Genomic DNA, 133,363 nt, shown 5'->3' with positions numbered 1-133,363 from the left:
GTGTGTGAATGAAAACAGCAAGTCTTTCTCCCTGAAGAGGGAGGGTAAAAAACAGCAGGTCGGGGGGGTGGGGGGGGGTTGAAAGTGGCGTAGATCCCCGCGCTGCTCCTGCCTCTTGCTGGAAGTGGCTGCCCTGCACGTGGGGACGGGCAAACCAGATGTGCCTACCTTTAAGCTGCAATACAGGCACAGTACAGTATTTGCTTTTGTCTCACGCTGGTGTTCGTATCTTTGAGGTTCTTCTGTACTACAAACAAGCAAACATTGTCTATCTTGATATAAGTGTGTGCCCCACATCTGATAAAAATTAAGTGGCCTTGGTTGACAAAATATATTATGGATGTTGCACATTTGCAAGGAAATACTTTTGATAGTGAAATGATAGCAACATAAATTCACTAGACACCGGTTTCTTTGTAAGCTGACACGCTTACAGCTGATGAGATTAATAATATTGCTACCTCATTCTTACTTCTCACAATTTTTTGTCCATTAGAGACTTACTGGAAACAGGCTGTTTATTGTTTAGACACTCAATTATGTGACCTAAATTGCTGTTTTCAGAATATGTTAGCACTATTCCCTCAGGCATCAATGGGAAGAAAATTAAGTAGCTAGCAGAAACATCAACAACTAGCTGTTGAATATATTTGAGGCAAGAAAAATCTTAGCACTGTGAGCTATTTTAATATGCTTGTATTTTATCAGTTATGGAAGTCTGCAGTTACATGTGCATTGCATAGAACTTCTAAACTTTGGTTGCTTCTATCACCAAAGAGGTTCCTTCCTGACATAGATAGCAAATTTCATTTATACTTTATTTATACATTTCATTTAGACATTTATACTATATTTATACTTGGCTGATGACCAAAAATGTACCCAGAGCCATCCCTTAGGTATGGCAAATTGGGATGACTGCTCCAGGTCCCATGCTTTGGGGGTCCCTGTGCTTCAGTGTGCATGTAAGGAGCTAGGCCAGCCCAGGGCAGGTGGGAGGTGCCTGGGGAGGCTAACAAGGGGCTTGGTACTGGGAAGCATGCGCTGTATTTCTTTTTTGCCTGCCACCGCACCAGCCGCCAGCATCATAGAATATCAGGGTTGGAAGGGACCTCAGGAGGTCATCTAGTCCAACCCCCTGCTCAAAACAGGACCAATCCCCAAACAGATTTTTGCCCTAGATCCCTAAATGGCCCCTTAAGGATTGAACTCACAACCCTGGGTTTAGTAGGCCAATGCTCAAACCACTGAGCTATCCCTCTCCCTCCTGGCATATGCCAGTGCCAGGCTAACCCCATCCATTGCCCTTCCACCCCGGAACCCTCCCTTTTCTGGAACCCCCCCAGCACAGGAAGCCTCCTTGCCTCTAGCACAGGTGCCACTGTGTGACTCTCCATCATCCCTCGCCCCCCCAGCACTGGTGTCCCCTCCTCACACCAGATTTCACCTCTATAAAAAATGTTAAGAAGGGCCCGTATAGGCTGATTTGTCCCAGGCCCTGTACCCTCCCTAGGGACGGTCCTGAATGTACCCCTTCCTGATTATTTTCACTGCATGACACAAGGCTGAGCAAGGGTCGTGAGGTTCCCAAAAGTACAGTACTAGGTGACCATAGTGCATTTGTAGAAAGAGATGGTGGCCTACAACATATTTATAGATATTGCAGTGTTTGTATGGTAAAGATGAAAGACTTCCATAAAGGGAATGAAATATGAGCAATGGCACCTTATCTCTTTTACAGACTAGTTATCTCTTTATTTTTTGTTTTTTAGATACAATTTCACATTCTGTAGCTGCCACTACTTGAATGATGCTTTGTTTGTCTTTTGGCACAATATACCTAATGAATGAACTTTCTACAAGTTACAATGAGTAACTAAAGGTGTTCTTCGTATCTGCACTTGCTCTGGACACCTGAGACATTCATAGGTTGATTTAATACACACCAGCAGTACGTTCTGTACACAAAACATTTTTGACTCAGATACATGGTGAGTGGTGGTCATACTGAAATGGCAGTGCTGTGGGCATATGATTTCTTTGCACACTTGGAATGTCTACACCAGATTGATGTGAACATCAGTAGTAATAAGACATGGTTGGTTTAGGGATGGATAAAACTTGAACAGGAAATGCTTATGTGGAGGTAGAAAGTCATGCAAAGCCCACTGTAATGAAAGGGAGTCTTTCCATTGATTTCAATGGGATTTATGTCAGTCGCGTAATCCATACACATATTTAGCAAGACTGGAAGAGCTGCTTTTCAAATATGGAATTAGTTGGCACATTGTAGACCTGAACCACTGTATAGATATCCTGAAAAAATGTGCCCTCTTGGCATGTGGCTCCTTATAATATGTACAACATACATATAGTCAGGGAGGAAGTGCTACAGATACTTACTCCTGAGCAGTACACATCTATTTGTGCCTCAGATGCAAGGTCTTTCAGTAGTCTGGAGAAATAGCTATGTCTTAGGGCTTGTCTACACTTACTGGGGGATTGACGAGCAGTGATCGATGCATTGGTGGTCAATTTAGCTGGTCTAGTGAAGATCCGCTAAATCGACTGCAGATCACTCTCCCATCAACTCCTGTACTCCACTGGATCTAGATGAGTAGGGGGAGTTGACAGGAGAGCATCTCCCATTGACATCACATAGTGTGGATCCCACGGTAAGTAGATCTAAACTACCGGTATGTCGATTTAAGTTACACTATTCACGTAACTCAAATTGCATAGTTTAGACTGAATTTCCCTGGTTGTGTAGACAAGGCCTTAATCTGTGTCACAATCATACTTGTACTTGGGTTGTAGAATTACTCAAAGGTTTTTCCAAAATGGGGTTTGGGAAGTAGATTTTTCTCTTTTTCCCAATGTTCCTCTGAATCAATGTCAAAATAATACTTGTAGGGGAATTGTGAAGGAAAGAACACAAGGGGAAATGCTGAGCTATATCTTCCAAGAGGTTGAACAATAAATGTGGTTCAGCTGCAAGTCACTAATAGTTGTGATAATGCGACTTCTGCACCCTTATAAATGCCATTTGCATGCATGATTGTCACAGGTGACTGACGCAATGTTCTACAACCCTACATGATTTTGAAGTATTTAGTTACAGCAAGCAAAGAAGCTTGGAAGATACAATTAGCAGAGACTGTAGCTATATCAATAATGGCTTTGGCTGAAAAGCTAGAGGGTGTTCAGAGCCAAAGTATCCATTAGGAAAAGCAGACTATGAGTAATGTGGAGATAAGAGAGCTTGGTGGTTATTCAGTCTATTTTTACTTATAATGACTGAGCAATGTTAACTTGCTCCGCACAGGTTGGAGGTCATGACTGTTGGAAATGTTCCATTTTGTTTGAGTACATCCTACAGTTTTGAAAAGACTCAGTGATCAGTGAAGAATGGTCAGCCAAGCAAGCACACATGATTTGTAGCTATTTCAGTGGCTACGTATTTACACAGCTTTCAAATAGTAAATTTTATATTTGCTGTATTATGTGATTTCACTAGTAGTCAAACGCAGTATCTGTGCCCACATTCTTACTGTGGATTTCCACCCACATATTCAACTGATCTATCCTACTGCACATATATGTGTCAGAGAAAGTAAAAGTTGCACAGTTCTTTCATTGTTAGCCCTGTTAAAAATACATATTGGTAATTACAGCACAGGCACATTTTGTCAGCTTCTTTTTTGACTAATGTTCAATGAGCTAGTAGTTAAGCATTCTAAGCTGTTTTTTAAACACAAAGTACAACTATGTTACTTTTTATTAGGAAAGGTATCTACCAGCAGCCAGCACTGTTAATGGGGTGGAGGAGGGAGGGGGATGTACAGCAGCATTACCTTGTGATTGTTTTCCGACATTCATTTTATAATGCAAGCACTTCAGCTTTCAAGTGTTCATGAATATTTTGCAGCAGCATGTGGTACTCAGCAATACTATGCCCCACTATGGGAGACCATTTAATGGTTGAACTCCTTGATGTGCATAGAGGGGCTGTGAAGCTATTTCTGTTGGTATGTGTGACCTTATCCTTAATAGTAGGTTTTCTACATAACTCACCATGTTTTATCTTAAGGGTGGTAAGTGAAGATATATACCTAAAATTGTTTGAAACCCATCTAGACTGCTCTACAACTCTATCAAGAATCCAGTTCAGTTCTACCTGCATTCTAATATACCATTTTTCTCAACAATGCATGACTAAACATAGTTTTTGAGACATTTTCAAGCCTCACAATAGCATAACCAGGCTGGTGGGCTTAGGGTGCATCCAAACACTGAGAATGACCTGAGCAGCAAAACCATTCAAGTCACTTGTGCTCAAAAGGACAGCCAGATATAAAAGTATTAAAGGCCAACTCATAGAGATTAGTCCTCTTATTTCCCTAGGCACTTTATCTTTCTCTCTTGGGCTCCAGGGGGTTATGAGTGAACTTCATGGTTGCAGAAAAGGCGATGTTTGGCTCTCAGGTCTTTGGACACTGGACTCCAACTGGTTGCATGTGGGAAAAGAGAGAGTATATCTTCGGTGTCGCTCTGGTGAGGGTAGATACATAAAAGCCTGCCAATGCTAGCCTGAAATATTCTACCATGTTAGCGGGCAATGATCCTGCAGGGAAAGGGATTGCTGGTTCACTGAGACACTTCATAACACCTCACATATCTAAGGGAGTCAGGAGCTGGTCTCCAAGAAGAGAGGAGGATCTACAGTTTGTGTGGAGTAGTACTGAGGTTGGACCTCTAGGAGCAGCCGAGTCTAGAGACGGTTTGAACTGAATGCTGTTATCTAAGGTTGAAATTTTTAAAGAAGGCTAAGGGAGTTGGGCACATAATTCCCTTAAGATCTTTTGAAAATCCCAGCCTAATTGTTTACTTCTTTGTTAATGAAGCCAACCCCCTGGAAGGAGGTGGCTTTTTACTCTACGCAGTGTGTGAATTTTGTTTTAGAGCAGGTTGGAAAAGGCATCTCCCCACAGACTCTTCAGTGTAAATAGTATTATGTCTTTTAACAGATTGGGAAACTGAGGCAAAGAGATATTGAAGTAGTGTGATCAAGATCACATGGCAAAGGAGATGCAGAGCCTAGTTCAAAACCCAGATACTCCAAAGGAATGTCTTAATAATTCTATGCTTTCAGATACCAAGCTGGTACCTACCAGATGGTGGTGTTGTACATGCTTATGGTCTGAGTACATTTAGGGGATTGACCAGAGCTCATAAATAATGAAGTGGCAATCTCAGAATCAGAAACATACATACAGAGAATATGACTGTTGAACACTCAGTCTGCTTAGCTTGGCCTTTACCTACAGTTACTCTTTCTGTGGAACTCAGTTTCAGTCATACTATTTTCTCTGGGTGTTCTTGAGCAGATGACAATCATTTCAACCAACAATATATCTGGTTGTGTTTCCGTATGGGTTTTGCTGTGTCCACATAATCAAATACTTGCACCTCAAAGCCCCAAATGCGATCAAGATCCCACAGTGCTAGGCACTGTGCAAACCTATAGCCAGAGTCAGTCTCTTAGCTTAGTCAGTCCCAGACCCTAAACTGGCAAAACAGACAAAGGGTAGAAGGAGCAATAGAGGCAGAGAAAAGTGAAGTGTCCCCAGTCACACAGCAACTCAATGGCAGAGCTGGGAACAGCTCACTGGTCTCCTTGAATCTTAGTCCATTGCCCAATCCTCTGGAGCACAAAGGGATCTACCTTCATATTACTGTCTGGTAGCCTTGCATTTCGTTATTTTAAATTTATGTAAAGGGTACAGAGAGCCTGGAGCCTGGAGTAGAGCCTGGAGCCTTTTGGGTAGAGCCTGGAGCCTTTTGTGCCTTTGTATAAGTCTAAAGAAATACAATATGGATAAGCTCTCTGAGCTCATACTTCTAAAAAATCTTCTAAAAATAACTCATATTTCATTATTCTGACACATGATTTTTCAGTCTTCAGAAAAACCTGATATTTCCTGATTATTGTAAAAAAGAAAAGTTAGTACATAACACACTTACATTTAAGGAAGAACCATACAGCTACCAACTAATTAACCTGATGTCTCTTCTGGGCAATGTATTTGAGCATAGTAAAGGAGTAAAGCACATGAGTATAATGTATATGAACATTTGGAACAGACCTTAGGTCTCATAACCAGCTAATGTAGATTTATTTGGTCATGCCAAGTAAATCTAATAACGTTCTTCGGCATAGTCACTGAAGTCTGGACTCTGCAACCTTTATTCACATTGAGTCGTGCTAAATAATGGAAGTAGCCTCATTGAAGTCAATGGGATTAGTCACATGATTCAGTACTGGTCTTACAGAATCTGGCCTTGAGTTACTAGGGACAAAGAAGGCAGTATGTTTGATTTCAGAAAGTTGTCTAATGCTTCATAATTTTTAATGTATAATCAAATCAGACTGTGATATGTAATTGTTCTTCACCTTACAAGAAATAGGGCTCAGGTAGTTAATTAGCACTAATTGCTTTTGATTTATCACTTGACACAGAGAACAAGGATGGTGGTTCATGCATTAAGATGCACAGTCAGCCCCATCTTCTGCAGGCCTGATCTAATTCCCACTGAAGTCAATGGAAGTTTTTTCCATTGACTTCAGTGAGGGGCTGGATCAGGCTCCATGTGCAGAAGGCTGCTGTGGAATGTTGGAGGGCTGAATAGGAGGGGGTAATGAAAAGACAAATCCACTTAAAGTTTCTTTACATGTCATTTGAATCTCTCTCTCTCTGGATCTCAGACTCTATTGCAATGTTGTGATGCCTGAAATGCGGAAGATGCAGGAGAATGTTTAAACCCAAAACAAAACAAAAAAAAAGGATTTATAATATTTTACCCCAAAATGACCTAAATTTGGGGTCTAAATAAACCTGTAGGCACTTAAAAATTATTTATATATGTGTCTATAGTCTTAGAGAGGAGTATCTTTAAAAATAATTTTAAAAGTTAAATATAATTCTCTTCATTCCATGAATTCATCTCTGAAAATATAGTTAGTTGTCCAAGAATTTTTAATGTAGTTGATATGTCAGTTTCCCCTATAGAGCAAGTTAGAAATTAAGGGCCCAGGAATGCTTCTCTTGTAATCAATGGCAAAACTCCCACTGACTTCAAGGGGAGCAGGCAGGGCTGCCCAGAGGAGGGGGCAAGTGGGGCAATTTGCCCCAGGCCCCGCAGGGGCCCTGTGAGCCCTGGCCCGGCGGCAGTCTGGGTCTTCGGCTGGCATTTTGGCAGTGGGGTCCCTTCAGTGCTGCCGAAGACGCAGAGCGACTGAAGGCCCCCCTGCTGCCGAAATGCCGCCGAAGACCTGGACTGCCGCCGGGTGAGTACAAGTGCTGCAGCTCCCCCGCTTTGCCCCAGACCCCCTGAATCCTCTGTGTGGCCCTGGGAGAAAGATCTGCTCCTAAATGCAAATATCACCCAGTTATCCCTGCATTGAGTCCAATAACTTGTGTTTGACTAACCTACATCTTCCAGAAAGGCATCTGGGTCATGATTTGAAGACTTTAAGAGATACAGAATCTACCACTTCTCTTAGGAGTTTGCTCCAATGTTTAATCATGCTCATTGTTAAACGTTAGTGCTTTATCTCTAATTTGAATTTGTCTGGCTTCAGCTTTTAGCCATTGGATCTTGTTATGCCTTTCTCTGCAAGACTACAGAGTGTTTTAGTACCCCATATTTTCTACCTATGAAAGTGTTTAAACACCTCTCAATCTTCTTTGTGATAAGCTAAATAGATTGAGTTCTTTAAGTCTCTCATGGTAAGTCTCCAGCCCTTAAAACATTCTTGTGGCTCTTTTCTGAACCCTCTCCAGTTTTTCAACATCCTTTTTAAAACATGGGGACCAGAACTGTACGCAATATACCAGTATCAGCCTCACCAATACCATATCTTGGGGTAAAATCACCTCTCTACTCCTTCTCACTATTCCCCTGTTTATACATCCAATAATCATATTTAGCCCCTTTTTGCCACACATCACACTAGGAACTCATGTTGAGCTGCTTGTCCACTATGACCCCTAGATCCATTTTCAGTCTCACTGCTTTCCAGGATACAGTCCCCCATTCTGTAGATATGGCCTACATTTGTTATTCCTAGATAACTTTGCATTTGGTCATATTAAAATGCAGTTTGTTTGAATGGACCCAGCTTATCCTACAATCCAAATTGCTCTATATGACTGCCCTGTCCTTATCATTATCTATTTTTCTACCAATCCTTTTTATCAGCAGTGATTTTATATTTCCTTCTAGATCATTGATGAAAATGCTGAATAGTGTCAGGCCTAGTACTGATCCCTGCAGAACTTCACTAGAAACCCCCATTCAATGATGATTCCCAACTGAAAACAACCTTCTGAGATCTATCAGTTAGACAGTTCTTAATTCATTTAATGGGTGCTTTACTGATATTGTACAGTATTATTTTTTAATCAGAATGTTGCATGATACTAAGTCAAAAATCTAAGTATATTACATCTATGCTGCTACCTTTACCAGCAGTAACCTCATCAAGACATGTTGACTGGCATTAATTATATTCCTAACTTTTAATTATTTTTTAGATGAATCCCATATAAGATTTTCCATTATTTTTCCTGGGACTGATGTTTGGCTAACTAGCCTACTGTTCCTCAGGTCACCCCATTTGCCCATTTTGAATATTGGCATGCTTCCAGTCTTCTGTAATTTCCCTGGTATTCCAAGATTTATTAAAAATTAACATTAGTGGACCACAGATCTCCTGATCCAGCTCTTTTGGGACTTTTGGTTCTAATTATTTATGTCTGCTGATTTTAAAATGTTTATCACTAGTAGATGTTGTTCAACATACTTGTTGGTTACTAATGGACTGGAAAGTACTTCATCATCCTCAAATGATATGAGTACATCATCCTGCTTCTTTCCAAATACAAAACAGAAATATTTATTTAATATTTCTGCCTTTTCTATAGCATTATTAAAATTTTTACCATCTCCATCTAGTAACAGACCTATACTGATGGTAGGATTTCTTTCATTTAAAAAAAAAATTATTTTCCTTAGTCCTGCCAGTCATGGATTTTTCCATGATGGCTTTAGCTTCCCTCATCAATTTTCTACACTTCATAACTTCCAATGTATATCAATAGCTATCTATTTCCCATTTTTGCTATTTGTGATATATATATATATTATTCTAATTGCTTCCTCCTGTTCACCACTGAATTAGGCTGAGCTTTTATATAAAAAGTTGTCCTCTTTCTTGATTGTGGAATCACGACTTTTTGGCCATCTAACAAACTCTTCTTAAAGAACTCCCAATTTTTATTTACATTTTTTCTGTCTAAATTTTTCCTCACAATCAATTTTGGGAAATTAAATCTTTTGAATCACTAAGTATGTATATTACCAATTGGGGCTGTCCTTTCGTTGCCAACACTGAATGTAAACAGGTCACAATCACTGGTCCTTAGGCAACCAGCAAGTTCCAGTTCAGTAACTAATTCATTTCTATCCATCATAATTCAGGTACAAAGTAATTACCCCATGTTGTGTGCAATAGCTTTTTGTGTTGCAAAATTCTCTCTATATTTCTAGAATGTCTGATAATGTTTTGCTACTGACTGCATGAGTTCTCCAGCATATATCTCCTAAACTGAAGTCCCCCAGAATAACAGAAGTTTTCTTTCCATACATTACAGACACATGCTTAAGGAGTGACTCATCCTATTCTCTAATTTAATTCAATGGCCTGTAATGGACACCCATTTTATTAGTTAGCACATTGAACCATATCCATTTTAAATGCTGTGGTTCCGAGTTATCAGTAACTCTAAAACAGGAAACAGCATTAAAGTAGGCTGCCACCATTCCACCTCTTAACCCATTCTATCCTTACAATGGTTGCAACGCTGCCTTGGGGCCGGGCCCACGCTCAGTAGGGGCTCCACCCCCACTTGGCCTCTTCCCCCTGAGATCCTGCCCGCCACTTACTCCTCTCTGCCCCCTCCATCCCACTGATCGCTCCTCTCGGTCCCTCCAACCCGCCCATCACTCGCTCTTCTCTTCCCCCTCCCCTCTACCTGCTGCTTACTCCTCTCTGTCCCTTCCCCCCGCCTGCATGCCAGCCACTGGCTCCTTTCTCCCCCTCTGCTACTCCCCCCCGAGCAGTTGGAGGAGCCTCAAGGGGAGAGGCTGAGCAGGGGTGGGGCTTCAGGCAGAGCATGGGCGGGGCCTTGGGGCAGAGCAGGGGCAGGGCCTCGGGGCATAACATGGGCAAAGTGGGGCCTCGGTCCAGGTGCCGGGGCCCCCAAAAGTCAATCTGGCCTTGTCTATCCTTCCTAAACAGGTGATAACCAGTGATTTTAACACTGCTGATGGGCTATAGAACTTTTTGTCTATAGTTAGAATCTAGTCCAGTTCATTAAGGGCTGAAAGTTTTTCCATCTGTGACATTATCTGATTAAACTATGACCTTGTAGATCATTGTTGCTACCACTGTTATATAATTGCAACAAATCTTGTCTATGTGGCATGTAAGATGTCTATGGAAAGGTTATGATTCGCTGAATATAATTATGCTATTTGTATGCATGTAACTCTCACCTTTCTTTCTTTCTTTGTATAAATAAACCTTTAGATTTTAGATACTAAAGGATTGGCAACAGCATGATTATTGGGTAAGATCTGAGTTATATATTGACCTGGGTGTGTGGCTGGTCCTTTGGGATCAGAAGAACCTTTTGTTTGATGAAATTGGTTTTAAATAACCACTCATCATTGAGTTCACTGTTTTTGGTGGTGATACAAGGACTGGAATGCCTAAGGAAACTGCTGTTCTGATTTCTTGTTAACCAGTGTGGTGAAACAGAAGTTGACTTTTGTTGCTTGTTTGGTATATGTTATGAGAGAATAACCACCAGTTTTTGAGTGTGTCCGCCCTATTTCTCAGCAGTTTGTCCTGAATTTGGTATTCCCAGTTGTGACCCACCGAGGCACAGTTACACCATCTAATGGATGTTTGGTGCCCGCCATGTGAGAGGTGATTCGTGGATCTCAATTCCAGCTCTGACATCACAAAATCACCACTGCACTTTGCATGGACTGTCAGACTGAGCAGTGAGACTTAAAAATTGCACTGTCATGAATTACTCCTATTACCCCTGAAGGAAGTTCCTCATCAGAGGAAGTTTCCCATCAGATCAGGACTGTGTCCCATTGGCATGGCAGGGAGTATGGGAAGCATGCCTTTCACAAGCACTAAATCATGCTTTTTTCCCCCCTAAACTGAAGTTCATAGTTATTTGTAAATAGGCACACTCTCTCATTAAACGTTTATAAATGTCACACATGGAGTTGCACAAAACTTGGCAGCTATGTGAAGTTCTCAATCTGTCTTTAACATATGCTTCTCCAAACACTCTCTTCAACTACTTAGAGAAGCCTCCTTAAATATATCGACATTAGGAAAAAAATCTCCAGAGGAATTCCTGTAATCTCTGCAAATTCATGCCTCTTTCTGAATTGTTGTTGATTTTATATTGATGAGGAAGTGAAACGGGGGAAGGAAGGAGAGTGATTTCCTACTTTATTCTACTTTTTGTTTGTTTGTTGTCATGCACAAACAGTGGCTGATACTATGGCTTGGTAATTATGGAAATTTAGATGTATATACAAAGTTGCTGCTGTTAGGCACTTGGTTTCAGTATTTTCTTTAACCAGTGATTTCCTGGTTATTAAACCATACACTTTCAGAGAGAGGAAATCATGCTTTGCATCAGTTGTTGCAGGAAACAACTGTAGCACCCAAAAGTATGCTAGGTTCTTCACAGAACAAAGAAAAAAGACACAGGGCCTTATTCTTTGCAGACTTTTATAACGCACCTTACCCAGTGTGGTTCTTTATTCCTCAGTAGTTTGTGAGGTTCAGGAGTCTGCTACTGGATCTTGATTCCTAGTTAAGGGCCCTTGTCCTTTAGTGTAAACCATGTGGATTCAAGTGTTTAGCTTCAGTGGACTTGGGTTCGGTCCCTGCAGGTGACTCCACCAAGGGTATTGACATCCTTACATCTTATTTAGCCATTTACACTTATGGGTAAGAAACTATACAATCAGAATTAAAGCACTTTGTATTTGCCTGCACAGGTGTAAATGAGAGTATAAGGCAATGGAGACTCTGGCACACTGTTCCTGCCATAAAGACCATGCAGTCTAATTTTAGACATGGACTACTGTGCAGTTAACAAAGAATTGGGAAAAGAGAATGAGGGCTATAGCAATATAGTAACATGATTTATCAGTCATGGAATGTGCTCACTTTGGAGGCAATGTCTTCTGCATGAATGTCACAGACCAGAAGCTGCTTTCACTTGTTTTTTAAACAAAATAATTAGCTTACGGTAAATGGCACTTGTTTACATTTTGGCATGTTCAATTAGATTCAGTCCATGGGAAAAATATTGCACAATGTCAAAAGTACACACATTTTGTAACTAAAAATAAGGATTTCATACATGGACATTGCAAGATTCCTCACTATGGTTGCTAGCTACAAATCTACCTTGAAGCAGAACTAAACTGGCTCACCCTCCTTACCCCTACCCCTAACACATACACTATCCAAGAAATCTGCTCTAAACCTAATCAAACTACTAGACTTAGACCATCAAGTAAATGTTTGACCAAGGAGTAAATAAACTCTTCCATTAACTATGTACTGAAAAATCTGTCTTGAAACTGAATTGCAAAGGGCCAGAATGAGTAAGGTCTCTGGGACAAAGGATTTTGGCTACCCTTTAGACACAGTAGAGTACACAGCCCTTTAATAATGCACAGCTTAAGGATCCTCCAATCCTGTTGAATTTTGGGAATCCAGACACATTTTCACTCTACTCTGCTCCTAAGCCTCCCCCTTCTTCCTGGTAGAATAGCTCAATCAAGGGCTGTGCTGTCATTCCCTCCATACTGCAGCCCAGCCCTCCCAGGGTGTCTTCACGCTATTCTCTTCTCTGAGGATTCTAGAAACTACAGAGGGGAGTTAATGCTGCAAGAAACATCAATAACTCCCACGTGGATTTCAACTGGGAAGTCTGCCAGGTTGCTAGGGGAGCATGCTGCACAAAGCATCTGCTCCCTGACTCCATCCCCCTCTGCCCTAGTAAATTCACTTACATCCCATGGAAGTCCAAATGCAGTTTGCCATGGGAGAGTATGTGAACAAGTTTTGCTACCCCCCTGCCTTAATTAACTTTGGGCCCCTTGTGTTTATTTTCTTGTTCTTTTGCTTATTCAGCACAGTAGAGAGAAGCATCTGATCCAAGAAAACTACTGTAAATGCAAAAACCTACAGTATGTTTCTGCAACACTAAAGGTGCACATTTAAATGCACATAGGTCAGACTATGAAAAGATTAAGCTTTGCATAATAAAATTAACTTACATTGACATTGTTATATTACATTTTTATTAGGTTGACTATTATTTACTTTAATATGTAGTTGGCTAAATTCTGCCCTCAGATATGCAGCTGCAACTTTTATTAATTTTTAATAAGATATGCAAGTACAATTTACATTAATTTTGATGGGAGTTGTATGAACATATAGAATGTGTCACTATATGCTATTACTGTCACACTCCTCTGCTCTATTACATGAGGAAATACACAGATACACAAAGGTACAGCGAAAACAACCAGATTGTTAACATTTTATATAAGATACGTAAAATAGTCTTATACTTAGGTTTAAAATAATTAACAATTGCTTTAAAATTAAGTGCTTTTATTATATTATTTATTATAACAAGGTAGACTTCTTTGACTTTGTGAACAAATTCAGATTATTAGGTCCTGTAGGTGTAGATACCTTTTTAACTGGATTAACTGTTTATGTCCATTTGGGTAGGAGATTTATGAGTACAGATTGGATGATGTCTCTTTGTAGATTCATTTCTTGTTCCAGTTTGTGGTATGTAGTTTAAATTTCCAAGTACATTTTTCAGAGGTAACAGTACTACTGTATCCATTGCAGAGTACCATCGGTATAGACTGCCTAAACGCTTCTCTTCCTGCTGGTTGGTACTGACTGTTTCCTTGACAGTTGGAATCACTGGAATTACTTCTAAAAATTCTGAGGTACCTGATTCTTCTCTCACACTAGTGTAAATTATGAGTGAGTCCTTTGAAATAAATGGAATTATGTCAGCATAAATCAAGAGTGAATGAAAATCAGACCCTGAAAGTCCACTAGAAGGGAGTTGATCACTTGGATGGAGAGTCTCCACAGATTTATGTTTCCTGTCATATAGCCCTTATGCCCTTGTACATAAAGTTAAGCTACTTCCATAGTGCTTGACATCAGCTGGGTCAGATATTTCATTGCCATTACACTGATTTATACCGATTGAGGATTTTGTCTGGTATCTTAATCTCATCCTGGTCACCAGAAATAAATCTTACTATGTACGGTTGAAAAGCCCCCTTAAACCACAAAACTAAGCCACCCATTCATTAAACTTGAGCTACAATAATGTCTTCTCAAATCCCTTCACCAATATCTTCTGAAGATTTTTATGTGGTGATATTGATAAGCTATCATTTCCAAGGTCTAATTACTTCCATTATTCAATGTTATAAATATAAGTAAGATCAATGCCCAGTGTTGCATCCTCAGTGGGGTGTGTGCAGATACTGCTGACACAGAACCTTAAAATGACCATCAAGGTGTTGTGGTCAGTAACTAAGGTACATTTTCAGCTATATAGTTGTGGAATTTTCATACACCAAAAATTATGGATGGAGACTCTTTTTCTTTGTACATGATTCTTCTACTTCTAGAGTCAAAGCCAATCAGTCTCTCCTTATCGTCCTCATAAGCGATACCACAGTGCCTTCTCCATATGCATTGCAAGCTAAATTAAGACTGTGTGCCTTAATGCACAAATACATTTCTACTGAATAGCTGCTATCTTCTCTTATTAAAAGAAGTACCATTTGATCATCCCCCAAATTTGTCACTCCTTAGCAAATCATGTAAAGGTGAAACTAATTGATTTTAAATGTATGCTTTCCCCATGCCAATATTTTTTACTTGTCCTTTTTTCTTCCTTCTATTTTACGTGGGATCACTGTAGGAATATTTTATACATTAGGGTTTTTGCAAAAACATTTGGTTTTGCTGTGTCATACATTTGCCCTATTTGTTGGCCATATCTACTGCTTAATCATATTTCAAAAGTGAACTGGAAAGTAAAATCTTTAGTCCTAAGCTCACAATTTGCAAATCATTACTTTAAAGACTGAATACAGTCAGAAACTTTTTCTCCTAGTTTCAACAGGGAAATAAGTAAGTACTAACAATTTAAGCTAAGCTGTTTATTAATGCCTGGTTGAGTTCCTATGTAACTTGTTTCATTATGTGGTGCTCCTAAATGTAAGTAACCCAAAACCTTAGTTCCTGTTGCTCATAGGCACATACTTGTTTTTATTCAGCCACATCACTAACAATCACACAGTGCCCTAGCACCACCAGGTAGAAATCAGCAAGTCTCTGTTTGCTCTGTCATGGGGTTGAGGGTGCATTCCAGACCAGTAAGAACTTGTCACCTACTCTGTAACCCTGAGTAGTTCACACTGCAGAGCGCTACAGTAGCAAAGCATTGTGAGGCACCCAGGTTTCCTACTGTAGCTCTCTGCCTGGGTTGCTTACAGTCCTCACCAAACATGCAGGTCACACTCTGAGTCTGTGTGCTATGCAGTCAGCCTTGGTTCAGCAACTCTGATTCCAGCAACCTGTCCCTTGATGGATGCCAAAGACAGCTTCTGTCTTTGCTTATATCTTCTAAAGTTCAATGACTTTGTTCCAAGAGGCAAGATGACCTTATGCTTTTTTCCTCTTCCTTTGGGTTTCCCATCCCCCCTGTATGTAAATAGGGCTTCCGTTGTTTTGATTCCACCATACTTAATTTACCTTGGAGACAGGTAAATAGCTGCCTTCTCTCCCGTCTGAAAGGAAACTTGTTTCTCCCTGTTTGGTGACAGACCTGAAAACACATCACTAAGTATCCATATTTCCTTACATAATATTAATACATAAATTTCACGATATTAATCACCAGTGTGACATTAGCTTTCAGAAAAGACCTCATTCTTCAGCACCCCTGTCTTTATAGATCAGTAAACCTTTGAAATGTAGTCTTTGAAAAGTAAAATCCAGATCAAGCTTCTCTCTTCTGCTGGGTGTAGATGCCAGGCTGTCTCATCCCCTACTTGTTAGCTTTGCTTACCTAATATGTAAAAATGGACCTTGATAGTCTTTGCCTGATGAGCTGGTCAGAGAAGCAAACACATTCCTTTGTCTAGGGCAGACCTGTTCACTAACTTCCTGACATGCCTGGTTTAAATATACTTTAATAATTTTTCAGCATATATTCATAACTCTTAATACACACCATGTACATATATCCCACAAGAATATTCATGAACAGTGAATTATTAGTTTTCAAATGATACCTCACAATGAATATTGTGTACAGATTATTAAAACAGTGTGCAGAGTGTGAATATGAGGTGCTCAGGGTCACATCCACATCATTGCCAACTTTTGGATCACATTGTACAATCAGAATTTTGGGCTTGGGGTGGAGCCTGGTTCAGAGACCCGGTGAGGGAGGGGTCTCCAAGTACACACTCCCTCTGGAATGTTTACCCTGCTATTTTTAGCCACATAGTGTGAACCTGAGTCAACTGACACAGGCTTTGAAACAGGCTCTGTGGGGTTGTTTTTTCTTCTTTTTTGCTGGGTAGACGTACCCCCAGTTTTTGCTAACTATTCTGGGTAGTCTGCATGTATTTCCTGTATTAAGTAGTACTACAAGACTTACCACTAGAGGGACATTCAAATATGTAGTACATAACACAAAGAAAAGGTGGAGAAAAAACATTGCAACACCTGCTGTGTCACTGAGTTGTGCAATTGTGTTTTTTTTCTCCACTGAGAAATTCTTTAAAGGACTCTACTTATTTGTATTGCAGTAGAAGTATCTAGGAGCACGCAATAGACAGGTCCCCACTATTCTAGCCACTTTACAAACCCATCAAAGCTTGCTTCTGCAGTAAAGCACTTAAAATCTAAATATAAAACAAAACAGCAGGTGGATATGGCAGGTGGAAGGAGCACTAAGAAACAGTTAGATAATATGGGTCAGCACAATAGGCAGTGGTTTCAGCATATCAGCTGCTTATCTGTTGTCAAGATTGTTCTAGGTATGACAGTAAAGAAGTTTTAAGGGGGAATTTGAAGGAAGAAAACAAGATGTCTTTGTAGATGTTTAAAAGATGTTCCATGCATGAGGAAACTCAGAATTTGTGTTTTCCAGAAAATCAGCTCATAACAATATTATTTTAGTGTAGTTAAAGCGCTACTTCTTGGCTATAACCTACCCATATTACTGTTAAATCCTAAGGTTGGCAACTTTCTGTATCCAGTGGCATACTGAAGCATTATTATTATTATTGTGTTCCATTCTATGCATCCGAAGAAGAGAGCTGCAGCTCACGAAAGCTCATGCTAAAATAAATTTGTTAGTCTTTAAAGTGCCACAAATACTCCTGTTCTTTTATTATTTCTATTGTATCTGCAACTGACAGACAACAAGCTTTAACAGTTAAAAGATGTGGCTCAGGTAGAAAGAAAATTAACAGAAATATATCATTACATAAAAATATCATGGAGGAGTAAGACACCAGGATAAGGGTCAGCAATTATGAAGGTCACCACAGTATGAGCTGATTTTTCTAGTAAGTTTTTATTGCAATATTCTGTCAAAAACAGTTCCTGAGTCAGTGGATATGTAGCCATCAAGATTCTGCATTAATCTTTTCCAAATCAATTTCTGCTTTTGTGCTATTCTAAAAGATTTAGGCATTATTTTGCAACACTTTAAATTTATATTTGCCTGCAATTTATTTCACTGAACATCTTGCCATCTGGCTGGTATTTTAAGAGCTCACTTTTCATTTGGAAACAGAAAAGAACACAAGATTGGTAATTAAATAAATTTTCCTTATTGTTCAGTGGACATATTGTTCTTGCAAAAATTGAACCCCTAGCCTAGGTGCTGGAACTAGGGGGCTGGCTTGAAGTGGTTTCCATCATATACAGGGTTTACAGTTTGGCTCACTGGCTCTCAGCACCCCCACTATACAAATTGTTCCAGCACCCCAAATGCTAGATGGGTGAAGCAACTGAAAGTGATGGTCTCAGAAGTGATGTGGTTCCTTAGCCCGGCCCCTTCCTCTGCTGTGGCGGAGAGATGGGTGACAGGGCAGGTGTTACAGTGAGAAAGACCCATCCCCAGGGGCGGGCATGGCTCATGTCCCTCTGCCAGATCAGGCAGGGGCGTTGCGGGCGCTGATCCAGGTCACACAGGCGCGCGGCCAAGGGGCACTTCGCTCATGACCAGCCTCCCGGGCGAGGGCTGTTACTGCCCCGCAGGTTTCCTCCACCCTCCCCGCGCCGCTGCAGTCAGGCCCGGCCGGAGAAAGCTGGGCCGCCGCCGCCCCCCTTCGCCGCTGTTACAGGAGGGGGGCAGGGGGCCCCGCTACAACCGCCCCCCCCCCCGCAGGAACTCGCTCATCCTCCTCCAGCAGCCGGGCCCGCGGGGAGCGGCATCACCTCGGCCCGGCGCTGCGGGTACGGGCGCGAGGCGGCCCCGCTCCCCTGCCGGGCCCAACCCCCAGACCGCGCGGCGACCGTTACCCCGCCGGCCTGAACCAGGGCAGCCCGCCCAGCTCGCTGCCGCGCAGCGGGACGGCTCCGTGAGGCGGGCGCTAAGCTCGCGCACGCAAGCGCGGCTGGGCGGGTTCCCGAGAAAACGGCTCCTTCTTCTGGCGCCCGCTTCGGGATGACGTCACCGCCTCGCGGCCGCGCGAGCCTTGCAGTCACCGCGGCGCGCGAGCGCCACCGCCCCCCCCAGGCTTGCACAGCGCGGCCCGCGAGGGAGGGGGGACCCGCCCGCGAGAATGTGCAAGTCCCCCGGCCCCCACTCGGCAGGCGCGCCCTGCCCGCACCGCGCATGCACGTACCCCGGCGCGTGCGCGCACTGGATGCTCGTGCAGGAGGCGGCGGCGACGGCCAGAGAGACGCGCGCAGACCCCCCCCCCAAAAAAAAGCCCCCGTCCCACCAGCAGCAGCGTCCCCGCGAACTGCGGCACTGAGCGCGGCGGCGGCGGCGGCGGCAGCAGGTAAGCGCGGCTCCCCCGCAGACACACGGCGGGGCCGCTGCGCGCGCTCTCGCCGCTGAGGCTGCTGCCCGTCAGCCTGGCCGGCTCGCGCCGGGGACATGGAGGCGCCACAGACGCGCCCGCCGCCGCCAGCCGCAGCAGCCGCCGCCGCGCGCCGCTGCCTCCCCCCCTCCGTCCTTCCAGCCGCGCGCCAGGAAACGCCGCCGCCGCCGCGCGCCAGCCCCGAGGCCCCCCCCCCCCCCGCGCAACAAAGGGGAGCGGGGCCGCCGCCCGCGCGCCCCGGCCCGGCCCCGCGGGGCAGCCGCCGCTCTGCGGGCGGGAGGGGGCGGGCGCTGCGCGGGCACCGCGCGGGGGATCCCGCCTCCGCCTGTCCCCGGCGCAGCCCCGAGAGGCGGCGCGGACGGGCCCGGGCTGGCGCTGCGAGGCTCGCGCTGGAGAAGGAGCCGGGCTCCGGATCCCCTGACAGCCCGCAGCGAGGAGCAGAGCCCGCCTGGCGCCGCGCACCGCCATGGCCCGCGCACTTGGCCTGTGCCGCGGCCCCGGGGACGCTCGCGCGGCCGGCTCCGGGCGCACGCGCTGGGCCAGGGACACCCAGGCCCGTGGGCGCCCGCCTGGCTCGGCCCCTCACTCGCGTGTTCGCCGCAGTTCGGTGCGCGCCGCTGCCTGAACCCGGGTGACTTTGGTGAGCGAGAAACACCACGTGGCTTCATGCAGCTTTGTTGTTGTTTGACGTTAGGCCCAGTGACCGGGACGCCTTAGCGCTGGGTGCTGTGTGTACACCACAGAACACAAACACACCCCTGCCTCTCTGGGGCGGGGTCGGGGCAGCTGTTTAACAATGGGGAAAACAAAACATTATTTTACTTGCCTGTTTTAAAAAAAAAGTGACCCTTATTTAAGTGGAATTTTACACAGTTGCCTCATACTGCGCACCAGCTCCATAGTAGGCACCACAGTGCATGCTGTAAGATCACAAGCATTGAAAGAAGCTAGCAAATTTTCTATTTTCAGTGTGTATACACCTGTGAATTCATATAGATTAATAGTTTCCAAGGCCAAAAGGGACCATTGTCATCATCTAGTTGGATCTCCGGTATAACACAGGCTAGAGAACTTCCCCAAAAATAATTCTTAGAGCATATATTTTAAAAAAAATCCAATCTTGATTTGAAAATTGCTGGTGATGCGTCCCTCATGACCATCATTGTTGAAAATATATGCCATATTTCCTGTCTGAATTTCTCTAGCTTCAACTTCCAGCCACTGGCTCAGGTTATACCTTTCTTTGCTAGATTGAAGAGCCCCCTCAATATTTTTTCCCTAGGTAAGTACTTAGAGATTTGACAATGTGTTATGTATACACTATTTCAGTTTTCCCATAACAATCTGTTAGGTTGAAAAGATGCTTATCAATGGGACAACAGAAAAACTCATAAATTTTAAATCAGTGTTTTGTTTATACAAAAAAAATGACAAGACATGCTATTGACCATTAACAGGAACTCTTTACTATTTGTAAAAAAAGTTAGTTCCTAGTCCCATAGTTTTTAAAGTTGTTCTTGTTTACTTTTATACATTGAAATTGTTCTGTACGCCTCTCATACCTGATTATTTTAGAATGTAGTTACTTGGGAGGAGGGGAATCCTGATCTATAAAAGGACTTAGGCTCCTAAGGCCAACATTGAGGTGCCACTGAGAGCCTCAGAAATGCCACTCAGCTGCCATGTAACTCTCCGTAGGTGCCCAAACTCCCAAGGCATCTAAATTTCTATTGTTAAAGTCCCCTAGGTGCCTAAGTTTCTGCCAGTGAGCATGCCTCAGTCTAGGCCAGAGGTGGGCAAACTATGGGCTGTGGGCCACATACAGCCCGCGGAACCCTCCTGCCCGGCCCCTGAGCACCTGGCACAGGAGGCTAGCCCCTGTCCCCTCCCCTGCTGTTCCCCTTCCCCCACAGCCTCAGCTCACTGCGCCACCGGCGCAATGCTCTGTGCGGCTGGGCAGCACAGAGGGCGGAGAACAGGGGACAGTCAGGAAGGAGGGGGGGTTGGATGAGGCGGTGGGGGGCAGTCGGGGGACAGGGAGCAGGGGGGTGAATGGGGTAGGGGTCCCGGTGGGGGGCCCTCAGGGAATGGGGGGGTTGGATGGGGCAGAAGTTCCAGGCGTCCTGTCAGGATGAGAAGCGAGGGGGTCGGAGACCGGGCCACGCCTGGCTGTTTAGGGAGGCACAGCGTCCCCTAACCAGCCCTCCCTACAATTTTGGAAACCTGATGTGGCCCTCAGGCCAAAAAGTTTGCCTGCCCCGGTCTAGGCGCTCAGGAAACCATCTCATACCTAAGCCCCAGCAGGATGGGATAGCCTAATTTTGGCAATTAATTTGGGAACTGATCTTTGATTATCAGCAGGTAAGTATGCCCAGTGGTCTGTGATGGGATGTTAGATGGGGTGGGATCTGAGTTACTACAGAGAATTCTTTCCTGGGTGCTGGCTGGTGAGTCTTGCCCATATGCTCAGGGTTTAACTGATCGCCATATTTGGGGTTGGGAAGGAATTCTCCTCCAGGGCAGATTGACAGAGGCCCTGAAGGTTTTTTGCTTTCCTCTGCAGCATGGGGCACGGGTCACTTGCTGGAGGATTCTCTGTAGCTTGAGGTCTTCAAACCACAATTTGAGGACTTCAGTAACTCAGACATAGGTTAGGGGTTTGTTACAGGAGTGGGTGGGTGAGATTCTGTGGCCTGCATTGTGCAGGAGGTCAGACTAGATGATCATAATGGTCCCTTCTGACCTTAAAGTCTATGAGTCTACGATCCTCAAACTAGGTGTTCCCTTGCTTATATTGCCTGCAGTTCCCAATCCAGTAGGAGTAGATGTTGTCAGAGCATGCCTAACCCCCCACAAAACAGCTAGAGGAGGTGGAGGTGGTGACACTGTCCCCATTATAATTTTAGTCCAGAGGTTTGGCACCTAACTCTTCCAATGAATCCTCAGGCAAACAGTATTTTTTTTAAAAAATATGGTTAAATGTAAATGTGTACATTTAGAAACAAAGAATGTAGGTCATACTTTCAGGATGGGGGACTTTATCCTGGGAAACAGTGACTCTGAAAAAGATTTGGGGATCAAGGTGGATAATGAGATGAACATGAGCTCCCAGTTTGATGCTGTGGCCAAAAGGAGGCTATTGCAATCCTTGGCTTCCCAAGTAGGAATAGATAGGTTATTTTACCTCTGTATTTGACACTGGTGCAACTGCTGCTGGTGTCTACAATTCAAGAAGGATGTTGATAAATTGGAAAGGGTTCAGAGAAGAGCCATGAGAATTATTAAAGGATTAGAAAACATGCTTTCTAGTGATAGGAGCTTAATCTATTAAATTTAACAAAGAGAAGGTTAAGGGATAACTTGATTACAGTCTGTAAGCAGGGGTGCTGGAACCAGAGATGCTGGGATGTGTGTGCCAGCAGTCCCTGGCTTGAAGTGGTTTCCATCATATACAGGGTTTAAAGTTTTGTTCAGTGGCTTTCAGCACCTCCACTATAAAAATTGTTCCAATGCTACTGTATGTAAGAACCTACATTGGGGACAACTACCGTATTTTTCCGTGTATAAGACTATACTTTTTCCTAAAATCCTTAGACTAAAAATTGAGGGTAGTCTTATACACGGAAGTAAGCCCCCTGTTCCCTGCCCTCTGACCCCCCCAACCCCTATCCACCTCCCCACCCCTGAACTCCCCTGCCCTCTCTCCAACACCCCCTCCCTGCCCCCTTACCGCGCTGCCTGCACGTGGCTGGCGGCGCTAAAGTCCAGCCGCGGCTGAAGCTGGGAGCGCGGGGCAGGGGCAGGGGTCGCGCGGCCGGAGCCACGGGGCCAGGCAGTGTCCGGAGTCGGGCATGCGGGTAGGTGGGGTCGCGGCCGCTTCAGTGCCCGGACCGCACTACCGGAGCCGGGCGGCCGGGGACGCGGGGCCAGGGCAGGAGCCGCGCGGCCGGGGAGGGATGCGGCAGGAGCCGGGCAGGGCCGCCGCCGGAGACCAGCCGGGGCGCATGGCCCTCCTCGGCCCCTCTACCCCTACCTCGGCGTTCTCTTCCTGTGCCTGAGCGGCAAAGTCGGGGGGGACAGCTGAAGCGCGGCTGGAGCGGCAAAGAAAACAAAACAAAACAAAAAACCTGAATTTGGGGTTAGAAAAGTTGGGGGCGTCTTATACATGGGGGCGTCTTATGCACGGAAAAATACGGTATATAATAAATTTACTCAATCTAGCAGAAAAAGGTACAACACAATCCAATGGCTGGAAGTTGAAGCTAGACAAATTAAGACTGGAAATAAGTTGTAATTTTTTGACAGTGAGGACAATTAACCATAAGAACAATGTACCAAGGGTTGTGGTGGATTCTCCATCACTGGTAATTTTTAAATCCTAAAAGATACACTCTAGGAATTATTTTGGGGACATTATATGGCCTGTGTTATACTTGAGGGCAGACTAGATGATCACAATGATTCCTTCTGGCTTTGGAATCTATTAATTGTATGGGGAGCCTAGGCCCCTAACTTGGGGCTGTGGATTCCATTGTGCCATTAGCGGACAATTCTGCAGCTGTGGTGTATTTTTATAGCTATTTCCTAATCACCTATACAATTCATAGCTCAAATACTATTAGCTATAAAATTAGTCAAAACTTAATTTCATTTAAATTTTACTTTAACAGAACAAGTTGTATAGTTTTTAACTGCTTGAAAATGTGAGACTAGACTCTTAATTTCCTGAATAACTTAATATTGCTGAAAATGTTAATTATGTTATTTAATTTAAGAAACAGATTAAGATAGTGTATAATTCTCTGTTCTTACCTTCTCCAATGTTCTTTGTTTCAGGTTCAGGGTGCCCATAATAAGGATTAGTCTTCTGTCAAAAGTTTAGTGATCGATTATTAAGAAAATTTCCTGCATTGTTCATGGTACGGCTTAACCATTTATATTTTATATTTAGTTTGGGTTACAATGGTAAATGGTTATTTTGTGTACGTTTCTAGAGCTTATATGTTTTAAATGTGTAAATACTTATTGACATTTCTTTTTGTTATAAGAAATATTCAAATTTAAATATGCCAGTTAGAATTACAAAAGCAGATTTAATGTAAATATGTGAGTAAATTTATATTTCCTTACAAATAAAATTGGTCATTGAAAAAAAATAGCATTTTTTTTCTTCAAAGTATATACATGGTACTAGGTGAAAAACCTTTGCATATGTAATAATTTTAAATGAGACTTAACATTAATCTTTTTTACAGTCTGGAGGACGTGTTCTGATCAAATTAAGCTAATGTTTTCATTTGATAATTCTTATTTTTGATTTTGTAGATGACCTTTAGAATCATATCTTATGAGTTAGTGTTTTAGTAAAAAGTCAAGACTTTTTTCCTCTCTCTTTCTCTACAGGAGTTTTTCATCAGTATGTCTGAAAGCATTAAATATAATGATGATGATCACAAAACTGTGTTTCTGAAAACATTAAATGAACAACGTCTGGAAGGAGAATTTTGTGACATAGCTATTGTGGTAGAAGATGTGAAATTCAGAGCGCACCGGTGTGTGCTTGCTGCATGCAGTACCTACTTCAAAAAGCTTTTCAAGAAACTGGAGGTTGATAGCTCATCAGTAATAGAGATAGATTTCCTTCGTTCTGATATATTTGAAGAGGTTCTAAATTATATGTATACTGCAAAGATTTCAGTTAAGAAGGAAGATGTAAATTTGATGATGTCATCAGGTCAGATTCTTGGTATTAGGTTTTTGGATAAACTTTGTTCTCAGAAACGTGATGTATCTAGTCCCGAAGAAAACGCCCAATCCAAGAGTAAGTATTGTCTGAAAATAAATCGTTCTATTGGAGAATCTAATGATAACCAAGATGATGAGGTTGAGGAAATTGGAGATCATGATGATAGCCCATCAGATGTAACAGTAGAAGGAACTCCTCCAAGTCAGGAAGATGGGAAATCCCCTACTAATACACTAAGAGTTCAAGAAGCAATTCTAAAAGAGTTGGGGAGTGAAGAGGTTCGAAAAGTAAACTGCTATGGTCAAGAAGTGGAGCCCATGGAAACAACTGAATCAAAAGACTTAGGATCTCAAACCCCTCAAGCTCTAACATTCAATGATGGCATAAGTGAAGTGAAAGATGAACAGACGCCAGGATGGACAACAGCAGCTGCTGACATGAAGTTTGAGTATTTGCTTTATGGTCACAGGGAACAAATTGCATGCCAAGCATGTGGTAAGACATTTACTGATGAAGCACGATTGAGAAAACATGAAAAGCTCCATACTGCTGATAGACCATTTGTTTGTGAAATGTGCACTAAAGGGTTTACCACACAGGCTCACTTGAAAGAGCACCTGAAAATCCATACAGGTTACAAGCCTTACAGCTGTGAGGTGTGCGGAAAGTCTTTTATTCGAGCTCCAGATCTGAAAAAGCATGAAAGAGTCCATAGTAATGAAAGGCCATTTGCATGCCATATGTGTGATAAAGCTTTCAAGCACAAGTCCCATCTAAAAGATCATGAAAGAAGACACCGAGGGGAAAAACCTTTTGTCTGCAGCTCTTGCACTAAAGCATTTGCTAAAGCATCTGATCTAAAAAGGCATGAGAACAATATGCACAGTGAAAGGAAACAAATTACTACAGCCAACGCCATCCAGAGTGAAACAGAACAGTTACAGGCGGCAGCCATGGCAGCTGAAGCAGAGCAGCAACTTGAAACTATAGCTTGTAGTTAAAGACAAAAGCAGAAAACTTTATCCAAGAAGTAACTTAAGAAATTAAATTGAACAAAAATTTAAATGTTGAAACATGTTTAGACTGATCATTATCTTTTCAGGATAAAATATTTTTAGAGGGATTGAACACTGCATAGGAGCATATAGCAGTGCTTGGCTAGGTATTTTAAAATACTTCAAAGATATGTATTCTTAAAATATAAAAATAATTTTGTTATTAGCACTAACGTTTTAATTTCAGGAAATGACTGAATCCTTTATAAACAAAATGAGGAAATCGCTATTTGATGTTTTAGTACAACTTCTGCATACTTGTCCTTTGTACACATTAGTAAAACCAATGAGATAAATTATGTCTAACAGAATTGAAATTTGTAGAAAAAGTTATAAGTATGGGAACAAAATATTAATTATTTAAAAAGATTTTTGGGTGTAGTTATGCAAGAAGCATATAGTACACCTAGAACCCATAAAAATTCACCTGTTGGAATCCTGACATTTTTATTTCCTTTTTCCTCATTCACTGTACTTATTAGCTATTAGTGCAGCTAATTTTGGGTAGTTGGTCAAGCGGAGTTATCCTGCTTCTTTGTCCATCCCCTTAAATTCCTCTCTTTAATCTAGCTAGTGAGCTGGTGCATACAATACTTGCTTTTCTAAAGGTTAGACTTTCCACATTCATAATAGCCTAGATGTGTCCCCTGGATCAACAAATGGAGAGGACACAGCACTCATCTACCCTTTCTGTGTAGAAAAGAGTAGGGCTCAGTTGCTTCCATGTACTCTTCAGAGGCCTTTTCATGCAGTATACGGGAGATGGACTGGAGGTGGGAGGGAGGGCAGGTGGGCAGAATGTGTAGAGAGATATATTGTTCTAAATCTGGCCCCATGAAAACTAATCAAAGATAATGCAATCTGAGGCTGTATTGTCTTTGTCATGTAGCTTCCCCCTCACTCTCCCTAGGACAGCCAAGGCAAAGGGATGCACAGGCACAGACTCCATGGGTGCTCCAGGGCTGGAGTACCCTCAGGAAAAAAATGGTGGGTGCTGAGCACCCACCGGCAGCCCCCTATCAGCCCCCCCGACTCTCCCCAGCATCTCCTACCTGCCGACAGGCCCCACCAATCAGCACCTCCCCCTCCCTCCCAACGTCTGCTGTGGATCAGCTGTTTTGCAGCATCAGGAGGTGCTGGGGGTGAGCGGGGAGGAGTGAGGGCGCAGCGCTTTCGGGGGAGAGGGCAGAACTGGACGGGGAAGAGGCAGGTTGGGAAGAAGCAAGGTGGGGGTGAGGCATTGGGGGAAGGGGTGGAGTGGGGGCAGGGCCTGGCCAGAGCCGGGGTCGAGCACTCCCCAGCAGATTAGAAACTTGGCGCCTCTATGAAGGGATGTCTGTAGAAATACACCTCAGTGGAACTAGCTGTGCTGTTGAGGGGAGGGATTTGGTACCAGGCGCCCTGCAGATCACTGCCTGCAACTTTAAGGGTAGGTTCCATGGCCTTTTAGGGGGGCACCTCCCAATAGGATTGTGTGTAGAAGGATCTCTATAGGGGAATCTGTGTGAGAATGTTTACCCTCTGAGAAATCTCCCACAGGAAGAGATGATCTTGGCCAGCGTTTCCAACTATCATTGCCTCAGAATCTGTTAAATCTATTTTTGAAATCATTCAGGCAAGGTTTTGTTTTGTTTTGGGAGTTTTTTTGGGAGGAGTGGGGGGGCAGGAAGGGGTTGTTAATTGTTCCTTAACTTACCACAGTCTCAGCAAAACTTTTAAAATACTACAGACTGAGTTGTCTCTTGGACATGGAAATAGGGAGTCACAACTTCATAATATTAATTGTTAAAATGATCCTAAGGAACATGAACATTCTTTATTTTAAGTGTAAATAATATAATTATTATCATCAATGTTATATTTCAACTATAAATGGGCAAAATGCACTCTTTTGCACATCAGGTTGGAATAAATTGGTCACTTAAGAGACCCATGACATATAAAAGTTGTCAGACAAGTATTTATAAATTATTGTGTGGTAAATCACCTCTTGCATTTCTAAATAGAAATTGAAAATAACATTTTTGTAACTGATCATTTTTGTTACAACTTCATTGTGTATCTTTCATGTAATCAACAGTTTTAGCAATTATATTAAAATACCAACAATAGTTTGAAAATTGTTCTGTAAATAAAACATGAATTGAATATTTTAGAATATGTAAATTTTGGACTTTGTCCTATATATTTTTTTAAATGTTTCTTCATTTTACATTTAGTGGTTTTAGTTTGTAAACCAACTATCCATTTTATATTTGTGCAATGTAAAATAGTAAGTACTCATTTAATTTGATAGCTTCCCACAAAGGAAGACACTAAATTAATAGTGTAAAAGTATTTTACGGTTTGTTATATGTAAGCATAGATAAAGATGGTAGATTCAGAATTTGAGCTGCACCTTTCTTCCCTGGTGCTTGCAAAGTTTTAATTTTGTTTGTTTTTTAAAACACAGTTCACCACTTGTAAAACACCATAAATAATTAACTAATGCATACACCATTAAGGAATGAGGACAGATTTGTTTCAGGTTTTCAAGAATTTAATAGCTATAGTGAGATAAAAATGTTTTAAACTTTATTTTCAGTCTTTTTTAAAAATAGCTGCAATATTTTCCCCCATATATTCTTTGTTTTGGTATAATTTCAAAATATGATCAGGCATCGCAGTTGAAAAAACAAACAGTATACATACTGTAATAATTACAATTTACATGGGACAAAACCTTTTTGTTCCCAATGATTTGTACAGTTGCATAAATACATAATTTGGGACTCAATCCTGCAGTCCCTCAGTCACAGCGGTACATCCATTGAAAGCAATGGGACTACTGCTAGGACTGCAAAATTGGGTCATAGGCTTTCTGCTAAATTTTAGTTACCTACATTCCACAATTTCTAGAATCACTATATATTCCAGAGAATAGTAGGGATGAGGTTCTTCAAGAACATGCGATTACAAAAATTAATCGTGATTAATCATATGATTAAGTGCACTGTTAAACATAGAATACCATTTATTTAAATATTTTGGATGTTTTCTACATTTTCAAATATATTGATTACCATTACAACACAGAATACAAAATGTACAGTGCTACTTAATATTTATTTTTTATTACAAATATTTCCCCTGTAAAAAACAAAAGAAATTGTATTGTTTAATTCCTCCATCATAAGTACTATAGTGAAAGTTGAAGTTACAAATGTAGAATTATGTACAAAAAAATCTGCATTCAAAAATAAAAGAATGTAAAACTTTAGAGCCTGCAAGTCCACTCAGTCCGACTTCTCATTCAGCCAATCACGCAGACAAACAAGTTTGTTTACCTTTGCAGGAGATAATGCTGCCCGCTTCTTGTTTACAGTGTCACCTGAAAGTGAGAACAGGCATTCGCATGGCACTGTCGTAGCCGGCGTTGCAAGATATTTACATGCCAGATGCACTGGAGATTCATATGTTCCTTCATGCTTCAACCACCATTCCAGAAGACTTGTGTCCATAGTGCTCAATAATGATTCAAAAAGTGCGGACTAACACATGTTCATTTTCATCATCTGAGTCATATGCCACCAGCAAAAAAATGATTTTCTTTTTTGGTGGTTAGGGTTCTGTAGTTTCCGCATTAGAGTGTTGCTCTTTTAAGACATCTGAAAGCATGCTCCACACCTCGTCCCTCTCAGATTTTGGAAGGCACTTCAGATTCTTAAACCTTGGCTCAAGTGCTGTATCTATCCTTAGAAATCTCACATTGATACCTTCTTTGTGTTTTGTCAAATCTTCAGTGAAACTGTTCTTAAAATGAACGACGTGTGCTGGGTCATCAGAGACTGCTATAACATGTAATTTATGGCAGAATGCGGGTAAAACAGAGCAGAAGACATACAATTCTCCCCCAAGGAGTTCATTCAGAAATTTAATAAATGCTTTTTTTTTTTTTTTTTAAACAAGCGTCATCAGCATGCAATTGTCCTCTGGAATGGTGGCCAAAGCATCAAGGAGGAAACGAATGTTTAGCATGTCTGGTACGTAAATACCTTGCAGTGCCAGATACAAAAGTGCCATGCGAACGGCTGTTCTCACTTTCAATTGACATTGTAAATAAGAAGTGTGCAGCATTATTTCCCTTAAATGTAAACAAACTTGTTTGTCTTAGCAGTTGGCTGAACAAGAAGTAGGACTGAGTGGACTTGTAGCCTCTGAAGTTTTACACTGTTTTGAGTGAAGTTATATAACAAAAAAATCTACATTTGTAAGTTGCACTTTCAGGATAAAGAGAGTGCTCTACAGTATTTGAGGTGAATTGAAAAATACTATTAATCATTTTTACAGTGCAAATATTTGTAATAAAAATAATATAAAGTGAGCACTGTACACTTTGTATTCCGTGGTGTAATTGAAGTCAATATATTTGAAAATGTAGAAAAAACATCCAAAAATATTTAATACATTTTAATTGGGATTCTACTGCTTGACAGTGCGATTGAAATTGTGATTAACATTTTTAATCGCGATTAATTTTTTTGAGTTAATTGCATGAGTTAACTGTGATTAATCAACAGCCCTAATAAAAATATCTGAAATAACAAAGTGATACTGTAGATACAAGAATATTGTGCATGATACAGAAAAACAACTTGTTTAACTAAAATATTTATTTCCTTGGTACCAGAATACAAAAAAAAAAAATAGTCTCACTAAAGGGATCTGATCCTGTAAACAGTTACACTTCTTTGAGTGCTGTCCCTGTGGGTGCTCCACTTTAGATGTTCGTTCACCCCTGCGCTTGTACTCAGAGACTTTTGGTAGCAGTGCCTGGTTGGGTTGCACATGTGTGGGCCTGTGCTGCTTCAGGCAGTTAACTGATGCTGTGCGACCAACCCCCACTCAGTACTTTCTCTACTGCTCTTGGCTATGAGTTGGAGCAATCAGCAGCACCTCACTACTTAGTAGTTAATCAGAAAACAGTTATTTAGTTTCATCGTTAGCACCTGGTTAAATTGTTCCCTTTTTCTTTTATCCCTGTCACCTAGTTAAAAAAAAAAACTTTTTACTTTTACTTTCCTTTTGAACTACTGTCTGAGGAGAAGTTTCAGTTGAACCTCTGCATACACAGCCGCTTTGAGGGTGAAAGCCGCCCCTGACAGGAATGCCCGGTTTCCTAGGTTTTAAATGCTATCTCAACTGCAAGCTTGCTATACCTGTCTCAGACGGACACAATCAGTGTGTTTGCTGCCTTGGCGATACACACATAGCTCAGAAGTGCCAGCACTGCCTCAAGCTCACTGCCAGGACAAGAAGGGCTAGAGATTTGCAGCTAAAGCTCCTTATGGAGAAGTCTCCGACCACTCCTGGTCAAACTTTGCCAACCACAGCTTCTGATAGGGGTCCCTCCTCAACCCATCCATCTGAGCAACCTGCCAAAAAACTGTCAAACAGGCAGGCACCTCTGTCCCCAACACAGGAATCGGCCAAGAAGTGCCATTCCACGAGTGGACAATCAGCACCAGCACCGACTGCATTGTCAGCACTGGTAGCCCACACAGTGGGACCATCCAGCACTGCCAGTACCTCAAGAGCCAGGGACTCTAAAAGAGCCGGATCTGACAGAGGCACTAAGGGGAAATCTAAATCTCATGTCTCCGCACCGCCAATACCAAAGCCGTGATCCGCACACAGCAGCACAGCACTGGGACAGATGACGACTCCTTCAAAGGCACACTCAGTGCACTCAGTTTATATAAAGCAGCTCCTGGCACCGAAAATGATATAGCCTCGGGTTCCAATCAAACAGGCAACACAGCAGTTTCTAAGACAAAAGGATCTCTTAGTCAGCTCTGCCCCGACTCCCCTATCATCAGCACGGATGCAAACATCTCATGCTCGGCACCGAGTCTCCTTTCCTCTCATATACAATCCGCTCCTCCCTATTCGAGTGAGGAGGATGAGAGCGAGGAAGGACAAGGAGATCTCCCTCCACAATCGCCTCTCTACCATGAGCTGACTAACTCAGGATCCCCTCAGGATACATATTACACTGATCCCAAGTATTTCCAGTGGTATGACAGCCCTGGGCGCCCTCCATACCTCTCTCTCTCACCAATGGGCATACTGGAGCCTGTGGGTGACATACCCCACACAACAGGGACTGACCACCACAGCCAGATCCAGAACACAGTCACCTGCAGCTTCGGTGCCTGGACCTTTGATGGCAGCGGGGGAAGCGGGAGAAGAGGAGGAAGAACCCCCGATCCTGGAATAGGGCACCATCTACCTACTTGTCACCACTATCCACAGATGACACTGTCACACCTCCTCCCCTAATATAGGGGATGTTTTCAGACTATTCCAGGATCTATTTAAAAGGGTAGCTAGCTCTCTGGACATCTTCCTTGAGGAGGTCCAAATGACACAACATAAACTAGTGGACATTTTGCTTCGTCCAGAATCACTCTGCCCATGAACAATGCGCTGATGGACCCTGTCAAAACCATTTGGCAGACCCCTGCAACTGCTCCTCCAACCTGCAAGAGGTCTGACAAAAAATATTATGTACCAGCCAAGGACACAGAGTTCCTCTTTTCACATCCAGCACCCAATTCCCTAGTGGTGGACACAGTCCAGGAACATGGTAGGCAACAACAGCCCAAAACACACCTCACAACAAAGAGTGGAAAAGACTTGATCTGTTCGGCCGCAAGGCTTATTCTTTGGCTACACTACACCTCCCCATAGCCAACTACGAGGCATTACTGGCGAAATATGACTATATTAACTACACAAAAATGTCTGATTTGATTGATTTTGATTTCTGAGGACAAGAGAGAACAATTCACAACACTTGTATCAGAGGGATAACTCATATCCAAAACAGCCCTGCAAGCCACACTTGATTCTGCGGACACATCTGCAAGATCAGTGGCGATGGCTGTCATGATGAGAAGGGCCTAATGGCGCCATCTCTCTGGCTTCCCTAAAGAGGTGCAATCCACAGTTGAGGATTGCCATTCGAGGATCCCGAACTCTTCACTGAGAAGACAGATGACTCTCTCCATTCACTCAAGGATTCACGAATGACACTCTGATCCTTGGGAATCTATATACCCAAACCCAAGAAAAAACAGAGGAATTATTATGTAACCCAATGCTACCGCCAGACCATGTATTCGCAACAACGCACCATGGGACCTCAACCTGGTCCTTCAGGCCCTCACCCGTTCCCCATTTGAACCCAGGGCAACGTGCTCATTACTACACCTTTCCAAGAAAGTGGCATTCCTTATGGCAATTACATCTGCCAGATGTGTAGGAGAACTGGGGGCACTCATGGCAGATCCCCCATACACGGCCTTCTTTAAAGATAAAGTATCCCTGAGACCACGCCCCCAAGTTTTTACCAGAAGTTGTTTCAGTTTTCCACCTTAACCAACCCATTTACCTACTGACATTCTATCCCAAACCCCACACAGATGGAACGCATAGTCCACACTTCACACTCTTGATGTACAAAGGGCATTGGCTTTTTACATAGAACAAGGCCATTTCATAAATCACCCAGACTGTTCGTATCCATCATTAGAGCAACAGTCAACATCTGATACTTCGTTCATCATCTGTCACGACTTCAACTCTGAAGCGCCTTCCTTCCACTGGAAGTCATCTAAAGTGGAGCACCCACAGGAACAGCACTCGAAGAAGAAGATAAAGTAACTGACCCTGTGCAGTAACATAGGTTCTTAGAGATGTGTCCCTTTGGGTGCTCCACTATCCTCCCTCCACCCCTCTACTTCAGAGTTTCTTACTCAGTCTGCAGTAGAGAAGGAACAGAGTGGGGGTTGGTCGCACAGAATCAGTTAACTGCCTGAAGCACATGAGACAGGGACCACATATGTGCGACCCAACCGGCCACTGCTACCAAAAGTCTCTGAGTACAAGTGCAGGGGTGCACGAACACCTAAAGTGGAGCACCCACAGGGGGATACATCTCAAAGAACCTACGTTACTGCACAAGGTGAATAACTTTCTCACATTTAGTCCTATGTGTAAAATTACTCCACCACATAAGTGTTTTGGGGATCAAAGCCTGTCTGTTATATATGCAGGATAGCTAAAACTGAAAGCTTTTGGCCTATATCCTGAAAACGCATGGGAGTAGGTCTGTGGTTTTATTGCAACTACCCACATGTGTAAGGTTGAACATCTGCATGAATATTTGAAGGATCAAGGCTTTTATACATAATGAGCCAGATCCTCAGCTCCTGTAAAATGATTACATTTTCAAAGTTGCTTCAATGGAACTATGCTGATTTACATTAGCTGAGGGTCTAGCCTAAAGGCTTCTTGATAAAAGAATAGAGAATCAGAGAAATGTAAGGCTGGAAGTTCAGATGTCATCTAGTCCTCTTAAGGAAAAACAGCTATTAAAAGATTTGGTTATTTTTAAACAATTTAGATTGAAGAGGCTAGAATGAAAAAAAAATTGAATATTAGAGCCTTACTTGTTCAGTATTCTAAACTATTAACTACTTCTGCTATTAGAAAGTACATTATATATTCTACATTGGAAAAACAAAAGACCAAACTATAAATTCTGGATTGAACTTCGGAATCTGCTCTGTCTCTGATCCAAGTTATGTTAAGAGATGTTAGCCTGATGATGATTTAACAGGATTAATGTAATTCATTTTCAAGTTAAATCATTCTACTCCTCCTAAGGGCATTTAAGAATATTTGCCTTATTTTCTGGTGTTCAGAATTTTGTACCTGTTTCTTTGAAAATAAATCACATATAGACAAGGAACAAAGGGATTCTCACAATCACACAAAAAGTCCACATATTGTAAACAATCTTTTGAAAATATTGAGTCATTCCATGTTCAGTCAGATATTTTTGGGTGAGTATTGTATTTTTTTCAGTTTTAAATGTTAACTTTGTTAAAGATTTGAGATATAGAGACAGTGGGCCAAATTCAGGAGTGATTTGTAACGTGTAAAGAGGAGCACCTTGTACTGACATCAAATGCCAGGTTTTCAAAAGAACAGCTCCCAATTGCACATGGGAGATACTGGGTGCTGAGCACAGGTGAAAATCTGGCTACTTTTTAGGTGCCCAAATTGGAGCTGTTTTGAAAATGTGCCCTGTGTTTTTTACATTCAGTCTCTGTTAGACCTACTTCTGTTTAGTCTAGCAGTGGATAAGGGACTTTAAATTGATATACATGGGTAGGATCTGAAGGAAGTGTAAATGAAAGTAAACCTGCCTGTATCTTAGTTTACCCCTTAAGGGGTGGAGGGCAACTGGTGTAAATTGTCCTACCTCCATTAACTTCAATGAAGCTAGGACAGGGGTAGACAAACTACGGCCCATGGGCTGGATCTGGCCCACAGGACTGCCACCCCCATGGCGCCACGGATCCCGCGCCACTCCCAGAAATGGCTGGCACCACATCCCTGTGGCCCCTAGGGGTGGGAGGGCAGAGGGCTCTGTGCACTGCCCTTGCCTGTGCGCACCACCCCCCACAGCTCCCATTGGCCAGGAACGGGGAACCGCGGCCAATGGGAGCTTCGGGGGAGGTACCCACAGGCGAGGGCAGTGCATGGAGCCCTCTGCTCCCCATCCCCCAGGGGCCGCAGGGCCAGGATGCCGGCCGCTTCCGGCAGCAGCATGGGGCTAGGGCAGGCATGGAGCCTGCCCTGGCCCTGGTGTGTGCTGCTGCCACCCCAGAGCCACTCCAGGTAAGCGGTGCCGGGCCGCTCCTGCACCCCAACTTCCTGCCCTGAGCCCCCTGCTGCACCCTGTCTGCACCCCAACCCCCGCTGCACCCCACACCCCTCCTGCACCCCAACCCCCTGTCCTGAGCCACCTGCTGCACCTCGCACCCCTCCTGCACCCCAACCCCCTGCCCCAAGCCCCCTCCTGCACCCCAACCCCCTTCCCTGAGCCCTCTTGTACACTTCACACCCCTCCTCTGCCCCAACCCCTTGCCCTGAGCCCCTTCCTGCACACTGCACCACACCCCACACTCCCTCCCGCACTCCAACTCCCTGCCCCAGCCCTACATTCATGGCCCTACATACAATTGAACACAGACTGCTGCTTCTTGCATGTGTGGACAGTGCCTAGCACATGGTGAGCTCTATAAGAATAGAAATGGTGCTTATTTTCAAATGCTTAAAGAAGGGCATCTACATTCATATTTAGGCATCAAAATAAGTCTGATTTTTGGAGGTCCTGGCCTTCCAAAACCTCATATTGATTTCAGTCAGGGAGATTTTTAACCTCTGAAAATTAGGCCACCTTGCTTAGGTGCCTATATATGTATTTGGGTATCTAATTTTATGCACCGATGTTTGAAAAAAATAGAGCATAAGAAATAACTATGTGGACCAAATTCTGGTGGTGTGCTATGCATGTTCCTGAAAAGGTACAGCTAAGATTAGCACCACAATGCAATTGTTACACCCTGTCCTGCCTTCCCTTCAAAAACATGGAGTTGATGCTGTATGGCCTCTATGGATAGAACCTCAAAGAGAATTCCAGAGTGATGCTCACAGGTCAATAGTAGAGGTAGTCAGAAAACATAATTTGCATTCCATAGGAAACTTTAACAGTTCAAAACTTGTTTTTGTTCCAAATCAGAACCAAAAGTCAAACTTTCTTGTGGAAATTTTTATTCAGAAACATTTTGTTTTGATAATGCAAAACATTTCATTTTGGTAAGGTAAAAACATTTTGTTGCATGTCAAAACTATATAAAATATATTAAATATAATAAATATTTTAATGTAAAACTAAATTATATTAATTGAAAAAATAAAGTTGACATGAAACATTTTTACTTTGACAAAATGAAAGATTAAATTATTCATTTAGTCTTTTTCCCACTGAAAAAAAGTAACCACCTCTAGTCAGTAGAACAGGCTACATATTATATCGCCAACCTTCCAATTTGATTACTACTAAGGAGCCTTCCTCCTTGGCTCATTCATAAGTTTAATGTGCATAGGTTGAAAGCAGCTGGTTGAAATACAAGGTCAACATTTATAGCATTTATTTGTATTCTCAGAATCAGTGGGATTATTCTTTTGAGAAACATTTACTCACATGAACAACAATTTGTATAATTGGGGCCTTAAAACAGAGGTTAACAAGGGATGGTAAATGCAAAGGAAGAAGCATTATGAGAAGCACAATGGCCTTCATTCTCCACTGTCAGAGCAAGTAGAGTGGAGCGGGCATAGGGAGCCAGTTGCAGCTCCTTCTTTTAAGACCTCCTTGCCCTAAGACAAGTTAGGGCTTCATAGGGACAGCCCTGACTTATACCACTGCTGTAAGGTCCCTCAGGGACCTTATTCCTCCTAGAGATCTGGTTATAGCTGAGCTCTACTCCAACATGCCAGCTCCCCAATCTGCTCTCCTTTTCTCTATGCCCCAAGTGGATGGGGAAGCTGGCACAGGCACGGTGGAGCACCTGCATTAACTTTCCTCTGGCAGAAAGTTCCTGGCACTGGGGAAATTCTCCACTGGCTATTTCCTGTTGATTTAAGGCTATGGAGCACTGCTTACATAGTATAAGTTTGCTTTGAAGACTCGAAAATCCAGCCCATTATGCTATTGTTCATATGTACCTTGTTTGGTTCATTTTGTATAATAACAAATCATGTTTGTTATTTATTATATTTAAGGTCAAGGGAGCAAAGTCAGGCAGGAGTGATGGAGTGGATATGAGACTTGAAAGGCTACTTAAAATAGTGTGAGGGCACATCTAGACTACGAAAAATGGTTGTGTTTTAAAACACATTAGCTACTCATTTTAACTGACACAACTTTGTACCTCTAGACAGGACAAGTTGTATTGAAAAACAGATTAGCTGGTTGTGGGCAACCTTAGGGGATGCTTAATGCTGAGGACCTATGGTTTACCACAATCAATTGACATGTTTTTACTACCTGTAAACCAGTGGTTTTCAAACTGTGGGTCGAGACCCTGTACTGGGTCGTGGAATGGAAGGCACTGGGTCACAGCAGCTCTGATCAGCACCACCGAATGGGCTGTTAAAAGTCCCATTGGCAGTGATGCTCAGCTAAGGCAGGTTAGTTCCTACCTGTTCTGAGACCATGCTGCACCCTGGAAGCAGGTCTGGCTCCTAGGCCGGGGGGGCCCCTAGGGCCCACACGCTGCCCCTGCCCCAAGCACTGGCTCCGCACTCCCATTGGCCGGTTCCCCACCAATGGGAGCTGGGGGCTGGTGCCCGCAGGCGAGTGCTTCAAGAAGCCGCTTGTGCACCTCCACCTAGGAGTCAGACCTGCTGCTGGCTGCTTCCGGGGCACAGCGTGGTCTGCAGTGCTAGGACAGGCAGGAAGCCTACCTTAGCACCCCTGCTGTGCCACTGACTGGGAGCTGCCTGAGGTAAGCCTGTGCCCCAATCCCCTGCGCCAGCCCTGAGCCCCCCAAACCTGGAGCCCCTTCCTGCACCCCAAACCCCTCATCCTTGGCCCACACCAGAGCCTACCCCCCACCCCAGAGCTCTGACCCCCTCCTGCACTCCAACCCTCTGCCCCAGCCCAGAGCCCCCTTCCACACCCTGAACCCCTCATTCCCAGCCCTCACCTCTGCACCCCAACCCTCTGCCCCAGCCCTGAGACCCTCCCAAACCCCTCATCCCCAGCTCCTTTGGGTCATGGGCATCAACAATTTTCATCTGGGTCACCAGAAAAAAAGTTTGAAGACCACTGCAGTAAACTATATCCTAAATCTAAATGCTAAATTTAATCTAATCTGTATCTTAAATCTACATCCAGTCTATATTCATATATTTCAACTGCATCATAGAAATATATGACAGTTTCCCATTAACAACTTCTGTTCTGGGCAGTACAGGACCTATGGGTCCCAAAACATGTTCCTTATGATTCTCCCATTTCCCAGTTTCTCTTATGAAACAGCTAATCTTTGGCCCTGAGACCCAGAGGAATATTCTACTCGTGCTCCAGGGAGCCAGAGGCTGGGGAAACTGGAACCAATTAATAGGTGCAAATATAAGGCAGCAAAGAGGGTGTGTGGCTGCTGCTGTAGCGCTTAAAGTGCGCCAGGTGGAAATGGATTACGGACCTGGGAAATAAAATTTCTAAGCAGTGAGCTGGGTCACTGAGGGGTCCACAACTTTAGTATCATATAGGGGAGACCTTCTCTAATTGGCTGCTTTCCCCACTTGCCTACCTCCTGGGGAAGACAGGTCGATCAGGGTTTCTGCGGAGCTCTCCCCTCACCCTCCCTTCTTACAGGAGGGAGTGGGGAGGAAGAAGATAAATAGCCCAATGCTCAGTATGACTCCACTCCTTCCCTGTCTCATTGCAACACCCAGCCTGAGAAGGGGGAGAGGAGACTCTGCTGCAGCCCCCAGGCCTAGGAGAGAGGTTTGAAGTACCCCAGGAGGAGCAGAGATGAGGGTAGGGAGAAGGGCAGAACTGACAAGGGGGAAGAATTGATCTGGGGGTTGTGGAGCATAATTAATTGCTGGGCAGGAGGAAGGACAGATGTGGGAGTGATGATAGACATCTGCTCTCGCACACACACTCTTTTCAGACCACTTTGAGCACTGGAAACAATTCTTCACTCCCTGACTAGTGGGTCTGAAAATGTAGGTATTCTGTTTCATTTGTTTTCTGTTGTGAACCTTGTCTTTTGGGTAAGCAGCCTAAAAGGACTGAGGACACCCGTGAAGAGAGTTTTCCAGGAGCTCTCTCTCTCTTACAAATTCTATTTTGCTCCTTTCCCATCTGTCATGGAATAGTATTGTCCACTGTGTTGCATTTCTTCTTTTAAATGGCCTGGATTCTGTAGTCTTTCAAGGGGAATCCAGTTGAAGCCAAAGGAGTGTTTTGTTTACTGTTTTTATAGCCATAAAGAAAAGTTATAATTCAATATGTGTTTAGATGGGTGCAAATAGCTATCATTGGCAGGCTATGGGTCTTGGATCCAAAGACAATCAACAGACCTCATTAATACCAATGAATATGTCAAGTGCTCCTTTATAGGCTCAACAGAAGGATCAATCAAGACCCTTTAAGTAGTAAAAATAACTACAGACACATGTGGCTCATTGCCAGGGCAGAGCTAAATCAGAAGAGGTTCCTCTGTTTGCAAACCAGGGGCTAAGATATTGGTTACAGGTTGTGTGTTGGAAGGAGCAAGCAAGAGAGAGTTGTGAGTGTGACCCTGAAAGGAAGCAAAGAGACACAACTTAGACACACACAACTCGCAGCAGTGACACATTTGGGGATTTCTGAGCAAGGAAACTGTCTGTTGTTATTCGTTTTCCATGGTGTTCATGGAAACAGGACTTTGTGTACTTTTTTTGCAAATAAACAAGATTACATCAAGAATGTACCTGAGTCATTGTGGATAGTTCTCTGAAAACAGCTGCTCAAGGTGCAGTAGCAGTCAAAAAAGCTAACAGTGTTAGGAACTATACAGTCAGGAATAGATAAGAAGACAGAATATAAAACCATGCTGCACCACACCTTGAATACTGCATGCAGTTCTGGTCTCCCCATCTCAAAAAACATAGACTAGAGTTGGAAAAAGTACAGAGAAGGGCAACAAAAATGGTTGGAGGTATGGAACATATGAGGAGAGATTAAAAAGACTGGGACTGTTCAGCTTAGAAAAGAGACAGCTAAAGAGGGATAAGATAGAGATCTATAAAATCATGAATGGTGTGGAGACAATGATTAAGAAGGTATTATTTACCCTCTCACATAACACAAAGAACTAGGGATCACCCAATGAAATTAATAGGCAGTAAGTTTAAAACAAATATAAGGAAGTATTTCTTCCCACAATGCTCAGTCAACCTGTGAAACTGGTTGCCTGGGAATGTTGTGAAGGCAAAAAGTAAAACTGGGTTTAAAAAAGAATTAAGTTAAAAAAGATAAGTTCATGGAAAATAGGTCAATCAAAGGTTCTTAGCCAAGATGGTCAGGGACACAACCCTATACTCTGGGTAATCCTAAAATTCTGACTGCTAGAAGTTGAGCCTGATGACAGGATCTGCCCTGCTCTATTCAGTCCTGCTGAAGCATCTGATACCAGCCACTCTTGGAAGATAGAATACTAGACTAGATGGACTATTGGTCTCACCAGTATGGCCATTCTTCTATTATTTTCTTTTAAAGTTGTTTCTGGATTTCATTTTCTTCTTTGTTCTTTTTCTCCACCTCTGTATCTTTCATTGCTTATTGTTAATTACTGAGGCATTAATCTAGGCCAGTACTAAAATGACTACTTATACCATTAATGTAAATCACTTTATTAACAAGTTGTTAATTGATCTGATCTTTCAAACCTACACTGAGTTCCAATGACATCTTCACAAAGGCCTCCTTTTAGTTTTGCATGCTATGAACTATGCGTTGATTGGTTAGGGCTTTCATTCTGACAGCCATTCACTAAATTCCAAAAAGAGATTAAAGTTTATAACAATAATACCCAACACTATAAAGTATCTAAAATAGTTAAGCCAATTTACTGATTAGATTAGCAATCTGATTATGCTTTGGGTTTTTGGTGGGTTGGGGTAAAAAGAGGCATTCGCTTACACAAGACAATGTCTACCAGTCTGCTTCATTCTCAGTGTTGGGATGGAAGCTTTTTTAAAATAATGTAAAATATCTGGTCTACCTTTCTGATATCATAAAATGTTTGTTTTCATTTGCTGTCTGATTCCATCAACCTCTTACATATGGTTTGCTGTGCTTGGTATCACACAAGCAACTCAGGAGGACACTTAATACAGAAGGAGAAAGGAATGGAAACTCTCTTAAAAAAGCAAAAACATGTTTGAACATCTTTGCTAGATCATGCTAACTGGAATTTAGAGCTAATAGCAATTCAGGTGCAAGCATTCCAGAGTTTCTGGAGAGACTGATAGGAAAGAGTTTCATCCTTCCCAAAAGCTGGGAATCAAAATTCCAATTGGAAAAAATAGCATTTAAAGAGCTATCATACATAACTTAAATTATCTTGAGTTTCTTAGTCTAAAATGGTTTTCTAGAGCAAAAATGTATTAATAATAAACTTGTGCCTATTTGTGCTGGGGGGGATCAGATTTTTATTGTTAAGCTTATGAATTTGTATGACCAAATAATGGCATTTTTCAGGGTTAAAATGAAGGGATTAGAAGTAAATCCACAGTGTTACAATGGACAGACAAGAAGCTTAAATAACAGGAGATCTAATAAAATATTTATGTGATTTAACAGGACACTATCAACTTGATTTTTTTTAATTTTTTTTTTACTGACTTGTTTTACAAAAATACAGTTCCTCTATAAGGTGCCACAGGATTCTTTGCAACTTTTTAAAACAATCCTTTAAAATATTTGATAAGGGATTTTCAGCTCTCTTATTGATGTTTATAAGAGTCTCTTCAGCCAGGGAGAACCTGACTGATATACAAGGGAAACAAAACTGACTAAACAAAAAATCACTGATTTATGAGTCAGTTTTAGTAATCTTAGGTGTTGCAACAGTAGCAGGTACAAAACTTTCACACAGATATATGGTTCCCCCCAACCCCTTGATAGTACCCTTTAAATGAGCAAGTACAAATATCTTGCTACATAACAATATATCTGGCATAATATATGGCCCTAAAATGTTAAGGACCTTTTTCAGTAACCTGACCATACATGGTATTTTTTTTTTCACTGACTTGCAGTTGAATCAACCATTATTACAGCATTTTCTCTGGATGAGAGTGTACTATATTAATTATAATTCTTGCCTACTGTGTCTATCGGCAGCTGAAAAGCTGCCTATGTGGAAGGAAAATCTTCTCTCCATTAATACTTCAGTTCTTGAATATAACCATTCAGTACAGAACTATGCCCTTTGCAATTATTTCAGTAAGTACTTATTGATTCCACTTCTATGATGATGTGTCCTGAATTGTATTACATCTCATTTTTTTCATTTTTTTTAATATTCAAGGCTGTGACACAATCTTGTATTTTAAAAATTTTCCATTAGATAGGAAAAAACCCATAAGATGCCTTTTATATTTATTGTAGTCTAGAAAGCATTGATTTGTGTTGGCATTAAACATGAGCCAGAAATGCTAAGATTCTGAAATAAAATGTCCACTGTGCCTTACTCATTGGATAATTTGAGGTTAAATATAGAATTCCAATAATCAAATAAATGATTAAACAACTTCATATACAATGGATAGCAATCACCTGCCCTTCAACAACAAAAATAACACTTCAGTTTCTCAATAAATCCAACACATCTACCCAGAGTTACAATGGGGAACTATGGAAGTTCATGTCACAAGATAACACACAATTTTTTGAAATCTTTTTTTGGAAACAGGCTTCATTAAACAAGAGATATTTGTCTTCCCTCCCTTGCCATCACTCCCAACCACTTCTTGCTCTCCTCCCAGGAACCCATTATCTTATGACAAATCAGTAACCCCATCAATAGTCTAGTTAATAGCAATGGAAATTAATAGATTTTATTTTAGAATAAGCAGATTTTGAATTCATTTCTTCCTGCTGAGGTCAAATCTCCACTAAATACTTGAAACTCGAAGAAAGAGTCCACATAAGTGTACATCATAAACTAAAGCAGCTTTGCAAATTTTCCTATGCTGTCCTAAAACTGTGTCCCAGTCTTGACCTAGACCACTGAACTTCTCAGAAATGATAGCATGCCTACTCAATCCCTGATCTTCCTGCTGAGACTATCAATACAGGTGCTAATTTGCGCTAATATCATGCTTTCTATGTACGACATAGCCACTTTAGGCCCAGATCCATAAAGAAATTTAGGCATTATGACACTGAGCATCTAGCTTCCCCTGGTTAATGGGTTGCTTTGGGGCTTAGCCAGACATAGGTGTCCAGACACCTAGAGTGAGGCAGCAGTGCACATGCCCAGAGGAGCCTATGTTTCTGCCTACAGAACTTCTACTGCTGAGTACTTAGGTGCTGAGTGAGTTTAAGTACCTATATGGTTAGGCACCAGCCAAGTGGGAGTTTTGTGCATCAGAGTGCCTAAACCTGACACTGAGGCACTGAAGTATCTTTGTGGATCCAGACCCTATCTACTAGAAATTGGACTACTCACTTCCATAACAGTTTTCAGAACTGAGGTGAATTTGAACCGATGGAAGGTTGGTTATGCTGAAGGTGAAGAGGTTGTGGTCAAAGAGAGAGAGCTCAGCTATGGAGAGATCAAATGGGACAGGGTTTAGAGAAGACTATGTCAAGTGAAAGCAGCAAAGAGTCTTGTGGCACCTTATAGACTAACAGACGTTTTGGAGCATGAGCTTTCGTGGGTGAATACCCACTTCGTCGGATGCATGTAGTGGAAATTTCCAGGGGCAGGTATATATAAGCAAGCAAGAAGCAGGCTAGAGATAACGAGGTTAGTTCAATCAGGGAGGATGAGGCCCTCTTCTAGCAGCTGAGGTGTGAAAACCAAGAGAGGAGAAACTGGTTTTGTAGTTAGCAAGCCATTCACAGTCTTTGTTTAATCCTGAGCTGATGGTGTCAAATTTGCAGATGAACTGAAACTCAGCAGTTTCTCTCTGAAGTCTGGTCCTGAAGTTTTTTTGCTGCAGGATGGCCACCTTAAGATCTGCTATTGTGTGGCCAGGGAGGCTGAAGTGTTCTCCTACAGGTTTTTGTATATTGCCATTCCTAATGGACTCTGTTTCTGCCCTGCCACCCCCACTAACATGATACAGTTCTGCGGCAATATGGAAGCCTACTTTCGCCGTCTCCAACTCAAAGAACACTTTCAGGATAACACTGAACAGCCCACTGATACACAGTTACCCTCCCACCAACAGCACAAGAAGAAGAATTCCACATGGACTCCTCCTGAGGGTCGAAATGACAGTCTGGACCTATACATAGAATGCTTCCGCCGATGTGCACAGGCAGAAATTGTGGAAAAACAACATCGCTTGCCTCATAACCTACGTCGTGCAGAACGCAATGCCATCCACAGCCTCAGAAACCACCCTGACATTATAATCAAAGAGGCTGATAAAAGAGGTGCTGTTGTCATCATGAACAGGTCTGACTACCAAAAGGAGGCCGCCAGACAACTCTCCAATACCAAATTCTACAGGCCACTTCCCTCAGATCCCACTGAGGAATACACTAAGAAACTGCACCATCTACTCAAGACACTCCCTACACTAACACCGGAACAAATCAACATACCCTTAGAGCCCTGACCAGGGTTATTCTATCTACTACCCAAGATCCACAAACCCGGAAATCCTGGACGCCCCATCATCTCAGGCATTGGCACTCTCACTGAAGGACTGTCTGGATATGTGGACTCTCTACTCAGACCCTATGCCACCAGCACTCCCAGCTATCTCCGTGACACCACTGATTTCCTGAGGAAACTACAATGCATTGGTGACCTTCCAGAAAACACCATCCTAGCCACCATGGATGTAGAGGCTCTCTACACAAACATCCCACACACTGATGGAATACAAACTGTCAGGAACAGTATCCCTGATGATGCCACAGCACAACTGGTTGCTGAGCTCTGTGCCTTTATCCTCACACACAACTATTTCAAATTTGATGACAATATATATCTCCAGATCAGTGGTACCGCTATGGACACCCGCATGGCCCCACAATATGCCAAAATTTTTATGGCTGACCTGGAACAATGCTTCCTCAGCGCTCGTCCACTCATGCCCCTTCTCTACCTACGCTACATTGATGACATCTTCATCATCCGGACCCATGGGAAGGAGACTCTGGAAAAATTCCACCACGATTTCAACAGCTTCCACCCCACCATCAGCCTCAGCCTGGACCAATCTACACGGCAGGTCCACTTCCTAGACACCACGGTGCAAATAAGTGATGGTCACATTAACACCACCCTATACCAAAAACCTACCGACCGCTATGCCTACCTTCATGCCTCCAGCTTCCATCCCGGGCACACCACACGATCCATTGTCTACAGCCAAGCACTGAGGTACAACCTTATCTGCTCTAACCCCTCAGACAGAGACCAACACCTACAAAATCTCCATCAAGCATTCTCAAAACTACAATACCCACACGAGGAAATAAGGAAACAGATCAACAGAGCCAGACGTGTACCCAGAAGCCTCCTACTGCAAGACAAACCCAAGAAAAAAACCAACAGGACTCCACTGGCCATCACATACAATCCCCAGCTAAAACCCCTCCAACGCATCATCAGGGATCTACAACCCATCCTGGACAATGATCTCATACTTTCACAGACCTTGGGTGGCAGGCCAGTCCTCGCCCACAGACAACCTGCCATCCTGAAGCATATTCTCACCAGTAACTGCACACTGCACCATAGTAGCTCAGGAACCAATCCATGCAACAAACCTCAATGCCAACTCTGCCAACATATCTACACCAGCGACACCATCACAGGACCTAACCAGATCAGCCACACCATCACCGGTTCATTCACCTGCACGTCCATCAATGTAATATACGCCATCGTATGCCAGCAATGCCCCTCTGCTATGTACATTGGCCAAACTGGACAGTCTCTAAGGAAAAGGATAAATGGACACAAATCAGATATTAGGAATGGCAATATACAAAAACCTGTAGGAGAACACTTCAACCTCCCTGGCCACACAATAGCAGATCTTAAGGTGGCCATCCTGCAGCAAAAAAACTTCAGGACCAGACTTCAAAGAGAAACTGCTGAGCTTCATTTCATCTGCAAATTTGACACCATCAGCTCAGGATTAAACAAAGACTGTGAATGGCTTGCTAACTACAAAACCAGTTTCTCCTCTCTTGGTTTTTCACACCTCAGCTGCTAGAAGAGGGCCTCATCCTCCCTGATTGAACTAACCTCGTTATCTCTAGCCTGCTTCTTGCTTGCTTATATATACCTGCCCCTGGAAATTTCCACTACATGCATCCGATGAAGTGGGTATTCACTCACGAAAGCTCATGTTGCAAAACGTCTGTTAGTCTATAAGGTGCCACAAGACTCTTTGCTGCTTTTACAGATCCAGACTAACACAGCTACCCTTCTGATACTATGTCAAGTGAGTGGCTCTTTGGAAGAGGTAATCCAGAGTTGAAGTGCAGGCAAATATGTAAAATCAAGGAGGCAGATGGCTAATGGGATGAACAGGATGGTCATAGGAAAATTGAAGTTGCTGAGGATGAGGGCAGCCAGGAGGCAAAATCTGAGACGATTGTGGATGAAAAGGAGCCTGGAGGGCAGTAAGGATAGCTCTATAACCAGGGGGAAATGTAGTTTCCTGAAAAAGAGCAGTAAGAAGTAGTGGGAGTTATCACTAAAAGAGTAGTATCTTGAGTTTGATGATGCCACATTTGAGTTAATTTACTGTTAGGTGTGAATGACTTCTTTAAAAAAATGTTAAGAACTATAAGTTTATTTGATTTCCATAACTCACACACAGAGTTCTGAATTTCACCATATTTATTCTTTTGGGGGAAGGAGAGGAGCGGGTTAGGGAGAAAGATGGTTGAGTAGAAAAGGAGCAAGTTGAAGGTGGGGGTGTGAATTATGAAGACTGAGTGCAAAACTGTATTGTGCCCTGCAGAAATGCATGTTTGCCACCTGCTTTCTACTTTGCTTAATTTGTATTGCTTGAACAGCCTGTACGGGAACATGGCACGCAGGGCTAGAGGTCAGTCTACAAGGAGCTCCCCTACATTTGTGTTCAATCTCTGTCTGACCAGGGATTGTTCTAAATTCCAGGGTGGCGGGGAAGAAATTGCTTTGTGAGACATGTGGCTGCTAAATTTTATCCCTCAAAACAACCACAGAGATTAGGAGGGTCCAAAAGTTAGTGAATTGTTTTCTCCTCCACCCCTGTGCCTCCGTCTACCCTTCATTTGCTCTTTGGGGCATCAGCAACCTCTTCTTTATTTCTCCCAGCCTCGTTCACATTTCTTCTCGCCTTACTCGCGTGGCCTAAACGCCTCAGCACCTAGGTAGACGGCGGCCAGCCCAGGAGATCAACTTGTGAAGTCTCTCAAATCTTAACCCTAGGGAACTAAACCCAGCCTCACGGAGTCCCACGAAGCCTGAGCCCATTAGCCAAGGTTGCAGACGGTTGAAAGGCAAACCCCTAAATGTCAGGCAGCTTCCAGTGGGGCCGCTGACAGGAGTTAATTAAGAGCAATTAGCTTGTCCCCGCTGGGAAGCGCTGCTATTCCCTCTCCCGCCTTCCCCTTCCTCCCGCTGCTGCGCCAGGCTAAGGGGAGGCTTGTGCTGGCTCCTTGCGCAGGACTGGCGTGTGCAGCAGGCAAAGGACCGAGGAATGCGCCGAGTCCCGGTCCCCCTCCTCCCCTTGCCGCTGGAGCGGTGCATTGTGGAGGGAGCCCGCGTCCCGCCGCCGCTGAGGAAGCCTCCTGCCCTCGGGAAGCGCCTCGCCTGGGAGCTGTCCAAGGTGCCGGGGCCCCTGCGACACCCCCGCCCGCTCCTGCGCCCCGGCCCTCCCGCCTCCTCCCGCCCTGTCCGCGGCGCCCGGCCGGAGACGAGCATGGTGTTTGCTCCAGGTAACGCGCTCCCCTCTCCCGCGCCCATTGGCCGGGGTGCAGGCGGGCCGGGCCCTGCTCTCCTGGGCTGGGGAGGGGGCTGAGCATCCCCTGGCTACTCACCTGGGAGCGCCGCGCCCGGCCCCTGCAGACGCGCCTGGCTTCGCGGAGGCTGCGGTCCCCTTGGGCAAGCGCCGGGCGGAGCCCCAGACCCTCCGCCCCCCGGAGCCGCTCTCGGGGCCACCTGGCAGGGCTAAGTTTGGCGGGGATATGGGGGGCTCTGCTGGCGCTGGGGCTCAGGCTCTGCTGCCGAGTGCGCCTGGCTACAGCTGCTTGTGGGACAGCGAGGCAGCTCAGCCTCCAGCCCGAGGGCTGAGGGAGGGAGGCTGGAAAGGCTCTTTTTTGGGGGGAGGGGGGAGAGGGAAAGAGAAGGAAAACGCACAGTCTTGCTAGCTGGGTTGGTGGACTCCAGGCGGAAGAGGAGGAGGGGAGGCTGCCTAGGGCTAAACTTGGGTAAGTTCGAAACAAAAGGTCACCTAGGTGGCTGCTGTCAAGAGAAAGATCCTTGGGGGCAGGCAAGAGAGCAGCTGTACCAGAGAGCGGGGAGAGGGCACAGCATGGTGCCCCAGTGAGGGGGGGAGCCTGCCTCTCCTTTTCAAAAGGGTTCCAGAGGCTTTCCCTCAGGGATAGGCTTCTAAGTCACCCAGGTCCTTTTGAAAATGTTACTTGCCGATTGAGGAGATCTAGAGCAGTGCTTCTCAAACTGGTGGTCCACGGACCGGTGCCGGTCCGCAAGCCATCGGCTGCCGGTCCGCAGCGAGTTTCCGCATAAGAGCGTCAAATAAGATAATAATATGGCACTGGTCCCTGGCACATTGGGGAAAAAAATTGCTGGTCCCCCACATCAGATAGCTTGAGAAGCACTGATCTAGAGTATCTGAATGGGAGAGTTCACTCAGGCCCCTCCTGCAATCCTTACTCAAACTCCACTGAGTGCCTTGTAGTATCTGACCCAAAAGGCTTAAGATGCACAATCATTGCTGAAAAGATCATCACCGGAGTTGCACTGGACTCAATGTAGTTTGGTGGAATGGGGAGAAACTGAAGAAAATCAGGCTGGTGTGTGTAAACATAACTTGTGTAAAATGGCATTTGTAAAGGGGAGCTCACTTCTTCCCCAAAACTTAGGGTACTAGTATAACTGGTCCTGACCAGTGTAGCAGAAGAGAGATAAGAGAGACTTGAGCGGGTTTAATTTTTAAAGTTTTCATTTTCCTAATCTCAAATTTCTTTTGCTTTGAGAGTGTATCCTGTCAGTTAAAGAGATAGGAGTCTGAAATGCTGGAAGGATATAATAGCCTCAGAAAGCCTGTTTGGATTGAATTGGTCAGCCTGACAACTGAAAAACACAGCATTTTGAAAAGTTATCTGTTTTCAACAATCAAAATATTAGGCCTGTATTTCAAGTTGCCCAGTTGCTTGCTAATTAGATACATCCCTCCCCCCCCCCCCCCCCGACTGTTTTGGATTGGAAAGAAAACCAAGGAAACAAGCTGTTTGTCTTAACTGAACCAGATTCTGTTTATTGTAGCATCCCTTCATACACCTTTTATCTGACAGTCCAGATGTCTCTCACCATTAAGCATAGCATTGTAAAAAGGCACCATGGGACTGGAGTACTGCAGCAAGAGATAAAATAATGAAAACAATTCCACCACCACCCCCCAAGAATGGCAATAAACTGACAACAAATCTTCCATTGATAACTTGTGCTACACAGAACTTTCTTTTCACATGCCTAATCCATAAATAGGAAATTGTTTTATGCAACGATTCTGTTTCAGTCAATAAGAAAAATCAGCAATTCTTTTGCTCATGTTCCCTTATAACAATTGGTGCCATATCATAGATAAGGTAATGAATAGGGATATCTAGGAGGTTAGAAATCAATCATGGGAGTTTGACATTATCCTAAAATGAGAGGAAAAAGCTTGAGTGGATTGCATTTTTAATCAGTTTTCTTATTACAAATCAGTCTGGGTATTAGTTCTATTTTACATACAAGAAGTTTCCAATTATATAAGAAGTTTGGGGAAATAGTTTGTAAACCTTTATCTTTCTTATAGTAGCTGTGCTACAAAACAATTTCCATGTTTGCTTTGGAATAGGAGTTTCATTCTGTCTTAAATTTTCTGCTCTTATCTTATGATGTATGAGCTGGTACTCTGTTTCATTTATGTGCCTTTCACAGCACATAAAGATTGTTTGTATAACTGGAAATGGTTATACAGTGATTTCCTTAAGCTTAATGTCTACAATGATAAACATCCAGTAGCCTTTGGTTCCAGAAAATAAATAGGATTTAGGATAATGCATCTTATTTAGCTGTAGGCAGCTATAGCTTCATTTTGTTCATATTCAAAAATCTATCAACTTCTGAAATAATAATGAATAAGTTACTCCACAGCACTAATTTATACTAGATTATAAATTGTGAAATAGAAGTAAATCTTCTGACTTAAATAGAACTTTTAAAAGGCTAACCCAACTGACTCTTGACAAAATTGATATTTTCCTTTAAATTCCTGCTACCTATACCTATTTCCTTAAATTCTCGCACCCATTGCTACCAATATACAGGTACCTATAAATCATTGGACCCGATGGACCAAAGCCAGTAAATGAGGGGCATCTTTCAGTGTTCAGAAGAAAATGGGCCTAATCCTTCACTGATTTCCACAATGTGTCTTGTTTACACCTGTGCAAAATGGGCATAAGATGCTACCGCTTTGATGTGATAGTGTTTTACACCCACATTTAATTCACTGAAGATAGGTGCCAAGGAATGGAGAAGCTAATCCAAAGAGAAGAGATTTTTTTTTTGTTTAATTATGGTTCACTGCATTGGTTGACTTGCTAATCACTTAGACGCTATGGGTCAGGCTCTTTGCGAATGTACAGGGACTGTAAAGCCATTTCAGACAGGTACCTGGAGGTCCTACATTGTAGAGGACATCCTTTGGTAATGTAGCTCCTCACAGTGGAAGGTGTATGCTCCATGAGAAGGTGGCATGGACAAAGTTCCCTTGTGTTCTGGCTAACCCCAGTGGTGACTGCTTTAACACATGCCAATGAGTGAATTGGCCTTTTGTTGGCCCAAATTAGAAGGCTGTAAAAGAGATGTGAAATCCTTTTTGCACCATCTTCCCCACCCGAAGTCATAGTTGCAGTACAGTTCAGTTCAGCCAGAACCAAACCTTGGGGTCTATGCCTTGAGGTTTTGTCTGCTTGCTGAATTCAGCAACAGTATTTCAGGCAGCCTACAGAGTGGACTAGTTTCCGTCTTTCCCCCCCGCCCCCAAACACACACACACTTCTTTGTGTCATTGGGTGGATGGGAGACTGCAATAGACCAGGGTCAGATCACAAGAAAATGAACTCTGCACTGCCCAAACTGCAGTCTGTCTTACAATGAATTCCAGATATTAAAAAAAAAAGCTTGCAAAACTATATGCCATATAAAGCCAATTATTATAAATAATTCCACTACCTACCACTTTGTTTTCATAGTGTAATGAATACCAAATTATTAAAGCATTCAGTAGTTGGCACAAACTAGGAAAAGATGATTCTATAAAGTAGGGTGACCAGACAGCAAATGTGAAAAATCGGGACAGGAGATGTGGGGTAATAGGAGCCTATATAAGAAAAAGACCCAAAAATTGGGACTGTCCCTATAAAATCGGGACATCTGGGCACCCTACTATAAAGTGACAATACAGTGTTGTTATCTAGCTGTTACAAACTAATTCGTCTTGTCCATTCATTAAACCTAAGATGTTCATCTATAAACATTAATTTTATATAGGCATATTTCAAAATAAAGGTAACATTTAATTATGTCTCTTACAAATTATAAAGTACATTATAGCACCACTAAGAATTACTTTCCAATATCGTATTTTTAGTAACTTATCAAAATGTATCTTTCAAGTTGTAGCCATATATGCTTATTCTCAACCCAAATGTGATTCTCTCTCCCCGCCTCCAATGCAGAAATATTGAATCAAAACCAGTAATTTTGATTTGTCTGGGCATGAGCAAAAAGAATGTGTCTTTAAGGCAATTTTCTGACATTATTTTGCACTCAGATCCATTTTGTTTTAAACCTTCAAACTATGTATGTGTATATTCCTGCATAAGGAATGCTTTTGTTTTCAGAAGTGAGTCTGAAAATGTTAAACATATAAAAATGTATTTATTTTGCTAAAGATCTAATGTTGGGATAATATAAGCTTGCATAAATTTTATTCCATCTTTATTAGCTGCCAAGAATGGTAGTTTCCTAAAGTTTTTAAAGCAAGAAGAGACCATTAGATCATCTAGTCTAACCTCCTGTAATCCCAGGTCATTAAATTTCACCCAGTTACCCTTGTATTGAGCTCAATAATTTATCTGAGTAAACCAGAAATTGTGTTTGGCTAAAGCATATATTCCAGAAAGGCATCCAATCTTGATCTGAAGACCTCAAGAGAGAGAGAATCTACCACTCCCCTGTTACACCTTTCTCTTCTAGATTATAGCCCTTTAATACCTAGTATTTTCTACCTGTAAAGGTGCTTACAGTCATGAAAGAGGGAAGAAAAGGTAGGAGTTAGTTAAACCTGGCAGTATTTATATATGAGGATAATTGAGCAAGCATATTTCTATAACTTCTAACTAGCTTGGACTTTTACTTCAGGGTATTCACTGCTCAGCACCATTTTCCTGCAACAATAACTCTGTCACTGACACAGCTGTACATAAAATGTTTAAAGCTAATAGTATTGCCAACTGGCACAATGACACTGCAGATTGTGAGTGCATCCTGTACCAAAGGAATTTTAGAAGTCACATTAAAATGCAATTGAAGAGATAGCAGCTGCATACTTAAACAGATGTTTTTACTGGTCTGAGTAGTAAAATAGTCATAATCCTGTCTAATTTAAAAGCTGCAGAGGTTGGGGTCTGGTATTTAGTCTGATGTGACCACATGATACTACATCGTGTTTTTTGCTTGTTACTTGATTGCAGGGGCTGCTCTCAATCCTAAACTCTGTCTCCAATGCACCACCAAAGCCCTTAGGGGAGTAAGAAACAAAGAGAGAATTATATACCTGTAACTTTGCTTCTCTGAAGATACCCTATAGTAAGATCCTGAGAGTTCTTTAGCATGAACTGCCTTACCTCCAAAGGAAGTTTGACCCTTGAAAATAGCAGTAGCTGGGTAGAGCATGGACTAGGTGCCTACTGGTTATCATGCAATATCCCTTATGGCTGTAAATGTTGCCCTCCAGTATTCTAGTCTGTTCTTACAAAAGTAGAAAGAGAAGCCAATTCATAAAGATCAATGTAAGATTTAAAAGCATGCACAGTGTAAGATTACTGCTCCTTAGCTCGGGACTGACAGAACTCATTATATAGCAAAATTTCTACTGGTCATAAGATAGGGTTTGCAAACCCTACAAGCTTGGCACAGTATGATATAAAGGTTGAATTGCAATGAGTTTGGTGTGGCTGAGTGGTTAAGTTATGCATGAATTATGCAAGTACTTGAAACATACAATGAAATAAAAAAGATTAAGGTGTGGTCAGAATTAGCGCTAGTATTAATTTAAGATCTGAATCTAATTTGCCAAAAAAAACTTAAATGTGTTAATATAGTGAGAGTTGAAATACAATTTATTTTCTTAAATTATCCTGATCATATGTTAAGTCAAATTCAGATAAAGAGTTGAAGGCACATTTCATTTTCAGGTCAATGGGTTGAATCCAAAGTAGATCATTAGTGATCACCAGAAATAATGGAAATTAGGTTTCTGTGCAGTAGTCATGTTAAATGAGATGGTCTTAGTGTTGGTTTTGGTGGGGTTTTTTGTTCCAGACATATCAACTACTGGCCTTGGGAATAATCTGCATCTACTAAGCAGATAAATAAAGCCGTGAATGGGGAAAAAAAGAATGAGTTACTCTTACCTCTACAGTTTGTCCCTCCAGGTCAGGAATGAGAATATGTTCTTCTAGAGAAAATTGCTCGCTAATGTCTGCTGTACTTGCTCTATGGATAAATCATAGAATCATGGAATCATAGAACTTAAGATCAGAAGGGACCATTATGATCATCTAGTCTGACCTCCCGCAAGATGCAGGCCACAAAAGCTGACCCACCCACTCCTGAAATAATTCTCTCCCTTGACTCTGCTGTTGAAGTCCCCAAATCCTGATTTAAAGACTTCAAGTAGCAGATAATCTTCCAGCAAGCGACCCCTGCCCCATGCTGCGGAGGAAGGCGAAAAACCTCCAGGGCCACTGCCAATCTACCCTGGAGGAAAATTCCTTCCCGACCCCAAATATGGCGATCAGCTGAACCCTGAGCATGCGGGCAAGACTCTCCAGCCAGACACTCAGGAAAAAGACTTTCAATATCCCAACATTGACCCTCGGTACTAATTACCAGTGGTGGCACATTATTGACCTATTGACTAAATCATGTTATCCTATCAAACCATTCCCTCCATAAACTTATCAAGCTTAATCTTAAAGCCAGAGAGGTCCTTCGCCCCCACTGTTTCCCTCGGTAGGCTGTTCCAGAATTTCACTCCCCTGATGGTTAGAAACCTTCGTCTAATTTCAAGCCTAAACTTCCCGACTGCCAATTTATATCCATTTGTTCTCGTGTCCACATTACTACTGAGCTGAAATAATTCCTCTCCCTCCCTGGTATTTATCCCTCTGATATATTTAATGATAACTTGTTTTCCAGTGGTTTCAGTCTAGCAACATTAATGGGAAATAAATTCACCTAAATGAATTATCAACTATAGTGAAAGCTGGATTTATTCATATACTCTTGTTGACCTGATCTCCCTTGTATAAAGGTACAAATAAGAAGTTTAATTTTTAGTTTGAAAAGAACTTTTATTTATCTATATATTGACTGACTGAAATAAATTGCCTCAAAGTGATCAGTCTATGATCAGGGTACACACACTGTGATAAATGAAGCAGAGGGTAGCTCCCTTTTATGGACACTCAGCCAGCCAGTTGGCTATAAAATCCCTCTTAATAGCTGTTCTCTACTTGCTTTACCTGTAAAGGGTTTTTTTGTTTGTTTGGGGTTTTTTTGTTTGTTTTGTTTTTTTAAAAAGCCCATAGGTAAAAAGAAGGGAGTGGGCACCTGACCAAAAGAGCCAATGGGAGGGCTATAACTTTTTTAAATTGGGGAAAAAACTTTCCCTTTGTCTGCTGCTGTTGTTCTCCGGAGAGAGGAGATGCAAAGCAGGAATAGGGCTGAACTATGCTGTAGGAAGCTTTAAGCCAGATATGAAAAAACATCTGCTCATATCTAGAGACTACTTATTTGAAACCTCCAAATATGTAAGTAGATCAGGGAATGTCTCGAAAGACGCGATTAGGTTTATCTTTTATTTTTCTTATTGGCTTGTGGACTCCTCTGTGCTAACCCCCAAATGCTTTTGTTTTGTTTGAAACCTTTAAGTTGAACCTCAAGAGAGCTATCTTGATGCTTAATTTTTGGTATTTTTTTAAGACCTAGCAAAAAGCCTAAGTTCTAGATGTATTTTTTTTTCCTTTTTAATAAAATTTACTCTTTTTAAGAACAGGATTGGATTTTTGTGTCCTAAGAGGTTTGTGCATATGTTGTTTAATTAGCTGTGGGCAACAGCTAATTTCCTTTGTTTTCTTTCTCAGCTCTTCCCTGGAGGGGTGTGTGTGAAAGGGCTTGAGGGTACCCCACAGGAAGGAATTCCCAAGTGCGCCTTCCTGGATTCCAAAAAGGGGTTTTGTGCACTTGGGTGGTGGCAGCATCTACCCATCCAAGGTCAGAGAAAAGCTGTAACCTTGGGAGTTTAATACAAGCTTGGAGTGGTCAGTATTAATTTTTAGAATCCTTGTGCCCCCTCCCCCCCCCACACCTTCTGCACTCAAAGTGCCAGAGTGGGGAATCAGCCTTGATACACATACTCTAGTAGTTTGTACACTTGTACAGAACAGCATGCATTACATTTTAAAAAGATGGTCATTGGAGCAATATCTGTGTCAGTGCCGGCAGACATGACTAGTTTGACCTTAACAATGGTACACTGCTTCAGGATTCTTCAGTCTATGAAGTCCAAGCAGGTGAGCTCTGTATTGCTCTCATATAACCTCATTAATCGCTGAAGTAGCATTATCAGAAGATTTTTTTTTCTACCTCTGTCTACAAGAGATCTTGGAATCTTCTGCCCGAAGGAATAAGATTTTCTTTCCTACAGATGCACAAATGTGTGAGGCAGAAAGTGGTGTACTGTATGCTACTTACAATGGTGCTCTTTGTGAGATGAGTCTTTAACATAGCAATACAACAAACTCTACCTTACTTCTCTAATTCAGAGCAGCTGCTGAAAACATGAAATGGTTGCTATTGATTATTGCCTCCATTCATAACTTGTCAGTGGGAAGGGGGTGCACATCTGTTAGCCCAAAAAAAGGCTTCCTGGTTATGATTTCCTCCCCCAATTCCCTGCAAACTCAGGTTCCCTGCCTTTGTCTGGAGAGTGACAAGTAAGACCCAAAGGAGTTCACAGAAAGGAAGCAGGTCAGCTGCATCCAGTTTCTAACAGCACTTGTAAAGAGGACAGTCTCCTAAGAGGGGAGCAGCTGCTGTTCAGAGAACTACTCTTCACTGATTGAAGGAGTACTCCACATGTACATAATCTTGTTTGCTTTATTGTCAGTTGTGACCTTGCTTGTAAATAATTAGTCTGAATTACTGAGAGACCTCCTGAAGAGGCTGAATTTTCTGCTGGCTTTCTAAAATAACCAAGCCTCTTTTCCAAAAGTCTGCAGTGGGTTTTTTTGGTTTGTTTTTTTTCCGTGTGTGCCAAAAGGGTCATCTCCTTTTACTGGCTGGATTTGGGGGGAGGGAAGAACTCTCCTATAGTCAGGATTCAACTGTGCAATTTTCATTAGACTATGTATATATCATCTGAAAGTGACCCAGCTTGAAAGACCCCTAAAGGGAATAATGGACAACAAATCAGATATGAATTTACCTGGTTATACAATAAGGGAAAATGACCTCAGGTAAATCCACACTAGGAAAAATGTGTTTTTTAGCAAGTAAAATGAGACAATTTGTAGTTTTAATGTGTGTTAGTGGGTCAGAGTAAACATTTAGTAAGGAGTCTAAGGGTCCAGCTTGCAGTGCGGGCAGCTGAGAGGAGAAAAGAAAAGTCTCTTCGCTTTTAGACTGAGCACATCTGATACACAAACTGACAAACACACATTTCATTTTCAGAGTAGAACTGTCCTTTAATGATTAGGGATATTAAGCAGTTATATATAATTCAAAGAGCATTTAGAAAAAGCTCATGTTTGTGTTCACTAAGCAAGCAAGATGACCAGAGGAGGTCTAGGCCAGTCAAGCATATTTTCACATTAATCCACCCATCTCTCTGTATTCAAATGAGAAGCAACTGCTGTTTGCGGCTATCATGTTGGTAATTTGGATGCCAGGTATCTTTAACTGGACAGGAAGCCACATATATAGTTTGTAAGAGATTGGGGAGTGGGAACCAGGAGATCTTAGTTCTATTCTTGTTCTGTCACTGGCTTTGGTTAAGTCACTTAACCTCACTGATTCTTTTCCCATCTAAATAAAGATAGGATAATTCCTACCCCACAAAGATGTTGTTATAAATCTTAATGTTTGTAAAGTTCTTAGAGATCTTCAGATGCAAATCACTATAAAATGTGTAACGCATTACATCAAATGGCAAAATCTAATATTATCCACTGTGCTCTCTTTGTTGGAGACCTTCCATTCATTTATAATTTAAATATACAATGGTGCATATAAGACCTGATCCAATCACAGTGAAGTCAGCACTCTCTTTATTTCAGTAGGAATTGGATTGGGCCCACAATGGTTTTCCACTCTAGAGAAGCTGTATACTCTGCTCAGGTCTTCCCTTCAGCAGATTTCTGAATTTGCTGCAGAGATTGTACTCTTTGAGAGAGAGAGGTTAACCTGAAGCTTTAATTTACCCATTAAAGGGAATAACTGTAAAAATGGAAATTAAAGTCTCCCTTTAGCTTTAGAAAAACTGGGCTCAGATGTTCTGTAAGAATCAGCTTTGTTTGCTGAACTCTGGCTCTAAGGGCTAGTCTACACTTACCAGCCGGGTCGACGCGGTGAGTTCGACTTCTCGGAGTTCGAACTATCGCGTCTAATCTGGACGCGATAGTTCGAACTCCGGAAGCGCCGGGGTCGACTTCGGTACTCCACCACTGCAAAAGGCGGTGGCGGAGTCGACCTTGGAGCCACGGACTTCGATTCCGCGGCGTCTGGACGGGTGAGTAGTTCGAACTAGGGTACTTCGAATTCAGCTACGCTATTCACGTAGCTGAACTTGCGTACCCTAGTTCGACCCCCGCTCTTAGTGTAGACCTGCCCTAAGAAGACTTTGTGTTTAGACTAGCCTTCAAATTCAGTTCCATACAGCTTTCTCTTGGAGCTGGGTCTGCTCACCAGACTTGTGTATCAGCCATATTCTGAAGTCACAACAAAATATTTTATCCTGATGTATTATCTCCAATAAAATGTATACCACAAATATGAATAGTCTGTGTACTACAAGATTTCTAATGGCTAAAATTGTTTAAAGAACTAAAACTGCATCCAGCCCCTGCAGGTGAAGAATAAATATAGCTCCTTGCAGAACATATTTATTATAGATGATTAATTTGAATAGTCCATAATGACAGAATTCTGAATCTTTACTTTTTGGTAAATTGTATAGTTGGCCTATTTAGAACTTGAATGTTCTTCTAGAATGTATTAAACTGAGAAACTTAATTTGCTTCTAGTTAATCTTATTGAAATAGTTGTGGGAAAAGTTTAAGAATAGCAACAAAAATAGACTAGTTTAAAAATATTGTTTGAACTTGTGAATTCCTAATGCAAGTTTGATGCTTCATTTATAGTGAGCATATTTCAAACAGAACAAGAAAATTCACAGAAGTCTTTTTAATATAGTGTTGATACAACTAACATAGCCACTGAAATTCCTGGTGATTTTTTCCTCTGTTTTTGTAAAGTGGCAAAAAACCACCAGACAGAAGTCATGAAAGCTCTGCTTCATGAGAGTCTTGCTTGGATGCTATATCTAGATACTTCTTAAAGATGTGAATGATGAGTTTATGGGACAGGTTATACTCATCTCCCTGTTCTTTCAGAATTGGATCATACTGAGTCACAATCTATCAGCCTCTGACTGTTGCTGGCAAAGTGATCTGTACTAGCTCAGCGCTGGCTCCAGTGTCTTGGCTGATGGACTGGGGGGACTGGAGGCTGTGCTAGGAGCTATGCTGGGTTCATAGGTTATTATAAAGCCAGAATGGAGCACTGATCTAGTCTGATCTCCTGTATAATAGAGGCCATAGGACTTCCATAAATTAAATTTGTTTAAACTAGAGCATATCTTTTAGAAAAAGATGACTGAGCTCTAAATGTTCTAGTAAGAGTGAATGCTAAAATATCCCCTAAAACTAAGTTAGGAAAATATGGAACTACTCCTGAAGGCAATCTGTGCCAAAAAATAAGAAATTCTGCACCCAAAAATTTAAAATTCTGCACACAGTATTTTAAAATTCTGCAAATTTTATTTGTCAAATAAATGTGGAGGCTCCAGCATGGTACTAAGGAGCACAGGCTACTGGCTGCACTGAGGTGAGAGATCACTGTGCAGCTTCCCTCCCTCCCCTGGGACACAGACTCAGAGCTGAGGCTGCACCAAACCCTGACACAGTGCCAGGACGGGGCCTGCCCCAGAAACAACCCAGGGCCCTGCCCCTCCATGCCAGGTGCACCAGGAGTGGTCAGGCAGGCTCAGCAAGGCAAGATCCAAATGTGGAGGGGCTTAGTGTGGGGGAGATCCTGGTGTGGGTTCAGAGGGTTCTGTGTGGGACAATCTGGGTGCAGACAGCTCAGTGGGGGATCCGGGTAAGGAGGGGAATCTGGATACACAGGGGCTTGTTGCAGGGGTGGGAGGGGGGAGTTCTGGGTGCAATGGTAATGGGACTCTGCAGGGGGTCCGGTGAAGGTGGTTGGGGCTCAGCGGGGGGGTCTGGTTGTGGGGGGGGGGGGCGGATAGAGCTTGGCAGGGGGATCTGGATGGTTTGTTGGGGTGGTGCAGGTCCAGGGAGACTGGGGCTCATCCGGGGGGGTTCTGGGTGTGTGAAGTATGTGGCTTGCTGGGAGGGTCTGGGTATGAAGGCTTCTGTATGCACAGGGGTTGGGTGGATGGGGAGCAGCTCCCTGTAAAGGGATCCCTCTGCCTGCAGCTGAGGAGCAATGGGTGCAGGAAGCAGGGGGAAGGGGGAAGGAGGGACTTTGCAGAGCTTCCTGTAGCCAGGGGAGAAATCTAGGGGTGGGTCTGACCCAGCCCTGGATGCCATGCAAGGGAAGAGGAAGTCCCGTCCTCATCAGCCCAGCCAGGACTAACAGCGGAGCCCAGCACAGAGTAGGAGCCACCAGCCGGGTTTTCCCCAGCTCTGCCTCCTACTCCATAGTGATTTACCTCTCTGCTGGCTGCCTTGGGCAAGCGAAACATACTGCTGGGGAGGATTGCATGACTGCTCTTGTGGCTTCCCTTTGCTTCCCCATCAGAAAGTCATTTTTCTGCTGGGAAGCAAAGAAATCTGCAGAGGACATTGTGATGGGTTCCCCACCCACCCCTTCCGGGGTGCCACCTGATGTACTGGGGTAGCACTGAGCCCGCCTGTTCCAGCAGGCTGAGCTCCCTCACCCTGTCCTGCCAAGCCAGGCCCTCAAGCCTCCCCTAGCATACACACAAATAGGGACACACCCACCTGCAGAAAGACACAGACACTGAAATCAGTGCTGCATGGGAAGGCTTTCACCTAAGGAATTGCCCAGCACTCAAGTGCACTCCCCTTTTGGAGAGTAAATCCAAAATTTTATTGTCTTGTGCTGCACCGACAACTGTACAGTGTAAGCTAATTGAAATTTGCCTTCTCCTTCACTGTGGACAGAGATATACACAGCTTTTTGCCCCCCAGTTATGAATTACACAAACTGGTTTAAAAACAAAAACAAGTTTATTAAGTGCACGTGGTAGATTTTAAGTAGAGTGACCAGATGTCCCGATTTTATAGGGACACTCCTGATTTTTGGGTCTCTCTTATATAGGCTCCTATTATCTCCCACCCGCTGTCCTGATTTTTCACACTTGCTGTGTGGTGACCCTAATTTTAAGTAATTATAAGGGATAGCCAACAGATCAAAGCAGATTACCTTAGTAAATAAACAAAAAACGCAAATTGAGCATAACACACTAGATAAGTAGGATATAAATTAGCAAATTCTCACCCTGAGTGATAAACTGGCTGGCTGACTCCTAAGGCACAAGTTGCTTTGGCTTTCCCAGGTTTTCATACACACGCTAATGAGCCTTCTAGCCTGGGACCATCACTTCCAACAGTTCATTCCTTGCCCATCAGGAGTTTCCAGGTGTGTTGTTGCAGGTAGACTGAGGTCCTGCCCCCCAATGTCATTGTCCCCCTTTTGTATCTTCTCCCCACTTGCTTGAAAGCTCTTTTGCTGTGACCTGGGTCAGAAGTTCCCATTGTGTAGTGCTATCTCTGAGAGGTTTCTATTGTACACAGTTCCTGAGGTAATCCTGTGCTTGTGTTCATTTCCTCAATAAGCCATTAACATTGTTTGGCCTTTTTACTGTTGTACCTGAAAGGCTACTTGTGCGTGTTTTCAACCTCATAACATGTTTCAGTGTAACACACATACTGAAACTTCATATACAAAGATAACACATACAATCCAATGAGAGATTAATGTCTAGCAGATCAAGATTTTTAGAATGATACCTCACAAGACATACTCTGTACAAAGCATATCGTAATTACATGACAGTGGTGAATATTGAAGTGTCAGTGTCACAGATATAAATTCTTCACATGCGCAGTGGAGCAGAATTTCCCCAGGAGTATATGGAACCAATGAATGAACCTTATTCATTCACAGCTTAAAGGCTGAAATACACATAAGAATCTGATTGTGCAACTGCTTTTAAGCATTTTTATTCCCTTCTCTTTCTGCTGTAGAATCAGCTAGGTATTGCCCTCAGACTTTCCACACTAGTCAGTCATGTCTCCATATAACTCCAGCATAAAGAATAAGAGGCAATATTAGACACAACTAACTCTAATACCAAGAAAGAGACATTTCAGTCACTTAAACATATACTTTTGTTAAGGTTACAACTTAATCCTATAATGTACACCCAAGGTTTCTTGTCATACATCTAGATTCAGATGTGTCCAAAGCAGGCCCTTAATCCAGCACAAAGTTCAGCGGGAACTATTCATGCATAAAGTTAAGCATTTGCATAAGTGTTTGCAGGGTTGGGGTCCTGGTGACTGCCTCATTCATTCTTAATATACAAGCAACGTGACCAATTAACTCCCTGATCTTGGACACCAAACAACCTCACCCTTTAAATCTCTCCTTGAAATCCTCCTTATTTTGTTAGGGCTTCCAGGGCTGAAACTCTTCAACCAGTTTATAAAAGTAATTGAAAAATAAGCTTTTCATCATCTTATATTAAATTATATGCTAAAAACAAATCATGCTACACACATTACATACACAAAAATACGTAACCAAAGAAGAATCATCAGATGGAAGAAGATCTCACTCTCCCAACTCCTACTGAGGAACTGACCTCAGGCTTCCCACTTTGTGGTACACTATACTGCCACACACCACCCACCCTAATTATTTGTATTATTATAGTGCTCAGAAATCCTGTCCCTGGGTGCCATTGCTGCTGCACCCCATCTCCAAGCATGCACTGCCACTCCCAGTCAAGGATGTTTATTCTTTTATAACAAAGGTTAAACAAACAGAACACAATCTTAAGTCAATACCTAGCCCCCAGGCTTCAGAGCCACCCGTCCCAGGGATCTCTGCCACTCCAGCTCCTGGCAGCTTCCTACCCTCAGCCAGCTCTGCTTTCGGCTTGGAGCAGCAGCCACAGGATTGCTTCCCTGATATTCTGGCTCCACCTTGTTCCAGGGACTCACTACAGGAGTTAACGCGACACCAGTATGGCCTTTGCTGCCCAGAGTTCAGCCTGTCTCATCTTTCGTTCCCAGTCGCCTACTAGCAGCCCTTTATAGGCACGGACCACTCTAATTAGCTGGATTAGGCTCACCTGCTCCAGTCCAGGGGGCGCTGGGCTCAGTCTATCCACAGAAACCAGCTACCCTGTCATAACCCCATTCATGGACCAAGCCCCATTGTGCTAGGCACTGTACAAAGAACAAAAAGACTGTTCCTGCCCCAGAGACTTTACATTCTCATCCTACGAGCTAGGAGCGTCATCCCCCTGCTCGTGTACACATATTTGTGCTAGTTCTCGTTGAGCTAACACAACTATAAATAGCAGTGCCGCCGCTGTGGTAGCACAGACAGTGGCAGTAGAGGCCTGGATAGACAGGCCAAGTGCAAACCTGCCTGAAACTGGGGGGTTTCAGATGTACTTGGCACCTCTAAGCTGTGCCTCTGCTGCCACTTCCCATGCTACTATGGCTACACTGCTATCTATAGTTATGTGTGAGCTCCATGTACGCAAGCAGGGGAATTACACTCCTAGTTCATAGTATAGATGTAGCCTAAGTACAAGACAAGAGACAGCAGATAGACAGACGGACAGAGGAGTATAAGGAAACAATAAAATAATATTGATCAGCATGATAGGCAGTGGTCTCAGCATGCCAGCCGCCTACATGGTGTTAATATAGCAAAAATGAAGACAATATGTCCTCAAAGAATTTTTCCACTGGCACAAACCAAGAGGAAGATGTATGGGTTGCAAACTAAGGTCCTAATTCTGCAGTGAACTCCATGTAGATACAGGGATCCACCTGTACAAGCTTAAATTACTATCGTGACTGTTAACAATTACTTTATATTACCGGCAACATCCTGTAGCTTCTTCCACAGAGACAAAATACATCAACTCCACTTATATCTTTCTTAAACTGTATTCTCTCCTCTCTGCCTTAATTAAAAGTGTGCCTAAAAAGAGGTTGTCGTAGTTCTTAGCTAATCATAGTTTCCTTTTCTCACACTTCCATCTCAATTTGAAATTTCATTAGGGCTTTTTAGTTGTGAACTTATAAATCTAATTTTAGTAACTTTTAATATATTATTGAGATTTTCTAGATAGCAATATTTTTCTCCATTTGCTGTATCCAGACTTTATTGGAGTAATTGTGTAAATAAAATCATAATTGTGCTATCATATTGCAAATAAATAGCACAATACATTATATTATATAACACCCATGAAAATGGAAATGCATAAACAGGTTTATGTAAATCATTAGTCTTCCAATCCAAAACTGTATGGTTATAAAATTAAATGGTACATTTTTAAGGATGGCGAATATACGCAAGTACTACTGATATGCAGTTTCAAAATGCAGATCTGGTTCAAGATTCACTCAGACTTAAACATATTTACATAAATTATGATTGTAGCCAAGTCAGAGAAATTAATCCCCATTGCTTCAATTAAAAGTTCGAAACTACTACCAAGAAATTTGCCAAAAAGAATGTGATTTTTAGTTTTAAATATGGGTAACTTGAAAGCTGTTTACACAAAAAGAACCTTGAATGAAGAACAGTTTCTAGTGTATATGTTTGCTGAAATGAAACTACACTCATTGCTGCGACAAAGCAGAACCTAAGCTTTTACCTCCAACTTCCTTTCTTCTTTGAATGCTTGGGATTTATGTAACCTGCTATATGTGCTCAGCCATTCTCCTCACATGCATATGTGTTCATGCGTAATATGTGCTACTAAAGATAAAGCCCCTGCCTCCACTTACTACAGCTGCTTTTAGGGATCCTAATTGCTAGTGAGCAGTCACAACTTTGTTGGTGAAAAGGAAAAGGTACCATTCATTTTATGAGCCTTCAGTGCAGCCCTATACTGTAGGAAGATATGATGGGATGAATAAACACCACATTGCTTGGCAGTGATTAGTGATGTCTACTCAATTTTTCCTAGTCTAAGATCCCTCACGATCACTCCTCATTTACCATCCTGCCACTGCTCTCCTTCAATTCACCAGAAATGCTGCTTCTGTTTCCTGCTAAATACCTGATTTGGCTGCCACTGAAACCAATTTTATAACTTTGAAACTTCATTGATTTTTAATGGAGCTACTTCTGATTTAACCGTGTGTAATAGCAGGCTTGTGTCTTTAATGGGTTAACTTCACAATAATATCCCACAACTTTGCACATGGATATGTGGAGAGAAATGAGTGATTCAGAGACTTACTGTAGCGTGACTGTCTGTTGAAAACTCACTTCCTGTGGCATACACACATTATTAAAGCTGGTCTGTAGCAAGCTGAAGGCAGAAAGTCTGAATGCAGGCCTACACTATAGGGGGTGGGAGAGGGATTTGATTTCAAGGTCATGCAAGAAGACTCATGATGCTTGTGAGGGGGTGGAGCAGGTGCAGGGGTGTATATGTGTGTGTGAAGGTGACTATATGCAAACTGGGTTGACACCTTCTGAAAATCTTAATCAGTTTTTATAATCCTAGTTTATAACTCAGTTTCCCTGAAAGCATTTCCTATATGTACTCTGAAGCCAGGAAACACCACAGAGCATATGAGATCTTCCACACAAGAGGTTCTTGATTTTTAATTACAATAATTCCATTGATTTGTGGGGAAAAAGCCTTGGAATCTATTTATAATACTATATTTTCCCAAAATTATTAATAGTTTTTCTTTCATGGAGAGCAGCTTTGATCCCAGCCAAGAGTACTTCAAAAGCTTAGCTGCTGATATAGAGTGCCAGTTTTTGGTGAAACTGGAACTCTAAGTTTGAGATTGGTGACTCTTTGGGTACATTTGTACTGCAGTTGGAAACATGCTTTGCAGCTTGTGTAGAAAGACAGGCTAGGTCTGCTTGAGTTAGTGTGCTAAAAATAGCAGTGCAGCAGGGATAGAACAGCTGGCAGCTTGGCCAGCTGTCTGACTACAAACCCATCCAGACTCCCAACGTCTGTACTCAGGTGGCTAGCTTGAGCCACACTACGCAAATAGAGCTAGCATATGTCTGTCTACTTCAGATGGGAAGCATGGTCCCAGCAGCAGTATAGATGTACCCTTAGAGTCTGAGGCTTTGTGAACCTCTCAAATTATTTTGGGGGGTGGGGTACAAAACTACTGACTCTGCAAACCATTTTCCATGTATTGTGTTAGCTGGAATAAAAGTTAAGTTAAATGCAGTCTCAGGAATTGAACAACTAACTAAAGGGAAGCCTGTGCTGTTTATTAGTGATAATATAACCACTCCCTGCTCTGCAAGTGCTAAGGTTTTTTTTACTTAAGAGTCAGATAACTTAGAAATTTCTATTATGCAGATAGAGGAACTATAGTGATGGGTGCCAGTATAAGAACCTAGATTAAAATATATGGATACCGAATCATCCCTTCCTACTCTTTGATACCCATATCAGGATCTTAGTCATTAAACAAGTCTAGTTTCTGGACACAATGCTGTTACCTTACTACAGCCCCTCAGCTGAAAGATGTATTAGAGTTAGAGTTTTTTGGAAGTGGACCTGCTGCAAAACAAAACTCCTCAGCACCAGCCACAGCCTTTTCCTGCCCTCAAAGCACCCTGCCTGGTGCCATGGACCAAGCCCTTCAGAGCACCACTCTGGGAATGTAGCACGCGCACACACACACACACACACGACAGGATTTTCCCTTTGTAAAATAATTAGATCAAACATTCATGCAAATACTCACACAGCAATAGCGTGTGGAGTTTTAGTAAATTGCTTACTGTTACACATTTCCAAACTTCATAGGCTGATCCATTATGTAATGTCAGCATAGTAAATCAGTGATTTGCTGGACACTTTCAAAACACTAAACAACAAATTAATCACGTTACATTATGCATGCTGTAGTCTGGAGTTCTGCAAAAATTCTATCATCACAGGCAAAAAAAAATTACAAAAGTCACATTTTCATGGATTTGGGAAACATACCACACTTAATTGTTTGCCCATATTTCATGGGGGTGGGGAGAACAAACTTCACAGAAAGAAAATTAATTCACATGTGGCTATTCACAGTGTGAAAAATGTCTGTGAAGCTCTGGTATTATTGTGGACAAGACCCTGATGTATCATCTTCAGAAATAAATTCAAGTTCAGATTTATATAATATAATCTAAACGCAGAAAATCAGGAAGAACTTGTGAAATAAACATGGAAGTACCCCTAGATAAATGCGAGGAGGGAGGACAACATTCAACAGCATCATGCTTGGTAACAGTATGTTTTGTTAGGAATAAAAACTGATTTGGTGGATGAAGCGAAATTTTTGGACACACATCAAGCTTCTAGAAATTTATATGAAATTGCATAAACCCTACTTTAACACATGTTGCTTTGTTTTCAATCTTATATTTATCCATTCCTCTTGATAAAATATCACCTTTAGGACACCAGCTGAACTTGGATGACCTCTGACTGCCTTACAGGAGAACAAATTGGCTCTGTGATACATTAGTTCTTGGATAATAGAGAAATATTGTGCATTTTATTGTTAAATGACATTGAACTGCATCCAGAAAACACTTACTGTTTCAAATGCTTGGGAATGGAAGAAACTGAATAGAAGGGAGCAGGTAGTGCCAAGCATTCAAGTGGTTCCATTGTGTCAATGTTGTCATCTAAAATCTGACTTTCTAGGAGTTTGATTTAGCTTCTTTAACATGGGACCAAATGTTGTCAGCTCCGATACTAAGTATAAATTCTTTCAAAACTGTAAACCACATTCCTATTATATATTTTGGCCAAAATCTATCTTATAGTATGGTAATTTAAAAATAAAATTACATTAAGTTAATCGTTACATTTCAAAATGACCTCGCTAAAACTAAACAACATCTATCCTTACAAAGTATTAAGCCTGGTCTACATTACGTGTTTAAACCGGTTTAAGGAGCGTAAAACCGATTTAACACCACACCCGTCCACACTAAGAGGCTCTTTATATCGATATAAAGGGCTCTTTAAACCGGTTTCTGTACTCCTCCCTAACGAGAGGAGTAGCGCTAGTATCGGTATTACCATATTGGATTAGGGTTAGTGTGGCCACAGATCGACGGTATTGGCCTCCGGGTGGTATCCCACAGTGCACCACTGACCGCTCTGGACAGCAGTCTGAACTCGGATGCAGTGGCCAGGTAGACAGGAAAAGCCCCGCGAACTTTTGAATATTTCCTGTTTGCCCAGCGTGGAGCTCCGATCAGCACGTGTGGCGAGGCAGTTAAAAATCAAAATAAAGAAAGAGCTCCAGCATGGACCATGCGGATGTGATTGCTGTAAGGGCAGGCAAATCTGTTCTATCAGCGCTCCGTTACAGAAGACGAAATTCAAAATCATTTTTAAAAAATCTCCAGACAGACGCCATAGCAGGGACTCAGCGCACTGCTGCGTGACAAGCGTAACGGAAAGCCAAAGAATCAAATGGACGCTCATGGACTGGAGGACTCAAGCTATCTCCGAAAAGCATTTGCATTCTTGGCTGAGCTCCAAATGCTTCTAGGGTCAAACACAATGTCCGCGGTGGGTCAGGGCATAGCTCGGCAATTTACGCACCCACCCACCCACCCCCAGAAGTGAAAGGGAAAACAATCCTCTCTTGACTCTTTTACATGTCACCCTATCTTTAATGAATGCTGCAGATAGACACGATGCTGCAGTACTCAACACCAACATCCTTGCTCCCCCCCCGCCATGGGTGGCTGATGGTGCAATAAGACTGATATCCATTGTCATCATCAGCCTATTGGCACATGGGGCAGTGCAAAAGGACTGGTAACCATGCTGACTAGCATCCGTGAGGTCGATCAAGGGCGCCTGGCCCTAATTTTTCCTGGTAGATGGTGCAGTATGGCTGGTAACCGTCCTCATCATAGCAACAGGGGGCTGAGCTCCATCAGCCCCCACCCTTCATGTGTAAAGAAAAGATTCAATTGCCCCTGGACTAGCAGCGCGATGCTGGGCTCCTCTCCTCCACACTGCTTAATGTCCTGTCTGGACTATCATAGCAGCTGGAGGCTGCCTTCCACTCATTTCTCACTAACAAGTCACTGTGTCTTATTCCTGCATTCTTTATTACTTCATCACACAAGTGGGGGGACAATGCTACGGTAGCCCAGGAAGACTGGGGGAAGAACAGAATCAACAGGTGGGGTTGTTGCAGGAGCACCCCCTGTGAATAGCATACAGCTCATAATTTCTGCAGGATCTGACACAGAGCAGCTGTGCTCTCTGGTTCTCTGATACAGTGGTTCTCTAGTACACTTGCCCATATTCTAGACAGGACTGATTCTATTTTTAGATACCAAAAAGGAGGGATTGACTCAGGGAGTCATTCCCAATTTTGGCTTTTGCGCCCCTGGCTGATCTCAGCCAGGGGCACTTATGACAGCAGCAAATGGTGCAGTGCAAAAGGACTGGTAACCATGATCATCTTATTACCAATTTATGGTATGGTAGACGGTACAGTATGGCTGGTAACCATCTCTGCTGTCATGCAAAAGCAAAAGCATGCTGCTGTGTAGCGCTGCTGAATCGCCTCTGTGAGCGGCATCTAGTACACATACGGTGACAGTCACAAAAGGCAAAACAGGCTCCATGATTGCCATGCCTATGGCATCTGCCAGGGCAATCCAGGGAAAAAAGGCACGAAATGCTTGTCTGCCATTGCTTTCCCAGAGGAAGGAGTGACTGACGACATTTACCCAGAACCACCCGCGACAATGATTTTTGCCCCATCAGGCACTGGGATCTCAACCCGGAAATTCCCAGGGGCGGGGGAGGCTGCGGGAACTATGGGATAGCTACGGAATAGCTACCCACAGTGCAACGCTCCAGAAATCGACGCTAGCCTCGGACCGTGGACGCACACCACCGATTTAATGTGTTTAGTGTGGCCGCGCGCACTCAATTTTATACAATCTGTTTTGCTAAACCGGTTTATGTAAATTCAGAATAATCCCGTAGTGTAGACGTACCCTTAGAGTTCACAGATTCCCTTTCTCATAAGTTTAGTAGTTTGGGTGGTGTCGTGCTTTTGATTTGGACATATAACACCAAGACTTTGCATTGTTTTCCATCAGATGCGAACAACATTTTGCTATTTACCCTGTCATAAGAATCTTAAATTTTATCTTGAAAGATTTGTAAAGTAAAGACTGGGAATTTCTCACAGCTCAGAATGCTTCACACAGAACTTAATCTTTAGTGGACTCTGATTTACCCTAGTTATTATGTAAAGAGCTCCTCTCATGTGGCTTCAGAACAGAAAGACAATTACATATCCTGATACTGAGGCACAACAGAGCCAATTAAGAATGAAATGAGCTCACTCAGTATGCAGAGTTTGCATTATGAGTAAGGCTACATTTTAGTCAAAGGTATTTTTAGTAAAAGTCATGGACAGGTCATGGGCAGTAAACAAAAATTCATAGCCCGGGACCTATCCATGACTTGTACTATATACCCCTGACTACATCTTGGGGAGAGGGGTGGCCCGGGGCGGTGCTGCGGGTGCTGGGGAGGGGAGGCCGGGACCCCCGCTGGTGCTTGGGGAGGCGGGCAGCGGCATGCGGCCCAGGACGCCTGCTAGTGCTTGGGGCAGGGGGAGCAGGTGGCGCCACATGGCCTGGGACTTGCACTGGTACTTGGGGGGTGGGCATTGGTTGGGCTGGCAGGCTCCTTACCCAGCTCCATGCCTCCCTGGAAGTGGCAACGTTCCTAGGCAGAGGTGTGACCATGCAGCTCTGTGCACTGCCTCCCTGAGCGCTGGCTCCACAGCTCCCATTGGCCAGGAACTGTGACCAATGGGAGCTGCGAGGGCGGTGCCTGCAGGCAGAGGCAGCGTGCAAGGCCCCCTGGTCGCATCTCCCCTGAGGAGCTGAGGGATCCCACCCAAGCTCCTGCTGCTGCTGGGGGGGAGGGGCGGTGGCCACTGCAGAAGTCACAGAGGTCATGGAATCTGTGACTTCCGTGGCAAACTCGCAGACTTCTGAGCACTCTCAGACAGATTTTCAAAAGCATTTAGGTCCCTATAGGTGCAGATAGGTGGCTAATGGGAATTTCAAAATCATCTAGGGCCCCAATCCTCAAAAGGTATTTAGGCACCTAACTCCCATTGAAATCAAGTATCTGGGTCCAAACATGTATCTCTTGCAGTTGAAAACCCCATTAGGTGCCTATCTGCATTTCTACATGCCTAAAAATATCTGGCCCTGTGTCCTTAACACTGACATTTCTTTTCTTTTCTTGGATCAAGACAAATCCTTAACATGATACAAGGTTTTTCCTGTTGAATGAATATTCCTGACTGTAGCCCATCTACATTTACTTCACTGCAAACTTTTGGCCAGCTTCTCTGCTCATGTAAATCCTTGTAGTTCCATTGACTTCAGTGGAGCTGCACCAAGTTTACACCAGTTGAGGATCCTGACCCTCTGTTGCTACATTACTCCAATTCTTCTCTTGATTGTAACACTGATGAAACAAGAATCAATAAGACAACTTTTCTTAAGTAAGCAATATGCACCTCTAATTGCTTTTTCAGTAATGTGGGTAGTTCTTCAAGTGGTATTCCACTCAGATGTGTTCACGCCTGGTGCACTATCCTCTTCATCCATAACAGGCACTAAGCGACATCAAGAACCAGGTTCCCAAGGTAGATCTGGACCATCAACTTGTGTCTCCCCGGTAGTGAGGTGGGAGGATCCTGGTATGATACTATTGACTCCAGAGCCATCCGAGAGACAGACATCGAGTTCGGCACCTAGGAACACTGTGGCAGTGCCATCCCTTTCAGTAACCTTTTGCTCTGCAATCCTTTATGGCAGCAGCAGATCTGCTATGTCTCTCTGTGCCTGCATCTCTGTTTACACAAGAGGTGAGCTCTACATTGGGACCCACAGTGACTCTATGTCCATCACATCCTTTGACTTCGGGACCCAGTTTACAAATGCTTATGGCCCCAGTACTGATGAAGAAACAGGCACTGTCCATTGCCGTTGTGCCTGTGGGGCTGGTACAATTGCCCCCTCTGTCCTCAGTGCCTGCTACACTTCTGACCTTGATACCTATTTGCTTACTTGCTTGGTGCCTAGTTGCTTTTTGGAGTGGGGACTCGCTCCATCAGGCTCATAAGTACCAGCAGTATGCTCCTTCCTGGTCCTGGACCCATTCATCCAGCCATCCCAGGACACCCTTACAGTAACTGATGGTACCTCCCCTTCATTGGTCAATACACAAATTGGGATATCCAGTGGTCCCACTGGGGTGGGCTCCACCAATGCCCATGAACTACTCTGAGGACTCATCAAATTCTGAGTCAGAGTCCAGCTCTCATTCATCTCATTCTCAATGAAAGGGGTCAGGCAAATCATCCAAGCATCAGCTAGGGGACAAAAATTGGTACCGAGAGCACAGCCACTCTTATAGCAAGGGCAGATCATCCTGGTCCAATATGTACTGGCCTATTGTGCCACAGCCCTTCCCACAATGGCCTTCAGGGGACTGATGGGGTAGATCTCTCTCCCTCAGGTCAGAACCTCAGCACTTGTCCAAGGATAGATTCCCCCTCCCATCCAGTTGTGAGGCAGACGAACCTCCAGAGCCACCTTTGATGCAGATACAGAAGGATACCCGTCCTCCTGAACCACTTCTTGTGGGTGAGCCCTTGCCAGATGATCAACCTTTGCCTTAAGAGGCAACATTGGCCCCCGCAATTCTGGCTTTGCCCTCTCTGAATGACTCAGAGTTACTGACTTCCTCTTCTCCAGCCCCAGAGAATTTTAAATTCTACCAAGACTTACTTAGGAGAATGGCTATAGCCCTGGACATTGAACCTGAACTGATATAGGAAAAATACCCACAAGTTATTAGACATCCTCCAAGCATCTACACTGGGAAAGGTAGTTCTCCTGATTAATGATGCCCTTCTGCAGCTGGAGAAAACCTTGTGGCTCACATTGGCATCTCTAACTCTGACAGTGATGTCCCTTCTCAGGGGTTCTAGTGTTTTTACTCCCACCCAGCATTGAACTCCCTAGTTGTCAACAGTTGTTAATGAGAGATCGCTGCAGGGGAAATTGCAATCCCACCCCCAAATAAAGAGTCTAAGAGACTAGATGCATTAGGAGGAGAGATTTATACTACTGCCTCACTCCAGATGAGAATAGTAAACCAGCAACCCTCCTGGTAAAACATGATTTTCTTAATTAGCAGGTGATGTCAAAGTTCCTGGACAAATTGCTGGACAATACAAAGGAAGAGTTCAGGGCCTTATTAATGATGGCAAAGATTTCACTCTAGTCTGCCCTAGACATTGCAAATGCTTCCTCCAGGGCTGTGGCCTCTGCAATTATAATGAGAAAGGTTATGTAAATCCTGGATAGTGCTGGACATTCAGCAGTCTATTGAGGTCTTATGTTTTTACTGTCAATATTTGTTTTCAGACAACACAAATGAGGTGTTGCACTCTTAAGACTCACACATTCTGGGGGTGGAAGACAGTGTGTGTCCTACACCTGGCCACCAAGAAACGCCAGTATAAGCCTCCTCAATAATATTCTCAATGATATCAGAGGCAATCCTTTTATCCCCCAAGGCACTATGACTCTCCTAGGAAGAGACAGATGCCTCAGAAGAGGAGAGCATCCAGTTCCAGTCTAACCAATCGTATCACCCTCAACCTGCTGTAGGGAAACAACTTTTTTCACGAATTCTTCAAGACCAGCCATGCAACCACCAATGATCTACCCATCCCTTCCCCCTGCCCCCAATCACCCATTCGGGACGGATTTTCCTCACTTGGGAGACCATAATCTTGGATAAGTGGATCCTAAGTACTAAGGGACTGGGATATTTGATCCAGTTCTTATTTGTCCCCCTTCCCCAATCCCCTTTCAGGGACCAATTTCACAAGTCTGTGCTCCTTCAAGAAGTTCAGTCTCCACTCACTGTAAGGGCTATACAGAAAGTTTCCCTGCAGTTTAAAGGACAGAGCTTCTATTGCCCTTATTTCCTTATTGCCAAGTCCAAGGAAGGACTGAGACCTATTTTGGACCTTAAGATTCTCAACAAGTTCCTCAAGCAACTGAGATACCACATGTTTACCCTTGCTTTTATACTCCCCTCGCTAGATATCAACAGTTGGTTTGCTGCTTTTGATCTTTGAAATACATATTTTCCCTGTGGTGGTATTAGGCCACGTCTATACTTACCCGCGGGTCGACGCGGCGAGTTCGACTTCTCGGAGTTCGAACTATCACGTCTGATCTAGACGCGATAGTTCGAACTCTGGAAGCGCCGCGGTCGACTCCGGTACTCCACCGCGGCAGGAGGAGTTGCCGGAGTCGACGGAGTTCGCTTCCGCGGCGTCTGGACGGTAAGTCATTCGAACTAGGGTAGTTCGAATTCAGCTACGTTATTCACGTAGCTGAATTCGCGTACCCTAGTTCGAACCAGGGGCTGTGTGTAGACCAGGGCTGAGTCAATCATTGGAGATTCCTCAGCTTTCTGGTGAGGGGTGGGGGGAACCGCCATTGCCAGGACATGGTAATTCTATTTGGCTTGTCTTCGATTTCTTGTGTATTCACTAAATGTTCAGTGGTAGTGGCGGCCTTCTTAAGGAAGAATGGTATCCACATCTTCCCTTACCTGGATGATAGGCTGGTACAAGATTCTTCACAGGATCAGGTTTGGGGCCACATCAGGTTAATCATCTGCTTTTTCAGTCATCTGGGACTCGTTCTGAACAAGGAAAAGTCTATATTTATTCCAACTCAGAGGCTCAAGTTCATTGGGACCCTACTGAATTCTATGAATTTGAGTACTTTTCTTCCTCACAGGTTTTAAATGATTCATGACTTGTGCAAATCCCTCAGATCTCATCTGTCCACCACAGCTCGGACTTGCCTGAGATTGCTGGGCCACATAGCCTCATGGTTGAAATCTATCACCTAGACACAACCTGAACAGATTGGTGTCATAGGCTGGGATGTAGATGGTCAGACCAGTGGTGGTCAGGCCTAATGGTTGCTGCAAAAGTCAGGAGCCAGGAATCAGAGGTGTGAGTCAGAGCCAGAGGTCAAGCCAAGGGTCAGAGCCAAAGTCAGTAGGTAGGGCAGAGAAGTAGGGATCTGGAACAAGGTGGGAACCAGGGGAACAGGACAGGAAGGCAGAAATCAGGAATAAGGTAGGGCTCAGGAGTGAAGTGAGAGAGTCCAACTTAGCAGTCAGCCATGGATTTACCTAGTTGCTCAGACTACTTCCTGTGCCACCTTCTGGCTTAAAAAATGAGTTCTTCTGGCTTAAAAAGCTCCTGCCTGCGGTAATATGTTCCCTGGAGTGGTGAATGACCCCAGACAATGGATGTGTAGGCATTCCCTTTTCTCACCCAACCGCTCTAATAGGCTGGGGTGCTCAAAAACTCAAGTGCTTTGGTTGGAGGAAGAGTCCAATCTGCATAGCAGCTTGTCCTTGAGCTCTGAGTTATTCGCAGAGTGTCTTGAGTCTGCCTTTCTCGTATCAGAGGGCTTGTTGGGCCAAATTTGGACCAACAATACCTTTGCATTGTACTATCTGAACAAGAGGGGGCAGGGCTTGCTCCACTCGGCTCTGTCAAGAAGACATGAGCTTTTGTGAGTTTTGCATCACAGAGGACATCACTCCTGTAGTGGCACATTTACCTGACATTCAGAATCAGTTGGCTGATTTCCTCCACAGAAGATTCTCCCACAACTACAAGTAGTTTCTCAAGAACAGGATGCTGAAGTCCATCTTCTGAACATGGGGTGTTCCCTTAGTCAATCTGTTCGCTGCAAAAGACAATAGGAAGAATCATCCATTTTGTTCTTAAGTGGGCCACAGTCCAGACTTTCTCACCAACGCCTTCTTGTTGGTGTGGAGACTGGATCTAATGTATGCATGTCCCTGATCCTCCAGTCATTCACAAACAAACAAGATCAAGTCAGGTTAATCCTCGTAGACTTTGCATGGCTCAGGCCATGCTGATTCTCAGACTTCAGTCTCTCAGTTTAGTTTCCTCACCCTCGGCCTCTCCTCCAGGACCTAGTGCAACAGCAGTATGGTCACAAACTGCATCCAGACCTCAAGAGCCTTCACCTCACTGCATGGCTTGTGAGTGGCTAGACAAAGAGAAGTCATGTTCCTTGGCAGTTCAAGAGGTTCTGCTTAACAGTAGAAAGCAGTTAACAAGGACAACTTACACGGCTAAGGAGAAAAGGTCTTCCATATGTCCCCCTAGTTATGAGCTACAATCTTCAGAGGCAAGGATCCAGAACATCTTAGAGAACCATCTTAATTTGAAATCCTCAGCCCTTTCCATGAGTTCCCTGACAGTTCACCTTGCAGCAATCTCAGCTATCTATTCCCTTGTCCCAGGGGCTTGGTATTCTCCAGGTTGCCAGGACTAGATTTCACAAGGGAGTGATGTGCCTTTCTCCACCTATTAGGGATGTGGTGCTAACCTGGGACCTTAACTTTGTGTTGGCAGCTCTTAGGAACCTGCTTTTGAGCATTTGCTTACTTTTGGCCCGAACAGAAGACCATATTCCTCATAGCCATTACATCAGCCAAACAAGTATCTGAACTGCAAGCTTTGATAATGAGCCATGCTTACACAATATTTTTCAAGGACAAGATAGTTTTGATGCCACATCCAAAGTTTTTAACCAAAGTAGTGTCAGTTTTTTATTTAAATCAGACATTAGAACTTCTGGCTTTCTTTCCTAAGCCACGTTCTAATAATGATGAGGAATTTCCACATATCTTAGATGTTAGGTGAGTGTTTGCCTTCCACCTGGACAGGACCAAAACTTTCAGACAATCACCTTGTCTTTTTGTGTCCTCTCCAGATTGTATGAAAGGGCAAGTAGTCTCAATGCAGACGATTTCAAGATAGATCACCTCCTGGATCACGACAGCATATTGGATAGCTGACACTCTTTCTCCAAACTCTCAGCCCATTCTACTGGGGCTCCACCTTCAACAGTTGCTTTACTGAGAGATGTTCCTATATTGGACATTTGTAGAACTACCATGTGGTCCTCACTATACACATTCATGCATCACTATGCCATCCTAACTGCATCAGGACCAGATGAAAATTTTGGCAAATTAATATTATAGTCATTGTTTAACTAGACTCCAAGCGTATACTGGGGGTGAGTCACCTGAGTGGAATGAACATCTGCACACATTTGAAGAAAAAATAATTACTTGCCCGTTCTGTAACTGTTGTTCTTTTTAGATGTGGGTGCAGATGTGTATTCCATGACCCACCCTCCATCCCCTGTTCCCTGGAGTCTTTGTTTCTCTCTCTGGTCCAAAGGAATTGAGGTGGGGGAATTAGGAATTAGCAGCACCCTTACATAGACTCAGAAGGGGCCATGAGGAGACCGAGGGTGTATACACTGTCCTGACAGTGACAGGTACTGCTGCAGGGAAAAAAAATCTCCAACTCTTGGTGCACTAGGCACAAACACACCTGAGTGGAATACACATCTGCACCCTCATGAGCAGCACTTACAGAACAGGTCAGTAACGTTTTTATGCAAATATATTTGCAGGTGTAGTTTGTTAAAGATCAATCAGTTTACACCTTAAAATAATTCAAATTCTGAAGCCAATGGAAATTTTGACACAGATGTCAGCAGGACTTGAGTTTGGTGCTTTTTTTTTTTATTAAAGGTAAATAAACTGTTAGAAGCATAGTCTTTCTTTATATAGCAGTAAAGGAGAAGGTGTCAGATATGCTAGGTCTATATCCTCATCCAAGAGCATAGCCCAAGTAAATTGTTGTCCAGGAGGGTTGGTGGAAGGCTCCTCTCCTCTCAACCTACCAAGTAAACATGTAACCATTCCATATCTGAGTTGTGCTTCTATCTGACGCACACCCCTTCCTCCATTCAGGTGGTGGATCTATGCAGGAACAAGCCATCCCTCTTCATTCTTGCTGAAGGCTGTGTTGACTCTGATAATGTTGTAGACAGATCCACCTTTCTAGATCACCTCCTGTTATGGCAGGTGTCTTATTTAATCTTTACCTTTACAATTTGCTAACAGAATTTTTCTGTATTACATTTAATGTATTTTAAGTAGCAAAAATACTTAAATTCCTTTTTTTCAAACTTTTTTTTTTGTAGGTGAGAAATCTGGAAATGAACAAGAAGAAGTTGCGCTGCAGAATGCCAGCAAACAGATTGTGCAAACTGCCATCCTGCAGGCAGTTCAGCAAGTCTCTCAGGAGAGCCAACAAAAGGAGAAGAAAGTAAACAGCAGTGTGAGTCTGCAGTTAGAAAGAGGAGAATTAACCAAGAAGCATGAAAAGAAGTAAAAGAGTGAACTACTTGTTTTGGTCCTCCAGTTGGCAGTATCTCCAGCTTGCCTCTTAGTATCAGCTGTGTTGCCAGTGCAATGTTACTACTGTAAAGCAAACCAAAGTATAATCAGCACCTAGACATAGAGTAAAGCTGCAATAGTTCTCAATTGAGAAATATTAAGTGCATTAGGTGACTCACTTCATATTTATGCAGTGCCTCTTAAACATAATGAACAAAAATACTGTAGCTATAAAATAGTTTCAAGCACAATCTCTTCTTAAGGGATGGTTTTATATGCAAAAGCTTATTGTTAGTGCCCTTCTGTATGAATCTTATGTGCATCATCTGTGTCTGTTCAGTTGGCAGATATCTCCACTGAGTTACAGATTTTACTAGGGATTGGCCATGTCAACTAAACAATATATTGTAGCGTGTAGGAGATGCACTTTCAGGCTCCTTGAAACACAAGTTTGTGTTTTATTTTGATAGAATGTGGACTATACAAAATAGCTGCTGTAAAATGGATCTGGAAAGTTTCATGCACAAATATCTTTTTTCGTTCTTTTACAGTCTCTTTACAAAGTACATTATCTATGACTATATAGTTCACTTATTATGCTGCAGATGATGTAAATGTCCGGTATATTTCTAATCTTTTTTGCACAAAATATTATTTGTGAGCCTCAAAGATTCCTTTAATTTTACCAGTAATAAAAGAAAAGAACCCAGGATGTTATACTGCTGCCTAATTCTTCCTCCAGTTTTTCAAATTCATGTATGCTTAGATTTATAACAACTAATAGAATTAAAATAGATAAAATATGTAAAGCTTTTGAATTTATGAAAATTCAGGAGGTTGAAAATACACTATGAATTAATTTTGGGATAGAAGACATTTGTTTCCCAATTGCTGGGTCTAAAATGACTTCAACTATTTGCAATTTTAATATAGATTCACATTATATACATGTACACTAAAGTAACACTTAATAAATGCCCTTAAATGCTAATAATAGAACTGCATGAAGTCTATATGAAAGCCAAATTAATTCAATGTAACTTTTTCACTTTATGTTCAGTTGTTGAATTGTAGGTTGCATTCTGATACCAGTGGAGTGAAGATCCACGTACACCAGGCAAGAAATGATCTTGCCTTTGCCTCAAATGAATTTCTGTAATACTGGCCACAATGAGCACAAGATGTAGCACATGTAGAAATATTTCACTTGGAGAAAGCAGATGCAGCATCAGGAGTCTGTAAAGAGGGAGACAAACTTTCCTAAATGCATTTGCTTCTCAATGAGACATTTCTCAGAGTATTCTTTTGGTTTATAGATTAATTGGCTATTACTTGGTGCACCGTATTGCTAGTACTAAACTACCGCCAGTGCTAAACTTCAGGATTCTTTCTCATGGGCTGAGGTTTAACTCCATAATAACCACCTATCCTCTAATGTTCTGCTTTGCTCTATTAGCTCCCATTGATCGATGCTGATTTACACCAGGTAATGATCTGGCCCAGTCCAAATCCAAATAATAAAACCAGTTTTTCTTAACCCTTAAATGGTGGAAAGCTGAACTGAACTACAATGAAACATCCTCCGTTTACTCACATAGGTCTTAGTTTTTATTTAATGAATTTCACTGATCAAAGACAGACAAAAACTAAGAGAAGGAAGAAGCTGTTGTGTTGTTGGCTTTTATGGTCATATGACAGATGGCTGATGGGAGGTATCAACCTTGAGCGGAGAGAGGGCTTCTGTCTAAACAACCAGCATATTGCTAGTTTCTCTGGAGCTCTAGAAAAGTAGATCAAGAGCAAGGTCCAATTCTGAGTCTGGCGGGCAGGAAAGGTCAATTCAGAATATGATGTTAATTTGGAGTGACTCCGTAGTTGGAGACAGAGGATGCATTTCAGCCTCTGAAATTCTCACTTGGAGAGCAAAGGAAAGGAGATGCGCATCATCCCTTTAAGGATATTCTTTCCGTTCACAGAAAACATCCCAGATTATCCTTTTCCTTCCCAAAGTTGCTTCTAAATTGTCTTTTTAACCAAACAATCTTGGCTCAAATACATAAAAACCTTCAGTGCAGTTTCAAAACCTCTTTGAAATTCCGGTTCTCAAAACCAAAGTGCAGTGTGCATCATGTTCCTCCTTAGCTTAGTGGCAATATGGCCTCTCAGAATTCTAGATCACATTTCATTATGTTCAGTGCCTTAGCTATTCTTAACACTCTTTCCCACAGGTAAGTCATGTCCACCAATTCCATTGTCATGACAGAAGTCTGAGTTCTGGGGAAAAGGGAAAAGAATTCATTCTTTGATCTAGCTGCTTAATTTTCAGATTGAAACTATTCAGGCCTAATCACACTAGATTGAAACTACAGATGGGGCATGGAGGAAGCATTGAAAACAATAGTTATCTAAATAGTATAGTTTCTCTCAGAAGTACAATGTGGGTCTCATATCCATAATATGTAGCTGTACTACATATTGTACACTTAGTCTCTTCTGTTGACAGTGGGAGTTCCCATATATGGGTTGCACCCAGACTATGTAGCTATGATCTGCCCTGTGTGTAAATGAGCGGCAGTGTAGCTCACAGAAGAAAATTTTACCCTATCTTAATGCATACTCAGTATGGTAAAGCAGCATAATCTGCTTCTTGGTATTTGGTAGAAAGAGTATGTTTGTGGATGAAAATAACTGACTAGAAATTATTTCAGATAAAATGGAGGCCTTTTTACCAATACTCAAAAATGGCAGGTGGTGCACATCTCTAATGGTGGGTGTATATCAGCAGCAGCAGAAAAGCAATCTTCACTAAATGCGCTTCATAGTGCACAGATAGCAGATCATGGGGGGAAGATGCAGTGTTCAACCCAAACACTCATCTTTTAACAGAGTTTGAGACAATCAAAAATATTTTAAAGTAAGATATAGAATAATATTGCACACCACTTGCAGAAGAAATAAAAGGAGATATGAATAGATAGTGGTACTCACGCTCAGCCAAAAACAAAAATGCTAAGTAAGATTGGGTTCTTCCGTGACTATCCCTAGCCATGCCTACTGACATCTTTCGTGTTAGGTTAACTCGTATAACTTATTTCCAGGTAACTGAGCTACACTATATTTGTGATCAAACATTTCCTCTGAAGATTTTGGGAAAAAATAGAAGCAAAGTGTTGTGTCTAATTGCCTGTGCAATGTATGTCCATACTTTTCATCTATTATTTGGAAAGACATTTGTTTTAATTTTAGTGCATATACATTTTATTTATGGCTTAAATTAACATTGTTGCTAGAGTTCGAACATCTTGTATATCTGTTGGTAATATCACAAAAAGAGCATTCAACATTTTAATTATAGCTGCTGTTCACCATTGTGTCTAACTGATTTTCCACTATCATTCCAGCACCTGAGAATGGAAATTGTCAATAATAATAAACATACAAATCAGTTAAGTTCCATCAGTAAGAGGCGCTTTTAATTGAAATATATAGATTGTCCTTTTTATGTGTGACATGAAATACAAATGCTATTAAGTCGCTAGGTTTATATTAAAAGAAGAAGAAAAACAAATCTCAGATTCACTAGATAATCTTTCATAGTGTACAAATAGGAGATGATGGGGGGAAGATGATGGGGGAAGATGAATGCAGCATTCAATCCAAACACAATAAGAATAAAGTTCATCTGCGCAGGAGAGAGACCCTTCTCTGGGGCTGTTCTAAGCCTATGGAATGAACTCACCCAAAATATGACCATCACAAACTTCACTGCTTTTGACTTCCAGTGCAAGGTGCATTTCTTTCACCTTGTCTTATCAAAGTACATAGCAACAGATATATCTATTGAAAAACAACAAAACCCTACCAAAAGAAGGCACTTTACTGCACATGCTTCTTCAGCTGGGTGTGGGGGAGGAGGAGGGAATAAACAACACAAAACTGATGTTAGTTGCTGTGACCGGGGACCCAGGGAGCCACACTGAAGTCACTCAATTAAGGTGAACTGAAAAGAATGGGGCAGACAATCCCCAGAGCTGATGAATATTCCAATACTTAAATGTACCAGTCCTGAACAAAACAGCCTCTATAATACCTCACTGGTCACCCAGAAGCCAACAACACAATTCCCTTAAAGCAACTCTGCCTCAGGCCTCCACTGGACACCCAAGTCAAATATGATGAGGATTACTGAAAATCTTATTAATTATATAAGAAAGTTCTATCAATCCCAAAGGATTGGACACATTACCTGCCAGGTTAATGAATGTTCCAGATCTTACCCAATTCTTATGAACTAAACTAAGATTTATTAAAAGAGAGAGAGAGAGAGTGTGAGTGAGTGTGTGTGTGTATTGGTTAAAAGATCAATATACATATAGACATGAGTACAGTTCTGAGATCAGATTCATAGTCAAGATGGTGAGCTTTATAGTTGAAAAGAGTTCTTTTAGAATTAGTCCATAGGTTATATTCCAATGCCCATATTCAGGGTGATCCAGGACTCTGGAGATCTCAGTCTTATGGCTTAAGCTTCCCCTGCATGAAGCATCAAGCAGATCTGAGATAACAGAATCACTACCTAAGGGGTTTTTATACAGTTCCAGGTCTTCTCTCAACAGCTTCCGGAGTCCCTAGGCGAACAATAGGCAATCATAGAGACTTTGAGATAGACCTATTTCCTAAACATCACCAGTAATTAGCTACACAGATTAACGTAAGGCAATTTATCCATTGGGCAATTTATCACAAACTTTAAAGAGACACATAGACAATGACATTATTTCACCCAAGATTCATCTAAATGTTAATATTCCCTTTTGATCTCTGAATCAATAGCTATAGTGACAGACAGGAACTGTCTGGTTACATGGCTAACATCTAACAAGATACAAATAAACACATACAATTAGTATCACTAATTCTCTAACAATACAGGTTTGCACTTCAGAATTCTAGCCTATCTAACATGGACTGGCCCTAATTACCATTCATATACTTTTCTAACATGTCTCTAAAGGTTGATTCTGGGTCATTTATCCTGCAGGTTGCTTAACCCTTTCTAGCTATGTGTCACACTTCATTTAAGGTTCATTGCAATTATGTAACAGTGGTACCAACAATGATTTAATCAGATAATGTCACACTTACCTTGGTTAATGTGTAAGCAAAAGCCTAATGGGAAGAAATTGTCTCAAGTAAAACTGTACTCCATTTTGCTTATTTTGCTTTATACTCCATTTTGCTAGTTTTGAATTAGTAAGAAGAAAATGTAGCCTTGAATTAGTAAGAAGAAATTGTTCTGAGTTTATTCTATACTGATTGTGTTCATAATTGTTCTTAAAAGGATAGAAGCTTTATGGCCTTATTTACTGTTTGGTGTGTGTAAAGAATGTATGGTAATTAACTGAAAAAGGACAGCTGGGCCAGATGGTCAAGAAGGAAGTGGAGGAGTCAAGAGGCACAACTTTCACCCGGATGGCAGATTGACAACCCTAAAGCAAAGGCATACACCCCAAGGACAAGATAAAGAGTGGAGCCAGAGGGATGAAATAAGAAACTGCTGTGGATAACTCCCACTAACAGCCCAAATAATGCTGATTGGAGCAATCTTGAACAGCTCCGGTGTAACACAGAAAGGTCCAGAGACTTATATGGGAACTTATTACTATGAAAAAAGGGTGTATTGCCATGGGAGTTTGGGTTCATTGTGGAAGATGATGAGATACTACAGTGATGAGTGTGGTATAAAAACCTATATAGAATAGCTCTGTTAAAGGAATATTTTTAAGGAGACTGACCTAGTTTGAATTGGAGATAAAATAGCTACTTGAAAGGATATGGGACAGACCACTTTCCATTGGTTACCCACTCAGGACCCATGAGGGAAAACCCCTGGGCTTTGCACAGCCTCACTGATCTCAATGGGGCCCTACAAGAGTGCAGGGGTCCACCTGTGCACAACAGCTTGTAGGATCATGTATTTAGTGGGTTAAGAAGTAAGCCTATGGTAATATATTCTTCTTCACAGTAGTATGGGATTATCAAAAGCAGAGGTTTTACTCATTAATTAGAGGTTCTATTTTGCTTACTTACAAAAAATATAAGGGCATTATTCTCCTAGATCCTGCTTATTTTAGAATATTTTTCCCAGTGATTTATTTATTGGGGTTTGAGTATGGACTTGCGAGTCTTAAGCTTTAAGAAACATTAATTCACACATTTTTGCTTATTTTACTGACTAGTACTTCAGTGGAATTATAGGATGTGCTATGATGTTGTGGGGATTTTTTTTCCCCATTCATCAAGTCTAGCAACAGCAATAAATAATATTACAGAGGAAAGGAAGCCTTTTTCAACTGTCTTTAGCAGGTGTTCTCTCAGAATACATTACACACTTCAGAACCTTCCAACTATTTGCATTTGCTTTGTAACTATAGCTAAGTTTAGAAATATGGTGGGAACACGTTCTGTTTGCATTCCGAAAGAGGGACATTTAAATTTGGTGTGAACATTAACCTAAAAAGCCTCTGTCACATGGTGATGGGTGCTCAAAGGGGAAGACAGATCCAGTCCCACCTGTGAATAATCAGTGCTGTGGTGCTAGGGAGCAGGTGATAGCTTGAGGAGCAGCTAGTTCTCATAAAAGCCAGAAAGAGCTCAGCTGAGGTAGAAAAGCTGTAAGAAGCAGCTAGGTTTCTCTAGTGGGTGTAGGGGAAAGAAACTGTTAGGTGATTCCCAGGCATTTGGGTTGGGGAATCAAGTGCTGTAGGGGGTATAGAGTTGGGAGAGAGGTACCTGGTATAGGAACCAGAGCCTGGATGATGATGTATTAAGGATGCCTCTACTGAATTACAGCATAGCCCTGGAACTAGGGCAAGTAGTTTGTGAGTCTAGGCTCACTGGAGTGAGAGCAGAACCTGGCTGTTGGTTATGGGGAAGCCTACCTGAATGGCAATACAGCTCCAGGAAGGAGCCCTGGAATCAGGGGGAAAATGTCTGTGAGCTTAGGGCTTGGAGGGGGGCCTAGTGAAAAGATGGGCTAGAGAGGGACTGACAGAGGGACCTGGATTGAAGGGCACTGGGGGCAGCTGGAACCTGAAGCCTTGGAACAAGGATGAGTTAGAGCCCAGAAAGGAAGGGCTTGGGGCTGAAGGTATTCTGTAAAAACTTAATAAACTAGCCCCCCAAGAGCAGGAAATGGCATAGTACTCTGGTTTACGAATGAATTATTGGAAGAAGTCGGAGTGCAAGGGGATCTACCATGACAGATGTACTCTGTGGTTACAGCCTCACGGTACATGTGCCTGAGAAACAGCCTCTTTTTTCTAACTGTCATCACAGCAGTTGAGATCACCTGATGAAATTGAACTAATACTCACTAGACTTAAAGAATGGGAGTCTGGTGGCAGGATTTTGTTAGCTGAGGGACTTTAGCTCTGAAATGCCATTCCCACACCCATACACAAAAGTTTGATGCTCAGTCCCCTAGGTTTTTGACTGAATGGTGATTATATGGATTGGGTGTAGCTCAGTGGTGGATGAGAGGCTTCTAGCACTGAAACTGAGTGAGCTAATATAGCTTATTTTTTCAGTATTGTTCAATAGTCCCACGCTACCTGATGGGAGTTTTTTTTAATTATTATTTTAGTTTAAAAATCAGGGGTTTTTTTTGAAGTCCAATTTGGATATGTTCAACTTGGATCTATGGGCCTATGCTACTACATAAACAAAGTGATTTAAGGAGAAATCAAGAATGGTAAACTGTAAATTAATGTCTGTAACTTACAGATCTGTAGGTTTTACAATATTCAAACATAAAAATATAGCTTCTGCTGTCTCACATTGTCTCTGAAATAGACATGGGAATTTATTTTTCTAATTGAATGACCCTGTCACCTCCCACTTTTGCCAAAAACCCTTTCATTAAAAATATCTTTAGGGTAAAGCAAGTATGTCATAACTAATATAAATTCTCTGTGAGAAATAACTCACTGCTCAGGTGAAGAGAAATTGCTTGTAACTGAGGCTAGGAAATACAGAAAGGGCTCTTGTGAAGAGGCAGACTAAGAAATAAAGCAGGATTGCAAAAAAAACAACAACCTTGATATAATCTAGCAATAGGCCACAGAAAGCCAAATGGCACCAAGCAGCATAATAGGATCAGTGAAAAGTCCTGATTACATTAAACACGCTATACTGTCAACAGGAAATATAAAAGCTATGGGTTGACTCTTGGAATCCTTATTCAGGCCAAACTTTCATCAAAGTCTCCAGTAGTTTTGAGAGAATAAGGACCGTAGGCTCTGGTTCAATACTTCTTTAAACAGAGCTTCACATTTCAGGACCAAGTCAAGCCTTGGATCATCATAGAGATGATCTTTGAAAACAGTTGTCTAATTAACATTAATGTATTTTTCTAGCAAATGTGCATAATACTTTGTTTTTTTGAGGCACAAGGATCATGAAAATACAATAAACTAGGGCATTCTAGAATTGTCATTCATTCATTAATAGTCCCAGGTCCAAATTGTGCTCTTGCTTCCATAAGGTTCAGGGAAGAAAACAGAATAATTGGTGCAACCTCATTCAAAGCAGCAGAAGTCTGAGCGGAGAGGGTCTTCTACATCCTACCTCCTTTTCCAGCTAGTGCATGCAGACTCTGCATTACCACTCTAGAGTGGGATACTACGTGTGGATGAGATCAGGGCATGGATGAAGCTAGCTGGCTGAGACTCAATCCAGAGAAGACTGGGGTGATGTAAATTGGTTTAGAGAAAAAGCTGGAAGAGATGGCTGAGAACATCATAATCTATCATTGATGAGGTTTACTCTACATATGGTGGGGGAGGTGCAAAATCTAGGAGGATAGATGGACTGTAAGAGCAGGCAGCAGCTATGGCAACATCCATTTTTTCTGTTTGTATGCAGCCAGAAGACTGCATTAGTTCATTTTGGTTGCAGACTTTGCAACTGTTATGCATGTCTTTGTCACGTCCGGATTATACTGCTGCGGTGTACTCAATGGGACTACATCTCTAGGGGCTATCTGAAATTGAAGCAGTTGCAAAATTAAGAGGCTTGTTTGTTATATGATACATCTTGCTGGGAGCACATGACACTACTGCTTTTGGATCTGCACTAGCTACCAATTAAGTAGCTGGTAGACTTCAAAGGATTGGTTTTGGCCTTTAGACAGGGCCGGCTCCAGCTTTTTTGCCACCCCAAGTGGTGAAAGAAAAAGAAAAAAAAAGAGATAAAGCCGCGATCGGCAGCACTTCGGCAGCAGCTCTACGGCGCCGCTTCATTCTTCAGTGGCAATTCGGCGGCCAGTCCTTCCATCTGAGAGGGACCCGCCGCTGAAGACCCGGACGTGCCGCCCCAAGCACCTGCTTCCTGCGCTGGTGCCTGGAGCCAGCCCTGCCTTTAGATCCTTAAGTGGCCTGGGGATTACTATCTGAGAGACCACAACTTTCCAGACCATACTGCCCTAGATGAGATCAGTGAGGGTGCCTGCATTAGCAAGTATGAGTGAGCAATAAACAAGATTCCTGTCTGATTGCACATAGCTGCCTGCCAGTGAGCTGTGCAGTACAATCACCCACTCTCATCATCATCTGATGAGTTGAAAGGACCATACTGCTGAAAGTGCCCTTCACAGTGTAATTATCTAGTAAATAAAGTTGCTTCATTCCTTTATAGTTCTAAGAATAGTGATATTACTATCTAAAGCCAATCCTGCACAGGAAAAAACCTAAATGCTCTGTCCGTGCCTTGGTTGTGGATCTTGCTGGAGCTTGGTACATAAAGTTCTGCTGAGCCAGCTTTCCAGGGAAACCTTAGAATCAGCTCCTTGCTTATCGTGATTACTTTCCAGATTATCCGCTGTGCAAATTTCCCGTCTGCCCTTCACCCAACATCAATATGAAAATTAACAAAGAGTTGTAATTATTGTACACCAGGCTCTTAACACAGCCTTACCTGCACACCCACTGTGAGGGTCATGTATAAAACTATGACTGGGGAAAGAGTATCTCAGTAGTAATTCCAGCGACTCTCAGGGAGTGGAGGTTACTTCATATGCTAGGAGTGTAATCCTGGCCTCACTGAAGTCACACTAGTGGAGCCAGGGTTTCACTTAATGACTGTAGCCATTATCTGACCAGCAACTCTAGCTCTATTGATCTGTTAAGGATTGGGTTCATATCCACTTTGCCCTTTAACAAGTTAGCTAGCATTTGTTTTAATAGGAAAGCTTGTTTTACACATCCACCTGATGGAAGATTTGAATACCATAGGTATGTTTACTTTGTGTGGTGAAGAGTACAGTGTGCACCCAGGAAATGTGTTTACAGGCTCAGCATAGGATCCTAGAGAAGAATGACAGGGCGTGCATATGAAGACTTTGGCTTGATTGCATATCGCTCCTGGATCTGTCTGACCTGGAAAAATGCTGTAGTTAGATATGCAGTAATACACAATTTTTAAGAGATCATGATGACTATGTATTCCCCCGCCCACAGGAGGCTGTTGTGTGTTGCTGGAACCCTGATGAGGGCCCCCTCAAGAGTCTGTCACCTGCGGCTGGAACCTTGAATGGGGGCCCCTGAGGGTGCTGTCACCTGTCGCTGGAATCCTGCCGGGCCCCACTGGTTGCCAGTTCCAGTCCCACAGCCCCTGGGGCTAGAACAGAAAATGTCAGAGAGGTCTCTGGAAGTCATGGATTCCATGACTACCATGACATAAACATAGCCTTACCTATGTGTAAAGTCTATTTGGTTTAGAAGTTGCTCTGCAAAGTCTGTGCATTACTTGTGTCAACTGTTCCTGAAGGGTTAAAAACTAGAGTACCTGTAAGAGTGGAACCCTCAGGAGGGTGTGTTCGAGAAAACCCAGTCCCTCAGGGGATTAGTGCTGGTCCTGTGCCCCAGGGCAGCGGGGCTGCAGTAATTCATTTCCTAGAAATGACATCAGACAGAGAAAGCATGCCTAAAAGGCCAAAGTCAGCCATTGCAGATGGAACCTACCCAGACTCAGAGGCGCTTAAAAGCACCTGGATTCACAGTATAGATCCAAACACAGCTACCTGGTGAGTATCCATAAAAGGGAGCTAACCTCCTCCCCATTATGGACACCCAGCCAGCCAGTTAGCTATAAAATCCCTCTTACTAGCTGTTCTCCACTTGCTTTACCTGTAAAGGGTTAAAAAAGCCTACAGGTAAAGGAAGGGAGTGGGCACCTGACCAAAAGAGCCAATGGGAAGGCTGGAATTTTTTTAAATTGGGGAAAAAAAATTTCCCTTTGTGTCTGTTGTTCTTTGTGGAAGAGGGGAACAGGGCAGTAGTTATGCTGTGAAAAGCTGAAGGCCAAGTATGAAAATTATCAGAGTCATACCTAGAAATTGCTTATTTGGCAACCTAGATATGTAAGTAGATCAGAAATGTCTAGAAAGACGTGATTAGGTTTATCTTTTATTTTGTAAGGCTTGTGGACTCCTTTGTGCTAACCCCAAATGCTTTTGTTTTGCTTGTAACTTTTAAGCTGGACCTCAAGAAGGTCATTCTTGATGTTTAATTTTTGTAAGTGGGATTTTTAAATCTAGTAAAAGCCTAAGATCCAGATGTATTTTCTTTCTTTTTGTTTTTAATAAAATTTACCTTTTTTTTTAAGAACAGGATTTGGATTTTTGTGTCTTAAATTTGTGCATATGTTTTTCAATTATCTGGTTGCAACAGCTGATTTCTTTGTTTTCCTTTCTCAGCTCTTCCCTGTGGGGTGGGGGGTGAAAGGGCTTGAGGGTACCCCACTGGAAGGAAATCCCAAGTGCACCTTCCTAGGTTCCCAGGAGTTTTGCATTTGGGTAGTGGCAGCTTCTACCCAGCCAAGGTCAGAGAAAAAATGTAACCTTGGGAGTTTAATACAAGCCTGGAGTGGCTGGTATTAATTTTTAGAATCCTTGCAGCCCCCCACCTTCTGCATTCAAAGTGCCAGAGTGGGAAATCAGCCTTGACAGGAGCTCAGCAAGGACTGTGAACACCTTGCTTGCAGGAAGTAGATGGTTTGAGGATCAGACTAAATTGTTCATTCAGTGTTGTCTGGTCATTATTATTAAACTCCAAGGTATGTAAGGACAGTAAAAAATTTTGTGAACACATTGCAATAAGTGAAATCTGCTGTCTCTGAAGGAGAGTCAATCATGTATGACATAACTGACTGTGATGGGGTATACCAAACACACACTGGATCTGAGAGAGTTAAAACACAATATTGGGCCCAGGAAGCCCTGCCCCTCCAGAACTACCAAGCCTGCTCCGACTGGAGGAGTGGGTTAAAAGGAGTTCAGAAGCCCAGGCAAAGGGTGGTGGACTGGCTGCAGGAGCCTTCTCCAGGAAGCTAGACAGAAGGCTGAGTCTGAGAGGAGACCACAGAGTGGGTAAGGCTCACAGGCAGAGCTGTCTCAACCACCACCTGTCATCCTTTGAGAAACAGCTGGTTCTGCAGGACCCTGCTCCATTTGATTCTTTTGTTATGTGATTGATGGTTTGGACTATATGGGCCATGCCCCAAACTGAAGGGACATATAGATAGGAAGTAACATCAGCAGTAAACTTAGACTTGCTGCAGGGAGGACCCTGCCAATGTTGCTTCCCACAGGGCCCTGGAATGGGACCTAATAAAGAGGGAAGGATTGGGTCCCCATACCTCTTAATGGTCAAGGCCCAGATAAGGTTAGAGAGCTGAAGATTCCCAGTTTAGGGAGAAGAACAGGCAACTCTACTGTCCTGACAGAGAGGCAAGGGACCAGAAGTCATATAAGCTATCCACTATGTACGCTAGGCCACCCTGTCCTCTGAGCACCCTATCACACTGACTCACAAATCCCATGATGCCTTATGTGATTCAGTAACAGATTTCACTTGCCATTGTGGACGTATGTGGTAGAGTGTCAAGACTGTTTCCACAACAGGCATAAAGGTCTTATAGAATGTTCTCCTTGTAGGTAGGTGTTATACCTACCTGTTCTGATGACTGAACTTCTGCTGGTAGGGCTATTAAAAATAAAGGCAGATTTTGTTTTGTGGTTAGAATAATTATTTTCCTCTATGTAGAAGTTAAGAATACCAAATTTTGATTGAAATTGCTAGGGAATTGAGGGAGGCAGAATGTATTTAATCTGAGTTCAGTACATTAGTAGGTCTAGTAATTGTTTTAGAAAAGCAAACATTTATTTGAGAACTGTAAAACTGAGTCTGTTTTGTTAATACATACTAAAAAATCTTGATTCACGAGAAGTGTACTTCAGGACTAAATGTCCTACCTACAATCTTGCTATCTGTCATCCACAATGACTGTAAAATCTCATCCAAGCAGCTTTTGATTTCACATACATCTTCATGAATACCTTCCAGAAACAATACAATGCTACATAGCTGTCACTTTCTATCAAGGGGACTAACGAGTTACAATAAATTGTCTCTTTTTGGAGGCAAGTTGTACCTGTCCTTTTGCAAAAAATAATCTGCCCGGCCATCCATGATGCAGTAGCCTGTATCAATTTAGACATACCAAAAAAGCCACAGGCACTGGCTGATGCTTAGAAATCTGACACGTTTAGGTTTTAAGTGTAGTTAAAGTATCAGATGACACTGTTGGAAAGGCAACTGGCTGAGTACTGTCTCCAGTCCACTTCCCTTATGAAACCTATACTATGTCCATTTTTATTCCAGAAGATTTAATTAAACAGATTAATATTTTGAATAAGATGTAACTGTTTTTTTCTACATGAAGAAAATCTTAGCCCAGCTCTTACTAATGGAGGCTCTAGACAAAGTTGACAATGAAATCCTAGCCCCACTGAAGTCACTGGCAAAATTCCCATTAACTTAAGTGGGGCCTGGATTTCACCCAATAAAACTTTTATCACTGATTTCAATGAAAGCACAAACAACCCCTTAACCTAATAAAGCTGCTGCCTGCACACAATGCAAATCCTACTCTATGGCTTGGCAGCAGAGGTATGCAACAAAGCAGAATGAGCTCAGCTAAATCTATGGGGGGCACATATGGACCTTGCTCAATTTATGTGGCATGACTAAGGTCAGGAGTGAATGCTGTGTGCTTTTAAGATTTTAAATCAGTGTTTTAATCCCCAATTTCAAACAACCTATATTGGAAAGGTTGGACATTTGTCTGTACTGAATATTTCTTAGCACCCTTACCCAAAAGTGACTCATTGGATACTCCAGCACTGTGTTGCTCTCTTGTGCTGAAGTAGAACAGAACCTTTAAAATAAATTGATTTTAAAAAAGAATATTTTTCCTGTGCTCCCTAATAAGGAAATGGATTGTAACTTCAATGCAAATAGTTTTATTCCATTACCAAGAGATTTCCTGCTGCAACCACAGGCACTCAGGCTTCAATAAATTTCTAGCTATGGTGTAATATTTTGTTACAGAATATACGCCACTGATTATTTCTGTGCCAGGAAATTCATATACTCAGAAATCCAGAGACTAGGGATGAATATGCAGGGCCATCCCTACCCAGACGCAAAGTCTGCAGCTGTGTAGAGCACCAGGAAATGTAGGGCACCACATTTCCTGGTGCCCTACGCAGCTGCGTGCTGCTCCAGCCCCTGCTCCACCTCTTCCTCATGGCCCCTGCCCCTGCTCTGCCCCAGCCTCGCCTCTTCCCGCCCCATCTCTGCCCTAGCCCTGCCCCCACTCCCCTGAGGACGGCGGCAGTAAGTGGAACGACCTGGCCCCAGCCTGCTCTGCTCCCTTGGCTCCCAGCCGAGTGCTGGGGGGCAGTTTCCCTCTGAGCCCCAAGGCTCAGAGCCAGGGGAGCAGAGTGGAGTGGGCTGGGGCTGGGTCACTCCACTTCCCTCGCCCCATGAGTGCAGGGTCGGGCCTGCCCTGCACTCACCAGGTGGCAGGAAGTGGAGTGACCTGGCTCCGACCTGGCCGGTAGGGCGAGAAGGGCGGCCAGCATATCCCTCAGCCTGCGCCACTTCCTGCTGCCCCCATTGGCCTGGAGCGGCGAACCGCGGCCAGTGGTAGCAGCGATTGGCCAACCTGTGGACGTAGCAGGTAAACAAACAGGCCCGGCCCGCCAGGGGCTTTCCCTGAACAAGTGGTGGACCAGCTTTGAGAACCACTGGTCTAGGGTACCAATTGATCTGAGGTAAGTGACTGGTCTCTTGGGACTGGAAGCAACCTGAATATTTTTTGATTTTTGGTGTAAGTGACCAGTTATCATTAAATATAGCTTGCCTGGTTGGCAAGATAGACTGGAGAGTTTGAGTAGACTGTCTGACTCCCAAAAGACAGTGTTGTAGGAGTTCACATTTGTTACTGGCTCGGTGAAATCTAATTATAGAACATACCACCAGTTTGGGGTGTCTGCCCTGCTTTTGACGTTCTGCCCTGAGTTTGGCACTCAGGGTCATGAACCACTCCAGACAGCAGGACAGAGTCCACAGTCTATGAGGAGAGTGTGAAATATACTGATCATTGATTTCTGTAACAGTAGAACCTAAGGGACCCTACTGAGGTTGGGGCCCTATTGTGCTAGGCAAAGCTGTAAAAAATGGTCCTGCCAAGACCTCACAACCTAAACAGATAAGACAGGAGGGTAAGAGGGAAGAACAGAGGTGAAGTGACTTGTACAAGGTCACTCAACAGGCAGACAGCAGAGCCAGGAATGGAACAAACTGACTCCCACACAGTGTCCTGGTGGCTACGGGACCATGCTGCTGCCAGGGCCAGCTCCAGGTTTTCAGCCGCCCCAAGCAGCAGGAAAAAAAAAAAAGCCGATCGGCAGCAGCTCAATCACACCACTCCAGTCTTTGGCGGCAGTTCGGCAGCAGGTCCTTCACTCCCTCTCTCCCTCTTCGGTGGCACTTCGGCGGCAGCTCAAAGAGGAAGAGAGGGACCTGCCACCGAATTCCCGCCGAAGACCCGGATGTGCCACTCCGATACCAGACAGAGTGTATTGCTTCCTTAGCTGGTGCCTGGAGCGGGCCCTGGCTGCCACTCAACTATATAGATAGTGGAGAAAATACAATGAAAGTACATCCAGTCATTGAGACAAACTTAGTGGAAAAATGAATATTGCTGGGAAAAACTTGATAAGATTGAACATTCTATCAACTGGTATTCAGCCCCCAAAACCTGGAAAGGATCAGAGATTAGTGGATGGTGCAATACAGATTGCTGCTGCTATAGAAAGAGGTTTACTGAAAAGCTCTTAATGCAAGTGTAGTAAACTACCCATGCCTGAAATAAAGTTTCTGAATTAAAATTCTCAGTAGGTAGGGAGGATTGAATGCTTTTCAGTGTAGTTTATGTGAAAACATAAATGAAAACGCCATTTAAATGCATGGCTTATGTAAAACATTTGGTAGTTCAATGGCAAAAATTACACTGATGCAGAGTTAAGGTTGCGTGGTGGTATGTCAACACCTTGCTGAATTTCGACCTGAGCAAACTCAAACTTCTGAAAACCAGGTAATGCCCTCTTCAGCAATGATCCAATGCACCCTGTTAACACACATACCTTTATTCTACCAACCCCATAGTTGCTGAAATGTGCAAGCTCTTCATCTCTTATTTTCTACCCACAGGATTCCATCTAACACTATTACAGGACACACACACACATAGAGTCCATACCACCCTGCCTCTGTTCTCCTGGCACTGGCAGTAGCCAATGGGAATTATTTGCATACACTCCAGGTGCAGTCAATGTATTAGGTGTACCTACACTAAATGATGGAGGCAAATGGTGCTTTGCAACGTGAGAACATATGTAGATTACTTTGAGGTGAGTAAACAGAGCTGCAATTATGATATGAGGAGATCTATGTTTTGTACCCTCTCGTGTGAGCAAAGGGAAAAGCTGCATGTGGCCCTTCAGGATCAGTGTGCATCATGTCAATGCAGCACTGTGTAAGTTATATCAGAAGTAGGGAACAGGGCTATTATTATTAGCAGTGAGGTGGAACATGATATGAGAGGATCCTAATGCTTTAACGACGGTTAAGTGAATGTGTAGATTGAGATGCTTTGTAAGGGAGTTATAAAGGCTGCGAAGTAGTTCCTAAGTTGTACACATGTAGCATTCTTTCTGGGGAGCTGGCTCAGTGTGAAAGTGTATGCCAGGATCTGGAACCTCCTGAATCGTACAGTGCCAAGAGGCAGTGTGAGTATGTGCATATTAAGGCATTGCTCAAAATGGGTAGAGGGAAAGTGATGTGAGCAAACTCCGCCCCCCCATTTGTCATCATAATAGTGTTAGATCAGTGGTTCTCAAACTTTTGTACTGGTGACCCCTTTCACATAGCAAGCCTCTGAGTGTGACCCCCTCCCCTTATAAATTAAAAACATGTTTTTATATATTTAACACCATTATAAATGCTGGAAGCAAAGCGGGGTTTGAGGTGGAGGCTGACAGCTCACGGCACCCATTTCTGTAATGTTTTTTACCTTAAGAATAAAGTAGGCTTGCTAGAAAGCGCTGTGTGGTAGCTTATATCTGTAGCAACTACACTGTTATCCGTGTCTGAAGAGAAAGCAAGCAGGTGTCCTAGGGGAAACCTGTCTGAGCTGGGAATGACCCAAAGAAGGCAGGGAACTGTCCAGCCTGGGAATATCCAGGTCAGAAGGGAGAGAGACACATCTCCACCCAAGAAAGGTAACAATTAGGGAGTTGAAAGCCAAGAGTGGGTGCCCTTGCTGGACTACTGAGGGGAAATACAGGTGCCATTGCCCTGAACTGTAACAATACACACTGCCAAAACCTATAAACTGACTATAAACCTAGTCTCTCTGAGTCAGACAGTGTCTCCACTGAGGAGCTCAGCACCCCTGGCTCATTATTGGCCCAGGAAACTGCTTGCCCAAATTATCCTATGCAGAAACCTCCCTATAGGTCTCAGCAGGAGTTTCTAGTCCATTCCGTCCCCACAACTGACTCCAAGCATGCTGGGAAATGGTGTTAGAGGTCTCTGGTAGCCATTGCAGTTGTACTCCTTTGTATAGTCTCAGTCTGGCACTTCACAAGCTAGCAAGGTCCAAGTGGTGGTTTACACTTTTACTTAGTATTTGTTAGCATGATTGTTTCAGTTGGGGTCTTCCTGTGGTAATTGTTCAGTGTTTCAAACTTGCATTAGAATTTTGAATCCCAAGACTTTTGGGGCTCCAGGATTAGTAATTAGTTTTCTGTATTAAGATATGTTACTTGGTAGAGATGTAGAAAATCAATATTGCCAGGTTATGGTTATCCCTTTAGGTGTAAAATGGTTAGTAGGGAGGGTAAATTCCAGTTTTAATTCATTACTGGGATGAAAATAATCAACAGCCAAAGCCAGTTTGAGACCTGCAACTACCAATTTGTTTATTAGGATGATGCCAACATCATGCCTGTTATAATTTTACTCACTGGTGATGTGGTCACTGATATAAAATATATTGTTCTGTAAGGGCGGGAGGAAGTCATGCTTCCCATTGGCTAGTGCTTATTCTCTATTCCGTCTCTTTTCATGTGATAATTTATCTCAATTTCACCTTCATCCTCTTGATGAAGTTAGCTGAGCTCTTTTCAGTATCAAATTACGCAGCGCACATAAGACTGATGATTTGGAGCCCTAAGCTCTTTTAACTAGCTTCTCCTTCCCTAGGCAAACCTCTTTATTAAAGATTTATTTCATTTGCCCATTGAAACTAGTGAATTACTTTCCATTTGGAAATTTTGCTAAGGTTATTCCCTGGCAAAAAGAGGAAGCAAAATCAATCTAAGCCACTGCAAAACCATTCCGATTATGTCTGTATCATGTAACCTTTAAAGAAATGTGATTGCACTCAGGTTTCAGATTACCTGACCCAATATTATTATTTATTATTATAATTTTAACACTGCTGCAGTTTGGTTTATTTTAGAGCTTGATGATTCCTCTAATTCTGCCCTTTGGAAAGCTGAAAATGATACTCTGAGTTTAAACATCTTGCTAGGATCTTTATGGATCCCGGCAAGACTTTTAAATTGAGAATTTGGGTTTTGATGTTATGAATCATCTTCATATATTCATACTAATGGAAAATTTGATTTCAGTGTTATTAGCAATATTGCACTGCAGGTGGTTGTGGGCTGCAGTACTGTTCAAGCATCCACAGAAAATGACCATTGGCAACCAATATCCTGATAATAGACAACCGCCGTAGGTTTCCACCCTAAGACCACTGCTGTTAATTTATATAAATAACATTGTGTGGGAGGTAGGTTGTGGCAAAGTAATGTTCTCAGGATAGATCCAGGGAGACAGACCCCTCCGCAAAGCCTCATTGACTTTGTCCTTTAGGGTCTCTCTCTCTCTCACTTCTCCCCCCACTCACCTCCCACCCTATCATGGACCTAGTTCCAGGAATCTCACCCGTTTTTTCGGTTTTGAGGCAATCTGTTCAAATCTTTCTAAGTTCAAAAGTAATAATGAGTGTGGGGATCTCATTTCCCCCTCCTAGCACTTACCTCACAAAGCCACCCCACGAGAGCCAGCTTTTGCTCCTGACAGGAATAGTATTGCATGCCATTATTGCTGTGAATTAGCAGAGCTGTGTGGGCAAGGCTTTCTCAGCATTATCCTGCATTATGTCTGCCTCCATCCAGTGTTATTAGTTTGTACCAGAAGTACCATACAAAATTCATCCGATTTATTTTTAGAAAAAAAAAAGTCCTATCTTTGCAAGGCTTGGGCCTGATCCATTTCCTTGACTTCATAGAGTTTTCTGGCCATTCTGATTTGGCTGTGTTTTATGCACAATTGCACAAATGTAAATGAGTACACTGCATGCAAGGCAGTGGAGAATCAGACCCCGGGACTGTATCCATGTATGTTGAACTTGGCGTAGGACTTCATTTTTTTCAAGATGCATATAATCTCCAGTCTGTCTCTAACAAAACCCAGTCTGGATTTAACAAAACCCACTCAGTATTTTATTTGAATTATCTATCTATCTATCCCTGATAGGCTCACTCACTGATTGAGCTTGTACAGACAGCAGAAGGCAGCAGTAGTGGGATCTCAAGAGGCTGGTTGGGGATTTTGTTGCTGCTCAGAATTTGTCTATAAGCAGTTTATTGCATCAAATAAATGTTGAGTTTTAGCAGGAAGAGAGAATTACACCCTGATTCTGCAACTGCCTTTGTGCAGAAATCCACAGAGTTCAGTGGGGCACCACGTGGCTGCAGAGGTCTGCAGTTGCAGGACTGGACCTTTATTTGGGCAGGACAGATTGTCCCTGTATGTTTTAAATATCCCTGAGAAATCAATGAGCTGCACAGGAACCACACAGGAGTTCACTGGGGACATAAAGAGATGGGCCCATAGGGGGCCTTAAACAGGATTATTTTTGCCTCCCCCCACCAACACACACAAACATAACAAAAAGTAAATAGGGGGCCCTCTTGAGCTGCTCAGGACCCCTATGCAATAGTTTAGTCTGCTTGTGCCTAGTGCCAGCTCTGCATTTTCCCCAGGAAGCTTGTGGAGCCTGTTTGGACATCCCTCCATGGTATGTTGCCTGTTTGTGGATATTCTGCTTTTGTTTGAGTAGCTAACCCAAAAACACTGCACAGAAAGTTTAAATCTGACTTCCTTTTTTTTGGTGACATAAACAAATAAAATAAATGAGGCCTCTGAGAGGGGTGTTTCTTTTGTTGTTGCAAAAGAGGCACTGGTGGCAGCAGGGTTGGGCTCCAGACATATCTCGGCCAGCTTTGTAAGGAGATCTGACTTTATATGCTAGGGACCAAATTGTAGCTGTTAATTGCAGCCCTCTGTTGGAGATTGCTAGTGCTACAGGCTGCAGAAGGGCAAGGATAGTGGGGACTTGGTCCTGAGCTGCTTGCTGAAAGAGAAGAAAGGAGATCTTGTCCAAGGCATCAAAAATGAGGGAGTGGTGAAGTAGGAGGGGGATCAGCAATATGCAGAACAAGGAGAGGCAGTGGGGTTAATATTTTTAAAAAGACAAGGTACTTGAACTTGAATAAAATGTTGCTCTGGTACATTTCCACTTTAATCAGATCTGACAGTGCAGATTTTTTTGACAGTCATAATCATAATATTTTAAAAATGCTATTTACAAACTAAATACAGAAAAATGCTCTACCAATATTACTTGTCTATGTTAGAGCCCTGTGTTTGTCACCGTGATGTTGCTGGCTGTGGAGCTTGGGAAGGGAGGTCATCCAAAGGGAACCTCCTAACAACTACTCTGCACTCTGAAAAAGTTTAAGACCTGTAATGTGCTCCCCATACATGGGAGGATTTGAACTGTCCAGCCCCGAGAGCTGCCATGCAATGCTTTTGCAGCAAAAATTTGGATTTTGAGATCCTTAAAAATTTAACTCCATAAAACAGGTGTTCTAAAAAAGTCACTTTTGAGTAGCTTCATCTTGCATGGTGGTCCATAACAGCAGGTGATGCTGGGTTTAACACATTTTGGCAGCATTACAAGACAGTCTTCATATGAGCAAAAACTGCTCCAAAAAACTTATCAGCGTGTTAGACATGAACAAGCTGCTTCTCAAAATCAGGAATACAGAGCTTCTTAGTGTTTATTTTTTTTTCTCCGTTGAATGCACATTTACTTTGGACACAGTAAAGAAAATGCCACTCAATCTATTTTCAAGTTCCTCCATTGCACACCTACTAAGCCAGTGTAGTGATACCGTAGGTCTTGTTTCAAACTCATGCATTAAAAACAAATTGCTTTTTAAGCCAGAACTGTCAGACAAGCGAGGCTTGGATAGTGAACTGTCCACTGTGTGATATAGCAGATAGGCAGGCTATCAAGGTAAAATCTATTTCTTTTTTACATCCTGTAGTGAAGCAGATTGGCCTCCCTCCAGTACAGAGGGGGTTAATTCCCACTGGTGGTGCAATGAACCCCACCCTGCCCCGCGCCCAGGAAGTGTGGGGTTGGGGCAGGAAGTATAAGAATGGGGCTCTGCAGTTCAGTTGCAGCCAGACCAGGGAAGGAGGCAAACGTCCCGCCCAGGGAGCTGAGCCCTCAGCAGAGCCCGCGACCGGCAGTGGGGAGAAAAGGCAACCCAGGGCCCCAGAAAACAGACGATCCCAGGGAGAGACCGGAGGAAAGGCCACCTGACCGTGAGACTGAGAGGCAACGGAGCAGAGCCAGCAGGAGCCAATAGGAAGTAGCCCAGGGAAACAAGACTTTGGTCCGGTAGTGCTGCTGGGATGTGAGGCATTGACTGCACATTTCCCCGCTGATCAAGAGGTAGGATTGCCCGCCACTGTTAGGGCCATGGGCTAGGACCTGGTGGAGCAGGATAGGTCTGGGTCCTCCTATCCCTTAACCTCAGCCCCACATGTGGGGCTGACAGCGCGCTAACCCTTAGGCCAGAAGGCCAGCAACAGAGACTGTTTAACTGCTCTGCCCACACCAGAGGGCCAGAGCCCTAGTCTATTGCTGTTTCCCCAGGCAGGAGGCGGAGGGCTACAGACTGTTGAAGTGCTTCGCCCATGCCCAGAGGGCCAGAGTCCTAGACTCTGCTGTGTACCCCAGCCAGGAAGCCAGGCCTACCAGCTGAGTCATGCTGTGTCAAATCCTCCTTTTGGAAACTGGAACTAACATCTGGGTGATTGTGTGGCCCCCCAAACAGCTGAGGGACATACTGACTCCCTGATGCCACCTCCAGAAAGCACTGGATTTGATCCTTTTTATTTAGTAGTTTCAATCTGCTAATGGGTATAACAGAAGTTTAACAATTCAGTTACAGACATCAAAAGAGCAGGTTATTAGCACTGATTCAGACTTGCAGATGACACTTAGGCAGAGTCAGGGTGGCAGAGCAGTGATCAGCACCATGGGGCAATGCTGGCATTGGTAAGGTAACCCTGACAACACAGGTTGTCGATGCAGCAGTCAGGAAGGATCAGGGCTCAGGATGATGTGGTCATATGTAGTGACATAACGCAAGGCAAGACACTGGAGTCAAGTTAGGAACATGAAGTACTGAACATCTCTCCCAATTAGAATCATAAATTCCAACCTGGGGTCATGGTAGTGCTGGTAACAATAAGTACTACAGGCACCCAACCCACATTGGGTTGTTAGGAGCATTTTGCCTGAGAAGCTGCTTAGAAAACTAGACGCAACATGGGGAATTATTTTCTCCTCTGTGGTAACCACTATTTCATTTGCCCTTATCAATGCAGTTTTCTTGTGTATTGTATACCTTGTAATCGAAAAGGTCATGTCGACTAGTTTTGGAGGTAGCCTCCTGCCCCTACTCTTGGCTGACAAGTGCTTTCATACAATAGCTGCTGCAGCAAAATCTTGAAGATTAGGGATTGAGAATGTGTAGTGTGCACAACACAGAAAAAAGAGTAGCTGCCAATAATCCAGTCATTTAAAAGTTAATTTAATAATCTTTTTTTACAATTAATTATAATAAATTTAAAAACACATGAGGTACTGGATATCTCAGTCTGGTACAGATTTATTTTTTGTCAATAATTCATATTTTATCTAGGGTGTAAATCCTGGCAGGAGGGAGTTTATAGTGAGAAGAATGTATGCGGTCTCTTTATTAGCAGACAATGGGTTGGTTTCAAGGTCAACAATGGTTTTACTTCCTTTCTACCTCCAAAGGGCTCACCAATTCAAATTTCAGGCCAAGTTAGCATGAGAGAATAATTGAGTAATGTCCCCACAGCAGACACCTAGCTGTGAATAGCCCCAGACTCTGGAGGATTATAATATCTGAATCCGGCTCCAATTTTCTCAGCCCCTAGTTGTGTAATTGGTGAAATCCAAAACCCTGATCCCCACCCTTCAGAACTTTTAGGGTGGGGAAATGTAAAATCAGGTCTGGATTTTGCAGCTTTGGCCCTTTTCCAATCTATCAGAGCCTGGTCTATGAAAAGCAAACTGTTGTCTTAGTCCACAGCTTAGTGTAGATATCCACACTGCAAATGGCACTAATTAACTCCCTTATCTGCAGTTTCAGCTGACAAGTGCTAATGCAAATTCTATCTGTCCGCCTCTTCCAAAAATAGAAGCAAACCACAGGTTTTTACTTTCGTCTCAGACAGATATATAATCACTGACAAGAAATTATTATTTGACTCATACACAGTGAATACATGAGGCGAGACTTGCCTACAAGTGAGAAGAAAAGACCTGACCAGTGTCTCCTCCTTGCTATGACTGCTGTAATTTGATGCCCTCTACCTTTGCCAATGTGTGGTATTAGCCCTTAAAGTGATAGCTTGCTGTCTACGATGCAAATAACTAGGTTTTCTACTCGGGTGTCTGTAACCACCTCTCATTCAGATACAAAAGTGGAATGCAAGGTTGGAAGAGAGATGATGGATTTTTTTAAATGAGGCAGAGCAATTCCAAACAACAAAAGGAGTGGATTTATTTTAAAAATAAACAAAAAACAAGAAGATATGTGTCTAATATCTCTCCTCGTGTTGTATGCCTTTCTTCTATCCTTGTCTGAGACTACAAACTGCTGGGCCTGTCTCTCTCTTGTGTGTATATTCACTTAAAGAGTTAGATGCTTTGTAAATAATAACAGCCAATGTTAACACCCAGTCGTGTCTATTCTCAACAGAATTTAGTACTGCTAGAAGAGGGCCCCATCCTCCCTGATTGAACTAACCTCATTATCTCTAGACTGATTCTTGCCTGCATATTTATACCTGCCTCTGGAAATTTCCACTACATGCATCTAACAAAGTGGGTATTCACCCACAAAAGCTTATGCTCCAATACATCTGTTAGTCTATAAGGTGCCACAGGACTCTGTTGCTTTTTACAGAATTTAGTATAGTGATTTCTTATTATCACTGTAAAAATAATTAAAAATAAATATCTGCACCATTTGATGTACAGAGAACATCCTTATGTGTTGTCTCAAAAATGCTCCCGTTCAGGTGTGTATTTCATATAAAATTTCAGCAGAATGAGAATTATGCTCCATTACCTTAAAAAAATTGTCCCATTGAAGAAAGAATGGGTTCTGCTCTATCTGAATTCTACATCTGATGACACTGATGACAATTACTATGCTCTGTTACTGAGACTCTGACAAGCTGCCTGTTCCTCTGCAGAGAAAAATGGCTTAATTAATCTTCATTTTAACAGTCTAGCATGAACATCATGTTGACAGGTGGATCAATATTGCCAGTCACAATTTGGTAACAAGAAATGAGTTGATCATAGATAAGCAGAACTCTGAGGATTTAAAGCAACTGGGAGAGAACAAGAAAGTGTATTAAAGTCTCACATAGAAACATAGGGACAAAGTAGGTAGAGAATACTTAATCAAATATTTATTAAGACCATTCTGCATCAACACAGTCTTTCTATTCCTTAGTATTGCATATATTTATCTTGGGATATTTCAAATCAACATTTTTCCTTTGGTCATATATTGATCACAGACTTTTAGTGCGGAATGCGATGTCTTTATTTTTAATATGTTTTATAGATGCAATACTTTTCAATCTGTTAATAATTGAAGATATGTTTCCCAAATGGAACATGAAAATGTCTGGGATAGATTTAACAGAAAAAGTAGTTGCAGCAGGGGACTGATGTTGGCTTTGGCCTAACATTTTTTAACGAGTTTGTCTCTCTACTGAACCTGATTGATGACTCATTTTGGAGATCAAGATCAAAATGTTCAGTCTCTTCTTCAAAGGAAATCTGAGCAGTCGGCTTGCTAGAAACGGGGAAGTGGGGGGAACCCATTAATGTTAAGGACCAAAGGGACTCCTCTGTAATCAAAGTCAATGTAGATGTGCCCAAGGGCCCCTGCCAATCTCAAGAAAGAAAATTATAGCCCATTTGGAATTAACCAAACCACTAAGAGTCCAGTCTACACAGGGACCAGAAGAGAAGCTGGCATTTCTAGCAGACATAAACAGTCCATCCACAAGTGACCAGAGAGACATCTGATCTGAGGAACCCACACTGTTCAACTAAAGCATGTATTGAGGAGTCAACACCAGAGCTGATGCAAGTCACAGTGAGACAGTATCAGCGAAGCAACAGTGGAACTAGAGTCCATGGCAGGACCAGACCAGAATGAGCTGTGCCAAACCACAGTGCAGTGTCATGCAGTGTCTAGACCCAGTGCTGGCCTGACAACCAAGAGCTAATGCACCAGCCAACAGCCTGTGCTGATTGGCAGGGAGAATAAAAAGCTGAGAAGCGGAGGGGCAGGGTCACAACTGCCAGAGGAGCAAGCAGGCTTCAGAAGGAAGGTCCTGCCAGCAAGCTGGTGAGAAGACACCCCGAAGAAGGGATGACTGGACCTACAGGTTGGAGAAGCCTATAGAACCAAAGGAGGTAGGAAGGAGGTCAGGGCACAGCAGGAGTTATTGTTGAGGCTTGATTAAGCCTGTCTGGTTTCTGGACCTTGAACTGGAACTGAGTGAAGTAGAGAGTTGGGGGGAGTCCTCTCTCCCCGCCATAGCCCCAGGGCAGCCTGTACCCTAAACCTCTCATCCCTGGCCCCATTCCGGAGCCCTCACTCCCAGCTGGAGCCCTCACCCCCCCACACACCCTAACCCTCTGCCCCAGCCCTGAGCTGCCTCCCACACTCCAAACCCCTCAGCTCTACCCCCACCATATGAATTTTGTTTGTGCCCCAATGTGGAGGTGATGTGTCACACATCACCTCTGTATTGGTACACATAACAAAATTCATTCTACGCATGCATGGGAGAAATTAGAGGAACACTGCTTCAGAGTAGCTTTGATCAAATCTAGCTGTGGCTAAATTTCCTGGCAAAGTGATGGGGGGGGAGCGGGGGGGGGTATGACTGTTCTCAGTATTTAATTGGCAATCAGTGTTAAGAGGTCTATACATGTGACACAAATAAGATCTTAATACATTAAAATGTTATTTTATTTGAAAGGTTTTTGTTTTGTTTGATGAAAACAGCATAATTTCTCTCTTGCTCCAAACATTTTAAACAAATGGTTGGTAAAGTGCATAATAGCTTTTATATTACAATTCCCAGTGAAATCACTGTGCATTTTGCTATTCACTTCAATGGGAGCAGGAGTGAGTCCCAGGGATAAAAATTCCCTTTCAGATTTTATGATTGTGCCAATTACAGAAGTGCCGAGGCTATTACATTATGTACTTAGAAACAAGTATAGAATGTAAATCTTTGTTGATATATTAGTGCCAGGCTGGTGTGCATGTACAACTTTCATTAACTTTAATGGGAGCTGTATGGGCATTAACAGAGATGAAATCGTTTACTTAACACATGATGTGGGCAATAAATTTTGATTTTAAATTTTATTTATGTGGAATTTGGGCCTTCTTGCCAAGCTTTTAATTTTTTTTAATAAGGTAATGTGAAAGGAGATGACATGAGAACGGGTTTTGAAAGAGAAAGTCAGCTGCAGAAAAGAAGGAGGATGTTATTTATTGTATGAAAACCATGCTCTCAGTCCCCAGTGAGGATCACTGCTCCATTGTCTCAGGTGCAGTGCAAACAAACTGGTCTTGGTTGCTCTGTATTTTTTTTCCCCAATGGCCAGCCTGAAAAGGTGTATTGTTGTGTTTGGGAGATGTAGCAAGGACTGAAGTTTTCAGCATATCTCTGGGAAATAGCTGCTTAAGACTTGATTAAATGTAGATATTTGGGCCCATCCCTTGAAACAGTGGTGCTGGATGACCTCGAATCTCCTGGACTTCAATAGGAATTGAGAGAGAGAGAGCAACCCATCCTAGATACTGGAAGCTGCTGAGTACTGTCAGGCCTTGTCAAAGGGGCCAGCTACTCACATGAGTAAAGACCATTCATATGAACAAGAGTTTGTAGGTAGAGATGGGCAAAATTTTTCATAAGTTTTTTTCCGCCCAATAAAATAGAGATTTGGGTTGACCAAACACTTCACAAATTCATGTTGAATTTACTAAATTGTTTCAGTCGGGGGGAGGGACCCAAAAAAATCAAAACATTTTGTTTTGAAAATGTCAATTCAAAACAACTTTTTGGTTTTGAAATATATTTCAATTTTGTTTGGTAAAATAAATAAATAAATACAAAGCTCAAATGAAAGTTTTTGGGGTTGAACAAATACTTTGTTTGCTTGTGGTCAAATATATCTTTACTTTTCCATTCGCAGCAAAATTTTCATTTTGGTTTAACCCAAAACCAATTTCTTTATTGTGGGGTCGGGCCAGCAGACTGAACAATCAGTTATTCACATAACTCTATTCGAAGGACTGGATTCCTGGTATGGCACATGGAAATTGTCACAAAACTGGAAAATCCCTAGCTCATGACAGAATTCTTTAATTCTCAAGAATAGTATTAAAAGCAGTGTGTGATTTTGTGAAATGATTCTAAAAGGCACCATTTAAAGCTTGCAGTCTAGAGGGAAGATATAGGGCTTTTAATCCCTTTTTACATAGAACGTCTGGGGAAAAATAAGTATCTTTTGTGGAAAAAAAATGAAAAGAAACACATTTTCATTTGGTTTCAAAGTTTTCATGAAATGCTTCAGTGTGCTTATGGCAAAATTCATTTAGGTGGGGGTAGGGAACTGCTTTCTCTTTTTCTTTCCCTCTTTTTATGGAAAAAAGGAAGGAAAATGTTTTTAAAAGTAGAGTGAGATGTTTTCCCTCCACCAAAACAAAATTGAAAAATGTCAACCATGTTTTACCAAGAAGGAAAAATCTTCATCCAAAATTAGAACAGAAATTTGAGTGAAAAACCTTCTGTCTTCCTCTTCCCTCCACCAACTTTGAGATGGAAAAAAAATTGAGCAGCTTTCCCTTTGTGCCCTCCTGATTCCAGCCTGCTCTCAAGGCTGAGACAATTCAAGGTGTAACTTAGGCAGCCCAAACTAAACTTCCTCTGGGCAGCAGCCCTGCCCAGAATCACCAGAGTGGCATCTGTAATGGCCCACTCCTGGCATACTACCTATAGTGGAAGCAGCAAAGAATCCTGTGGCACCTTATAGACTAACAGACGTTTTGCAGCATGAGCTTTCGTGGGTGAATACCCACTTCTTCGGATGCAAGTGAATACCCACGAAAGCTCATGCTGCAAAACGTCTGTTAGTCTATAAGGTGCCACAGGATTCTTTGCTGCTTCTACAGAACCAGACTAACACGGCTACCCCTCTGATACTTGATACCTATAGTGGGGCTTGCAGAATGGGACCCATCAAACTGTCTACAAGTGTCCTACTCATTTTCTGTTCCAGAGAAATTATCTCCCCGCTAGACTGAGGTGGAGGAGAGGGGGGATTTCACGGCCACTTTAGCTGTGGCCACAGCAAAAGGAAGAATCCTTCCTGGAGCTAGGTAAAAACCTCTGTATTCTGCAAATATCCATTCAAATAGAAACCTGTACTTGTTTTGCACGTTTGATTTCTGTGACTACTCTAGCAAATGAATGTACGGGCAGGAATGTTTGGAGAAGCAGTGAATTTTGCATTTTGTAATGATTGTCCACAGTGAGCTGCTTTTAAACATGAATATTTGCATTACAAGCCACGTCAGGCTTCTCACCTCCACTGCGGGAACAGATATCCTGCAGTGCCATGTGAAGAACTGCCAATACAGCATGAATTTTGAATATACAATTCTCACAATGTATAGACAAATATGTATTTGTGGAAATGATTTGCAAAATAATTTCCAATAACAAAACTAAGAGAATCATAAGATGCTCATGGGTGGCCTATGAATAAAAATAGAGGCCAAATCAGCTGAATAAACTATTCACTATGAATTATTTAGTCATCTATAATTAAAAATGGAATGCAATGTACGTATTTAACAAATTATGTTTACACTAATTATATTAAGGAAAATAAATAGTCTCCTGTTTTTTCCATGATTCATGTGCATTTTAAAGTATTTTTTTTTATATAAAGAGCATTGGGAGGTAGACTACATAACATAAAAACAGAACAATTGTGCCACCTAATGCCCAGCAACAGAAATGTCAATCTGATTTTTCTTTTCCAAGGGTCCTATGCATCTTACAGCTATTACCATAAAATATTACATCACTATATCTAATAATGCTATCACTTAATGCAACACAAGATTATTATTGCCTGTCCCTGTGATGATAGTAAATGACAAAGTTAGAAGCAAAGCTCTTCATTTATAATCATTTGCATTTTTATTTTTAATAGAAAATTACAGATGTTAAGAGAACAGTTTACAGTAGCAGTGATTACGTGACCATAAGAATGAGAGAGGACAAAAGCAAAACACAAATGAACAAAGACAAGCTCTGTATCTCATTCAGTGTCCAGAAAGTTATCACTGTTTGTTTACTGTAGTAAAAGAAAATATTATGAGACCATAAACGTTTTAGAACTATACTATCCTACTGATAAACTTTTTAGTTATCAAGTCTTATCAATTAGCCTGCTCCTTTGAGGATTAGGCCCTTAGTCTTGAAATCTTTTCAACATTCTTTCATAGGCTGTTGTCCTGGCTGGGAGATCGGTTTTTCTGATCTTTTGATGTGTGAAGTGCCCCATCGGGTGGTAAAGGATTATTTGTTTTGCTATTTGTGCTTTTTGTAACACACTCTCTTCTGGGTAGTTAATATTCACAATGGGTGGAAGCTTGGAGCTGTGTGCCAGGTTTCTGCCCCCGTCCCAGAATTGCTTCCTGGAATGTATGCACTTATTTATAGCACTAAAATATACAAATAAAGTTACCTAGTTCACTTGTACTTTTTAAATGTATTTGTTGATATTCATGGCCACTTCTGCAGTTCCGAAAGAGCATCTTAAACAATTCCAGTGCAGTTAGGCATTATGTAGCTCCCTTTATACTAGCTGTACAGCAGTAGTATCAACAGACTTCAAATGAGATCCAGACCCCCATTGTGCTGTACAGACACAGAATAAGAGACAGTACCTGCCCTGAAGAATTTACAGTCTAAATAGACAAGACAGACGCAGGGTGGAAGAGAAGTATTATTATCTTCATTTTACAGATAAGGAACAGAGGCACAGAGATCAAGTGACTTGCCCAAGGTCACAAAGGAAGTCTGTGGCAGAGCTGGGAATTGAGCTGTTTGTCTCCTGAGTCCCAACCCAGTGCATTAACCACAAAATCGTCCGTCCTCTTTCTTTTGCCTTCTATTTATGTTAGTTCCATTTGCTCAGGTGGTTCTTTTTGTCCCAGTTTAGTTCTAGCATCTGCTTCTCAGTTGTTCCACAATCTCTTTCTATTAAATTTCTGCGTGTTGCTTAAAACTGTTCTCCATAATTGTTTCAAATATCTTGAATATTTTGTTAGCATAACCAGAGGGTAGAACTATTCAGTTGAGAGTGCTCTGCACATCAAGGACTGAGCTCTTGGTGTAGAAGAAAATTGTTTTGTTATCTTTTTTGATTCAGCCACTACATGATTGGGCTGAAGATACCAGAATATTAAATATGTATTTTTCAGTCTGAAAGTAACTTCTATTCCTGTCTTTTCTCTTCATACAACATGTTCATGCTTGTACTTCAAGAAGGCAGTGCAGATGTGCTGTATTAATAGAGGATTCTTCTCTGGTAGGAAACTTTAGATAAGGCTGAGTAGTAGTTTCAACCTTCTTTCTCCAAATAGGTAGACAAAACAAAACCTCTTTGGTATTGAAACTTCCCAGGCTTGGTATAAGCATGAGGTAAACTAGGGAAAATCAGTTCCATTGTAATGTGTGAGGGATGAAAATAAACCTCTTGACTATTCTGTTTGCATGTTTAGGTCAAATATTTGGGTAGAGAGCCATTAATGTGTCATGTCTTCCACCTCATTCCTGCCCTCCGTTTCAGTCAAGTTCCCTTCACATTTAGAATGCCTTATATCACTGCCTATGGATGAATAACTACACAAAACAGCTGAAGTGTTAGAGATTCAGAAATATCATACATACCATAATCTACATCTGCATTCTCCTATGCAATTACAGGGTTAAGGTGCTGATGTAAACAGAACACTAAGCTATCAGTCTAGCACTCATGAGTTTAATTATGCATAAAATGACAACCTTCTTTAAGCTCTCTCTTGCAGTTTGCATATTTCTGTGATTATATAAATTACATAAATAGGGAAAATCTCATCTACCCATCCATGTTTGACATACCCAACATTCTGTACACTATGCTGGTTAGAATGGTATTTAACAAAACAAAATATTCTGACATGGATCTATTTTCCATTTATAATGGTTAAGACTAAATTTTTTCAGGGATATTTTTAGTAAAAGTCAGGGACAGGTCACGGGAAATAAATCCCATGACCTGTCCCTGACTTTTACTAAAAATATCCCTGACAAAAGGGGTAGGTGGGTTCAGCACCCACTGGTGCTGGGGCTCCCAGGTCCACCACTGATGCAGTGTGTGGGAGCTCTGGGGTCCCCCTGCCCCTGGGGCTGGGTTACTGCACGGTCCCCTCATCCCCAGGCAGCTGGGAGCTGCAGGGTCCACTAGCCGCAACTGCAGCTGTGGCTGGGTAGCTGTGGCTGGGAATCCCCACTGCGGCTGGGCAGATGCAAGAGGTCCAATGGCTGCCTGCTGCGGCTGAGCAGATGCGGGGTCTGCAGCCCTGGTCCAGCGGCTCTGACTCAAGCAACCTGTCAGCAAACTAGATACCATTAACTTGGGTTTGAATAGAAACTGGGAGTGGCTGGGTCATTACACATATTGAATCTATTTCCCCATGTTAAATATCCTCACACCTTCTTGTCAATTGTCTAAAATGGGCCATCTTGATTATCACTACAAAAGTTTTTTTTCTCCTGCTGATAATAGCTCATCTTAATTAATTAGCCTCTTACAGTTGGTATGGCTACTTCCACCTTTTCATGTTCTCTGTATGTGTATATATATCTCCTTCCTATATGTTCCATTCTATGCATCTGATGAAGTAAGCTGTAGCCCACGAAAGCTTATGCTCAAATAAATTAGTTAGTATCTAAGGTGCCACAAGTACTCCTGTTCTTTTGACCCACACTCTGACTTCCACCTGCCTTGCTTACTACTTGCAGGGTGATCCCAACAGACTCCCAGTCCTGAATTTTTCCCTAAATGTGTGTTATGCACTGTCCAGTCCTCTCCTGGACAGATCAGATATTATAGGTCCATTGCCCCTGTAAGGGGGCAATATCCAACAGCCTTTAAATGGAGTTACCAAACAGCACAGTTTAAAAACAATCATGGATTAGTTTTGATTAAAAAATGAAACTACAAAGAGAGATTTTAAGTGAGTACAAATGTAAAGTATTAAAGTCAGAAATGGTTACAAGAGAACAAAAGAGAAAACACTTTCTGGGAGCTAAAACTTAAATTAGACGTGGTTCAAGGTAAAATCCTTACCACAGGTTCCCAGCAACATGGCTGACCAAATTTTCAGGTCAGGAATCCCCCGAAGTCAAAGGGCTGGTTCCTTTGTATTCTTGGGTAAAAGAGAGAGAAAGATAGATAACCTGGAGTATTTTTTGCCCCTCACTTTTATAGTCCAGTCAGCCTTTGAAATGCATTTTCCTGAGGGTTACCCCTAAATAAAGTTCCTTCCTCCTGTGAGGAGGGAGACATGGAATCTCGAGGTGAAAGAGGTTCCATGTTGTGGATCTGCATTTTAGCAACAAACTTTTTCCTGCCCCCCCTTCGTTGCCAAAGAATGGCCACTTAACCGGGGTGATTAACACCTGGCTAAGGCAGCAGCTTGTCCTTTGTCTTTGTGAAACTGGTTTACCCCGTCTTTCTGTCCCAAGGACCCTGTTTACTACTTATATGTAAATTAAAGTAAACACACATTTCTTTGTTTAGGACAGACATATTTAACAACTTCTGCCTAGTCAGGGCTATGAGGGTTTGAACACATGCCAACATAATCATACAGGGGCAATTAGTAACTTTATGTATAATGTTGGTACATACATTTCACCATGATATTACTGACAGTGAGTTATTAGTTTTCAAATGATACCTCGCAAGGCATATTTTGTACAACAAGTATTACAATAATGTTTAGGGTGTTATTACAGGGTGCGCTCGATCACAATCTCATTTACAGTGAACGCAAACCAGACAAATGTGTAATTTCCTAGCAAGGTGCAGCCCTCCTAGCAAAACAGGCTAGGGAGAATGGAGACTGACTGACCAGAACTAGCCAACCAGTAACTCCAAGGCCACAAGAGCAGATAAGTGAGAAGACAACTGCTGTAAGAAATATTGGAGTACATGACATGAATGAACAGACAGCTGGATTGAGTAATGTATCCGTTAAAAGGATTTGGGGTTAGTGTGTATGAAAATATATTTAAAACTACCTCATCTATAAACAGTCTATTCTAATCATCTGCACCTGTGTGATGGTACAAGCCAAGGTATAAAGAATGAGTGTTTAACAACTGGAGGTGCAGGAGCAATGCAGGACTTGCATCAGATCAGACTGACATGGATCTGATGATGACCATATCAACTTATCTGTACCCCAGGACTGGGTAATTGATCTTTACACTATCCTGCGCTATCTGCTTTACTCAGGCTTTATGCTCATGTATAGTAATTGTGCTTTTCACCCAACCGGTCTGTGGGAAGAAAACACACCTGTGAGGTGAAGATATGACCCTGTGTCTGCAGAATAAGAAAATGATTGTTTGATTAGGGATGAGTCAGTCACTACAAATGCTGATACATACTGTACCTTAAAACAAATCTGAACTAAACTTTTGAGGGTCACTGGAACTTGGTTCGCTTTCCCTTCCACCTCATTTACTTGCGCATTTGCACTTGCAGGTGCCAGGTTGTGTTGAAAGCAACACTGCACCAATCACATGGGAAGGGCTGTTCTGGGGATGGAGGGTTGACAAGAATGTGGATTGTGGGGGAAAATGTATTTCTATAAATAATTAAATAAGAGGTAATGGATGTGAAAATCCCACTACTGAAAAACATAGATATTTACAAGATTGCATCATGTGCTTGCTACTACAGGAGATTTTTAGGTGACAGATTTCACAATGCAGTGTGCCCCCTTATAGCCCGGAAAAAGCCAGAATTCCTTAAGTTGTGGTTAGAGCAAAAGCCAGTCCCAGTTATATAGATGGGCATCCTGCAGAATGCAGGGCCCAACAGGCATTAAAGCTCAAAAATATATAAAACATTGAGGCAAACATAGCCAGGAAAAGTAATTTAGCACACAGCTCCAAATGCCCTGTTGAATGCTTATTAATGGTCAGATTGTGACTGGCTGTAACAAAGGGCATAGCAGGGGGCTCACCGCTTCTACTGCCTATGTAAGGGCCTGTCCAAATAGCAATCTGTACACTCAGGGCAACAAAGGGCGTCTCCTTCCGTGAACTTCTTAGGGACCATAGCACCCCAAGAGGAGAAGGGTAGAGTGCAGCCTGTTTAACTCTGATTCAGAATATCAGGTGGTATGGAGAGGGGTTGTGTCTGCCTCAGGCACAATGCCTCCCTAAACTCTGGGCCAAGGGGTAGCAAATTAGGCCATAAGAGAGGAGCCAGAGTGCATCATATAGTGTCCATGTAAATCCGATGACCACAAAATGCCCCTCTGCTCTGTGTTTGGGCCAGCTTGTCAAATTTCGTGCTGGATCATCAGCTGGCATAGACCAGTGAAACTGCTTTTGGCTTTCACAGAGCTGCAGTGATTTACAGCAACTGAGGATCTAGCCCACTATAAACAATGGAGTTCTGTGCGATTACAGTTCCACTGGAAGAAAAGCCTAAGTGATTTATGTAATGACCAGAACTCCCTCAATAGAATAATAGCTACATAAAGCACAATCACCCTTTTTATATGTAAGACAGGTATCTGCGTTCTATAGTCACACCTTGTCTCAGCCACCACTCCTTCCTTGCTGCTGTTACCACTCCACACTTCTTCTCCATCCCCTGTTGCTATCATCCTCTTCCTAACCCTTCTCTTCCTAACCCTTACTCTGGTCACCTTCATAATGTTGCTCATTATGTCTTTTGACTCTTTCCAAATCCTATCCCACCCTGGTCCCATCCCCTCTGTTACACATCCTATACCTTTTCTATGTCAAGTCTAGCAGGTCTCAAAACCAGGCCTGTAGAGTTGCCAGGCAGCAAACAGCACCATACTGCCACCCAGCAGCAGCTGTAACCAACTCACTCTCCACTATCCATGACTCACTGCTCAAAGGGTCCAACAAGCAGCAGCCTCATGGCTCCTGGTTGGCTCCCACCCTATATAAACCTAAGGGGCATTCCAGGAAGTCTCCAGGCAAGAGTGTGGATTTAGGGTAGCTGTCATGACTATGTCTGCTCTTGCACCCCTGGCTTTGACCCGTGCTTGGTGTGGACGTTGCCTCCCGACCTGGACCCTGGAACCTGAGTTAGACTCTGATCCTAGGTACTGACCCCAGCCTGAAACTTGACTGAGAGCTGCTCTGCTATTCTTCTCAGATTTGACCCTGTTCTGACCCTTGGTCCTGACTGCTTTTGTCAGAATCCTAGTGCTGTCTCTCTCCCACCCTTCTTTCCCCATCTCCCTGTTACACTGGCTCACTCTGACTGCTCTGTTACTCCAACCCCATCCCTTCCAGGAGAATAGCCATCATCTGCCACTCCCAACAGCCTGCTTTCTGCCCAAGGGCTTAGTCTTGTAAAACAGGCTTAGCACTGTCAGGAACTGAGGATTCTTTTGCAGTGTTAAAACATTGCAATCCAGCTATTGCTATACTTAGAGCTATGTCTCTCTTTATCTCTAGACAGTAGTCCCAATAGTTCCACCCACTCCTCCATTTTTGTTTCAAGGGGAGAAGAAGAGGGGAAAGGAGAGAAGGAGAAGGAAAAGTGAAGAGTGAGGAAGGGATTTTTTTTTTGCTTGGTTGGTTGTGGCTTTTTTATTTTAACCGGTTGGTTATAATACAGTCATATTAATGTTCATTAGGAAGTTGACTTCTTTGAAAACAAGAGAATAGTGAATTATTCAGTTTTTCTGTCATATATTTGTACAGCAAACTCTGTACCTGCAACTGACTACACAAGTCATCGTGTAAGTACAGAGAAGCAACTCCAGTGAGTACTGCAGTATTTAGCTGGGAGAAAGAGGTACTGGCCAGGAGAAAGATTGGCGTAGCTGTGATGAACCCTTTTCCTAGCACTCCCCAGGCCCTGAACTGCAGAGGGGTGACCCCCTGCTCCATGAGTATTAGGACTTAGGTTGTACCCTGCTGTCCTGCACCATGTGGACTTTTGAAACAAATCCCAAGGAAGAGCCAGCCCTGAGGGCCAAAGAAACTGAAGATGGCAGGAGCAAACACAGAATCAGACCCAACCATTCCTACTGCAGGGACCATCCGGCACTGATGTCTGCAGAGTGGTTTTTACAACTCTGACTGGATAGTGTCTGCCTGGTGCTGTTTCCTCCAAGCTCTTCTTTTCTCTTCCCTCCATCTTTTCACCTACTCTCTGTACAGCCCTCCTTGCTTCCTTCCCTCTTCTCCCCTGCCCTACTCCTTCCCTCCCTCCAATGTCCTCTCTCTTCTTTCTGCTTAGCTAACCTCCTCCTAACTAAACCCCATCCCAAAATTAAAAAAAAATAAATCTTTGACCTACCATGACATTTTATGGCCCCCTCTCTGTTCAGTCTCCTTGTGTGTTCTAGTCCTTTCCCCTACCCTTTGTCTGGTCTAGCTCAATTGTAAAGCGTTTTGAGGCAAGGACTGTCTACTACTTTGCATGATGCCTAGCACAATGGGGCTCTTCTGAATCTGTTCCTAGGCACTCCTGTAATAAATAAAATAGCATCATTATTTTTATTTTCTAATTCATCGCCATTGTCTTCTCCTTAGCGATAGTGTGGTTAATCAAGGTCCAGTCTGCAGTAAATTAATATACACAAGAGTTGTCCTTGATTATGCTTTTAAATTACCTAAACAATACATGACTTTGACTCTCTCCTAATCTGTAGGAATGAGACTTGTATCAAACTGGAGGAAGGAGAAACTCAGGTTTAAGTATTTATGAAAATAATTAAATAAGGAAAAATCATAAAGGAAACTTCCACCTGAATGTTTGCTATTTGTGTTCTGGAAACATGTAATTAGCACTTGGCATGTAAGTGTAGAGTATTGATGTACTTATATTACAGGACACAATATATGGGTGAAATTCCCATTGAAGCCAATGTTGGCTGCTGTTGTATATCAGAGGGCAGAATTTTGGTATGTTAGTATTTCCATATTGTGCTCCTAGAAACATAGACATTGAAAAACACTGTTGTAGCTTTAATTAATTGTATACAATTATTATTTAACTATTTTGATACCATTAGCCACATATATTAAATTGAACTGTCAGAATGAAAATAGTCAATAAGAAGATTTTCTTTTAATAATAGGATTTATATTGATTTTTTTCCAAGCTGAAAAATCAGCCCAGTATAAAAAATGAAAGTACAGATTTTCTCTGATTGGTTGAAATTAACATTCAGTATCTCACCCTCCCAAAGAATAAGCATTTTCTCTTCTGTCTTCCAAAAATCACTTCCTATATTTTAAAGGTTTTTGGTGTCTGCTGTTAATTTGCTTTGGGATTTTGAGTGTTTTGTCACCCAAACATTGTTTCATTTTAAGAATTAGTTGATGCCTTGCATCTTTCAGGTAGAGCAGTCTTCTCAAGTATTAACATCCTCACACTTGTCAGTTCAAACTGTCTCCTCCAATACACCTGTGAAATCAGTGGGATTGAACAGGAATGTAACTGAGGGAAAAAATCTAGCCATTGCTACAGGCTTTAGAAGATCATATGATGTCTCATAAAATATGCTTAAATATGTTTGGGAACAACATTGCTCCTATTATGTATTGTATGAATGATTCTTCTCTCTGATTTGCATACAACTCCCATTGATTTCAACAGGAATTGTGCGCAAACATGTCAGGGCATAATCTTGCACAGGCTTTCTATTTTCTTTCTTTTCTTTTTTTTTATTACTAGGGTCCTTTCTATGACAATGACCTCTTTGTTTCTTAGTAAGTCATCTGCTCTTGCTGTTCATTCAGCACCTAACATGCTAATCTACTTTAAACACAAGTGTCCCCACATTACAATCAGCGACATCAGAAACAGGATTCTGACTTCAGGCATGGAATAAGCAGCAAGAGCAAATGAAGCCCTAGATGTTGAAATGCTTTCTTTTTATGTAAATATTTTTTACAGTAAAAACAAGGAGGGAAAAAAAATACTTCCAATGACACAGAAGCAGAATTGTCCCTGAATAGGATGATAATCAGTCATTGTTTTGGAGAGCCTCTATCTTGAAGTCAGTGGAAAGTCCTGTTTAAAAATCAGTGGTACAATATGGCTTTCGGAGCTCATGGGGGCAGTGAAGTGTCACAAAACATTTCAGAGAAGGATTGGGATTACAGACTGTGGGCCAAATTCTGAGAAGAATTTTAGTGAGTATAATTTATGCCTTCTTCTGGACTTCCCTCAACATTTACATTACATCTGGGGAAAAGCAGAGGGAGTTTAAATGAGTGCAATTTACATTACAATCTATTCTCCGCTGGGACTTGTCTCTGAGGTCTGTTTGCTTAACTCACAGGCCAGAGAGCAGGATGCAGTGAGAAAAGCAGTTAAACCAAGAGTGTAAATGACAGTAGGCTACCCAGACCTTGCAGCTTCTCAGCATGTAAATTACACAGATTTTTTTACACATTGGTGAATTGATGTAATCCAGTCAAATTTACCAATTAATTCTTTGGCCCTGTGAATGCAAGGGGGGAAAGATTCTTTCCTCCCTTCCCCTCATCCCAAAGCTGTGCAGGGTCTCAATGTGTGGATGAAGCTTCAGAATTTAGTAGCAAAAACCAGTACATGCATTGTGAACACTTGTGACAACAACAAATTAATATAATATGGGCACAACCTCTGCTCTGCAAGTTATTATTAATTCACATTTCCTCAGAGAGAAGACGCAGCTTTTGGCCAAACATAAGTCAGATGGAGCCCCATGTACATATGAGGCAAGAAGTTAGCCCTTTTCACTTCTTAAAAAGTGACTTTGCTAGTTCTGCTGAATAAATTCCAAGTGAAATTAATGAGTCAGTTGTGATTTATACTTAGAATTAACCACTTTGTGGGCTGTGCTCAAAAGGTAATTATCATTTAAATTATACTGACCTGAAATGGTCTTTTTTTGTTTTTACTTCTATCACTTAGTGTTGTACTTTATTCTTAATGGAGTTCTGAGTTGCTTTAGTCACCTGCATTTGTATTATCTCAGCAGATCAGTAATATACAAATGTGCTGGCCAGATTCAAAGTCCATTGAATTCAGTGACTTCACTGGGCTTTCAATCTGGCCTGTAATGCACAAGAGATGGTTGAAATATGTATTACCTAATTTTGAATATACTTGAACACTGTGCAAAACTATGGAATACTATTGCTATTACATATCTAATTGTGAAGGGCCCTGTTCTGATTCTGCCACCCTTACTCATATGGAATAGTAATTTACTCTGTGGGTATTTTCATAGAAATCAGTAAGCTCTCATTGAATCGTAAGGTACCTCTCAACATTGCAGTAGCAATGATTGCAGAACTGGATCCTAAATTACTCTACATAATCTTTTTATTAAGCAATTTTGAAATATAACATTTAACAAAATGCAAAGGATTGAAGTGATAAAAGATAACTTGGCACATAAATACATTGTAATTTTACCTTTACCTCAAAATTTTTCATTGTGGTTTGTAGAAATATTATTTGCTCTTTGTCTGTTCTTTCGGGTCTAGATTTTTTTCATTAGCCCAAAAATGTTGAGATTAATGATGGTGACTAGAAGGATGGTGGCTAGAAGGATGGTGGCTAGATGGTGGCTTGGAAGAATTTGTAGCCTTGGACATAATGAGTCAGATCCTTAGCTGGTATAAATTTGGCACAATTCCCTTTACAGTACCTGAGGATCTGTTGCAATGGCATCATGGTGTATGGGTTTCCAACAGAGACTGTTACATATGTCCATATGTCATGCATATGTTGTGGTTTATTTTAAGCATGTGTCTTGAAGTCCCCACTTCTTAAACATTGTGCCTTTATCTGCAATCTGACAGTGAGGGGAGAGATGATCTGGGATTATAAAAAGTATATCTGAGGAGAATCAAACAATAGGAGAAAATAAAGGGGAAGAAAATAATGAAGATTGGAGGAGGGGTTACAGTAGCCAGTGCCCGTGTACGTGGTCTTTTCATTATAATATAGCCAAAATAATTAAAATAGTGTAGATAACCAGCAGAGAAGGCTTCAGAAACTAAGGCATAATTTAAAATAGTTGTAATGAAGTGTGCTTAAATAGTAAGAGCCAGATTGTGACACTCTTGCTCACACTGAGTAGCACCTTCTTCCACAAGCAGCCTGACTGAAGTGTATGGGACTATTTGTAGTGGTTAGATTCTACTCCACATGAATAAAGGTATGAGAGCATGATCCTAAATGGATTCAAACAAAAATCTTGAGTTTTTTATTAAAACATGTTATTACATTTTACAAATTTGGGGTTATTTTAATATCATAGCTTCTTTAGTCCTTGGAAAAGAGAAAATGAATGTGTCATGCCTGACAGCACACAGACACCAGTGTGAGGAAGGAGAGATCACTTAGCTGAGTCAATTACTATGAAAACTGGAGGAGTCGACAGATGACAAGAGAAATTAAACAAATAACATGTAATTAATTCTCACGATACTGGCTAATGCTCTATGGCTTGCCTTTCACTAACATTGTCAGAAACTATAAGTGAAACAGGGCTGGAATAATTTTCAGGCAACACTAGTACCACTGCCTGGTGGAAGAATGCTATTCTAAAATGGTTGGCTCTGATCTGGTACACAGCTCAGAGTATTTGTGAAGACATAGAATTTTAACAAGCTTAAGTTGTTCTATATTGATTTTCCTTTTTAAAATGACATTTCCTTTCTAACCAATATTTATTCCAGTTGACACACACAAATATTTTTTCTATTTTACTTCCCTGGAGGACACTCTGAAATTACAGAAACTACCACAGAAGCATACTAATACATGCTTTTGGTGACTTTCTCATGCTTACAATATTATACTTCCTTCTAAGGTGCTTCTATTCTAGTCTATTCTCCCATTAATGCACATGGGATTGATGTAGGCAATTATACAAATTGATAGGAGAATAAATCCTACATTTTCCAATTCATTAAGCACAGTAGAATGCCCACCTCCTATCTTATCATACCTCCCAGACAGATGTATACATATAAAAATAATAAATAACAATTAATGTGCATGCCTTCTTCCTTTGTACTGCCATATTTTCTGGATCTAGCTACAACATAAACTTCTTTTCAGGGGCAGTGCTGATTGAAATTATAGGTGGCACTGGTAGCATCACCAACCGTTAAGCTTGCATAACATTTTCCATTGTAACCAACTGAAAACTTATAACTTTGCCCAACTTTAAATGTTCTCAATGAAATTTTTCATTCCTGATGAGTGCTTCAGGCTGAATTATTATGGAAATCTTCAGCTAAAATGGTTCAGCCATTTCCGAGAACAAGGCTAGTGAAAAATGCATTGTTTTGTCCACATTAAAACAACTCTTACAACTTCGTTGAGAAGTTCTAGTGTTTCTATCCTTTGGAGCAGGGACTTGAAATTTGGAAAGGAGGTGGCCAGGGATGTGCCTTTTGCCACCCCAATGAAAATGTAGTCCAAATTTGGTCAATGTTATATCCTTGGGGGCAGCCGGTTTAGGAAGAAATCACTTGAGGCCAGACAGCAGACAGCTAACAAAACCACCATTTTATTTACAGACTCAGAGAACTCACCCAGCCGGCTGAAGCTGGCTGAGCTATCCCCTAATAATCTAACTCAGTTACCATAGGAACCAAAAACCATGACAACCAAATACACAACATATTCCTCCCCCCCTAATAAGAACATCCCCTAAATAAAACACACACTAGACTAGAGAAGGAGGGTAGACTGCCTCCATTCCCGGCTAAACCCTGGGGATTATTTTGCCCCATAACCATGGGTTCGCCCTAGCTAAAGATCCAGCCGATGAGGAGGCCTTCTGTCTCTAGGTGGATTACGGCGAACTTCTGGTGTTGTTGCACCCGAAAGTACCATGGGCTCAGGGTCCGCAGCACGAACGGGTGAGGAGGTGGTATCAGCTCATGCTGGGCAAAGGGGCATCTCAGCCACCGGCAGTAATGGAGGAGGACAGTCAGGAATAGGTGATTCGTGATTTGGTGTCTCACCAGAAGAGGTGAAGTCAGACCCCTCAATTGCAGATGTGTCCTGAGGACTGGCATGACCTGGCAACAGCTGATCTACATGTCGCCGCCAGGTAAGATTCTCTGCAGTCCGGACTGTGTAGGAAACAGGTCCTGTTTGAGTGATGACTGTGGCCGGGACCCATTTAGCTCTGGAAGTATAATTCCGAGCCAAAACTGGCTGTCCCGGGCTAAAGGTTCGGTCTTTTGCTCTGGGTGCCCGTCTGATGACTTGATATTGCTGCTGATGTTGCACAGTTTGTCTGGGTTCAGAAGGTTTCAGCAGATCAAAGCAAGTGCGCAGCTGTCGTCCCATCATTAGAAAGGCCGGAGATGCCTGGGTCGTAGCATGAGGTGTGTTTCGGTAGGAAAGTAAGAAGGTATCCAGACGCTTTTGAATGGAGTGTTGTCCCCTTGCTGATTTCAAAGCGTTTTTCATTGTCTGCACAAATCTTTCCGCTAATCCATTGGTGGATGGATGATATGGTGCTGACGTGATGTGGTGTATCCCATTTGCCTTCATAAAATTTTGAAACTCCTGAGAGACAAACTGCGGTCCGTTGTCGCTCACAAGTTGTTCTGGCAGACCAAAACGACTAAAGAGTCCTCGTAGTTTTTGGATAGTACTCTCTGCAGTAGTGGACTGCATTATAGAGACTTCTGGCCATTTAGAATGGGCATCTATTGCCACCAAGAACATGCTTCCTTCAAGGGGGCCAGCAAAGTCAACATGAATACGTTGCCACGGGTTTTCAGGCCAGTCCCATGGGTGTAGGGGTGCCCACTGGGGTGCATTCCTCACACCCTGACATGACATACAAGCTTTTGCCTTCTCTTCAATAGCGCTGTCCAATCCAGGCCACCAAAAATAGCTTCGTGCAATTTCCTTCATGCGCACTATTCCACAGTGACCGGAATGTAGCTGTTCTAACATCTGTGATCTCAGTGGTGGTGGAATAATGACACGTCTTCCCCACAACAAACAACCAGATTGGACCGATAACTCCGTCCGCTTGGACATGTAGGGAACAAGGTCAGATGAGACCGGAGAGGTTTGTCGAGATTTTCCATGCATCACCAGGTCCATAACTTGGGACAATACTGGGTCAACGCGGGTTGCCTTCTTTATCTGAGTAGCAGTGATGGGTGTATTCTCTACCTGTTCAAAGTAGAAGATTTCCTTTTGGGCACTATCTTGATGTTTGACCGGCAAAGGCAACCTCGAGAGGCCATCTGCATTGCCGTGTAGAGTGGATTTCCGATATTTGATTTCATATGTGTGTGCTGAAAGTAACAATGCCCAACGTTGCATACGACTAGCAGCTAATGGGAGAATGCCTGTGTAGGGTCCAAAAATTGATGTCAGAGGTCGATGGTCTGTAAGAAGAGTAAACTTTCGCCCAAACAGGTACTGATGAAACTTCCGAATTCCAAAAACAATTCCTAATGCCTCACGTTCGATTTGGGCGTAGTTAGTTTCTGCTTTGCTTAGAGTGCGTGAAGCAAAAGCAATAGGTCTCTCTTCTCCTGAAGGCATAATATGTGACACGACTGCTCCCACTCCATAAGGGGAGGCGTCGCAGGCCAATTGCAGTGGTAAGGATGGATCAAAGTCCGTTAGAACTTCAGAATTTAGCAATGCATCCTTAGCTTTGTTAAATGCAACATCACAGGCTTCAGTCCACTTCCAGGCCTTTTTCTGCCCAAGGAGCTCATGAAGCGGTTTTAGCAGTGTGGCTAACTGTGAGATGAACTTTCCATAATAGTTCAGGAGTCCTAGAAACGAGCGCAGCTGGCTTACATTTCGAGGTGGGGGAGCCTCCACAATAGCTTTAACTTTTGCAGGGGCCTTATGAAGACCTGCAGAATCAATGATGTGTCCCAAATATTCAACAGAGGGCTTGAAGAATTCACACTTGTCTTTGCGAACTCGTAGGCCATACTCTTCCAGTCTTTGTAGGGTAGCCTCTAAATTCTTTAAGTGATCCTCTTCATTTCTTCCAGTGACCAGGATATCATCCAGATAGCACTGAACTCCTGACAAGCCACACAAGATCTGGTCCATAGCCCTCTGGAACAGGGCGGGAGCAGACGTTATTCCGAAGGGTAGGCGACAGTATCGATAAAGCCCCTTATGAGTCACAATAGTCAACAGCTCTTGGGACTTTTCATCGACGTGCATCTGTAAATATGCTTGACTCAGATCAATCTTACTGAACTTTTGTCCCCCAGGCAGGCCTGCAAAGAGGTCATCGATGCGGGGAAGCGGGTATTGCTCTGCACACAACACTGGGTTGACAGTGACTTTAAAATCACCGCAAATCCGGAGAGAGCCATCTTTCTTCACGATTGGAACGATAGGAGTGTCCCATGAGCTATGGGTAACTGGTATTAGGACTCCATTGGTGACCAGGCGTTCCAGGTCTGCTTCAACTTTTGGCCTGATGGCATATGGCACAGTTCGGGCTTTCAGATATTTTGGTGGACTGTCAGGTTTAATGTTCAATGTCACAGTGATTCCCTTCATACTTCCCAAATCAACTCCAAAAACAGCAGCATGTTTCCTTAGTATAGGGGTTAGACTGGTTTCTTCTTTAGTCATCCGGTGCACTTCTGCCCAGTTCAGTTGAATCTTCCCAAGCCAAGACCTACCCATTAAGGCTCGGTAGTTACCTCTCACCACAAACAGTGGCAATTTAGCCACTTGTCCATTGAGCTCCACCTTAACATCAATAGTGCCCAGCATAGGCACAGCTTCTCCCGTATACGTCTTCAGAACAGTTTTTGTTGCCTTAAGCGGAAGATGCTGTAGCTTTTCTTTATACACAGTTTCGGAGATCAGTGAGACGGCTGCACCGGTGTCCAGTTCCATGCGTATACGTTTGCCATCCAATAACGGGGTTACCCAGTATTCATGTGAGCCCACTGCCAAAGACAAAACATGCAGTGGCACTTTCTCTAGCGCTGAGGTGTCACCTTGATCATCCTGGGTCTGCTCTAGGGTATGCAAGGTTCCTCTTTTTGTCGGCCAGACCACAGGCCTCTTTTTCTTTTGTTTACAGGCACACTCAATGTGTCCCTTTTTGCCACAGTGTCGACACACCAGGTCCTTACACCAGCATTCTGATGCCTGGTGACCCGGCTTACCACAGCGGTAACATTCTTGACTCTGCACAGTTTTGTGGGTCGGTTCTTGTGACACTTTTTACACCCTAGGGGATGCACCGATGTATTGCGCCTCCCGTGTAGCCAGTTCCATGGAGACAGCAATATCAACAGCCTTCTGTAAGGTAAGCTGAGCCTCTGTCAGTAGGCGCTTCCGTATAGCTTCACTGTAGAGGCCACACACTAACCTGTCACTCAGGGCATCATTTAACATTTCATTAAATTCACAGTGTTCTGCTAGCTTTTTTAAAATGGCTACAAATTGTACAACTGTTTCATCTTCCTTTTGGTCTCTTTTGTGGAACCTATATCTTTCAGCAATTACCAGTGGTTTTGGGGAAAAATGAGACCCCAGGATTTCCACAATGTCACTGTAAGATTTAGTTGCTGGCTTAACAGGGTGTAGTAAGCTGCGTAGCAGGGAGTAGGTTTTAGCCCCTACAACAGTTAAGAATATTGGCACCTTCTTCGCTTCTGTAATGTCATTTGCAATAAAAAAAAGCTCAAAACGCTCAGTATACACATGCCACTGCTCTATATTCTCATCAAAAGGTTCCAATGGCCTGGTCAGAGTAGCCATGATTTTAGTTTCACTTTCACAGTCAGTGCAAACAAGCAGCTTTTTGGTTTGTTTGTTCTTTACCTTGACTTCTACTTCCTTCTGTTACTGGAGCAGCACCGGACTCTCACCCTCGTCGCCACTTGTTATATCCTTGGGGGCAGCCGGTTTAGGAAGAAATCACTTGAGGCCAGACAGCAGACAGCTAACAAAACCACCATTTTATTTACAGACTCAGAGAACTCACCCAGCCGGGTGAAGCTGGCTGAGCTATCCCCTAATAATCTAACTCAGTTACCACAGGAACCAAAAACCATGACAACCAAATACACAACAGTCAAGACTTGTAAGAGTTTGGCCGCTAAATTCTCTGGAGATGCTATCTATGCTGGACATGCTCTATCCCCTCACAGCTCCTCTGTGCCAATCAAACTGTGCTTGCAGTAGTCTCCCAGAGTGACTGAGCATTCTCCTGCCCAGGGGTACATGGACTGAGCACAAGTTTTCCTGCAATTGCACATCACAGCTGCCAGGGGTGACTGGGGGCAGAAACTGAATGCAGGGTGATTCTCTGTCCTGTGCTGCTGCTACCTAGTCAGTGGGGAGAGGGTGGAAATGGTGTGAATTGAATGCAGAGGGCTGATGGGGAAGGTCAGGAGCTGAGGAGGAAGCAAAAGAAGACTGGCCATGGTGGGAGGAAGCAGAGGAAGAGTAGGACAGGAGCTGATGGGGGTGCAGTGGACAGAAGCAGAAAAAAGGGAGCAGGCAGTGGCTGAGTAGTATGTAGGTGCAGAAGGATAGAACCAAAAGAACTGGATCTGCTTGTCAAAGGTACAACATAGTACCACCAATGAAAGGCACAATGTGTTGGAAGAACCAGTGTGAGGTAACATTGTAATGGCTGCTACAAAACCTGTGCTACTGAATTGAACTCCCTCACAGCCCTGAGAATCTAGGGAAATGCTGAACATTACTGGAAAAGGTTCAAACAGCAATTTGAACTATATATGAAAGCCACAGAGCAAAATAAATGGCAGGATGGGCAAAGAATTGTTCTGCTCTTAACAGGGGAAGCCACAGAAACCTTAGAAGTCTACAACAAATTCCATACAAATTGTGGCAGGGAAAGAGAGGGAAAACTGTGGAAATAATGAAAATGTTTGAGGATCATTGTCCCTAGAAAAAATATTACTTATGAAAGAGATGTATTTAGGATGAGAACACAGAATGAAAGAGAAACAATAGAGGAGTGTAGCGAGGGGGTATGACATCCCTCCCAGATGAATGGTGGGACAGCCCTGACTGCCTTCTGGTGGGCAGAGCTGGGACACCCAGCCTGCTGGAAGCAGAGGGGCAGGACAGGAACTGGAAATATAAAAGGCAGGCCCTCCAGCTCAGTTGGAGAGGACCTGCTGGAGAAAAAGGACGTCACCCATCCGCTGCTGGAGCTCGGACCTGACAGCAGCTGTTACAGCACCAGAGAGCCGGAGGGACTGCCGGAGACACCAAGCTGCTGTTGGGGCTACCTTTAGCTGTTTATCCTTGCAAGACAAACGACAAACCTGGGACCCAGGTACGCCCCCTGAATGGGAGTGTTGGAAGTAGCCCAGGGGATCCAAATATAGTTTGACTGCATTGCTGACTGACAGCCGGCCAGTTTGTTGTGACTGGATTCCCCGCTGACCCAGTAGCAGACCACTCTGCCACTGTTAGGGCCTGAGCTGGCACCTGGTGGATTCGGGTGGGCCCGGGTTGCCCTACCTCCTAGAAACCACTCCCAGGGGTGGCAGGCTTCCCACTCTAGGCCAAAAGGCCAGCATTTGTCAGTGGTCTGCCAGAGCCAGGACCCCTGACTGTTTGGTGCCCTGCCCTGCCTGAGGGCCTGGGCTTATAGACATTGCTGCTATGCCCTGACTGCAGGCCAGAGCCCATTAATTGTTTGGTGCTCTGCCCTGTCGGAGGGACTGGGATCTGAGGTTACTGACTGCTCTACCCCGCTGAGTGGCAGGGGCCCGGGTGCTAATTCCCCCTGAACTGTGCCCCTCCAGAGGCCTTGTAGAGAGGGAGCATGGCTTCCCTACCAGATGGATAGCCGCAACCGCCCTACAAGGACTCTGTCACAGACTTAGAACTAAATAGCATATGGAATAGTAAGATGCTCTCATTAAAGATTGCTCTGGGGGTGTAACAGTTAAAAAAAAAAAAAAAAAGTCCATGAACAGTTACTAAGGGAGGTGGATCTGACACTAGAAATCATAAAATGTATAAGTCATGCAGCAGAACAGCAAAACAAACACAGATAAAAACCCTAGAGCAGTATTTACCAAATGGTGCATCATGGGAAGGGTCTAGGCAGGCTGCATGTTCTACACACACACACACACACACCCCCTGCTCTAACTTGCCCTGGGCAGCAGGCTGCCGCAGCAGCATCATGAAGAAAGCAGCTCCAGGGCATGCGCAAAGCAGGAACAGGATGCTGCTGCTGCCCAGGGGAAGTGCGAGCACAGGAGGGAGCACTTCTAGGACATGTGCTTGCTGGCTCTGGCTGCTTCCTCTGCATTGCTGCTGCTTAGATCTCACTCTCACTTCCTCCAAGCAGCAGGCAGTGGCAGTAGCAAGGAGAAAGTGGTCAGTCAGCAGCAGCCTTGTAGCGATGTGCAGCCTGGACAAGGGGGAGAGAGAGGCCAGCTGGGGCTTCAGGAAGGGGCAGGGCTGGGAGACTCAGAGCAAGGGGGCTGGGGCCAGAGCCAAGCAGGGGCCTTGGGGACTGGGCTGGAGGGTTGAAGTGAGGACTGGAGGCTGGAAAGATGAGGGAGAGCAAAGGGCTGAGAATGGGAGCGGGAGGGAGCAGAGGTAATGGAGGGTCCCCAAAAGAGAAAATGCAGTTGGTGGATCACTGTAGTTAAAAGTTTGGGAACCACTGATTTAAAGCATATCCTGACATCAGCTCCAGTGCTGCAATTTTTGACCCATTGAAAGATATCCAAACCCTCAAAAGGAGGGTTGGGAGCAGTACACTTATAGCGTCATGGAACTGATTGGTTGCCAGTCTCATATGCATCGAGGGCTATAACAGAGAAGATATACACACGAACTGAAAAAGAGATGCAAGGTCTGGTGTACGGATGTACAACATTTCATGACTTTCTCTATTGTCATGGCTTCAAAGCAGAAACTGATCACAAACCTCTGATTGCAATATACGGAAAGGAACTTGGAGAAACATGACCAAGAAACAGTGATTACATTTGAAAATGCAAAAGTATGATGTGACCCTGGAGTTCTAATCTGGATGCCACTTCATAATGGGAGATGCACTCTCAAGAGCATACACTCTATCTGATAGTTTGCAGCCTGATGATCTGGAACAAGCAGTAAACATACATGTGAACCTGGTAAATGCATCATGTGCTGTACCTCCAGACATATGGAATTAAGTGGAGACAGAAATAACTCAAGATGAAATGTTGCAATCAGCTATATAAACAATTATATAAAGGGGTGGGGGAAGGAAACACTTCCTACCTGCATATTCCCTCTATAAAAATGAGCTTTCGGTGATCCCAAGAGTGCTTTTGAAGGGAACATAGACTGTAGTTCCCACAGTGATGAGAAGAAAAATATTAGAACAAATAGAAGGAAACGTGGGAATGACCAAATCCAAAAGGAGAGCTAGAGAAGTTGTATTCTGGACACAGAAGAATATTGACATGGAAGAAATGGTGAGCAGGTGTGGAGCATATCAGAAGTACAGAGATTCCCAGCAGAAAGAACCAATGTTACTGCATAAATAACTCATATGGAACAAAGTTGAAATGTACTTATTCAACTTGAGAAGATGTGATCTCCTGGCTATAAGGGACTACTTTCCAATTTCCCAGAAGTAATTGTAGAAGTAGGAGAGCCAGAGACATAAGCCCTGGTATCAGAGGCCTGGTATGAGGCAGGACCTGCTCACACAATCTGGCAAGAACAGGGCTGATATTACAGAAATACACATTTCTAAGAAATACTAAGCACAGAGTACTCACACAAATGACATCCTGATATCAAGAGGTACCAGAACATCCCAGTGCCAAGGATGGTACAAAAACATTCCCTAAGGATAACAGGAACACACCAACCCCTCCTAAAAGATAAGATCAGGATGACAGTATATAATGGAGATGTTTTGATTGAACCAACATGTACAAGATGATAACTAGCCATGTCAGGGGGCAGTAACTAATTATGTCAGAAGCAGTACTAACTTGTTTGTATCAGGGTATAAAGATGTATCTCAGAGGGAGTATGTTTGTCCAGCCGAGGGGGGAATGGAAAGTCCCATCATTCACTGAGCTGCATCCATTGTCATGGGCATATATGTCTTAGTATCCTCGTAGAGTTTGCCAGGTGCTATTACTGTGCTTTGTTAACAATAAACCTGGGCTGATACATTCATACCTTAACAGAACTTGTGGTCATTGGGCAGTTCACTCAAGGTCTGCTCTGATGGCTGTCTGTGCAGAGCTGGGGTAGCACACAGGGAGAACACACACACGCACAGCCAAACATCTGACCACAGTAGTCACACTTGAAAATATCACAGCAGCAACAATTATGAGGCACATTAAATCTGTATTTGCATGTCATGAAATTCCAAGAACAGTAATAACTGACAACAGACCACACTTTAAAAATAGGGAATTCCTGGACTTTGCTAAAATATATGACTTTCATAACATGACTTCTAGTCCTAGATAGCCTCAAGCTAATGGATTAATTGAATATGGTACACCTCGGGGAATTCTGCAACATTGCGTATGTGCAGAATTCATGTCTCCCACAATTTTTTTTTCTCCACAGAATATAGATTCTGCTGAAGAGGCACTGCAGTTTCACCTTTTGCCAAGGGGCTTCTGTGGTGCCAGAAGAGAGGGCAGTGCCGGCAGAGAATGAGAGGGAAGAGGCTGTGTTCCTCACTGCAGGCCAGGTGAGGAGGCACAGGATGGACAGAGCAGAGCACACAGGGCTGCTGGGTGGGGTCACAGACTGGGGTTCAGAAGGGCTAGTGGTAGGGACAGACTGAGGCTTAGGAGCTAGTGCGGTGACAGCATTGAGCCAGGGCCACATGGGGATGAGGAGTGCAGGGCCACATGGGAATGGGAGGTGCAGAGACACATGGGGACAGGGGCAGATGTGCCTGACTGAATGGGAGAGGCTAGGGGTCAGCCAGGGTCTGCATGGGGGAAGCTCCCCAACTCCCTAACAATCCTTGCCGTCCCCCCCCAAAAAAACCTGTTCTATACTTCTCCCTCCCACACCCAACCCAGAGGCTACTTCCCTTTCCCTCTGTTACCCCTGTCTCCCCCGAACCTTTGCACTGCTTGTGAGGGGTGCAGGAGATATGTTTCTGAATTGCAGTTTAAATGAATTATTGCTCAAAGTTCTTTATTAATATGCCTAGTAAGGAATCTATTTGTCAAAAAATATTTCCTGAATCTTCTTGTTGTCTGTATTTTTACAGACATACTTGCTGACAAGCATTTTGAAATAAATTACCAAAATAATTGAAACTGGTGTGATTATATTGCATTATTTTGACAAATAAAACTTGAAGAGTTTTAAAATATTGTGAGCAAAATTTTTAATTTTTTTGGGCACAGAATTCCCCCAGGAGTAATGTGGAATAATTATAGTGAAGAAATTGCTCAGAAAAGCAATGGATGCAAAGAAAATCCATATTTAGTATCACTCGACTATAGAGCTACACCACTGTAATGTGGAAGGTCACCAGCTGAACCCCTCTTCAACATGTATAAATACTCGATTACCATATACGGGACAAAAACAAAGGATGATTAAGGAGTCTGATAGCAAAGGAAAGACTGAGAAAATACAATCAGACAAAATGCTACAATAAAGGGAACAAGATCTTTTCCACAGTTTAAAAAACAAAGACTTGGTGAGAATGGGGCAAAATGGGCACTTTTTGCCCATTCCCCCCTGAACTATTGCTGCCCCCACTCTCTGCCCTCCCTGCCCCCGGGGCAGCACAGCGATGGTGAGTGAGGGTGAGGGGCTGAAAGGGCCAAAGCCCCCAGCCTCGTTGAAGTCTTCTGTTCTGTGACATCGGGCACTCTCTCTTGTCTGGCCCGTGGCAGGAAACAAAGAGCCAGCCAGGCAGTGGAGAAAGGGTGATGGGGGGATGCAGATGCTGCAGCCACAGGTATGGGGAGGAATAGAAGGCAGCAGCAGCCTAACCTAACTTCAAGGGGGGGTGATGGAGCGTGTGCCCCACTCTGGGCTCTGACATAACTTGAGCACATGCTTCCGATTCCTTCATGGGGTTTTGCCTTCATCTGTGATCACTGAGTATGAAAAGGTGACTCTTCTTGCCAGTGTACTGTTGCCAGCCTTGGTGATGTTTCAACAATTTGGCTACTTCTGAAAGGGCTCTAAGGGGTTAATAGAGCCCTTGGGAGGCTGTGCAGGAGGCAGCCAATCACAGAGCGGCTTTGAGGAGCAGCCAATCAGGGCCGGACTGGCCCATATAAGGGCTGCAGAACAGAGCAGCTTTAGTTACTCCCTGGAGCCTGAGGAGGATTAGCTGCCTTGCAGGCTGAAGGCAGCAAGCATCCTAGATAGAACAGGGCTACAGGCAGAGACGTGGGGAGCTAAATGCAGCTCCTGGCAGGCAGTAGGAATCTGCAGGCTGAGGCCTGAGGCAGTAGTGTAGCTAGTGGGGTGCAGAGGAAGCAGCTGCTTCCCCTCAGAACATTTTCAAAAAAGCTGTGCCTTAGGCGGGGTTACCATTGTGCCAGTGGTGGGGCCCTTGCTCCACTCTGAAGCTTGGCCTGCCAGGCTTCCCCCAGCTTGCTGCATACCCTGCCCCCGCCGATCAGCTGCGTCTCCCAGCAGGAGGGAGACAGCTGATCCTGCGGCAGGGAGGGGAGGGGAAGAACTGAGCTCCAGCAAGCTGGGCTCCTGCAGGCAGGCTTTGCTGGGTTCCCCTAGTGTGCTGCATAAACCCTGCCCCCTCCCTACCTTGCTGATTAGCTGTCTCCCAGCAGGA

General features: G+C 42.9%; 2 protein-coding genes and 1 long non-coding RNA gene across 5 annotated transcripts; 2 read left to right on the top strand and 1 right to left on the bottom strand.

The window, feature by feature from the left end:
- The first annotated feature begins 19,701 nt into the window (after positions 1-19,701).
- On the top strand, positions 19,702-27,313 carry ZBTB14 (zinc finger and BTB domain containing 14). Of its 2 annotated transcripts, XM_045002890.1 has the most exons (3): positions 19,702-19,939; positions 24,136-24,218; positions 24,703-27,313. In XM_045002890.1, the coding sequence occupies exons 2-3, from the start codon at positions 24,216-24,218 to the stop codon at positions 26,044-26,046; spliced, it is 1,347 nt and encodes a 448-aa protein (XP_044858825.1). In that variant the 5' UTR covers positions 19,702-19,939; positions 24,136-24,215; the 3' UTR covers positions 26,047-27,313. The 2 variants fall into 2 exon arrangements, with proteins under 2 accessions (XP_044858825.1, XP_044858826.1); XM_045002891.1 differs by lacking the exon at positions 19,702-19,939 and having other exon boundaries at positions 24,059-24,218.
- An 11,441-nt stretch (positions 27,314-38,754) lies between these two features.
- Positions 38,755-79,902, top strand: AKAIN1 (A-kinase anchor inhibitor 1). Of its 2 annotated transcripts, none has more exons than XR_006577217.1 (2): positions 38,755-39,547; positions 79,053-79,163. XR_006577217.1 is itself a non-coding variant. In XM_045007003.1 (2 exons), the coding sequence occupies exons 1-2, from the start codon at positions 48,670-48,672 to the stop codon at positions 79,241-79,243; spliced, it is 207 nt and encodes a 68-aa protein (XP_044862938.1). In that variant the 5' UTR covers positions 48,497-48,669; the 3' UTR covers positions 79,244-79,902. The 2 variants fall into 2 exon arrangements, 1 of the variants encoding a protein (XP_044862938.1); XM_045007003.1 differs by lacking the exon at positions 38,755-39,547 and adding an exon at positions 48,497-48,685 and having other exon boundaries at positions 79,053-79,902.
- On the bottom strand, positions 75,544-84,661 carry LOC123364683. The gene is made up of 3 exons (XR_006577218.1): positions 84,394-84,661; positions 76,575-76,703; positions 75,544-75,636 (listed from the first exon to the last, which is right to left on the bottom strand). It is a non-coding gene; the product is annotated as an uncharacterized LOC123364683 (long non-coding RNA).
- Between the last annotated feature and the right edge of the window lie 48,702 nt (positions 84,662-133,363).

Source organism: Mauremys mutica, chromosome 2 (assembly GCF_020497125.1).
Source record: "Mauremys mutica isolate MM-2020 ecotype Southern chromosome 2, ASM2049712v1, whole genome shotgun sequence".
Lineage (NCBI taxonomy): Eukaryota > Metazoa > Chordata > Testudines > Geoemydidae > Mauremys > Mauremys mutica.
The sequence above is the reverse complement of the archived record's forward strand: the minus strand, read 5'-3'. Positions and strand labels throughout refer to the sequence as shown.